This window comes from Lissotriton vulgaris, chromosome 2_1, assembly GCF_964263255.1.
Source record: "Lissotriton vulgaris chromosome 2_1, aLisVul1.2, whole genome shotgun sequence".
NCBI lineage: Eukaryota > Metazoa > Chordata > Amphibia > Caudata > Salamandridae > Lissotriton > Lissotriton vulgaris.
In genome coordinates, this window is record NC_141687.1 from 25,546,192 (window position 1) to 25,690,370 (window position 144,179).

General features: G+C 44.9%; 1 protein-coding gene across 1 annotated transcript; it reads left to right on the top strand.

Annotated features, from left to right (window-relative positions):
* Positions 1–20,984: 20,984 nt before the first annotated feature.
* Positions 20,985–68,473, top strand: LOC147729487 (uncharacterized). The gene is made up of 3 exons (XM_086954001.1): positions 20,985–21,057; positions 23,868–24,720; positions 67,973–68,473. The coding sequence occupies exons 1-3, from the start codon at positions 20,985–20,987 to the stop codon at positions 68,433–68,435; spliced, it is 1,389 nt and encodes a 462-aa protein (XP_086810127.1). The 3' UTR covers positions 68,436–68,473.
* Positions 68,474–144,179: the final 75,706 nt, after the last annotated feature.

Consider the following 144,179-nt stretch of genomic DNA (forward strand, 5'->3'; position numbering starts at 1 on the left):
GGGCGCTGTCATTTTCTGTTATGTTTTGCAGAAGTTTGGCCCAAGTGTCATCTTCATTATTTTTGTTAATGTGCCATTTCAGCTTCTTTAGGTTAGTTCTTTGCTGACGCAAAGAGGAGAGTAGAAAGAGCTTCCCAGGTTCATGACACAAGGATCTTATTGAGCCATTTATAGTTCTTTTGAGGCTTTTAATTTGCGTGCCTTGTTCTGCAGTTAACCTTTTCCCTTGCTCGAATGGCAGAGTGTGCTTCATTTTTATTTGCGACATGTGTAGTTCTCTGAGCGTCTTAGGGAAGCGTTCCCAGATTTGAATGTAGTCCATGTTGGTCGGATAGTAGAGAATAAGATTCAATGCCGATTCTGACAGGGATTCAATGTTATTTGACTAGTAAAGGTATAGTCCAAAATGTAGGAAGTTGTTGCAGTATAGTAACTTGCTACAGGAGGAGTGTTGCCTATGAATCTTCCGTTGAGGGCCCTGAGATTGGAGTGTTCCTGACCCTCGAGAAGGCTTCTGTTTATCTTGTTGGTTTTCCCGTGGGTGAAGACGCCTTGGGTTGGTATATTGCAGTATGAAGTTTGAAATCTTGCTTCATATTCATCTGATGATCCCAATAAGTATTGATTCAAGTCCCCCAACAGAATGATATTTGTTGATTCAGTGCTGCCTACATAATATAATGTATTTTGAAAAGTTTTTGGCTTTACAACAATAAGTGATGCAGATCTCAATGCATGGTAATGCGTGATACAAAACTCAAAATTATGCATAAATTAGCAATGAACGACTCGACCTCCCCTCCCTCACCCACCCCTCCCCTCCTAGCTCCCATGCTACCCCTCCAGGTCCAACAAAAGAACAATCAAGAAATGTGCAAGACCAACAAAAGTGTCCATAGATGAGTGCAGGCGTCATAGTCCATAATTGTGCTCACCAAGCAAGGCATTGTCTCTGGAGCAGGTGCAAATGGCCCCTTCAGAACACTAGGGCCTACCCCACCCTCCTCCTACCTCCTGACCCCCCACGCTCCCCCATGAACCGCACATCACTATCCCAACCGAAGTCACACTCCTGATTCACGCCACAGCCGCATCCCCATTATCAACAGTGTCATCTTCCGCTTGCTGACCCAGAAGGCAGGATATCAGGGGCCCCCATATATCCCAAGGCCGGGACTTCAGTGGCAATTGTTCTGCGTATGCTTGGAGATACTCCTGCCAGGTTGACATATCATGTATCCATGTCTTAAATTTGGGTGCTCTGCCCCTCCCCACCTGCTACCTGTCGCCGGGCCAGGAGTATGCCCATTACTAGAAATTTGCAGTGTGGCGCGTCTATATCAGTGACCAAGCCCAGCAGGGCCCTGACAGGGGTCGGCTCAATGGGAGTACCTAGCATTTCCGTTAATCCTTCAAAGACCTCCCCCCAGTATTTGGCCACCTGAGGACAAGTCCATGCCAAATGTATAAAGTCAGCTGGACCCTGGCCACAACGGGAGCACCTGTCATCGTCCCTGAGATGGAGCTTATGTAACCTCGCCGGGGTATGATACAGCTGATGCAAGAACTTAAAATGGACCAGGCGCAACCTACTACTACCAGAGACTGTCGCTGTGTGAAGGCACGCCAACTCCCACTGGTCATCAGAAAGTGGTTCGTGAAGGTCCGTGTCCCATTCCCACCTGGCCCTTACTAGTGATCGCGGAGGGCCTGTGAGAACTCACGCATACAACAGGGATATTACATGTGTAGGAGCCTCTGCCTGTAGTATTAAGTGGAGGGATACAAACGTGTCCGGCTCCCTTGGAAAGTCTGGAGTCTTGGCCCGAACACTTTGTCTAAGCCTGGTGTAAAGGAAGAGGTCCATAAACGAGTACGGACTGCTCCCAAAAAATTGTTCTGTTGTCCGAAATTCTCCCCCTAAGTACAAGTCCCCCCAAGTCGCATATTCCAGTCTATCTAACAGGTTTTGACATATCTTCTCAGTTGTAACAGGTAGCAGGGGACAACTGCGCAAAGGTATTCTAGGGGAATACATCTGGAGCACTCCTTCGACCTGAGCCAACCAGTTCCATGCACTGACAGTGCAATTCACAGTGGACGGGTCCACGCCCCTCTCCTTATGCGGCGCAAACACATACCCCGCCGTCAGAACTGGGGCCATGTATCCATCCTCCATCGCAAGATGAGGCATGTACGGAGGAGGGTGAAACCAGTACGCTGTGAAGTGCGCCTGCGCGCTATAGTATTACTGCTCAAAGTCGGGCACATCAAACCCTCCAAAATGATACGGTAGCATAAGGGTGTCCAATTTCAGCCGCGCTTGCTTGCCTCCCCATATTAGTCGCACCAGTTACATCTTCAATGTTTTAAAAAAGTAGGCACCCGGATGGTAGGGGATTTTTATGAACAAATATAAAAACTTGGGCAATATGACCATCTTAATTAGGGATATCCTCCCAGCCATTGAGAGGGGCAGTCTAAGCGATTTAGTGATGTTGTCCATCACTTTAGTCAAAGCGCACCCATAGTTTGTCCTCATCAATTCCTCCTTATCCCTGGTCACATAAATTCCCAAATACTTAAAGTCATCCGTCTCCCACTGCAGCGGGTAGTCTAGTGGGTGAGAAGGCAAGTGGTCGGTTAGGGGAAAAACGGCAGACTTACTACCCCAGTTGATTTGTACCCTGGCTATAGCCCCAAATTTGGTGATCTCTCGCCAGACTGGGTTGAGATTGTCCTGTGGCTTATGTATATACAGCGTGATGTTGTCCGCGTAGAGGGACACCAACACTTGCCTAGAAGGATATATAATGCCCCTATGGTTATGATGTTGCCGCAGCTTAGCTGCTAGCGGTTCTATTGCTATGGCGAATAGAACAGGGGATAGGGGGCAACCCTGACTCGTCCCCCTGGAAATTTGGAAGGCCTCCGAACGGGAGAAGTTTAGCAGAACCCTGGCACATGGCGCTGTGTATAGCAGTTTGATCCATCCTAAAAAGGCCTCTGGCATCCCCATATGAGACAGTGTCCCCAACACATAATCCCACTCTACGGAATCAAGCGCTTTGGTGGCGTCTAAAAAGACAGCCACCTCCGCGCTGTTTGGGTCTATGTCCTGTACCACAGCCAGGAGAGTCCAAAGGTTCTGAGTCATGGCTCGATTCGGTACGATCCCTGCCTGGTCAGGTAACACCAAACGCTCATGGCCAGTACTTTTGCCAGTATTTTAGTATCGCTATTAAGCAGAGATAGGGGCCGATATGAATCACAAACATCTGTGGGGTTGCCAGGTTTAAGCAGGGACATAATCTGGGCCTCCCTCATGGTTGTAGGCAGACTGCCCTCCTCAAGAGCCTCATAAAATACTTCCTTCAGAATGGGTGCTAGGATGGAGACAAAGGCCTTATAAAAGTCAATGGGTATCCCGTCAGACCCTGGGGCCTTTCTGGACCGCATGGTCATGATTGCATCCTTGATCTCATCAACCTCTAAATCATGGGCCAGGAATTTGCGTTTTGTGTCCCCCAACCAGGCCAGGGCCATATCCTCAAAATATCCCCCGAGTTGTAGCGGGTTCTGACGCTGCGACCTGTAGAGCTTTTTATAATATCTCGTCAATATAGCCATCTGGTCTGGAAGAGTGCTACGTGGCGTTCCCTGCTCATCCTGCAGTGCAATGATATAATTGCGGAATCTAGGGGGTCTCAACGCTCCAGCAAGCGACTTCCCTGGTCTGCCACCCTCGCCATACTTCCAAGCAGGGCAATGTTTCCCCCGGAACTTACACTCTCTCTCCGCCACCTCCATGTATTCTGTCATTTTCTCCCACAGCTATGCCTTAAGCCCTCCTGCCACATCATCACCAAGTGTCGCCCGTTCTAGCTCCCCTAATTCGGTCTCCAGTTTGTTTAGGTGGCGGTGGAGATCTCTCAATATGCCCCCTCCCTTGGAAATGCACCATCCCCGCACGGTCACTCTAAACGCTTCCCACACCGTTGTTAAGCTAGCCACTGATTCCGTGTTCCTAGGGAAGAAGTCAGTAATCTCCTGCTTCATCTCCGCCCGAAAAACAGAGTCCTGCAAATGTAAGGGGTTCAGTCTCCAATTTAGATAGGGAGAAAGATCTAACGGGGGTCTTATCGCAACTAACACAGGGGAATGGTCAGAAAAAGTTCTAGCCAGATGTGCTGCTTTACCAACCCAGCGTGCCATACCCTTTGTTACGAAAACATAATCTAATCTGGCCCAGGTATTGTGTACAGCCGAATAGTGTGTCCCTTCCAACCATGTGGGGTGCAAGTGGCGCCATGTATCCAGCAGGTTGTCAGACGTTACGATGTCGCGCAATGTGCGTTGGTTGCTGGTGTAGTGTGCTGCGGTAGTATGCGATTGGTCCAGTCTGGGGTCAACTACGGTGTTAAAGTCCCCCCCAGAAGACATATCTAGGCCCAAGCGTGTGCAATTTGCCTCGGAGCATGAGCAGATGGTGAGCATCATCTATATCGGGCCCATAGTAGTTCGCGAACACTACATCGCGCGAGTGCAGTCTGCCCCAAAGCATACAGTACCTTCCGTCAGGATCTACATCCATCCCTCCCTCAACAAACCGGACTCCGCGTTTAATAAGTATGGCTACTCCTCTAGCGTAGCTGGAGTAGGATGAAAAACAACTATAGAAAGCCCAACGTGATGCAAACCGGGGTGTACTTCCCCGCGAAAGGTGGGTCTCCTGTAACATAACCACATGAGCATGATGGCGCTCCAAATAGCCCAGCACTTGCCTGCGTTTCCTGGGGTCATTCTACCCCCTCACATTCCAGGAGACAACTTGAAGATCAGTGCCATCAGTGTTTTTCTCAGTCATAACTATCACTCAGCACGGTCTGTGTATTCCCTCAGTGGCACTCATATCGCCTCGTCACATTCAACATTCTTTTTCCCCAGGATCCCTCCCCACCCCTCTCCCACAACCCTCCCACACCGGCTACCCCAACTCGCCAGGAACAAACTCCCCACCCCCCACAACCATTCACCCCAACAAATGCTCTCTGCACTCTCAAAGTACCAAACATACAAAAGGAAAAAATGCGTAGGGGGAATGCCCTCAATTGGGGATCGCTAGGGGCCACCGTCATGCCCACTCAACCTCCTTATCCCTCCCATCCACAACCACCTGTGCTCCAGGGGTCGTTCTGACGGGACGGAGGCGAGTGCCCAGGCGGCCAAAGATATGCACATACTAGAAACTGTAGTTATACTTCACCAATCTGCATAGCGTCCATTTATGCCATATTAGCAGTGCTGCCAGGCGTTATATCTTATGCAGTACTCCGATGTCAGCCCGGCTCCGATAGTGGCGAGTGGGACCTTGAACGCCTTCTCTCCGCCTCCTCTCGCGAAGCCGACCGTCGGTCCCGTTTAAGGTACTCCTCTGCTTGTTGTGGTGTGCCAAAGATGTGCGGCTTCCCGCGATGATTGATCCGCAACCTCGCAGGGTATAACATGGTGTATTGGATGCCTTGTGATTGCAATTTTTTCTTCACCGATGTGAATTTGCGACGGGCCTCCTGCACGTTTTGGGTGAAATCGGGATAAAAAGAAAGGGTGGTGTTCTCATACCGCACTTCGCCCTTCTCTCGCGCCAGGGGTAATACTGCATTTCTATCGCGGTAGTTCAAGAACCGAATGATTACCGGGCGCGGTGGGGCCCCAGGAGGGGGACGGGCCGCCAACGACCTATGCGCCCGCTCAATGACCATGTGCACAGAGAAGGAGTCTTTCCCAAACAAATCAGCCAGTAAGCGCTCCATAAAATCCTCCAGCCTCCCAGTGTTGGTGGATTCTGCCAGGCCCAGCATCCGTACATTATTCCTTCGGGAGCGGGCCTCCAACTCCTCGTTCTTGTCAGCGATGACCTTTAGCAATTTATCCATTTGCTGCATGTGTTGCTGTCTGGTCCAAGCTCCATCCTCCAAGTCCGACACTCTGTGTTCCACCTCCTTCAGACGTTTGTCATGTTTGTCCAGTTTCGCCACCACTGCCTCCAGCCTATTACTCATGGCACCCATCTTAGAGTTAATGGAAGTGAGGCTCTGCTGCATCCCCACCAAAAGCGCTTTCCACCCTTCATCTCTAGTCTCCGGTGGGTCATCATCTTCACGCTCTTTGGAGGTGGAGCTGGACGCATTACAGGTATCAAAAGTCAGCTTCGCTTTCCTAGGTTCCATCCTGCCCATACTTGCCTCCGGCAGATTGATCAAGGCTAGGGCCCACGTTCTAGGGTAATCGTCGAGGTGTCACCTTCCACTCTCACCTCAAGTCCCCCACACCACAGCAACCTATCCAGCCAAGCAGTATTCCCTTCAGGCAACTCGGCTCGTGCGCAGGGTCGCAGCACTTATGCGACAGGGGTAGAGGGACAAATGCGGATATTTCCCAGGGTGGCCTCGTGTCTGGTCAAAGGGGAGCCTGCAAAACTCTGCTTCCTTCTTAGCTTGTGTATGCAGTCCCACCCATTAGAATGGCACGCTTCCTCTCCGTGCAGGAAATGGCAGACTATGGCCTGTAACTTGGCGCTGGGTACTGCCTCCCGCTGTTACTCCGCGAGCCATCTGCGTCCCCCAATTTGCGCAACAATACCTTCTCCGCGATCAGGTGCCCCTGCTGACTTTGACGGTGGCCCTCGCCCCGTCGTTCAGCAGATCTCAGTACTTTGTCCACCCCGTGGTCGCTCTCAACACCGTGGTCTGGCGCAGGGCCCCTGTAGTTAACTTGCAGGGCAGTTCTCTGCGCATCCGCCCCTTCACCCAATGGGGTGTCTGTGCCAGCCTCGATCTCCCCTCAGCGCCCGGCAGCAGAAATCAAGCGCCATCAATGGCTCCAGGTCGGGCGCCGCTCCGGAGTCTGGCCTGCGAAGCCCCGACCTTGCGTAGTTTCCACGCCCAGCAGGGCGCTCCAGACAATATCTTCGCCGCTCAAAGCAGTGGCCACGGGTCACTCCCAGCTTTCAAAATCGGGCCAGACTGGCAGCACTACTATCGATTCCAGATGGCGATGAGTGGGGACCCAGCATATAACAAGGATGTGGTTTATGGGGAAAAGGCCGCCCGGGTCGGCGGGAGCCTCACAACGACGCGGCCATTGCGGTCCGGCGCCACCTAGTGCCCCATTCTGTCGCAAAACATTTCTGGTGGATGTATGCGTTGACAATCGTTACTTCTTTTTGTGCACACGCCAGAGAGAGAATAAATTTGGTTGCTAAGGCAACCTCTGTTCCCGTATCGACTGCGGCTGCTGTAAATATGGTAGTTGTCGATATATATAAGTAGCCAGCCCGCCTGAGCAGTGACCGTTTTTTCCACCTTTTGTAGCTGGTATGGTGAAGCAGTGGAACCCGTGTATATGTAATGGTTCAGTCAGCCATGTTTCCTGCAACAGGATTATGTCAAACGTTTTGAAGTATTGCAGAAAGTCTGGGACAGAAGCTTTTGAGGCTACACCATTGATGTTCCATGAGCAAAGGCAAAACAAACTTCCATTTTAGGGCTCGCCCCTATTCCATTCCGAAAGGAATAGGGATAGGGGCGAGCCATAATGCAGCTAAACCACTACTTAACCCAAGGCTCTCAAAAGTCTCTCCCAAAGCGGATTTTCGACATTTCACGAGAATCACGTGACCACAAGCTTCTCGTGCACGAGCTCGCATTCCATTATCAAAGGCAGCCCAGCCTCCCTCACACAAGCTTCTCCCAGCCATATGGTCGCTCGAGTTGCCCACCCCCTCCCTCTCCTTCCGTGACTCGCATTCGATCATCAGAGGAAGCCCAGCCCAGCAGGCAGCCCACCCCCCTCCCTCTCCATATGGGCAGCCCACCCCCTCCCTCTCCAGCGCCTGCCTTCTCTCTCGTATCACCTCACTGGCCCACCCAGCAGGCAGCCCACCCCCCTCCCTCTCCATATGGGCAGCCCACCCCCTCTCTCTGCAGCGCCTGCCTTCTCTCTCGCTCCTTTCGTGACTCGCATTCGATCATCAGAGGCAGCCCAGCCCAGCAGGCAGCCCACCCCCTACCTCTCCATATGGGCAGCCCACCCCCTCCCTCTCCAGCGCCTGCCTTCTCTCTCGCATTGCCTCACTGACCCGTTTGTTACTTGTTTAACATTGTAAGTGCTGGCTCAAAACGTCCCGAATGAAGTCATCATGCATGGCGTTTTATATTTGCATTTGTGGAAGAAAGAAGCCTGGATTCCATTCCAAGTCATTTGCCTTAAATAATGAGGTCCTTGGTGAACCATGTCACCACTGCACAATGACTCGTACACCTTATTTGAAACATTTTGAGTGTTTTCAGAAATGCCGGGGGCCTTTGTCACCCCTTTAAATCCGGATACTGACATAAACGCACTTTAGGCAGCCATGTTGTACGTCTCTTTCTCTATACGCCAATGTCTGCGTGTACTCCTCTCCTTGTCTGTCTCCTTCCCCTCTCATTTTGTTTTCCCCCCGTCACCCTCCTCTCTCCCTGCCTTGTTTTTAATGCTCTGTATTTATTACGCCAATGTCTGCGTGTCCTCCTCTCCTTCCCCTCTCATTTTGTCCCCCCCCCATCCGTCACCCTCCTCTCTCCCTGCCTTGTTTTTAATGCTCTGTATTTATTACATTGGGTTGTGTAAATCAGTGGTAAAGCCTGACCGCCTGCTCTGGATTATGTCACGCAACATCGCACATTCTGTACACAGAGACACAAAAAATTAATAAACAGCACACAGAAACCTTTACATTCATAATTCTTCTACATGGGTATGGAAAGACGTCAAGTACATGTACTTCCGATCACTGTGATGGGGTGCTCCCGTGAACGTGTGGCACATCCCACTAAACATGTTTGTGTCTTTGTTTTTGGTGATGTTCTAGCACAATATATCCAGTTGTCTCTCAGCCAAAGTAACCAAAATGGTTGTATGTCTTGTGCGTACACATTTAAATGCGATTTGTATATTACACGATGATTAGGCTGTGTGACTTGCTTAATGTGGAAATTTTTTAATTTTGAGGTGAATGGCATTCTTGGCAGTGTTCGTGTCTACTACTTTATTTTGTGGGTTTACGTGAAGGGAGCTAAAATACCCACAGACTTGGGTGAGATGTCTTTAGTGAGTACCAGTAAGTAGCAGCAGCTACGTAATGTGGTTGTAGTTCCTCACCCACCTGCAATGCTGGGAACTGGAGCGGTGCATAAACACGCTCTTTGTACGTATAGTCCTTGCTTACGAGAAGCAAGGCTGTCAGTAACAGAGATTGCCAGCTTTGCTTCTCATAAGAAAGGGCTAAAAGTACAAAGTGCTTGTTTATGCACACCTTGCTTGCTGCCTCTCAGCCTCCCGGCCGTAGGTCACGCGCCCTGCGGCTCATGCTGCCCCTAGTCTCTCACTTTTCCCTCCTTTCAGTGTGACTCCCTCTCATTATCTGTTTAATAATTTCCGTTTGCATCCGCTATTTTCTGTCTTTTCCCCACTTCTATCCTTCTCCTACCCTCTTTTCTCTCCCCTTTTTCACTTCTTTTCTTTCATTCTCCCTCTTATTCCTTTCACTCACTTCTGCTTTGTAACCGTCTCTCTTCTGTCGCTTTCCTCCTGTCACTTCCCCTCTCTTGTACCCCGTTTCTCTCTCTCTTGCTACCCTGTTACTCTCTCTGTCTAGCCTTTCTTCTTCCTTGCCTTCCATTCTTTCATTGCCTCTTCCTCTCTTTCTCTATACGCCAATGTCTGCGTGTACTCCTCTCCTTCTCTGTCTCCTTCCCCTCTCATTTTGTTTTCCCCCCGTCACCCTCCTCTCTCCCTGCCTTGTTTTTAATGCTCTGTATTTATAACGCCAATGTCTGCGTGTCCTCCTCTCCTTCCCCTCTCATTTTGTCCCCCCCATCCGTCACCCTCCTCTCTCCCTGCCTTGTTTTTAATGCTCTGTATTTATTACATTGGGTTGTGTAAATCAGTGGTAAAGCCTGACCGCCTGCTCTGGATTATGTCACGCAACATCGCACATTCTGTACACAGAGACACAAAAAATGAATAAACAGCACACAGAAACCTTTACATTCATAATTCTTCTACATGGGTATGGAAAGACGTCAAGTACATGTACTTCCGATCACTGTGATGGGGTGCTCCCGTGAACGTGTGGCACATCCCACTAAACATGTTTGTGTCTTTGTTTTTGGTGATGTTCTAGCACAATATATCCAGTTGTCTCTCAGCCAAAGTAACCAAAATGGTTGTATGTCTTGTGCGTACACATTTAAATGCGATTTGTATATTACACGATGATTAGGCTGTGTGACTTGCTTAATGTGGAAATTTTTTAATTTTGAGGTGAATGGCATTCTTGGCAGTGTTCGTGTCTACTACTTTATTTTGTGGGTTTACGTGAAGGGAGCTAAAATACCCACAGACTTGGGTGAGATGTCTTTAGTGAGTACCAGTAAGTAGCAGCAGCTACGTAATGTGGTTGTAGTTCCTCACCCACCTGCAATGCTGGGAACTGGAGCGGTGCATAAACACGCTCTTTGTACGTATAGTCCTTGCTTACGAGAAGCAAGGCTGTCAGTAACAGAGACTGCCAGCTTTGCTTCTCATAAGAAAGGGCTATAAGTACAAAGTGCTTGTTTATGCACACCTTGTTTGAAGTGCCACAGAACCGGTTTCTAAACCCAAACAACCTTTGACAACTGACACAGCAACTGGTAGCTCTGTTGTGTAAACACAATTATTGTTGCATGAAGGGGCCAGTCCCCTCTGAACATTGGGCACCACCACATCCACCACCACCACATCCACCACCACCACATCCACCACCACCGCGTCCACTATGTCCACCACCATGTCCACCACCACCATGTCCACCACCACACCCACCACCACCTCCACAACCACGTCCATCACCGCGTCCACCAACGCCGTGTCCACCCCTACAGTGTCCACCACCATATCCACCACCAACACCAACACATCCACCACAACCACCATGTCCACCACCACCAGATCCACCCCATTCACCACCACCACGTCCACCACCACCATGTCCACCACCACCACACCCAACTCCACCACCACCACCACGTCCACCACCACCAAACCCACCACCACCACCACGTCCTCCACCACCAACACGTCCACTACCACCACATCCACCACCACCATGTCCACCACCACAATGTCCACCACCACAATGTCCACCATCACAGCCACCACCACGTCCACCACGAGGCCACCTCTCTCTATCTATCGCCCTCACTTTATCTATCTATCGCCCTCACTCTATCACCCTCACCCTATCTATCGCCCTCACTCCATCTATCTATCGCCCTCACTCTATCTATCTATCGCCCTCACTCTATCTATCTATCACCCCTCACTCTATCTATCCATCACCCCTCACTCTATCGCCCTTACTCTATTGCCCTCACACTATCCATCTATCTATCTATCTATCTATCTATCTATCTATCTATCTATCTATCTATCTATCTATCTATCTCCCTCTAGCTATCTATCTATCTATCTATCTATCTATCTATCTATCTATCTATCTATCTATCACCCTCTAGCTATCTATCTATCGCCCTCTATCTATCTATCACCATCTATCTATCTATTTTTCTATCTATCTATCTATCTATCTATCTATCTATCTATCTATCGCCCTCTAGCTATCTATCGCCCTCACTCTATCTATCGCCATTTACTCTATCTATCTGTCACCATTCACTCTATCTATCTATCGACATTCACTCTATCTATCGATCGCCCTCACTCTATCTATCGCCCTCACTCTACCCATCTATCTATCGCCCTCACTCTATCTATCGCCATTCACTCTATCTATCTATCGCCCTCACTCTATCTATCGCCCTCACTCTATATATCTATCGCCCTCACTCTATCTATCACCCTCACTCTATCGCCCTCACTCTATCTATCGCCCTCACTCTATCTATCTATCGCCCTCACTCTATCTATCGCCCTCACTCTATCTATCTATCGCCCTCCCTCTATCTATCTATCACCACTCACTCTATCTATCCATCACCCCTCACTCTATCGCCCTTACTCTATTGCCCTCACACTATCCATCTATCTATATCTATCTATCTATCTATCTATCTATCTATCTATCTATCTATCTATCTATCTATCTATCTCCCTCTAGCTATCTATCTATCTATCTATCTCTCTATCTATCTATCTATCTATCTATCTATCACCCTCTAGCTATCTATCTATCGCCCTCTATCTATCTATCACCATCTATCTATCTATTTTTCTATCTATCTATCTATCTATCGCCCTCTAGCTATCTATCGCCCTCACTCTATCTATCGCCATTCACTCTATCTATCTGTCACCATTCACTCTATCTATCTATCGCCATTCACTCTATCTATCGATCGCCCTCACTCTATCTATCGCCCTCACTCTACCCATCTATCTATCGCCCTCACTCTATCTATCGCCCTCACTCTATCTATCTATCGCCCTCACTCTATCTATCGCCCTCACTCTATCTATCTATCGCCCTCACTCTGTCTATCTATCGCCCTCACTCTATCTATCGCCCTCACTCTATCTATCGCCCTCAGTCTATCTATCTATCTATCTATCTATCTATCTATCTATCTATCTATCTATCGCTCTCACTCTATCTATCTATCTATCTATCTATCTATCTATCTATCTATCTATCTATCTATCGCCCTCACTCTATCGCCCTCACTCTATCTGTCTATCTATCGCTCTCACTCTGTCTATCGCACTCACTCTATCTTTCGCCATCATTCTATCTATCGCCCTCACTCTGTCTATCTTTCTATCGCCGTCACTCTATTTATCTATCTATCGCCCTCACTCTATTTATCTATCTATCGCTCTCACTCTATGTATCTTTCGCCCTCCCTCTAGCTATCTATCGCCCTCACTCTATCTGTCTATCGCACGACCACAGCATCCCTCAGGGGCACCACAGCATCACTCAGGGGCACCACAACATCACTGTCCGTTACCACAACATCACTGAATGCCACAGCATCACTCGTCGCCTCCACAACATCACTCCGTGCCACCACAGCATCAATCTGTGCAACCATTCAACAACAACTGGTTCAAATATGTTCTCTCAATGTTTCAAGCTTTATTACAAATGTCACAAAAATATGTTAATATTTCACTTCTGATTTTCGTCACAATAAAATACACTGAACATAATCTTCACTAAATGTATTTACAAAAGTTTAAGCTATTGCCATTATAAATTACAATAACTTTTATTTAAGTATTAATTGTTTAAAAAAATGAAAAGCCATTGTTATATGTAATATCAATACATCTAAGTCACATTAATACAACACATGTTGCATTACAAATGCTATAGGTGTCACATTTGCAAAAGTTAAAAGTATTGGCATTGTAAATGACAAAGCTATTAATTTAGCTATTTTCAAAACCAACACATAAATAAAAAAATTGTCATTTACAAGACTAATAGCTCAAACTTTCCTAATGCGAGACCTATTGCATTGCAAATGCTTGTTGTTGATTGTTGCCTGTGTCCACTTGGCTATGATGTCATTGAATTGCTGGAAAGAGGGTTAAAGTTCTTGTGATTGGCTCAGCAAACCGAAGACATTCTCCATGAGCAGCTTCTTCACCAAAATGCTCATGGTTAGAACCCCAGAAGAGAGGCCTTGATTGAGGAGAGGAGCCCAATGCCTATCTAAGGACAGAAATTGGGGGCTTTGGGCGGCGATTGAGGCCAGGCCTTGGACTGGGGTTTAGAAGAGGCGCTGGGTAAACTGGCTTTTGGTAAGAGGTAACCTTGATACCCCAAGCTTCGAAAATGTGGTGCTCGTTTAACACTCTTTGGGCGATAGCAGCTGTTTTCCGCGACACCCTCGTTGCCTCGGGCATTGCTGTATTTTCCCGTGTGAGGAACTCTATTGCAAGAAGATCCGTTGTATTCTGATCTGCTATATTGGGAATGGCCATTAATAGTTTCAAGACATTTCCCCTGTTTAGTATATCTTGGTGCCATTTTGATGTGTACTTGGGTTGTAGCAATGTGAGACTCAAGCTGATTGGCAGTCTTTTTGAGGCCTGCACTTGATTTGTAGATTCTCCAGCGTACAATGAGTGGTCTTGCCGATTTTTAAGTTGTGCATCCTCCCTTAGTACTGGTAGCTTGACCTCTTTGGGGGAGCTATAATTGGTTATGTTGTTTCTTGTCAATGTTATTTCGCTGGGTGGCATTGAATACTGCGGATAAAATGAGCCCTTAGGTAGCTGATCCGGGGCCTTCCGTATTTGTTTTCCTTCACTCGGTGTAACAAGTTTTTCGATGTTATAGTTTAAGCTATTGTTTGTCTGATCTTTATTGACGTATTGATTAATGACCGTTGACGCGATTGCGTCTGTTCTGGGAGCCCTATTTTCTTCTGTCGCAATATCGGTGCTAATTAGAGATTCTCTTTGTCCATCGGGGCATGTTGGATTGTTTGATGGCTTTTGTGATGAAGATATAGGAATTACACTTGGGTTGGTGTTAGCATTTGATCTGTGGAGAGCTAACATTGCCTGCGGCGAGTTCCTGTTATTTGTAGCAGCTAGAAGGCCCGGGAGTTGTTACTGTGTTTTGAAGGATGCTTGTTTGGGCCGGAACTGTGTGTTGCTTGCCCCCCTTTTTGGGGTCAGACTCTGACTTGGAGCACTGTTTGCCGAAGATTCAGTTGCTGGCTGCTTGATTGAGGGGAAGTAATTTTTGATTCCGTCCCTTCTGTTTCTGCTGGCAGCATGCTTTGGTAATGGCTGAGTCCATTTGGACTGTCTTGAAACATTTCTTGAAATAGAAATGTTTGCCTATGCCTCCAAACTACTTCAAGTGCACACTCATTCACGTGCAAGTAAACCACAATTTGTTAGTTTACAAAAAACACTTTATGTTTTCAATTTTTTCAATTTTTTCACAGTTTACAAAAGAAAAATTCAAAAAGACAGAGCTCAGACCACTATCGACCTCATGTCTTAGCCATATATACTTTCAAAACACTTAATACAAATGTGCGAAAAACAAATAAATGGTGAACAATTCAAACAACAGTGACTTTTGAAACGTAAAGAACAGTGTCATGAATACATGGACCACAAAACCTTATACATTTGTGAAACAAGAACTTTTTCAAACAGTTAGAAAACACGGGGAGACAATACAATATGACGTTTTCAACAGTTGGACTCCCACAACCTGAACAGGAGTTAATCAATTAAATTACAGGAATATTGCTCATTTCCGCAACAACTGACATTGGCCAACTGGCCAAACAAAAACCCAAAAAGAAGGGGGATGCCGACGCGTTTCGAATCCTGATTAGCGACTTGCAGGATTCTCGTCAGGGCAGTCTGAATCTAGTCCATGGGAACTTGTATGAATCCTGCCCACAGTCAGTTCTGTTTGTGTGGAAAATGTCGTCTAGGCTTGTTGGCCTGCGCTGCGTTATTCCAGGAAGCTAAGCCACGTCTTCGCCACATGGGGTGAAGTTCTTCTAATTTTTTAGACACCAAACCGCGGTGGCCATAGTGGGGGTTCAGATTGCACAGCCGCGTTTCTCCGCCCAAAAAGCAGTTTGTTAAGTGTCCGTGAGGGTTCCGATTATCTCCGCACGGAGGGCAGTTGAGTGATTATCGCAATATGTTTTGGAAAGCTTCCGAACAGTATACTGGCTCCACCACAACAGACCAATGTTTGTCCAAACATTGGCTGAGTCCATTTGTCCAAACATTGGTCTGTTGTGGTGGAGCCAGTATACTGTTCGGAAGCTTTCCAAAACATATTGCGATAATCACTCAACTGCCCTCCGTGCGGAGATAATCGGAACCCTCACGGACACTTAACAAACTGCTTTTTGGGCGGAGAAACGCGGCTGTGCAATCGGAACCCCCACTATGGCCACCGCGGTTTGGTGTCTAAAAAATTAGAAGAACTTCACCCCATGTGGCGAAGACGTGGCTTAGCTTCCTGGAATAACGCAGCGCAGGCCAACAAGCCTAGACAACATTTTCCACACAAACAGAACTGACTGTGGGCAGGATTCATACAAGTTCCCATGGACTAGATTCAGACTGCCCTGACGAGAATCCTGCAAGTCGCTAATCAGGATTCGAAACGCGTCGGCATCCCCCTTCTTTTTGGGTTTTTGTTTGGCCAGTTGGCCAATGTCAGTTGTTGCGGAAATGAGCAATATTCCTGTAATTTAATTGATTAACTCCTGTTCAGGTCGTGGGAGTCCAACTGTTGAAAACGTCATATTGTATTGTCTCCCCGTGTTTTCTAACTGTTTGAAAAAGTTCTTGTTTCACAAATGTATAAGGTTTTGTGGTCCATGTATTCATGACACTGTTCTTTACGTTTCAAAAGTCACTGTTGTTTGAATTGTTCACCATTTATTTGTTTTTCGCACATTTCTATTAAGTGTTTTGAAAGTATATATGGCTAAGACATGAGGTCGATAGTGGTCTGAGCTCTGTCTTTTTGAATTTTTCTTTTGTAAACTGTGAAAAAATTGAAAAAATTGAAAACATAAAGTGTTTTTTGTAAACTAACAAATTGTGGTTTACTTGCACGTGAATGAGTGTGCACTTGAAGTAGTTTGGAGGCATAGGCAAACATTTCTATTTCATATTGTGTGGCCCTGCCTACCCTCCTTCCCCCTGGGCCCAGCCACCTTTGTGCTTTTGAAACATTTCTTGGCAGTGCGTGGAGACCCCACTTTATGCTGGGTGCAAGAGTCACTGCCTTTGAAGTTTTGATTAGTTGAGCTGCCCGATTCTCCTTCCTTACTTTCAAGGGCTGGGGGTTCTGAAGTCACGGCACCAGCTGGAGAGCAGGCAGTGTTGGCTAGTGATGTGTTCTTCAGCTCGTTTAGCACTGTTGTGAGCATTGTTGGAAGGGTCATTAGTTTATCCACGATCTGACTACAGCCGCAGCGGAGGTCTGCCTCCGTCTATGCTCTTCTAATTAGCGCCTCCACTGACTGTTGCATGGTGTCTAGGATGGAGGCCCAAACACTTCCATCTTGTTCTTTTGGCCCACCCATCTCCTTTCGCTCCCCTATGTCCCTTGGGGGCTGGCTGTCACATGAAGGATTTGAAGATGGCTTCGCAGGAGGTATGCCTATGTGACGGTCTGGAGAGTATGCTGCTAACATGTCCTCCCATTCTTAAGTGCTCAGATAGGATAAGGCCGCCCTTCCTTCTTCCTGCTTGGACTTGTTAATGATCGCTGTTGGAGTGAGCGTGTTGATACTAGTGTGGCTAAGACCAGAGATGTTGATGTTAATAGTGTCAGCAATGGTAGGTGGATCCAGGCTGCAAATGCCTTTCCCATGAAGTGCCGATGGAGATTGCATCCCGCTTGTCTCATCAGCTGAGGGGTTTGGGAGAGCTGTTTGAGGAGCTGTCAGCAGCTGATTATTCTGGTTTCTCTTTTCCATGGGTGTTGATTGACTTGTTCTTGTTAGAACCATTGGTGTAAGCGCTTGCTGAACATCCCCTGCTGCTAGGGTCTGGGGCGTTGCTGTTGCTGAGTAGTCTGAACTCTCTGAAGCCTGGTCTGCCGATAGTTGAATTGGCTGGGTCCCTGAGTGACCCTCTGAAGGCTTCATTAAGTGTGCAGCGGTCGCCTGAAGTCCGATATTTTGGGCCAAATGATTTGTAGCCAGTGTAGGGGCTGCTACTGTTGTGCTGGATAAGGTGGAGACTGCCCCGGGTAAGCTTGAAGTTGGATTCCTATTAGAGACTGAGTTGGTGTGATCCACTGATGGAGAAAAGCTCGGCTCACTGGCTTGAGGGTGTATTAAGGCTGTAGTTCACTGTGGTGAGTAGGGAGTTTGAACCAGTAGAAGGGGAACTGAAGCACTTTAAGTGCTGCGTTGGTTGAATAGATGACAGCGCCAATGTCTTTTAAGAAGTTGAACTGTGTGAACATTTTTGGCTGAGTTAGAGAGACCTTCGATTTGGAGGACATTCTCCTCCTTGGTGGCACGGTGTCCATTAGGTTGACCTCTGTTTGATTGTGCTGTGAGTGGACCAGATTTACACTTCTTTCTCTTACTCTCTGCTTGTCTGGGCTGGATGGGCCCCCGAACACGCCCTGATCTCATGTCTTGATTGGTTAAAGGACTTAGGCTCCATCTTCTTCTCCGTTGCCCCTCCTTTTCGCAACTGTCGGTTTTTATTTGTGTGCTTATTTCTTTACCTCCTCCAGTGGCTGGTGGCTTGATACCTTGTTCTCCTCTCTTTATGTTTCCTTGAGGTGAAGTTGGGGGTGAGGTTAGGGGTGCTTAGTTTGTATCTTGTTGGTGATTTTATTCAGGTCCACTTTTCCGTTATATTTGAGTGTGATGAGTTTGACTAAAATTGAAGACTTGAAGGTATTTTGTTTGTTATTTGGTTGGTTTTGTTTGGTATTGTATCTGTGTGATTCTGTGTAATTACCAGGCCCCTGCCTAGCTCCGAATACTCTTCACTTCACCGCTGGGGAGGGAGGGACTGTTGCTGTTGTCGATTTTTGCTGGGCTTGTTCTGCTTTACTGCCTTACTCTGCCTAACTCTGAGCCTTCTCAGGGTGTCTTTTCCTTTACCTTGCGCCTTGTACTGTGCTTCTGAGCGATGTCCTGAGCCTTGGGTTTTTTTGCCCCCCCCCTTCTCCTCCTCTGATCCTCTCTGATCACCACCAGCTTCCCTGCCCCCTCCCTCTCTGCTGCCACTCGCTCACAGATGCTGCTGCTGTTGTTGGAGGTATTGAGGGTCAGAGTGGGCTCAGTTGAGCTCTGTTGGGGGAGCCAAGAGGGTCGGGGGGGTGGGTCAGGGGCTGCTGAGGATCTTCTGTGGGCAGCTGCCCCCCTTAGATAGCTTCAGGCGGAGGAATCTAAAATCCAAAAGATGTCCACAAGTCAAGGGAGTTGGAAACACAACCTCGAGGTGGTAGGACTTTTGTTTTATTTAATACTATTTTATTTTGAGGTCCCTTCCTCAGTCGCCCGGTCTCCTAATGAGGCTTCAAATGAGGCTCTTGCACAGGCGCTGGCGCGGTCACGACATTACCAGGCGTTTTTTAGGCTACTGCTTCTGGAGGGGGCAGTGAGTGGTGGAGAAGAGTGGGCAAGGGAGCGTGAAAGTAGCGAGGGGAGAGTAGGGGCAGGGTGGGTAAGCAGTTGGTAGAACCTCACCTCACCTCCTCTCCGGTCCTGACCACGGCTCTCCTGCCCCTGCGCTCCGCAGTGCACTTCTGCTCTGAGGCTCCGGCCCTCCTGTGGCTTCGGAGGCTCCTGCAGCTCTCTCGGGGTTCTCCTGCAACTCTAATGGCTCGGCCGCCTAGCCTTTCTTGCTAGTCTCTCTCGGCAGGACAAAGCCCTTGGTTAGCGGCTTGCACTGCACTGAGCATCTCACCACTCTCAACCCGGAACCGGAAGGAGGTGTCACTCGAGCCTGCTCACAACTAATGACTCTTCCATGACCCCTATTTCTGGGTTTCCAGAGTAAAGTCAGTGGTTAATGTGAGCTGGTGGTTTCCGGTGTTCAACACCGGCTCTAATAGCAGTCTACCACATGGTGGCACTGACTTTTAAAATTGAGTGAGCAGACAGACAGCGTTTAATCATTCAATATACATTAACAAGCATTTACAATGCAATAGGTCTTGCATTAGATAAATGTAGAGCTCTTGGCTTTGCAAATAGAAATGAAACGTGGCTTCAGCCTGCCTTTGTTTTTTATTTATTGACTTTTGTAGAAATGGTGGCATACCGCACTTTAGCGTTAGCTGCTTAAATCTAAGCGCAGCATGCCGCCATTACTACCAAAGTCAATAAATAGAAAAAAAAGTTATGTGCATCTGTATTGTTTCCTGATTATTTACTATTGCAACAAATGTGGCACACCGTGCTTTAGCTTAAAATGTTTAAAAGTGCCACTAGTGCTCTAAAAGTAAATGAATGGAAAAGAAAGAGACGTCCATCCAGTGCTAAACCCGGAAGTAAAAAGGAGGGTGAGCATTTTAAGCGGTAGATGTACAATGAATGAAAGATGGAGTCAAGTTGATGAGTAACAGTAGTAAGGTGTAATTGGCAAACACTGGGGTGGGTAACAGTTTGGAGTGGTCGTGAGCATATCAATTTGCACGAGCTGCTTTGCTGGTGTTTGTGTTTTTAGTGTCTGCGTCTATATACGTGTATGTATATATATTTAGTGATCCAACATATTCTATTTTCCTTCAGCTGGTTCATGGACACGTATTTGAATTGAGAGTAATAATCTGTGAAATTGTGGGATCAAAGAGGCGTCCTAGCAAGGCATGGCAGTCATTAGTTAAGAGTGAGGCGCCCTGTTGCGCATCAGAAGGGGGCCTCAGTCCCGCCACGCAGCCTTTCCCACTCTGCGCTCCTTGTTGAACTGCTCCTTCACATACGCAGTTAAACGTAACTAGAAAAAGTTGATGAAAATAACATTGCTTCTCTAGAAACCATGGAAGAACAACAGGCCTATGAAGGAAGTGCTTAGACACCCCCTGCGTTGCGAATATTAGGAGTTCAGTCAATGATTCCGCCTCTGGGCCAAGAGAGATCAGTGTTAGGGAACCCTGGCTTGCCGCTGGGTGCGCATAGGGGGAGTGGGCAGGTGATGGGGGCGTGGCCTGTTGGCGGTGGGAGGAGTCAACAGAGCCCCTTTTGCTGCTGGAGCTGCACTCTTCACATAAGACAGAGTGTCCTGAGCCCGCACTGTCAATGCTTACATTCATTATCCGGACAGTAGATCCCCGGGCTCAGTGAGCGGCGCAGGACGGTAACTGTGTGAGGAGAATCCCTGTTCGGGACCCACTGCCCCCAAAGGATAACTTAAGAATCTAAATACCATTACCGGGCGCTGCCCTGGGTACCGCAGGCATGGACAGGGCAGTCCGGCTGGCGCTGGCGTTCAGCATCTTCTGCTGCGGGGTGGCATCGCATGAGACTTCTGGTAAGACCAATGTACTTCTATATTCAGAATTTAGTTAGAATTGCAACAACAATCACACACGGAGCGCTCCACGCACTGCAGAGCAGGCAGCAGTGCGCCCTCTCCAGAGCCAGGCTCGCAGACTCCTTCGGCAGCGCACCAAGAGCCAAGTTCCCTCACACGCAGCCAGTGTCTCCTCTTACATGCAGACACTTACCCTTACACTACCAGTGTGTCTGGTGACAATCACTGCGTTTGTTCTCACATAGTGTTTTGTGGTCCCACGGAGGCGCTGTGTCTGTGATCACAGGTCGTGTGCTGAAACGCTGGAGGGATGGGAAGTGAAAGCATGCCTTGCGCGTGTTGAGGGAGACGGGCCGTACACGTGCACGGGCTGGGGCCGGTTGATGCGTAAGTTTCTTCGCGCAGTTACTGCATGCAGCTGATGTAAGCGCACTGCTCCTGGACAGGAGATGTGCATGCGTATGGTGCGAGCAGGCGTTGTAATAACGCTGCGAGCCGCACGCGTGCACATCTCTTGTCTTGCTGTACACATGCACATGTCTTGTCCCCCTTCCAAAACCAAGTTGACAATAGAACTCGCTAGCTACAATGCTGCGCGCTGCATCGTTAGGCGAGACCTAATAAAAATGAAAAATACCTGCCACACATGCCATTCTTATAGCTTTGGATTCCCAGAGTAGTCTGAATTGTCACACTTGTAGGGTGTGATGGTTCGCAGTTGTGCTGGCACTGTCGTTGGCAGCGCTGGCAGGGTCAATGGGTGGTGCAGGCTGCAGGGGCCTCCGGAGAAGGGCCCGGCACTTCCTTTTTTACATATTAAGTACTGAGTAAAGTTGTTCCAGTTCCAGCACTGAGCAGTACACCAGAAATGAGCTCAGAAATGTTGTTCATGGGTTTATGGAAAGTCAACGCTGTAGTAACTTGCCGAGGATTCTGGGAAAATAATGCCTCTAGTGTGTATTGTAAAAGATACACAGGGCACAGAGCCTTCACCGCCTGCCGTATAGTACTTTGAACACAACAGCATGCTCGCCTCGTACCTCACACATCCGGTGAAACAAACCCACCAGAAAGCCACAGTAAAGCCGTGGACGCATCAACAAAAGTCACTAATGCGTCCTGGTGGCAGCTCTGTGCGGGCCTGCTGTGTGTTCGGCTCTGTTGCTTGTCTGGAAGCAGTGTTTGTTGTTGTTCATTAATGGCTCAGACTTGTATTCGAGACAGGCCCGGCTCCAGGAATTTTTGTTTGGGTGGGCCAAGGGCGCATTTGGGTGGGCCACTGCGGGCTCAATGTGTCGCTTCTGGAGGTAGCATACAAATAAAAAAAACTGTACTCCTGCGTGTGATAGAAGGGGATAACAGGAGATTCAGGGCCCTCCATTTGTTTTCCAAATCTCTTTCTAATCGTTAACACTCTCAAAAAGTGTTTTGATCCCATGTAAGGTCCTTTTGATGGGCAGAGGAGGTTTCTGAGGTGGGAGTATCAGGCCAGTAACACTACTCAGCCTGCCTCGTTGCCAGCCTTCAGAGAGAATCTCTCTTCATTATTACCTCCATCTGACCCCAGACTCTGCAGTACACTCCCTTCCAGGCCTGATCATCAATTTTCTACAATCTCTCTACCGTGCACCTTAACTCACAGCTAACCTTGGTCCCCAGCCCCATATCAGGCACCACCTGGTTTCATTCTCCATAATCCCACTAAAAAGATTTGTAAAATCACCTTCAAACTGAAAACCCTGAATATAAGAGTAAATATAATTAGCACACACTTTAAACTATGTTACACAGTGGCCCTAATGACCCAACTGCTAATTAAATAAGCAAAAACATTACAGGGTCTATTATAGCGCCGGTGCAAAAGTATTTATTGGTGTCCCACCACTGACCTCTTACTCGGTACACAACTTTACTACCACCCTCCAACAGTGCACTTCATCTCTCCTTAGCCCCTTTCAGTCATGACCTCCTCATCAGACTCCCTCCCTACCTGCCCCCCACCAGTGCCCATCACTCCAAAGCAACCCCCCTCATGACCGCCTCCTCAGACTCCCCCACTACCACCCTCCACCAGTGCCCCTCATGTAATGTAATGTAATGTATAGGCATTTATATAGCGCACTACTTACCCGGAGGTAAGATCAACAATCCCCAAGGTTATTTGGACATTTAGTTGTCGTGCATCCTTGCAGAAACACTCATGAATGATACCAACGACTTAAACACACGATGTAAATGAAAATGAAATAAACACGGCGTTCTAAGTAGGTCTTTCTCACAGATTTAAAAAAAATAGCCACACATTCTCTTACCTACTCCTTATGAACTCTGTCACAGCCGGATCGGATAAACAAACAGCTCAAGGGGTCAGGAAGGTCCGGAAAACGGCAAAACAAACTCCTCTTTACCAGCAGAAAATAATTAATTATCCACAAATCCAGTTCCAACGAAAGGCTTTGTCCCCTTCGCAGTGCCCCTAATGTACCTGCACGAGTCGGCGGGGACACAGCCCACCTGCCTAATAGGAGATGCGTGATTGGGGGTGCGAGCCCAGGCCCAATCACGCAACTCCTAAAGAAAGATAACGTTCGAAGAACGTTTTAACTTGCAGTGGCCATATTCTGCTGACATTGCTGACGTCACTGCCAGGGCCAAGGGTTATGTTTGGGTGGGCCAGGCCAAAGTTTGGGTGGGCCCGGCCCACCCGGCCCACCCTCTAGAACCGGGCCTGATTCGAGAACGGCTCTGAAATACCTGCGTCCGGTGCGCATGAGTGATTGCTTCTCCCTTTCCTTGTCTCCTCACAGGCCTTGGAAGCTCGGAAATGCGTAAGGCTGTTGTGCGCCAAGAGGCCGCTGGAGTCTACAGCTTGGAATGGCACCAGACCCAGGTGGCCGTCAAGGCCAAGATCAAAGCCCTGTGCATTCTCACCGACACCCTTAAGAAGGGGGAGCGGCTGCTGATGGAGCCCCCAGAGTACCTGCTCACCGACGCAAAGATCTTCTGGATGTGGCGGTACACGGTGCTCACCGAAGAGAGGGTGACGAGGCTGAGGGAAGTGATGGAATTAATCCAATTCAAGAAAGACACGACGACAGATTATAAAGATGCTTATGCCTATGTCTACGCAGGGGACACGAGTCATACCGTGCACCTGTGCCCGCTCTTCTGGAAGGCTCCTGCGTGTCTGGCAAAAAACTCCCAGCCGGGCACCCTGATCCACGAGGCCTCCCACTTCCTGGTCTCCGGAGGTCAGAACAACCCCATCCACACACTCGTCAACGAGGCGAGACGCTCCCGTGGCACCGAAGCCCGGAGCTCAGGGTCCACGCCGGACCCCCGCATCCAGGAGGTGAGCCGCTCGCTGGGCACCGTAGACCTGGCCTATGGCACGGGCTGCAGGCAGCTGGAGTTCGGCAGCAGGGGCAGGGCCCTAAGGATGGTATCGGGGGAGAAGGAGGGGTACCTGGCACTGGTGCACGCCACTCTCAACGCGGATAACGTAGAGTACGAGTTTGAAAAGACTCTTGTGCACCAGGGGAAGTACGAGCAGAGGGGCACACGTGGGAAGTCCTACACCTGCTGCGGGGAGACCGCCGAGGACTCGGTGTGTGAAAAGGCGGCGAGCCGGGACTTCCTAAAATACTACAAGGACAAAGAGTAAGTGATGCTTTGCAGTAACCACACTGACGGGGTTAAAAAAGGGTGGGCGTAAGCGAGGCTCGTCCAGGATACCAAAAGTGCACAGCCATATGACCCATCTTCAAATCTATCGGCGCTTCCTCCTTTTTAGTACCCTTTTTTGAAACAAAAAAACAAGCATTTGCAATGCAATATGAATGAATGAATTAAAATGACTTATTGATTTGATTTGAATCATAAAAAGGCGGCACATCCACCAATATGCATAAAAAACACGAGCAATTATATAAATACATTAATTATCATGAATCTCATTAACATTTTGAATTAAAAACACGTTAAGAGGGAATACACTAAGTCCTACTGAAAACTAGTGCCGTTGGTAAATTCCAGTAATTTCTCCAAGATAAAGTGCATGATGCTGTAAACAAATGGACTGCAAAACTGTTCGATTCCACTTTATCTAACGTGAGGACTAGTACCGTTGGTAATGTCCTTTTGTTTCTCCAAGGTAAAGTGCGTGGTACTATAAGTAAAAGGACGAGTAATTGTTCAATTGCACATTATCACATTGCATCCCCAGCCGGTTCAAGTTCTCCGTCGCTCTTTTCTAGGTCTATTACCGCTATACTCTGAGAGACTCCCGGCAGAACCAAGGTTGCAGTTTGGCCACTGGAGGGAGCCCATGAGCTGAGTCAGAACGCCAGAAACGCCGTGTCTGACAAACCGAGTACAACGCCGAGATTGCCGCTCCTGTCCACCTTCCGCCTTCCCCGATAAGGGGGTCTGCAGGGGAAGAGTAGCGGAGCACTTGGGGTCAAGGGTCTCCGGAGCGCACTGTCTCTGGTAGTCTCCCGTTTCCCAAGTGCACGGTGCATGTGCAGAGGATAGACGCCTCTTACAATTTTGCCGATTCTGCTGATTCTCCGGTAGCGCCCGCCCGCCCAAGGCGACCACTGACCACGGACTACACCGACCCCTGTTAGCTGTTGGCCGGGCAGCGCTCTTGCTGAGAACGCCGGCGGGAACGGCGGCGGTGGAAGCAGCCCAAGACAGAGTGAGGCACTAAGGCGGGCTACAGTGAGAGTAGCGGGAGCGGCCCGGCGGAAGCGGGAGCTGCGGCTGGGAACCAGGAGCTGCAGCAAGCCACCCCCGTGGGTCTGCCCCCCCCTCCCACCCCCCCCCCCGGAGCACCTGACAAACTTCCCAGCATTCAGGTGGCCAACAACCGCGTTTTTGAAAAACAGGAGATCAGGTGCCTGCAAGGAGCCTGCAAGGAGCCTGCAAGGTGAGAAGCGAGGCTGGTGGGAGGGAAGGAAGAATAGCAAGCGCGGCAGCCATTAGAGGCCGCTGCTAAGTAAGAGCCGGGGGTGGACCCAGGGACCCAGGGAGGCGGGTTGACTAGGTCCACCCAGCCTGTGGCCCCCCGTGTGCTCCGCTTGTTCGCCCACCTCGGACCAATCACCAGTCGCCGTTTGCTGCCATTTTTCGTCATTTGCCATTCCCTACCACTATCATTCATCAGCAGCAAAGTCTAACTAAACCAAACCAAACAAAACCAGCAGTAAATTAGACATCAACCCAGATATATTGACAACGCCGCTCATTCCAACTTATTATATACTTATTACTCATTACATACGCGAACAGAATTAAAAAGCCAGCTGCCAAACGGCCAACAGAGACATAAGCAATAAAGAAGGCTAACATCGCTTTATCAAGGCAGCCTGCATACTTCCCTCCTCCCTGTCAACCTCCTTGTCAACCAAAGCGCCAATCAAAGGGCCAATTTGTACACCCCCCTACGCAGCAGTATGAGGTCGGGGAGACTACGAGGCGAGGATGCGGCAGCATTACCATCACAGGGGAAGACAAAGAAAGCTAAGGGGGGTCCCCCATGTATGACCACCAACGGGGTGGCGGAAGAGATGGAGGAGGAAATTGAAGGGGCAGCCATGGGCAGGGGCAAGAGTCCCGCAAAGACAGCCCAGGAAGTTCAAGGATCTATCACAACAGCCCCCGCAACAGACTCCGCGGACCTTGTAAAAAATCCCCAGGGCACGCAACATCAATCTGATATTCTTGGTCTACTAAGCTTGGACGAAGGAGCCAATAAGAACAAGGACAAGGACGGTATAACCAGCAGCCCTGCTGTGAACAACGAAGGAATTAATTTGAGAGATGCAACATCACTCCCGGCACACAGTGAACAGGCCCCGCATTTAAAAGCAAGCAAAAGAGCCCTGATCACGGACTTCCTCAAAGTCTGTCAAAGACTTTCTACCGGGGGTGGGAGCGGGAAGGTACCACCACCACAAGACTCCGGCTCCAAATGTAGCAGCTTACACTACAACGCCCACATGGAGGGCATAAATAAGAAAGACAAACGGTCCGTATCACCACTATACCAGCCAAGGTGCCACAGCGAACCCAGCAAAGCCCAGACCGTAAGGTCAAGAACGAATTCTGGGCGCAAGGGGCCCGGCCCTCTATGGCTAAACGATTTAAAAATCAAACAATTAGCTAAGGACTTAAAGCAAGCCAAGGGGGAATCACCCATTCAGTCACCGCAAATGTCAAACATACTGCCGGTGCGCGCCCTAGTACATTGGGCCCCGGACGCAGCTGATGACTCGGTCTTTCAAGAGCCGAGTTTGCAGAACGCACATCCAATTCAGAACACGTCCACGACCAAAACTGAGGAACCTCTTCTGCAGTTTCAGGTGTATCCCCGCGTTGAAAATCCGGGCCCAACGTCTCAGGCAATCTCTTACAGTCCAATGTCCAGTCACCCAATGTTATGCTTGAAAAAAAAGCTGCGCCCTCTTTCCATCGGACAAGTCACTGAAGACACAGACGCTATCAAAGATAGTCCGACATTGAAGCTACAGCAACCAAATTTAACAGCACTTGAGACCGAAAAACTCAAATGAAGCCCACGCAAGTCATCAGCTCTACACTACCAAGGTCCAGGGATGGAAGAGAGCACCGACAAGAGATCAGGGTGCGACCAACCGTGTGAGCATCCCATCCAACCAAACCACTTAGTCTACTCTGCTATATCTCCGATCTCCATTTATAGACACTCTCAGGGGGAATCGCCAGTGAACAGTCAACCGGTTTCCATTTGGCCGGAATTACTAAAGACAATGGAAACCATAGGAATCGCCATGTCCTACCACCCGGACAAACTGGACACTCAAGTCGACCTCCTCCACCTCCTGGCGTCTCACGTCCAGGGGATCGAAGCAAACCTTCAAGAATTAAACACCATGATTACCAAGGTTCAATTGAATAAAGATCAGACGTTCTACACTTGTCACTGCTCCAACATAATAGACAAATTGGCTACAGTTCCAAGTCTGATGTCCCAAATACTGGGGGCTGTTAAGGATTCATCAAAAGACGCCCCTACGGAGACAACCACAACATCAAGTGATTTAACCGGTAACCAGAAGTCAAACGAGGATCACGGTAGGCTGACGAGGCTGACCATTGCTGGCAGGGGTGAGGAGAGCCTCGAATCGCAGGATCTTCTACAATCCCCCCCCAGTAAGGGAAAACAGGTCGCCAGCAATTCCAGACGACAACAACCCGGTAAACCGCATAGAGGCAGCCGAGTTAATTCAGGAGCCAACTCCCAACGTCGCGATAACCGCTAATCACATCAAACAGGCTCCAACGCTTACAAAGAGAGAACGGAAGCGACTAAGGAAAGCCAGAAAGGCAAAAGCACACAACCGAAGGGCCGCTCAAACCTCTCCGGGAAACTCCATCAACAACTCCGTGACCAAGGAAGTCGAACAGCATTTCGAGTGCGTCCCACCCGAAACCAAATCAATGCTAGAGCAAAGGACCATGTCAAGGGATTCCTTTCCCATCAAGGCACCCTCAATCTCAAAAGGAGCAACAGGTTACACTGTGACAAATCAGAACGCATTAAAAGTGTACAGCATCTTTAAACCGGTGGGACAAAAACCAGATAGCAAGGAACCACCTCAAGAGCCTGGAACCAACATAAACATTGATCAAAGGACGGAATTATGCGACAAGAATATAACTAGCCAAGCCCCAGACATCAACAGCCAAGTTATTTCAGTCAAAGCCGCAAAGATTAAGGGAGTCAACGCACGTGACCCACGTGACACACAGGGTGGCGAATTTCACGTTCCAGTCCCCAATGGACAAGACCCCGCCAACAGCGTACATAAGGAAAACTCACATACACTAGAGCAAGTGGTCGACCAGGCAGGAACGGCCCTCCCATCTAATGACGCGAGCACTCGACCAAAAATTCAAAAGCGGCCCACTCCAAGTAACAAAATCGAGTTTATTCCACAATATTGTTCAAGAGGGCTCTATGATATCCTGAATAGAGGGGCCATTTTAAGACTTCTAGAAGAAATTCCAGGCCTACGTCACTTAAAATCAAGCGACCTCGAATCAATAGAGTTCAAACCAAACCCTCTGCAATCAGGCTCAGACTCGACGATAACAACTTGGACTAATCATACCATCACAGATCAAATCCTCTCTCACAGGGAGGTTTTCGCCGCATGGGGTATTGAACTAAAAAAAGTGGAGCCTCCACGCTATCCCAGCCCGCTGCGGAAACAAATCACAAAAACAAGCCTTTTAAAAAATGCCAAAGGGCCAGATTCAAGAAGCAGCACCAAAGCGGAAGTGCAGCGACTTAGGCAATTTACAATCACTTTCGCTCACCAAGAGGCAGATACGCCCGAAAGACCTCATCACGCTATTCGGGCTCAAGCCCATAGGAACGTAGCTTGAACTAGATCAACGATGCGGGAAAAGCAGGGTTGCAAGATCTGCTCATGGAACATCAATGGCTTGAACACAAAGATGGAGGAAGACGACTTCATCGAGTTCATAACTCAATTTAAAATACTACTGTTCCAAGAAACCTGGCAGACTAAAAACTCGCCTTTAGTAGGATACAAAGAATTCCTTGTCCCAGCCCAGAAGGAGGGACGTCCCGGAAGGGCCAAAGGGGGTCTATCCATTTTTATATCAACTGACTTCACATGGTCACCAACTTGTATCGACTTAGATTCAACATGGATGCAATGCATCAAAGTGGAAGTTTCCCCCAACTTGGGACTCCTGATCGTGAACCTCTACTTGCACCCTAGCGGAAAACACAAAGGAAAAAGGATAAAACAACTAGTGACAACAATTAAGATATCGAAATCAACCTACCCAAGCGAAAACATGATTATAACGGGAGATTTCAATCTGAACCTAACTCGCGGACAGGAGGGAACCCTCCCCGCTCATATTGAGCCACGGCAGGGCAATCAATGCAGACAAAGTGCATTGGGAAGGAAATGTGCCTCTGAATTGGAAGCTCTCCACCTGTACACCCTAAATGGGAGAGGCCATCTGGACAGACCAGCCGCCCTAACGAGGGTCTCTAAGAAGTCAGGTTCTACCTTAGATTATACTCTGGCTGACCCCGACCTATTCCATGACATAAGTGACTTCCGGATACAGGAACGCGTAGAAAGCGATCATTTTCCTCAGACCTTCACCCTGACCATTCAACCCACAAAGTCAGAGAAGGCGGCGCCATTGACCTTGCACACACAAATTTTCAATTTAAAACGGTTAAACTGGAACGAAGGAAATCTCTCTACCTTAATGGCATCATGCCACGATCTGTTCCTCCTATCAGAAACATCGAGCGACACAGTCAAAACGTGGGAAAACTTTGTAACAGAGATCAATAAAAAACACCAATCCAACAACAGAGGAGGCAAACCCATAAGAAAGGGAGGTGGGGAATGGTACACACCGAAACTGCGTCAACTAAAAAGGCAAATAAATGCTTTCCTCCGGGCCAAACGCAAAAAAGATCCCCAGCTCTCACAACCCGTGCTGAACACAATCGAATCTCTAAAAAAAGAACTAAAAAGAGAGACCAATTTGGCAAAGCGAATGCACAGGGAAAAACTAGCATGTTCCATACTTCACGCAAGTAAATTGCAGAACTCGAAAGATTTTTGGGCAAAAATAAACTTCATGCTAAATGGCAAACACCGCCAGTTTAACTCAGACATGACTGACAATCTCTGGAGTAGTCACATCGACCAATTATATAACTCCTCGTACAAGTCATGTAAGGACAATAACATCGAGCATCCTGTGGAGCTTTCTCGGTCCAGCCCGAGTATAATGCCAGTTCCAAAATCCACAGGGAATTCACAGATACTAAAGGCTACAGGAGACACTGAATTGTTCTCATTAAAGCAGGTCTCAAACACCATAAAATCACTGAGAGCAGATGGAGCGCCCGGTCCAAACGGACTTCCCAACGCCTTATTTAAGAAAGACCCATCGTTTTGGGCCAGTCAACTAACACCTTTGTTTGGTCAGAGCCTACAGACCGGGAACATCCCCGAATCATGGAGAGGCAGTATTCTGCATCCAATCTACAAATCTGGGCCCAGGTCAGACCCCAACAACTATAGGCTTATTGCCTTAATTGACGTGGAGGCTAAGATCTATGCTTCCAACTTGTTGGTAGAACTGGAATCCTGGGTGAGCAGTACTGGGATCATTCCCCGGACACAAACAGGCTTTCGGCCAGGCCTGGGCACCTTGACCAATCTATCCGCGTTAACCCTCCTTGTTAACAAAGCTATTCATAACTCCACCCCGCTGTATACTTGTTTTCTGGACCTAAAAGCGGCTTTCGATAAAGTGCCTAGATCAAGTCTTTGGGCAAAAATGAAAGCCTGGGGCGTGCCGCCAAAGCTGCTAGGAGCAATTACTGAGCTCTACACAGATACTTGGGTCCAAGTGAAAAAAGGAGATGGTCGACGCCTGACCAGGAAATTCCACACAACTAACGGTTTAAAGCAAGGCTGTGTTCTGGCCCCAAGCCTCTTTAATATCTACACTGCGGACCTAGAAAGTGTCATAAGCACCATCCCGGGAGATCCACCAAAATTGGCCCACTCGCCTATAACAAGTCTCCAATACGCTGACGACATTGTTCTCCTTTCAAAAACCCCCATCGGTTTACAACGTTCGATCTCAAAACTGTCGCAGTACCTTGTGAACGCACAACTAACTATAAACCTAAAAAAAACCAACATCATATGCTTCTGCGGCCAGAGAAAAAAAAATAATAATTTTGTCTGGAGGATTAATTCTACCCCTCTAATCCAGGTAAATCATTATAAATACCTGGGAATCTTACTAGACCACCGACTAAAGTTTAAACTGCACCAAGACCAGGGGGAAACCAAAGCAAAGCAGCTCCAATTTGCCTTTAAAATAGTCCAAAAGCAATTAAAAGGTCATTCTACCGGCCACATTCTCAATATCGTAACTGCCAAATTTTTGCCATCATTGACATACGGTTCCGAACTACTGGCAACCCGGGACGCTACAGCGTTAAATCTCGCCCAATCTAGGCTGTTCAAAACTCTTTTTTCAATTCCGAGACACATCTCGCAAGCCCAAATTCGTCTGGAGTACGGTCTCACTAACCAGCTCCCAGCAAGACAAGGAGCACTCGTTAAATATTATTGGCGCATGAGGGAGGCAGAAGAGGAATCCCTGGCCCACCTTTGCTGGTTAGAAGTTGAAAAACAGGCCGGGCAACCAGACTCAATATACAAGATCTTGAGGCAAGCGCTGGAGGCATTAAAACTAGATGAATCTTGGCGTCTGCCCATGACATATTCTGCCTTCAAACTGCTAACCAAGAAAGCAGTCAAACAATTATCACTATTCATGGACAAAGCAGCAGTGGCTGGCAAAAGCCATGCCTGGATCGTCTTGCCGTCATATACCCACCTAAAACCACAGGATTATTTGAAAGAATGCTTTAGGGACCACTATAAAAGGAAACTAAGCCTTCTAAGGTTGGGCTGCTTCTCGTCCAAAGACCTCACTCCCAAATGGCAACGGCAATGGGCAACTCCCGATTGCCGCCTATGCGGCAACGGTGCAGAGTCTTTACTGCACCTCATATGTATATGCCCGGCACTCCAAAATCTAAGAAAATCGCTCCTTCGATCTCCCTTAAGAGAAGCCCAGGTGAGAACTTGCAGGGCGGCGGTGATAAGATGCCTAAGCGGTTCTTGGATAGAACTATCATGCAAAACCTTAAAATTTTTGAACCTTGCCGCCATAGAGCTGGAAAAAAAGGGCACCATCTGAAGAGGTTCCTGGACAATAGGTCAGGCTTTGGCAGACCACAGACTCTTCCTCCCTTCTTTCCAATGGTTGCTTTTACGCAGCACGAGTTAATGATAACGAGCCTCTTGTTTGAATAACCATTATTCTTTTATACTTTTTTTTCTCTTCTTAGACCTTTTTTTTTTTTTTCTGCTACTTTTTCAGAGCATGTTATTAATTTTCAACTCGACTCAAAATTTATTCTGTGTTGTTTTTATGATGTAAATATCTCTTGCATGGTGGTAAGTCCACCCTTTTATGATTTGTTTTAAATCAAATAAAGAATTATTATTATTACCGCTATACTCTGTAGCAGGGATTTCAGCTCCTATACAGAACTGTGCATAGAGACTTAGAACCTCAGTGAATTAGGTGTGCCAAAACTCACCTCAGTATCCAAAATCCCCTACCAGACTAGCAATCAGTGTCTCATTGGTTCTTACAAAACCCCAATGATTAGACAACCCAGAACATGGACTTTGAACCCCTCAGGAAACGTGGAACACATGAACACTCTTTCGTTATACTAACATATCAATCCAGAACGAGGAGTCAATGAGGACACGTGCGAGTTTGAAATGTTTATATCTAATGCAGTGTTCTCAAACGCAATATCTTGGCTAATACAAGCAAACATATTATAAGCAACAAGGTTAACAGCATAGTTACTATTCCATAAAATACAAAGGGTGAAAGCATGTTAAAACGCTAAAGGAAACAGGTCTAAATAGAACCTCGGTTTACCCTCCCTTGTTAGTATATTATATTATATCTACAGAAGGTCTCTTTGGGTTTAGAAGGGCGGGCCCATACCTTTAGGTTCAGTGGAAATGGATCACATCATCTCCTACACCAACACTCTGCATACGGATATTCATCAAGTGTTCCTCTCCTGCCTTGCGCAGTGCATTATTAATCCCACCTAAAAACAAAAGTTGGCCACAGCTGCATCCATATTATGTCTAGCCAAAGCACTGATCTAACTGAACAACAAGTGCTGTGCGAAAATGGCCTTGGAGGCCTCGGCACTCACTGTACAGACATAGCTTACCAAGCCAGGCTGATATTATAAGCAATAAACAAAGAAAGAGTGTCCACTGGTAGTATTCAACCAGAGTCTGGAGCAAGTAAACGGCTTCACTTAAGACCTTAAAGAAAGCCCTCACTCACCACCTAGTGATGACATGCTTCATCATCGGGCCCCACCAAAGAGACCGAGTGTCTCTTTGGTGTGCTACAGCGCCAGATTTACTGCGGAGCGGGTTGGTGAGTTCAGGCAGTGTTGTGCAAAGAAAAACTAGTGAGTGGTGGATGGTTAAAAAATAGTCCGTAATGTATCAAAATTAACTTTATTCTAATGATCACTAGGGACAAGTTAATAAAAACTTATGTGTTGGAAATTCGTCCACAGTTATTGGTAGTTTCCTAAATATCAGCCAACATGTTTCAGCCACGAAACGGTATGAATTTACATGGCATTCATCAGGACTCTGCGTGTACTAAACCCTGGTGGAATGGACTCTCTAAGGCCCACCCTTACCTAGGGACGTGAAAGTGAAAATTAATAAAAAGTGTAAAGTGCAAAAAAATTAGGAAGGAAATTCGTCTTCCTAATTACTCCTGGTTTAGGAGGCTTCCAATTTTACGGTTTCTGCACCTATGGAAAGAAATGACAAGGACGTACATATAGGACAAAACATACATTAAGTAATGAAGCTGATCACCTATGTCAATCCATAGTGCTCCAGTTTGTGGTATAAGAGACATTAGTGGTAAAATAACAATACAGTTATCACCACCATGGCCCCTAGACTTTTAGCTGCTAAAAAGTGGGTAGTGCTGTGTATTATTCGTGCTAAGAAGTTGATTAAAAAAGGACGGGTATTTCCTTTATTGCTATCAAAGTAAAATGCAGGCACGATCGTGCTAACAGATTAAAATATCTCACTTTTATGGTGTTAGGAAATCACACCATGGGTCACAGGAGGGGGGTGGGAACGTAATTGGCACACCCTGCGATTTGTCGAGACAAAGGGAGTAAGCATACAATAAGTCACATCGCATTGGAACAGTATTTAGCTTAGTAATGAAATCATCAGCCCAGTTCAGCTTTTACTCACGCCCTCGACGCCTGGCACCCACTGTGCACCTGCATCTGCCCTCGACCAGACCCCAACGATGAAGACGCGAGGCCAGGAGAGCATTAAATGGAGGTTTTGCGGTGATCGGCTTCCGGGTGGGCGTGGTCAAACTGTGTCGATGCCCACGTGTGGGCCAATCGGGGCGTATGCACGTCATCTGACGTTGTGGTCACATGGTCGCAAGGTTGTCTGTTGTTATGGTGACCACAAACTGAAAGACCGGAGCGGTCGCTCTCTACAGAGGAAGCTTGGTCAGGTGCTCCAATCGGAGGCCCGTACTGACGGAGCCCGGGAGTTTTGTTTACATGCATTGTCAAAAGTCAAAACATCGCGCGGTAAGAGCGCAATAGTTTTCGAAGGGCTAACTTTAATAGTAACAGGAGGATAATACAGTTAACAGATGTTGGTGTTAGTTTAGCATGTTCAGGATGCTAAATAGAGCGCTCTCTTACTTAACATCAGTCAGTAGCCAATGGGCCATCGTGGCATAAGTAGTGGGTCTTATATGGCAAGTAGATACAGATATACCCAAGGCAGAGATGTCAGTAATGGATGGAGCGAGATTCATTGTGCTATCCAACAGTTATGGGGATGCCCAATTTACAAAGGTCTCATCGTATTTACTTGATCACAGAGTTCCATGGGATGTCGTCATTTAATCCAAGGAGGTGGGTTCCCAGCCTATAGACCCACCGCTGTTCTTTTTCAAAAAGGCGGTGATTGATGTTATTGCCATTACTCACATGTTCGATAACTGTTCATTGCATGTCATTTGTTGTATGGTTGAGTTCGAGAAAGTGTCTGCTCATTTTAGTTGTGGATTTTTTACATCTGATATTTGATCGGTGTTCACAAATTCTCTGTTTAACCCTTCTGCTGGTCATGCCTACGTAGCGCAATTCGCAGGGGCACGTGATAGGGCATATCACGTTCTGCGTGTTACAGTTAGTGTGATCTCTCTGAGTCCACGTCTTGCCATGCTCGAGTTCTAACGTTTTCGAGGGTGTCATCAGGTGGCAGACACTACAGTTGGAGCATGGGAAATGGCCAACCACTTTTGGTAGACCCGAGGTGTCAGTGACTGATCTTGCTGTCTCCGTGGCTTTTGGTTTTGGTCGTGTGTGGACCAGGGCATCCTTTAAGCTGCGTCCTTTCTTAAAGGAGAAGAGTGGTTTTTCCCAAGTTTTGTTAGTACTGGTCAGTATTTTCCAGTTCTTATTGATTTTTTCACAATATTTGATAATGTGCTATGTGTAGTAACACATGTCAATGGAATGTCTTTTGTATTGCTGACCCTATCCTCAAGGAGCGCTTCCCTTGGCTGGTTGCGCGCTCTTTTATAGCCCTTGTTCAAGATTGCATCTGGGTAGCCTCTCCTACGGCCAGTACCTACGGGTAAGGCGGAACTGTTCTGAATTACAGGATTTCAAAACTCAATCTACGGATCTATCAACGAAACTAAAGGCGAGTAAATCTGGTGTTGTAGCACACCAAAGAGACACTCGGTCTCTTTGGTGGGGCCCGATGATGAAGCATGTCATCACTATGTGGTGAATGAGGGTTTTCTTTAACATCTTAAGTGAAGCCGTTTACTTCCTCCAGACTGTGGTTGAATACTACCAGTGGATACTCTTTCTTTGTTTATTGACTATTACCGGGGAATAAGAGTGTCTGTCTACTCTCCCTACCTCTCTTTTTGCTTTGACATGATATTATAAGCAAACATGTTATTCTTGTGTAAAGCAAAATATTTCAACTAGGCGAAAAGCTTTAATAACAAAATGTGTCGTGTGCAGAGGCAGCAAAAAGGAAAATGGCGTTTAACTTCTAACAAGTTCATGCTAACATAACACAGTGCAAAGGAAAACCCAAACCATGTGACAACTCAGAAACTCTATTGCCTTGCATACCAATTGTACTGTCAAGCCTTATAGGCATTTTATTGCAGCGCATCAACAAGTCCTTATTTGTTCTTTTTTCAATAATGGCCGGAGGAGGGCTTTCCGTATGTGTATTAATGTCGAACAAATACATAGTAGAGACACTTGTCACAAAGGCGGCAATCCATTGTGGGCCATACCTGTGTCCACTTTGGAATAAGACCTTTTGATGAATAAACACCCAAGCCCAGTAAGATCAGTGTCATCTTTTTTGATTTGCGAAATGTTCTGTTCGGTATGGTTGAGGTTTTAGCATTTTATATGTTGGCATAACCATCCAGGTGTTGATTTCTTAACTCAAGGAGGCTTTGTCTATTACCTGAGATTGTAGCTTGATGGTTTTGTTAACTATTTGTTTGAATTCAGGATATGACGATATTGTATTCCAAGAGTCTCTAGTTTTAGAGCTGCGATGGATTGTTTTAAGGAAAAGTAGACTCCGTTGGTCAATCTGGATTGCTTTTCAACCTCCCCTAAAGAGTCTTCCTCAACTGCTCTCATTCTCGAATAATATTTGGCAAAGGTCCCTTGTCTTTTTAGAATCTGATTTTGTAACCCAAATTCCAGTCTGATCAAGTCTTGTGGACTATATATTCTTCAAGAGGCTGGTTTGCGCGGCGTTTAAGGCTGATGCGTCCTTTGTATTTAGAAGTTCAGATCCATACGTGATTGATGGCAAGAATCTTGCTGCCACAACCTTTACTAAATGGGTTGTTGAACTGTCGCTCAGTTTTTTTTGCAAGATTTTAAATGCACCTGGTAGCTGTTTTACTTTGACTTTCCCAAGTTCTAGATGTTGCTTGAAATTGAGATATTTATATGTTCCCACCCGGTCCAGGGGGTCGCTGTTTATCATCCAGGTAAATTTTGGTTGTTTTTTATGTGAGCTTGAAAAACACATAACCTTTGTTTTTTTATTAATTTGTGGCTATTTGGACTGAAGCTGTGCATAGTGCTGGTTGATTTATCAAGCGCTGTAGTCCTCTAGGCATTTGAGAGAGCAACAAAATGTTATCAGCATATTGCAGGCTTGTTGTTCGGACGTTGCCCAATTTTGGGGGGTCCCTTTGTGTTAGACGAAGGTTGTTGTCTAGGTCGGCTGTATAGATGTTGAGTAAACGCGGGGCCAAAACGCACCCCTGTTTTAAGCCGTTTACGGTCGTGATTTTGTTTGTTAACCTTCGACTGTACCCCATTTTTATTTCGACCCATGTTTTTGAGTGGAGATTGACAATTGCGTCTAACAAGTTTATGGGGGCTCCCCAAGACTTCATTTTAGCCCATAGCATTGTAGTGTAGTTCCTATATCCCTGATAGGCTCTGCGCATTGGAATAATATACACTATATTTTTGACATAGGACTGAGGTCAGTATGTCTCTATCGAGTACATTAAACTTAATTACTTGTGTGTGCCAGCTAACTCCGAGGTCACTAGAAACTTTCTCGAATTAACAAGAAGGGGTTAGGGTCTGACAACCGCATAAACATGTCAACTTTGTTTCCCTTAGAGTCAGAATAATCTTAGAGTATTGGAAACAATAGATAACCGTTTCACTCAGTCAATGGCAAGCCCATTGATCTCTGACCATCACGAGTATCGATATAACGCCAGAACAGGCGTGGAGGGCCATTTTGTTGCCATTATCTTGCATTGTGCATGTACTGCCACTGGTCCTTCTCTCCAAGGCCAGTGCACCTACGACTATAAAATACTATTACGGTCATTATTTGAAACCACCTATTTAAGTGGTGAGTCATAAGCACATTTTTCAGAGAATGGATTTTCACAAAGCAGCGTGACAGATCGCACTAATTACGTGTTTTGTCTTTCTATATGTTTGTGTGTCAATTTTTCCTTTACAGACTATACAGGTTCCTCTGATTTTGAGGTAATTTCCCCACAACTTGTTGGTTTGTTCTTTTTGCACCTTTTTTTACACAGATTTTTAACTTTCATGTCCTCTGGTCAGGGTGGGCCTTAGCGTGCCCATACCGCCGAGGTACACTCCCCATGGTCCTGACAAATGCCCAGTAAATCACACATCAAGGGCAGAAACATGTTGACCCCACTTTAAGTGGAAATAGCCAAACAATTAACTTGTAGTTTCCTAAACACATTGCTTTTAATATGTCAGATTGGCCACAGAATAAAGTTTTTACGTGAGACACAATCTGGACATTTTTAACCTTTTTCACATTCACATAATCTCCACAACTAACCAGCTCCGCAGTAAACCTGGCGTTGTAGCACACCGGGGAGGCATTCGGCTTCTCCCGGTGGGCCCGATGATGAAGCATGTCACCAACAAGGGAGGTGAGTGAGTGCTTCCTATACAAATCTAATAAGATTTTTATATTCATCTTCTCTCCTTTTGTGCTTTTATACATTCATTGATTAACACTCTTTCGTTGTTTGAAGTTTACCTCCCTGGGGGGACTGAGTGTGTACTCTTCCCTACCTCTCTTGTTGATAAGACATGTTGCAACATGACCAAGTCGTGTTCCATGATGTCTATGGAAGAAGACACAATGTTGTCCAATGAATATATCCTGGACGACACAGTCCTTAACCCATTGTTTACTACAGAGACAGGTTTCTCTAAATTAATACGATCAATTGCTCGTATTCGTTCTGCAGTCTCTGCTTGCGTAATCTTCCATATTTTGTTATATGCAGCATATATACCGGCATATATGAAAGTTTTTTGACGCAGTTTTCTTGCTGCTAACAAGAATTTTCTAAGGTCTGCGCCAACTTTAAGTAAAGATAAGTGTTGTTTTGCATCCTGTAGTGTAGCTTTCTGTAACCCATCAAAACATAGCTTCCCTACACTGTATGTTGTTATTACCCCCAGGATGCTGTCTTTGAACATGTCTCGAGTCTGGCCTATTGACTTTGAAACCTTGAGTTTTGTTCAGGAATCGATCTTGACAGCTGTTTGTGTCTATGGGCCAGAGCAACCATTTGTTCCAATCTGGATCTGATCTGTTGTAAATTATTATGTGCATCAACCCCCCCCCCCTGTGTAGAGCTATTTCTTGCAGGTATTGGTATGATCGGTGTGTTCATGTCCTTGATCTTGGCTAACCCAAGGCAAGACATTTGTTGGACAGTGTCATTCAAAAACATAATTTGCTCAGGGATGATACAGGCTCTAAACAAAGCTTCCACCCTGCACTTGCCAACCTTTTGAACCCCAGACAGTTTTTGTCTCAATGTTGTCTTTCCAAAAGTCAAAACCCTGTCTAGACAGTTGGGCATAAAAGGCTGCAGAATAAATCTGTTTGGTATTTGTTAACATACTTTCCAATCCAGTTCTGTTCACATTTCTAAAGTAAAATGTTTCTGCATTTGATACATTGAACCCTGAAAAATATCTAAATTTCATAGCAAAAGTCTTTGAACTACGCTTTGGAGGTGTAGGACAATGTTCCCATTGGTTATACATATATATACATTTTCAGGCATTGAAGATTTGTGCAAGAAATGATGACCATAATGGCTATAACAATACATTTGTTCGTAGTCTGATGAACTTCTAATTATTCACGATTTGTGAATACTGCAGACATCTCTAGATCAGACATCATATTATTAACAGTCTTGGAGTCCCAATCATCAGAAAAGGTACTAGAGGTAATAAAGTCGCTCAATGAAATCTTGAATAAGTGTGGAATCTTCAACAGTTCCGACGGGCCAAAAATGTCATGTTCTGCTTTGCCCCAAGCTATACCATCAGGTATAGGAACGGCTGTGATGGTCACTGCTGACAAGTTTCTTTGTTCACGATGGGATGATTTGTGTGGCTTAAGGAGTAAGTTGACTTTCTTACTTGCTGTGTCCATTTTTACATATCTTCAATTTATCAGCATACCCAGACTTATTACTATAGTTAACCAAAGTAGAAGAAAAAATATTCCCAACACAATCCAAAATTCAATCCATGGGGAAACCAGATAAGTCTTTTCCAGGTGATAAAAAAGGTCTGTTGCTTGTTCTTTGAAAGTTCTTTTTGCTGGCATCATTTCAGGTTCTTTGGGATCCTCAGAAAACGTATCAAAGTTAATGAAATAGCCAGAGGCAGTTCTGTCAATGGTGGGGATTGCATCCGGATTTGTTGAAATTGCTGGAACCACTTAATCACTTGTTACTTCATTGTAAACAGGTGTTACTATGTTGTAGACAGGTGTTTCATGACGAACTGTTATTTGGGTCTCAAGAGGAACAAGTTCCATAGCTTTGTCTCTTAGTCCTTCTTTTTCAATGCAGATTCATCAATTGTGATGAGTCTCTCAGTTTGAACCTCTTGGATTATAGCTAGAGGAGTGTGTCTGCTACATTGGTGGAGTCCACTTGGCCTACTGCTTAGTATCGGCCACATAGTGTGGTTTGATCAGGTCAATAGACACAAATTGTCTCTCCTTTTTATCAGCAAAGGGAGGCAGTAGTACTATTCTTGATCCTTGGATTGCTAGGACAGGTACTGGTTGTCTGTAAGAAGTCCAAAATTCCATTTTGTCCGCAATCTTTTCTCTTACTAGATCACAAAGCTTTTGGGTCCAGACTGGCCTTGTTGGGATGGTTGTTTTTTCCCCAGTGGTGGTTGGCTTCAAGAACACGTTGCTTTGTTTTGATCTTAGTTCATTTAAGTCCTGTAAAATAGCCAAACGATCTTTGATATCAAATTTATTATTTTCCACCACTGTTTCATGATAATCAAGGTCCGGAACCAACATTCTTGTCCCAAATAGGACCTCATATGGAGTGATAACTCCCAAGAGAACTTCTTGGCAAATTATTAAGACTATGTTGGACCCCATAAAGATGTTTGAGCCACCCATCACCCAAACCTAATACTCTAGCTGTTATAGATTGCTTTATGTCACGGTTTTTTCTTTCCACAACAAAATTTCCCTCCGGGTGGAATGGAGAAGAATACCGCAACTCAACGCCCAAACTAGCCATGGTTTCTTTGTAAGCTCGAGAGCTAAACGCAGGGCCCTGGTCAGGGTCAGAGTGTAGTGTGCCTATTGCGTACGTGCCAATAAAGACTCGCAAATCTTTTATAACAGTTTGAGCGTCAGCCTACATCTAAGGCCACGTCCAAACGAATCTTGGTCTTAGTGTTTGTTGGACTTCATTCGTCCATTAGGATGCCTAAATGTAGATAGTCTAATGCTGTCAGCAATGGTGTCTGTACTGGGCTGGCTATGCTATAGTCAGGTATCTGGCGGCTATCTGTGCTGCGATCTCTATTGCAGTTTATGCAGTTAATGACGATGATGTGAATATGTGCATTCATCCCTGGCCACCAGTACATGTCTTTTAAAGTTAGTATTGTTTTAGAGATCTCCTGATGTATCAGACCTTCTCCCAGATGTGCTTCGTAATGAAAGCTGTCCTACGTTCCATGTTCGGAATTACCCTATCCCCCACTCCAGGGAATCAAGCAAACGGAACGCTGTTCGCCTCAATTATATATGAGTATTTGAGTGGAAACATTTTCGGTAACGCTGCACCACTGCCTTTTCTTGAAGCATTGACAGCCAGTATTATTTCACTGTCTATTTTTGTTTTTAAACAAGTGATTACAGCTAAGGAAGCCGTTTGCCCAGCCCACTTTGCGGCCTCATCAGCCAATAAATTCCCTTCAACGTGAACGCCATTACGTTGATGACACAGCGTGTGTATCACATGAGTGTTTTGTAGTCCATTTCGCAACTGAACTACTTGTTCCCAAAGCGTTTTATGCTTGATTGTGCCACCTTTTGCATCTTTGAAACCATTTTGAAGTCAATTCTGTTAATATTCATTGTAAGATTAAACACAGCAAAATGAATCACACACTATGAGGGTGGGGAATTTACGATCCATATTTTCAAGTGCCATTATGAATGCTTGTAGTTCAGATCGCTGAGCTGCACAATCTCCTAGAGATTGCGTTTTTGTGACCATAGGTCTTAATTTGCTATCGTGCATACAACCTTTAGCGATTGCGCATGCAGCACTGCAAGCTTGTTTACCCCCCGTAGCGGGTTGTGCTGATCCGTCAGTATAAATTATACATTCATATTCTTCTAGAGGTAGAATTTCATCAGGCAGAAGACATTCGTGTTCGTATTGCAGGAATGCTTGTGTTTTCAAATAAGGATTAAAAACATATTCAACATCAGTTGCAGCAAGAGAATTGATGCATTGTATCCATCTCGGATGTAAAGCTTTAGCATTTGGAATTCTGGCTTTTGTAACTGCCTCTAAGGCTAGTACAGGTGTTTCCCCTGTGCTCGGGCTCTTTTTTTGCTACAGTGGTTGAACTGCTGTCAGAATTTTTTCTGTTGATGTAGATTTTATTTCTGCTTGCGTGTACAAATGAGATTTGTATGCAATTGGTACTTTTTCACCTTCATTAAAAGTTAAGTAGGTGAATCCGCATTGACCCGGAACAATGTCTGTTTGTAGTGAACGCAACATTTCTGTGTGTTCTTTTGTCTAATTTATTGTTTTAAAATCCGGTTTGATTAATTCATAGAGAGGTTTAACCCTTTCTGCGTAGTTTAGAATGGAAGTTCTTCCAAAATTCAAGAAACCTAGAATCGACTGTAAGTTTTTCCGCGCTTTTGGAGGTTGGAGCAGCGCACACTTTTCTAAGAAGTTGGCTACCGGGCTTTTGCATTCACTTGAAAGTTCATATCCTAGAAAAAGGACGTTGAGATGGGCAATTCTTGATTTTTGAAAAATTTAATTCATACCCCTCAGAGGCGAATCCAAGTATAATGGTGTTCACCCTGTTCAAGTGCCTGTTCAGGTCATTGTCTGTCAGATAGATATCATCGACATATGACAATGACTCATCATCATAAGTGTGTAGTAACTCTGCTACCCTTGCTGAGAATATCCCCGGACTATTCTCGAATCCTTGAGGGAGAAAAACAGAATTGATACTGTGTCCCCATTATTTAGAAAGCGGTCAAATACCTACGTTCAGGTGCAGTGTTTTGAAAAGAAGACCGTTAGAAATAACTAATGTGGTTTTATATTTTTTACGCACAATGTTATTCATTAAATGCTCTACTATGTGCATTTTGCACTGCAAATGTTTCACAACAAGAGTTTAGGTGTCTGTAATCCAAAACTAGACAATATGTATTGTCTGGTTTGGAAACAGGAAACAAAGGACTGTTCATTGATGAGGTGCATGTTTCAATCACCCCTTGGTATTCAAGTTGATCTAAGATCTCCCTGACCTGTTTTTTAGCTTCTTGCTTAATTGGATACTGCCTTTATACAGTTGGTTGATTTTTTAACTGGATTTTATAGTGAGGTGGGTCCTCATCTCATCCTACATGATTTTTGTTTAATGCTGGGGCTTGGGCAACAGCCCATTTCCTGGCATAAGTATATTTTCAATGTATTGGAACATGGTTGAATAAAGCTGGCAAAATGATGTCTTTATATATGTATATATATATATAATCAACAGGAGAGAAAGGGCTCGTAAGACCACTCTTTTACCCCTTATGAGTAATAATTACAAATCAACAGAAGAGTGACTAAAAAGGTAAAGCGATAGTCAATAGCTACCACCAAGTAAAGAAGTTATTCCAGACAGAGAGCAGTCAAACAGTAAGGGTTGCATGCAGAGTGCCACAAGAAGAACCCTCAGGCACCAACAAGACAGTCGGTTGCCATTTGTCTTCATTGGGTCCTTTTCAGAAAGTAGTGATTTGAGAAATTAAAAGAAGTGTGGACTACTCCCCAAGAAAAGATTATTTTATTAAGGGGGTAGCTCTAACTTCATTAAAAATCTTAGTGAGAAAAGTCAGACTGGAAAGTGGTTATGTTAGTTTGAACCACCCAGTCCTTAACAAAAAACAAAAAACAAAAAACAACAATATAGGTCGACATGTTTCTGCTAATACGAGCCCAAACTCGGCTCAGCATTCATCAGGACCATACGTAACTACTTCACATGGGTGAAGCACGCTAAGGCTTCACTGCCACCTGAGGTAGACAAAATATCTAAAAAAGATTACGACCTTCTGTGTAATAAGGACACTGGAACTTCCAAGTATTTCTCCTCCTATATGTGAGGGGTTTAAGTCTGTAAGGGAAGATAAACAGAGCAAAAAACACAGGATATATATTCATACTAATATAATAAAGAGAGAGCCCAAACCTTTGAGGCGGGTAATCCTGGGAACCACAGCACCAATCACAACAACCAATACAGCATTGGAAAGGGCAGTTGCAGCAGAAGGACATAGGCTATGCAGACGCCCACCATATACATTTTAAAGGTAAAAGAACCGTACCAGCAAAGTAGTCCCTTGTGGGCGTGTCTGCGTTGTGCTGTGGGCGTTTGCTGGGGGCGTGACAAACGCTGGGGGCGTGTGGTACGTTCCGCCCTTTATGCTAGTTCTCATATCGTGTGCTAATCTCACCCTGCTCCCTTTAAATACCCCTGCACTCCATAATCAAAACCCACCCTTACTCTTTAAAATACCCCAACACGCTTAAACACTAACCCATCTTAACCCTATAAATATACCCTGTACCCGAAAACCCAAACCTATCCCTAAACCCTAAAAATACCCTTGTACCCCAAAACCCATACCTAGCTCTGAACCCTATAAATACCCCTGTACCTCAAAACCCAAACCTACCCCTGAACCCTAAAAATACCCCTGTATCCCAAAACCCAAACCTAGCCCTGAACCCTAAAATACCACTGTACCCCAAAACCCAAACCTACCCCTGAACCCTAAAATACCCCTGTGCCCCAAAACCCAAACCTAGCCCTGAACCCTTAAAATACCCTTGTACCCCAAAACCCAAACCTACCCCTGAACCCTAAAAATACCCCTGTGCCCCAAAACCCAAACCTAACCCTAAAAATAACCCTGTACCCCAAAACCTACCCCTGAACCCTAAAATATCCCTGTACCCCAAAACCCAAACCTAGCCCTGAACCCTAAAAATACCCCTGTACCCCAAAACCCAAACCTACCCATAACCCTTAAACTACCCCTGTACTCCATAACCCAAAACTATATCTGAACCCTTAAAATACCCAAACACCACAAAACATATACCTCAGTACCCCAAAACATATACCCCTATACCCATACTTACCGTATCCAAACATTTAAAAAAAACATGCTTTTACCATTCATGCATTTACAACGAATTTCGTTGTAAATGTATGCATGGTAAAAGCATATAAAATGTAATGCCATGCGTTATAATGACATTGAGGAGTCATGGTACTTTTGTAATGAAAGTATGCAGAGTGATGGTATGCGGAAAGAAAGTTGCGGAATAATGGTTGTTTACCCTCCCCCGGTAAGTACATTGGTGGCACGGCGGCCCACATCTCCAGCAACATACTCATATTTTTTCACCACCCATTTGAAAAATGCACAGGTCTCTCTCATTGATGGCCAGCACCGACATACACTTTTAGACACACCTCCCGCCACATGTTCTAGAATTGCAAACTTTAGAGCTGGGGAGCTACGTTCGAATCTCAGCATCAGCTCAACATCCTGTGATTCCAGGCAAATCACTTTGTCTGCCCGTGCCTACCACAAATGAATGTGTTCTTCTGTAATATAAATTGTGCTCATGCCATGTTGTCGAGTTCGCGCTATATAATATTGCAAGGAAAAATAAAGTAGGAAAACTCGAGTTCACACACTACTGAACGCGCACTCTTAAGTGCATCAGCAGTGCACTGTAAATCGAAGCGTTTCACAGGCCTGTCACAGATAAGAAATGCTATCTAAACGAAATCCTACAAAACAATATACTACTGGCCGGCAGCAATTCATACCCGGACAACGTCGGGACGGGCTGCTAGTATGTATATATATAGAGAGAAAAAAGCACTCTGTTTTAAAGTTTTGTACTTATTGCATGATATAAAACCCATTCCTTTTAAGGTACATACACCATAAACCACTGTATGGACATTGAATTATAATAACACCATTATGTCTAATAGCTCACACTCTGTAGCATGATTGATAATCAAGGAATTGTATACATATTTCACTTAAATTCCTTACAGGCCTTCCCAATTAATTTCAGAAGACTTACAAAGAGAGCCAAATGGTTTTTGGAGACACACCCAAAAACCTTTTAGGCGCAATCAACTTTTGAAGAGTAAAGGAGCGCTATGGAAAATATTACAATCCATGTCATTTAAACAAGTGTCCAATAAAATTAAAAAACGACTTTGCTGTCAATAACAATCGACCGTCAAGAGTTCAGAATACTCCGCATTATAAAAATACACGTTCACCAAAAGGAAGAAACTTGGAGTGAGAAAGTCTTTTTATGTGAGATACTCACATGCGTGTCGTTTCTACAGCGCTGCATGGGCTCGCGGCTGGGGGAAACTCTTCACGCTCGGGGATCTAAGAAGATAATAGAGCCATAGTGTTACAACGCTGGGGGAGTCCGGGGTTTGGCTAGCGAAAGGAGCAGTGTGTTTAAGCGCCGCCAGTTCCAATTACAACACACGCCGAAGCCTGGGCAGAGCCTCCGGCTACCTGCGTGCAATTACAGAACAGACCCGCCGTTTTTGACAAAACACGCCGCTTTACGCTTACCTGACACCCGGCGACTCTCCGCAAGTAAACCTGCTTCTTGCCAGGTCCACGGCCCGAACAATACAGAGCCGCTAGAGTCACTGGTTTATAAACAGGTTTAGTTAGGAACGAATACCGGTCACATGACCGACAGTGACATAGGTCGGACTCTCTTAGTTGTTCTTAAAGGGACAGTGTTACTTAATTACTGTCCATGGGCATTCTACCTCCGTGAAACTCATTTGAGGCTAATGGTCATTTTTTTAGGTAATTGCTCGTCACCAAGCACAAATGGAGGTCGCTGAGAAAAGCAAAAAATGTATAAATATATAGCAATAAAGAAACAGAGCGCCAAGAGTACTTATTTACAACGAAACTTAGATGAAAATGGCATTGGTCAGATTATTACTGTTAATATGAATTTATCATTCAAAGTCAAATAACCCAGCTGGCTCAATATCAAAACAGCCTTAGTTCTTTACAGCTGGGTTAGAACTTAATGACCTTTAAGTTTTCAGAGTATGCATATAAAGGAAAATACAGAACTTTGAAGCCATAGACAGTTAGTCCACTCTCTATTTATAATACCCTAATGTCAAACGTCAGATGTTGCGATAATGTCAATAGGATATTCGTCAGACAAACTTTATAGTGTACATCGTTTTATAGAAAGAGAGGAAAAAGTCCAGTACAATTACAGTTAAAATCAAACGGCTGAACAGGGTGAGCAAGGGAACTACCGTCGCATCACTGAACCCCAGGGTATGGCATCGTTCAGACCTGTTCGGTGCGTTGAAAGACGGTATATCCATCTTTGTTCCCGCTCAAAAATGCTGTTTTCATTTGTTAAATTGAGCTGTTCTATAACTGTCCATCTAAGATCATTTGGACAATGGCCATGTTCAAGAAAGTGGGCAGTTAATTTTGTTGTGCTCTTGTGACACCTCACATTACTGCAGTGTTTGCAGATGCGCAATTTTATTTTTCTCGTGGTCATCCCCACATATCGGAGACCTATATTGTTGTTTTTTGTTTAGGACTGAGTGGTTCAAACTAACATAACCACTTTCCAGTCTGACTTTTCTCACTAAGATTTTTAGTGAAGTTAGAGCTACCCCCTTAATAAAATAATCTTTTCTTGGGGAGTAGTCCACACTTCTTTTAATTTCTCAAATCACTACTTTCTGAAAAGGACCCAATGAAGACAAATGGCAACCGACTGTCTTGTTGGTGCCTGAGGGTTCTTCTTGTGGCACTCTGCATGCAACCCTTACTGTTTGACTGCTCTCTGTCTGGAATAACTTCTTTACTTGGTGGTAGCTATTGACTATCCCTTTACCTTTTTAGTCACTCTTCTGTTGATTTGTAATAATGATGTCTTTGCCATGTGGGCACTCCCTGACAAATTCTGGTGGCCAGTCTCAAAGTATATAGTACATAGTCTAGAAGTATATCATAAACCTTTGAAAGTCGCCCCCAAAAGAGTGCTTTCACTTTTCTTGGTATGTCTCCCTCCATCCGGAGTGTTATTTCATGTAACCTATGTGGAGAACTAACCCTGGTATCTGCAGTTTCAACTTCAATGTCTTCATTCAAGTCCACTGTCTCCAGAAGTCCCTTCCGGCTCTGGTGAGCTATTGATACTTCTGCTGCGCTGTCCAACATTGTCTGAGCCCATTCTCTGTTCTTGAGTTGTGTCCTCAAGATCCTCGGCATGTCTGATTTTTGGACCTGCTACATTCTTATTGGTAAAATGAGGTTTTAGTTTTTTATTTTCCCACTTCATTTTAGTAGAGGTAGGAGTGTTTTTAGTAAATATCTTCTCAGGACTTTCAGACAGTTGTGGTTTAACTGTTTTCCCACCTAAACTATCTCTGCCTTATTCTTCATAGGATTTTTCAATTATTCTGGCTAGTTCTTGTGGTTGTTCTGTTACATCAAATTCCCTTAATTTCGGACGGATTGCCACTGATGCTGCTTCTCCTTTTATATTAGATAATATTATTGTTGAGACCTGGGTGACTCTCATACCTAAACTTAGAGCCAGCTCTGCCCCGTATTCGTTTTGCATCTGTTTCAGGACGTCAGTTATTACCGCCATAGACGGAACACCATGTGTTTTAGTGTAGATTGCAGCAAAGACTGTACCCCAAGTGGCGCAGACTTCAAGATGTGGTGTTATCCCCATTGGTAAACAGATAGTTAGAATTCTATGTTTGTCATAGGTACTGGTATTGGGAAATACAGCTTCAATTTGAGCAATTTTTTGAGCTAGCCAGAACAGAATTTGTTCGCGTTTTGCGGGTAGTTTACCCATGACTGCGTGGTAAGTCTGTGGTATAATTTTTAGTGTATTCCCCTGGTGAGAGGTTTGTTGTGGAATAACTATTGAAAGTTGGACTGTGAATGACCGCATGGCATATTGGACCAATTGTCTGTAGATTTTGTTTAACTCTTTGAGTTGGGTAAGTAATTCTACATCTGTCATGTCTTCAATTTCAGGATGAGGTGTATAATCTACTAAAACTGGCCATGTTGCTCCTGGTCTACCTAGTGGACCGAGCCTGGTAATGTGATTTAAGTGTTTTAGGGCGCCTTTAAATCTGAGCTCATGCTCATGGTATGTGAGTGGAATTTCAATATCCTCGAAAGGAATATATTCCTCAGGTCATTCATCTTCTTTGTAGACATGAAACAAATGTGATACTGGATTTGATTCTGGAATTACTATCCATGAGTAGAATACCTCTGTCTGGTGATATTCATGTGCCTTCATCACAAAAACGGTTCTACCACCTCTTGATGTTAGGCCATGTTTTATAAGTTTTAGAGTAATGGCTCTCTTTAAATTTGGAGGAATGATTATAGCATTCTCATCGGTTTCAGTAAAACCTGTTAAGTCAAAAGCTGGTATGTCGTTGTCGCCTGTAGCTCCACCGGTTTTGGTGATATTGGTGTCATCGGCCATTGTTTGATGAAAGTTGCAGAGCAAGTTTCAAGGGAACAAATATAAGTTGTACAATAATTTGGAACACTGTATCCTTCAACGTTGAACAAAGCAAAAAATCTAAGACATAGAATTTTTCGTCCTACTCAGCTGTGGCGGATATTATCCCTACCCACTCCAGACGTCTTATGGAGTATTATGAGTAGGCGGTCTCTGAGAAAAACACGACTGAGTTACTTTAGTATCTAGCATTAAATTAGTGCCTTACCAAACCGTTGCATATGGCCATGTCTGAACTAGGGTGGTGTGGTGAGCAAAACAACAATGGATTTAGGCCCAGATCTCTCTACTGGGTTGAATGTATGACATTGTTCTGCATTCTGTCCATCAACTGTTGTTTTTGCATTTGTCACCCCCAGGGTGACGGGTATGCTCAGACGTGAGTCCCGTGCTCTCCACGCCACTGGAGTCAAGCTATCCTGGCTGAAGACGGCTGATAGCCAGAAACCGGTCCTAGGATGCTTGATTCCAGTCCAGGGAATAGATGGCTTGGCAGTTCGGGCTGGACTGTTCCCATGAGGCACAGGGTCAAGGCTGATTTACATATGGCCATTTCTGAACTAGGGTGGTGTTGTGAGGAAAAAAACGAAGGATTTAGGCCCAGATCTCTGTACTGGGGTGAATGTATGACATTGTTCTGCATTCTGTCCATCAACTGTTGTTTTTGCATTTGTCACTCCCAGGGGGACGGGTATGCTCAGACGTGAGTCCCGTGCTCTCCACGCCACTGGAGTCAAGCTATCCTGGCTGAAGACGGCTGATAGCCAGAAACCGGTCCTAGGATGCTTGATTCCGGTCCAGGGAAGACATGGCTTGGCAGTTCGGGCTGGACTGTTCCCATGAGGCACAGGGTCAAGGCTGATTTGCATATGGCCCTGTCTGAACTAGGGTGGTGTGGTGAGCAAAAAAACGATGGCTTTAGGTCCAGATCTCTGTACTGGGGTGAATGTTTGACATTGTTTTGCATTCTATCCATCCAACTGTTGTTTTTGCATTTGTCACCCCCAGGGGGACGGTATGCTCAGATGTGAGTCCAGTCCTCTCCACGCCACTGGAGTCAAGCTATCCTGGCTGAAGATGGCTGATAGCCAGAAACTGGTCCTAGGATGCTTGATTCCGGTCCAGGGAAGACATGGTTTGGCAGTTCGGGCAGGAGTATTCCCACGAGGCACAGGGTCAAGGCTGATTTGCATATGGCCATGTCTGAACAAGGGTGGTGTAGTGAGCAAAAAAACGATGGATTTAGGCCCAGATCTTTGTATTGGAGTGAATGTATGACATTGTTCTGCATTCTGTCCATCAACTGTTGTTTATGCATTACTAAACTGTTGGGCGCCATGTAGTCTAGTTCCTATATCCCTGATAGTCTCTGCTCATTGGAATAAGATACACTGTAGTTTTGACATACGCCTGGGGTCAGTATGTCTCTATTGAGTACAACAAACTTAATTACTTGTGTGTTCCAGCTAACTCAAAGTTCACTAGAAACTTTCTCGAATGAACAAGAAGGGATTAGTTTCTGACAACTGCATAAACATGACAACTTTGTTTCCCTTATAGTCGGAATAATCTTAGAGTTGTGGAAACAATAGATAACCGTTTCACTCAGTCATTTGTGCATGCTTCGTTTCTACAGAGTTTTGCACAGAAATAGGGAGACGGGCGTTTCAATAAAAAGGGTTTATTGAACAGCCTTATTTCTCATCAAGAGATATGAGCTGCTACAATCATAAGACAGAATGTGAAGTATAAAATGTACAGTGTTAGTAGTAAGATAACATAATACTGTAATAGCACGTCTTGTAGCTATGACATATATTCATTAAAATACATATATAAATAACACAGGCTAAAATACTCAACAGGTGCTTCTAAAATATTTCTACCCCAGTGTACCTAACCTAGGTCTAGTACGAGGGAAGAAGTAGGTGCTGTTTTAGTCTGGTTTAGTAATGCCAAGAGTTGCCAAAAGTTTCTCTAGGTTCTAATCAGCTCCATACCTTAGAATGAGAGAAGTTGGTATATCTTTCCTGGGATTCGTTCTCTAACACCCCGCAAGGGGAGTCAGAAACACTGGAGCTGGATTCTTGGTGAGGAAGATGACATCGTCTGGTCAGTGCGTCAGTTGGGGACTTGACTTCCTTCGGGACTTGCTGTGGCAAGCCACGTTGTACAAGTAGGTAGCCGCACCGTGCCTTGCCATAGCAAGTGAAGGTATATTTATACCTTGAAGGTGTTTTGGAATGCCAGTATTAACGTAAAAGTCAGGCATAAGAACGTCATGAATGAACCCCTAAGGAAAAGATGTTCATGCATAATAAATGAGTTCTTGGAGAAATCAATATCCAGGCAAGGGGAAGTCCCTTAAAGCTTAAGAGTCTGGCCTTCCAAGAACTTGTTGTGACGTAGATGAATGGATGTAAGTAGCCATGCCTGTATTTAGGTAGCATGGACTATGCCTAAATTAGGACTGGATCTCTATGCCTATATAAAGGCAATGTGAAATGTACCTATATAAGGGCATGAATCGGGAAATTCATACGGAATGTAAATCGATACACAACAGCATGGATCTAGGGACCTTGTCAAAAGGTGCTTTGAGGTTTACAAAACAGGTGTACAAAACATTTGAATTTGCTATAGCTTGATTGGCCAAGAGCGTTACAGCTGATAAATTTGTTAGGGTGCCCATCCCGGCTGTAAAGCCTGTTTATGTGTTGGGGATCAGTTTTGTGCATTTGGCCCAGTCCTCTACATCTTTCAGCAGATTTGTTGTCTGCATTTTTGCCTCAAAATCAACAAGGGCAATTCATCTGTAGTTAAAGCATCAGAACGGGCCCCTAATTTATGTATTGGTTGCAGGATACTTCCTCGCCATGAATCTGGAATGGTACACGTCTCTAATGCGTGTGCAAACAGCGAGGTTAGACGCACGTACCAGAATGATGAGTCTTTTTTAAATAAGGCGTTGGGCAGACCATTTGGTCCTGGGGCCCCATCAGATCTTTGGTTTTTTATGACATTCAAAACCTGTTTTTGAGTGATCTGTAGATGGTAGTCTTGAGGGTCGGGCCTTGATGTTTAAGTTGAGCATAGATGAGAATTACCTTCTGACTGTTTTGATTTGAAGGTGAGAGTGATTTATCAGTTTTGGTGTATAGGACATAAGCTCTAATCTTTGATCACTTCTGGATGCTGGGGCCTGGGAGTTCAGCCCCGGAATGATGGTTGCCCGGGTCCCTTTGTTTAAAGTGAGCTTATTGATCATTGTCTCCTTAGATGTTTTGTTTTTGACAGAGGCCCCTAACATTTTCTGGGTGTTAAATGTGGCATCTATGTGCGCTCTCCACATATGTTCCATTATATCCGAATTAAAGTGCCTGTTTTTCCCATTCGATAGAAGATTAATGAGTGCCCAACACTGTTTTGAATTTTGTTGCTTGCTGACATAATGCATTTTATTCCCAAATTGCTACTGGTAAAATTGCTTTGCTGCTTTAATGTCATTTTTCAGTTCTTGCTTTATTTGTTCAATTATTGTCAAGGTCTGCTAGGTGGTTTGGGGGCCCTGAGTTCGCATTAATCAAAGAAATGTGTTTAGTTGTCTTTTTTTTATCCTTAAAGTGTGTGTATACCAGGCTGGCCCGTTGGTTGCAAACAGTTTTTGGTTTTTAGAGCTGTTAAAATGTTTTTTATTTAAACTATTGACGACAGACTCCCAAGCTTCTGTCCCTAAAAGTGTTGTATCATAAGGAGTCGGTAGAGCAGAACATGACTCCATAATTGCATCTGCGTTATTTTTATTCCATGTTAGTCATTTTAGATTATACGGTTGGGTTGCTAGTGTGAGGGCACTTGTTGGCTGAGGTCTTTCTTGCATATTAGTTAATATGAAGGATTGAGGATAATGGTCACTGTCTACTCTTTCCTTTATTTGAAAATGTTATATGATAGGGAATAAGTCGGGATCTACTAAGGAAAAATCAATGGTTGTTCTTGATTTAGCTGTCACTCTTGTAAAATCTGCCCGGCTGTCCTGCGAGCTTCGTCCATTTAAGGTGAACAGTGAGAGTTTGTTCATTAATGCAGCACATATTTTCCCAGAGGTATTGCTTCTAGATGAGCTGCCCTGTCTAGATTGCATGTGTGATGGTAGGTTTTCTTCTTAGGTTTGCATTAGATTCATATTGAAATCCTCAGACAATATGTTGGCGTGCGAGTAGGTGGGCTTCAAAGATCTGAGTGCAGCGGACAGTTGGATGTCTCTCCCCTTCTGCTTGTGAGTGGGATGGATATAGGTATTCAAGAATTACAAGGTGCCAGATGACGGGGCCTCAAGATTTGTGTCTCACATCCAGGGGGAGTCTAGGTCAATATCTTCAATTTTCCATAGGAGGTCTGTCAAGATGTAAGTCGATAGACCGCCTTTTGCTCTTCCGTGGTTTACCTCCTTTATTGCTGGGTTAATGTGTTTTTTATAACCTACTATTGGGTTGTTTATTGTTTGCCATGTTTCTTGGAATAACAGTATATCATACTGTAAGATGAAATCTATGAAGTCTGTTTCTTCGAATTTGGAGGATAAGCCATTCATATTCCAGAAGCAAAACCTGCAACCTTGGACTATTTTGGAGTTTTAATGCATTTTTTTTCATGAAGCACCATATTTTCTACTTGTGAGACACAACTGTGGATTGTCCTCAAAGGTAGATATTTCAGGGGGTGAGAATGTGATTGTAATATGCCTAATCGGCACCTTTCGTTTGTTCAAGGTTGTCAGGAGCTTTTGATCCTTTTAATATACCCCCTGAGCAATGAGATTGTTGTAGTGGGCTTGGGTAATAAGGTTATTCCACCTTTTTTAGTTCTATGCCCCATGATGCAAAGGCCTCCATATGCCTCAGGATCTGGTCAGGAATTAGGTCATCTATCCAAGTTCCTATTGTTATTTCAGACCCTATACGATTCGGAATAGGTTTGAACTTGATTCTTTCCAGGTCCTTTGATTTAATATGATTCAGGGTTGGAAGGGTTTCTGGTAGCCTAATTATTTCACTCCAGTTTAATATGTTGTGGGGTCCTCTTGAGGTGTAGTGTAGGACCAGCTCTATCTGGTTGTAGCATTTGGTATAAGAAGCAGTCAATTGAATTTTCGTTCTGTTGATCGAGGGCCCATTTGATGCTTCTGGTGGGCATTGCCGGTATAATGCCCCTTGGTGATTATCTCCGACCTGGTTCTGTTGGATGTGTTCGGTGGTTTCTCTGAGTTTCAGACAATGAGAACTTATGTTTGCTTCCTTGTTTACTCTACGGTTCTCTGAGACTTCCGTTGCCCTGGCAGCATCGTCCTCGGTGTGAATTTCTCTTGTTTTTGTCTTGATCTCTTGAGAAAGTTGACTTATGCTGGTTTTGTGAGTATCGTTACATATTGTGTTGTTAAATTTCCCTCTTAACTGGAGGTTTAAGTATATCCTAAATTTTGGTTGGTTGCGAAGATTCAATGCTTTGTAGTTTAGGATTTCTTGAGACAACGGGCTCTTTTTTGTGTTAAAATATTATGCTCCGATATACTATTTGCATCCGAGTTGCTTTCTGCTCCTTTTTCGTGGCCATTAAGGATAGATGTCAGTGATGTTTGTGTGCATGTCTTATTTAATTTGCTTTTCCTTGCTTTCCTCAAGCGTTTTCTTTCCCACTTTGTGAGAGAGGTTCTCATACATGTTTGTTCCTTGGTTCCTACTGCTTCCTTTTGTAAGTATTGTAATCTTATCTAGTTGCCATATGATAATGGTATGTTCCAAACCCCCTTCTCCTCCCACCCCGCATTAATTGTTCCATGGAATGTTGGCAGGGCGTCTGTGATAGAACGTTCACTGAAAAATGCTTAGTGTGATAAAGGGGGCGAAATTTTTCAGTGTGTTGGACCACTCGGCGGCATACCACCAGGTTGCCCTTCATCCGGAGTCCAAAAGCCTTACTTCCTTCATTACGCCATTCGGAGCATACCAGTATAATCGTATGCCTTTCGGGTTGGCGTCCGCGGCGGCGGTCTTCCAACGCATTATGCAACATATCCTGGAAGACCTCAGTAAGGTCCTGTGCTTTCAGGACGATATACTGATTTATGGAGACTCAGAGAGTGAACACAACTCGATTCTAAGAAAAGTCTTGTGCAAGTTGAGTAAGGCTGGTTTTACCACACAAAAGGACAAGTGCAAGATAGGGGTCAAATCTGTGACTTACCTTGGGCATACCATATCAGGCGAGGGAATAAAACCTAAAACCAGCCTGGTAGATGCAGTATCGTTGGCACCCGCTCCATGAACCAAAGAGGAGCTCAGATCCTTCTTGGGATTAGTTGAGTACATGAGTAAGTTCATTGAAAATTTTTCTAGCCACACAAACAACATGAGGGAGCTTTTGAAAAAGGGTAGCACCTTTGGTTGGAATGAGGAGTGCAAAAAGGAATTCAAGTATATTAAGTCAGCCATCGCAAGAGCACCCACATTGGGGATGTTTGATCCTAATGAAAAAACCACACTGACTACAGATGCTAGGAGTAAGGGCCTAGGAGCATCCCTCACTCAAAGGATTGGCGGATGCGAGAGAGTAATCGCTTTCGCTTCCAGGACACTTAAGGACCCAGAGTCTAATTACTCTACCATCGAACGGGAAGCCCTAGCGTGCTATTGGGCTATAAACCACTTTAAATTCTTTCTGTGGGGTATCCCCTTCACACTAAGGTCTGACCATAAACCGTTAATCCCATTATTTTCCACCAAGAACATAGAGAGGGCCACTCCACGTATTGCCAAATGGATACTGGCATTACAAGGGTACAATTTTTCAATGTGTTATGTGGCTGGAGAGACAAATACCATTGCAGACTGCATGTCTAGGTTGCCTATACAAGGAGAAGACAATGTGGGTGAGCCACCAGATGAAGCCATTCTTGCAGTGGAACATCCGGCTATCAGTAAGGAGGAATGGGAGAGCGAATCCCAAAGTGACCCGGAGTTAAAGGAACTGAGGAAGTTGGTTGAGGAAGGGTGGCCTGAGCACAACAGTGAGTTAGCTGAAAACCTCAAACCTTATTGGACAGTGAGGAATGAAATATCCAGCATGAATGGTCAGATTTGGAGAGGGAACAAGGTCATTCCCCCGGGTGGCATGAGAAACAGGATCATTGTGTTAGCACATGAGGGTCACCCGGGAAGGAGCATGACAAAGAGTAAAGTGAGACAACACTATTGGTTCCCAGGCATGGATGGGTTGGTGGAGAGCATGGTAAAAGACTGTGAAGCGTGTGGTAGAAGTGACAAATCTAAAGTGGTACATAAGGCCCCCCTCATTCCAATAGATGTTCCAAGTAAACCATGGGACAAGTTGGGTATTGACATAATAGGGCCCATGAATTTACTCAATGCCAACCAGAGGTTTATGTTTGTAATTATATAGATTACCATTCTCATTGGATCAGTACTAAGTTTGTCCCCTCAATAACTACACAGGATATCGTAGAATTCCTGAAGGAAGTGTTTGCTACAGAAGGTATTCCCAGCACCTTGGTGACAGACAATGGGGTCCAATTTACGTCAGATGTTATGAAAAAGTTCTTGTCAGAATTAGCCATCTCACACATAAGAACATTTTTTTACTGTCCTAAAGCTAATGGTATGGTGTAAAGGGCGAACAGGATTGTGAAGAACTCTATTCAAATGGCAGTTGCAATGCGTGAACCAGTAGAGGAGGCAGTTAGAAAAACACTATGGTCGTATCATTCCTCCCCCAATGCTGTGACAGGAGTATCCCCGTTCGTATCCCTAAAAGGGAGAAACCCAGGATCTAAGCTCAACCCTAACTGGTTGAATGGGGGCAGTCCGGTGTGGGTTGACAGGATGTCTGTGAAAGACAAAGTGGAACTACATCAAAGGGAGTACAAAACCAAATACGACTAGAAATGGGGAACCACTTCCAGGAAGTTCTCTGTTGGACAATGGGTAGTGGTCAAAAGACCTGCTGTAGGACGAGCAAAAGTGTCCTCCTTCTCAAAACCTGTAAGGATACAGAGAGTGAACAATAACTCGCTGGTGCTGGAAGACGGAAGCACATGGAGCATAGACAATGTAAGTGCCTGCCCCGATGTGTGTGTAACAATGGCCATTGGTGAGGAAAACCAGGATGGTAATTCACCGGACAGTCAGGAAACCAGAGTGACCAGGATGCGCCAGCCACCTAGTTGGCAAAAAGACTATGTAACTTAAGTTGCTTAAAATGTTTCCTCTCTGGAGGACCTATCATATAAATTGTTTATCCCGTACAGAGGGAGATGTGTTGTAATCTTATCTAGTTGCCATATGATAATGGTATGTTCCAAACCCCCTTCTCCTCCCACCCCGCATTAATTGTTCCATGGAATGTTGGCAGGGCGTCTGTGATAGAACGTTCACTGAGGTGAGCGGAGTGCATGAGACCGGACGTGAATAAACCAGCTCTTCTTCATCTTCGTGTGGCTGTGTCTTATTCTAACAGTAAGTACTCTTTTTTTAAACATCGTTTTTGCACTAACGCAGGTAATTGTCACTAGTTTCCCTCTGAGGCGGAAGCCGGAGGTCTCACTGTGCTCCCTTGCACCTTACATGTATATCTGAATGGGAAAAACGATAGAGACAATTTATTGTTTTTAACGCTTGTAAATATTTTAAATAGCCTCGTTTTTAGGAGATTGTCTCTCTGAGACTAGTTCACCTCGCCCAGTATCGAACTGCCATCCCTTAGCGCCGCTGTAGTCAGGCGCAGGGAAGCTTAGAATTGAACTTGGCCGCCATCTTGCTTTGGGAAGGCTGGCCGAGAGCTCGGCGCCCCTCCCGCCCTCCCAGTGTATTTAAACATCGTTTTTGCACTAACGCAGGTAATTGTCACTAGTTTCCCTCTGAGGCGGAAGCCGGAGGTCTCACTGTGCTCCCTTGCACCTTACATGTATATCTGAATGGGAAAAACGATAGAGACAATTTATTGTTTTTAACGCTGGTAAATATTTTAAATAGCCTCGTTTTTAGGAGATTGTCTCTCTGAGACTAGTTCACCTCGCCCAGTATCGAACTGCCATCCCTTAGCGCCGCTGTAGTCAGGCGCAGGGAAGCTTAGAATCGAACTTGGCCGCCATCTTGCTTTGGGAAGGCTGGCCGAGAGCTCGGCGCCCCTCCCACCCTCCTCACGCCCCGCCCAACTCATGTACAAAAACAACACTATCGCCCGTCCGCGCAGCGGGCGGGCGCAGCGGGCGTGCCGGCGGCGCGCCAAAGGCGCGCCAAAGGCGGGCCCGTCTGCGCCCGTCCGCGCCGGGACCGGGCCCAGGGCCACGACCCCTGTTTCTCGCATTTCTTACTCTTGCAGCAAGCTTAGGGAGCTGTGCCCTTCTTACGCTCCATTATGTACCAAATTTGATGTCTCGCTCACACAGTCGGCACCTCACACACAGTGTCCTCACTGCAACTCCCTGCCTTTGCTTGCTACCTCCCCGTTGTATAGCAAAACTCAAGCTATGGAGGTAGATACACACATTTCCATGGCTCTTGTTAATGCGCGTTCACTGAGCAAGCACTGCCAGGACATAGCAGATCTGATTAGTGATTTCGACTTAGATATACTTTATATAACAGAAACCTGGTCTGACGAAGCTTCTGCGCCTGACTATGTGACGGCAGTACCTCCAGGCTATAGTGCCTATCGGCAGGACAGGCCCAAGGGAAAAGGTGGTGGAATAGCCATCATTGCCAGAGACCAATACCAAACCCGTTGCGTACCTATTCCCATTAAAGCATGCGAAGCCATGCATTTTGACATCAAAATGGCCCCTACGTATAACTTTAAGGGAACTTTGATATACAGACCCCCAGGCACCAGATCCGCGTTTCTCGCAAATCTTACCAATATTACCGAATCTATAGCAATAGAAGGACCCACCACAATACTAGGTGATTTTAATTTTCACCTAGAGCTTAATAGTGACAAGGATACTACAACCCTCATATCTGATCTTGACTTGATGGGACTTAAACAGCTGGTCACTACCCCCACCCACCAGGCAGGCCACACGCTGGATGGCATCTTCACAAATGTGGAAGGACTGTCCATCACCTCTGTTCTCCCCATGACCTGGACAGATCATTCTGTCATTTTTAGCAAACTCACTATCAAAGGCCCGCAGCAGAAAACAGTAAACCCTGCAACAAAAGGCACTTTTAGAGTTTGGAAGGACATTGACCGTAACAATCTAATGTTGCTTCTCAATACCTCAACCCCCGAACTATCCACCGATCCAGCGATTGCTACCACTCAATTCCAAAAATGGCTGGGTGAAGCCTCTACTCAGTTGGCACCCATTAAATCAATTTCCAAAAACCGAAATACGCCCAAAGCTCAGTGGTACACGAAAGAACTAAAAGACCAAAAACAACTCACCAGGAACAAGGAACGACAATGGCGAAGAACTTACGATACTGAAAGCAAGGACATTTATAAGAAAGCCCTGGCCACCTATAAATTAATGATTATAACTGCGAAAAAGGATTACTATACTCGCCATATAGAAGCTGCTAAAAACTCCAGCAAACAGCTTTATAATGTTGCAAAAACCCTTGCGGGAAATGCTCCAGACCTCAACCCACCCCCATCACAAACATTATGTGATGCCTTGTCAGACTTCTTCTTCACTAAAGTCAATGACATCTATCAAGCATTTAATCTGGATCAGGTTCATAGTAGTGCTTCCACCCCTCCGATCACTTCTTTGACTAATTTAACTAGTACTACTATGACCTCTTTCAATGCCCTCACCACTGATCAAGTCACGAGCATTTTTAACACGATAAAAGCAGGATCAGCCTTGGATCCTTGCCCCTCTTCTGTACTAGCCACAGTACCAGACACAGTCGTCCCTATCATAACCACCCTCTGTAACATTATTCTAGCATCCGGTACCTACCCTGACTCACTGAAAAATACACTTATTAAACCTCTGCTTAAAAAACCTGGGCTAGACAAAAGTGAACTGAATAACTACCGTCCCATTGCTAGTCTCCCTTTTCTAGCAAAGGTCATAGAAAAGGCTATGAACCAGCAGCTATCAGCTTATATAGAGAACAACTACCTGCTGGATGATACCCAGTTCGGCTTCCGCAAATACCACGGCACGGAAACCGCCCTCATCAAAGCAGCTGACGACATAAGAATCATTCGTGACCAAGGAGGTACTGCTGTATTAGTCCTCCTTGACTTGTCGGCTGCTTTCGACACGGTCGACCACAAGATCTTGGTCGACCGTGTCGAGAGGATGGGCATTCAGTCCACTGCTAGAGACCTGCTGGCTTCGTTCCTGACCAACAGAACTCAGGCGGTCACCATGGGTCCCTTCCAGTCGGCCAAGCTGTCGTTACCGTGTGGGGTCCCACAAGGCTCATCCCTGAGTCCGACACTATTTAATATATATGTGTCGGACCTTGCTAGTGTCATCAAAGCATACGGGATGGGCCTGACCTCATACGCAGACTACACTCAGTTGGTTCTGGCCATAAAGGGAGACGGTCAGGAAATGGCAGAGAGATTTCAAGACGGGATGATTGCCATTGGTGAGTGGATGGCAAGAAATTGCCTGAAACTCAATTCTGATAAAACAGAGGTGGTTATTTTCGGCAATCTCTCCCCAGCCTGGTCGGCAACCTGGTGGCCAACGGCCATGGGCACTCCTCCATGCCCCACGGCCAAAGTTAGAAACTTGGGTGTCACTTTCGACAACCAGCTCAACTTCATGGCCCACGCGAATAAGGTGGCTGCCAATGCTCATTTTAAGTTGCGAATGGTAAGAAAAATTACTCCTTACTTGCCAGAATCAGCAGCAAAAACACTGGTTTCTTCACTAGTGTTGTCCTCATTGGACTACTGTAATGGTCTGCTGCTCAATGCCCAGAACAGAGTCATTAAAAAACTGCAGACAGTGCAGAATGCCGCCGCCCGAGTGCTATCAAAAAAACCTAGATTTGCTCCCATCTCGGACACGCTTAAACAATACCATTGGTTGTCCATTCACAATCGGGTCAAATTTAAAGCGCTGTGTATTGTCTTTAAATCGCTCCAGAAACTAGGACCCAGATTCCTTAGAGAGCAATTGATCCCCTATAATCCCCCAAGAACGCTCAGATCTACCTCTCTAAATCAACTGGTGATACAACGCAGTCGTACAGCTTCCTGGGGAGATCGCCGCTTCTCAACTGCGGCCCCTAGACTCTGGAACACTCTGCCCATTCACATAAGAACAAGTCCCACTCTTCTTCAGTTCAGAAAAAAACTGAAGACTTGGTTGTTCAATCAGTGATTTTATTCCGTATTACCGCTCCAGGGTGAAACCTAAATGCAATTTCAGCGCCGAGACGCCTAAGGGTAATTGTATGCGCTTTATAAATAGCATCAAATAAATAAATACTCTTGATTTTGAATTGAGGCAGATCCTTTAGGGTGTAATTGATCGTTCAGTGGTTCAGACTTATTCTCGGCTTCAGGTGAGATTCTGCATTTGTGGTCTTGAAACTTAGTGGTCGCCTTCACTCTTGGATTATTGCAACGTGGGCTCTCCCAGCCAACTTTGTCCATTTCCTAAGGTATTCTTCCCTTAGATGATGATATAGGGTTTGTTTGTGTTTCCCGGACTGCCCCCAGCATCTCTGACATAATGGTTGGAACCCTTGCAAGTTTATCAATTATTTGGGGGCAGTGGCAGGTATGATATGTAATATCCTTTTCTTGATGGACCTTCGTTATTATGGTGTTTAAATCTTGCAACTTCTATTCTATCCCCTGGACGTATATTGCTAGGACGTTTAATAGCTCGACTTGAGTCTCTAGCTTGTCGGCATGATATTTCAGGCAGATACGATGGTTTCCATGGTGCCTAGTAGTAGTGACCATACAGAACTGGTTGGTGGATATATTTGTGCATCCGTCTAGGATTTATCTCCTTGTTCCTCGACATTTCTTAATTGAGCGTTTTCATGTAATCCCTGTGGTTCTAAGGGGGGCCAACGTGGCCTCAAGGGATTCAAGTGGCACAACCCCCTTTATCTTTTGTGGTGATGGTCCCCGTTCCGTCTTCTGAGCGGGCTGGGGTGAGTTGGGGGTGTCTCAAGCATGCCAGGAATCTGTTTTTGACTGCATGCTATTTGCGCCCCAGTTTGGTCCGGTGATTGTATTTGTAAAACTGCTGATGAGCTAGAAAGGTACAGAAGTGCCTGAGATAAGATCTTAATTGAGGCATTGTAATGCGTTTTGTTGTTGGCGTTGTTGATCTTGACTTGGTTGGCTTAATGGACCGGGCTGACCCACTGAGTGTGTGTGATTTCCCAGTTTGTGATTGTCTCTATGTGGACTATTGCCTCTATGGCCTGAAGATGGTGTCCTTGACGGTTAGTTGGTAAATTCAGATGATTATGTGTAGGACTATCATGACTTTCATCGTCTCTTGTGGGGGGCATGAGATCCCCATGTTCCGTTCTTTCATCTTTTGCTATTTTATTATCGCTGGTGCCGTTGCCTTCTCGGAGTGTGTCATCAATGTCATTGGTGGCATCAGTGACAGGGCCTTGCTTGGCTCCTTTAGCGTCCTTGGATTTCTTATTAGCTTTATGATTCTCCGGGGATAGTCTACGGCAAACATTTCAAAAATCTGTAATAAGTGCCCGCTTACTAGATTTGGCACTAGTTCTGGTGATTGGACTGGTGGTGATAGTGGGGCTCAATTTGCCTTCTTTGGCAATGTCCATGTCAGTTTTGATGTCCTTTTGTTGATTGATCTCTGATTCCGAGTCTTGGGTTCTGCTGGGGCTGTCCGCGACTTGTTGGTCCACTTTTTCCTTTTCAGGTTTCCCTTGTGGTTTTCCTACAGCACCTCTGATCTTTCCTGATCTCATTGCACGGGTACGGAGACAGGATGAAACACGGGGGATCAAGAGTTTGTTCTACCCAAGAGAGATGTTATGTGGCTTGATTTGTCGGTTGCTGCCACAGAGCAGGTCGCTGTAGCTGTTGTGCACTGATTGTAGGAGGCAGGGGATTGGGGGCTCCCTCCTAATCCTGTTCACTTATTACTCCTCTTTCCTCCCTGGATGGGTAGAGCAACATCTGGTGCTCCTGGCCACACTTGTCTCTGGACTCTGGACTCTAAAGTAATTCTAGCCTGATGTGGGCTACCAAGGTCTGTGGCTGTAGCATATAGCGTGCGACTAAGGTGGGAAGGAAAGCAAGGTGGGGCAAGCGGGGCACACAAGGCTTGGCTGCAGCCTGCACCTGACCTGGTCAGGCCTCCTCCGCAGTGTTACCGAGGGCTCACTCTCACTGCGGCCGCCAGGTACTGGCAGCTGCGCTTGCACTTGCATTTACCACGGTTTTTCTTTCTCTTTCTCCCTCTCTCGTTTCTGAGCGTTGTGTAGCTTTGAGAGGGGCCGCTGGATCCTCCCCACCTCCCCCCCCGCTGCCAACTATCAGGTCGAGCCAAATTGTGGGTCAGATTGCGGCTTATTGGGGGACACCTGCGGTCCGGAGAAGCTGGAAAGCAGCGTAGACTATGCTCCGCCCCTCATAATGCAATAGTTCTCACGTTTACGACAGTTTGACTATTTGCCAATGTAAATGAAAATACCTTTTATTTATGTGTTTTGAAATAATCCTTTGAGTCCTTGCTTCGGAGAAGCAAGGCTGGCAGTAAAAGAGGCGCAGTTCCTGCCAGCCTTGGGAGAAATAAAGAGATGTATGGGTGGATGTGGAAGGGAGAGTGGAGGGATAGGTAGGTGGCTGGGAGAGTTGAGAGATGGGTGGGTGAGCTGGAGAGATGGATGGGTGGGCTGGAGAGAGAGAGAGAGGAGAGATGGGTGGGTGGGCTGAAGAGAAGAGAGATGGATGGTGGGCTGGGTCGAGAGAGTGGAGAGATGGGTGGGTGGGCTGGAGAGAGGAGAGATGGGTGGGTGGGTGAGAGAGAGTGGAGAGATGGGTGGGTGGGCAGGAGAGTGGAGAGATGGATGGGTGGGTGAGAGAGTGGAGAGATGGATGGGTGGGCTGGAGACATGGATGGGTGGGCAAGAGAGTAAAGGGATGGGTGGGTGGTACTCATGGATGGGTGGGTGGGAGAGTGGAGAGATTGGTGAGTGGGCAGGAGAGTGGAGAGATGGATCGGTAGGTGGAAGAGGAGAGATGGGTGGGTGGGAGAGTGAAGAGATTGAGAGAGAGTAAAGAGATGGGTTGGAGAGTGGAAAGATGGATTGGTAGGTGAGAGAAGGGAGAGATGGGTGGGTGGGCTAGGGACATAGATGGGTGGGTAAGAGAGTGGAAGGATAGGTGGGTGGGCTGGAGAGAGGAGAGATGGGTTAGAAAGAGAGTGGAGATGGATGGGTTGGGTTGGGTGGGAAAGAGTGGAGCGATGGATGGGTGGGTGGATGAGAGAGAGTGGAGAGATGGGTGGGTGAGAGAAAGTGGAGAGACGGGTGGGTAGGCAGGAGAGTGGAGAGATGGATGGGTGGGCTGGAGACCTGGATGGGTAGGCAAGAGAGTAGAGGGATGGGTGGGTGGGACTCATGGGTGGGTGGGAGAGTAGATAGATTGGTTGGTGGGTGGGAGAGATGGAGCGGTAGGTGAAGGAGGAGATGGGTGGGTGGGAGAGTAGAGAGATGGGTGGGCAGGAGAGTAGAGAGATGGGTGGGTGGGCAGGAGAGTAGAGAGAGGGGTGGGTGGGTGGGAGAGTGGAGGGATGTGTGGGTGGTACTGAGGGATGTGAGGGCGGGAGAGTGGAGAGAAGGGTGGGTGGGCGTTGGAGTGGAGAGATGGATCGGTAGGTGGGAGACGTGTGTGGTTTAGAGAGCAGAGAGATGGATCACACAAAGGTGCACACATTCATCGGGCTCTGAGCCATGCTATTAAAGATCACACAATGGGATACACATTCACCCACCTCCAAGGCCTGCTGTACAAGATCACACATAGGCACACACATTCATCCAGCTCTGAGACCCGCTGTACAAGATCACACAATGGGACACATATTCATCTACCTCTGAGCCCCACTGTACAAGATCAAACAAAGGTACACACATTCATCCACAAGCTCCAGTCTGTAAGTTCATACAAAGCCACACACATTCATCCACCTCTGCGACCCGCTGAGCAAGATCACACAAAGACACACTCATTCATCCACCACTGAGCCCCAATGTAGTAGGTCACACAAAGGCACACAAATTCATCCCCCACCGAGCCCTTGGTATACAAAATCACACAAAGACACATTCATTCATCCACCACTGAGCCCCACTGTAGTCCATCACACATAGGCACACAAATTCATCCCCCACCGAGCCCTCTGTGTGCAAGATCACACAAAGGCACACACATTCATCCACCACTGAGCCTCACTGTACATGATCACACAAAGAGACACTCATTCATCTACCACTTAGCCCTGCTGTACAAGATTGCACAAGGACACACACATTCATCCACTTGGGATGGTGCATTTATGAATATCTACCTGCCCTAAAGAGTTCAGTGTAAGTGTCAGAGATCGACTGGAGAAGGCAGAGTGCAGGTAGAGTCATTTGTCACACTAGTGTCTGCTGCCTGACAAGAGATCTGGATTTACGCACCCTTGTGTCACTCTTCACAGGGACGTCACTTGCAGACACTCGTATATAGGGTGGTTAGGAGTTAGGAGAAAGGCTCAGAAACGGGGGATATCTCGTGTGCAACTGGTTCACAGCAAAGTGAGCTATTTATGTTTTGTGAGGTCTGATCACTGCAGGAACTGAGGGAGTGTGCCAAGCCTGAGGACAAGGGCATTGTTTGTGTGCTCTGAGGTCCTCCTGAATTGCTCCAGTAGCACCTGCAAGTATTAATGCCTATATTCTATTAGAACATTGGAATGTTGGGAGCTCCATTGAAAACAATGGAGTGCTCGTGCTTATAATGACTGGTAAAAACCCCGAGCTCCAACATTCCAATGTTTCTTTGTTCACTGCTCTGGCTGTGAACAAAGGCTTCAGGGAGCCTGAGGGGATTTCAATCCCCTCGCGCTCCCTGAAGGATTTGTTTTATTTTTTAAAACATTCTGCCCTCTAGTGGCAGAATGTTCTAATAGCCTTATAGCCCTTCATACCCAGGCTATACCAGCTATTAAAGTCCCACTGCCTTGTGAAAGTCCCTCGCCTTCGGCTCAGGCCTTTAACGCTGCAGCAGGCCTTTAATAGCCGGGATAGACCGCTACGGCGGGCTATAAGGCTATAATATTTCATGTCGAGTTAACTAAAATGATATTAACTGTACCTGTCTTTTCTCTTTCTAGGCAGCAGTATATAGACATTAAAAAATATGAGGATGCGCTACGTGAAGCCGTCAAGACCATGAAAGTGGGAACCCAGAAAATCAAGAAAAGTGCAGAAAATAAGGAGGGAGACTGGTGGTCAGAATTAAAAGATATTTTAAAACTGTGCATTGATTGTGTAGAGCACATTCAGAGCTTTTGCGAAGGCTTCCACGCCATAGTAGAGAAATTCACTGACTTCCAGTGCTCTGATGGGGAGGACTTTGCCTCAAGCCTGAGTTCCTTCGCAAAAGAAATGATACAGTTTTTTTCGTCGCTTATGTCATCACCTATGATTTCCTGCAAAGCAACAAGTGCTTCTCATCACGAAGATGGCACAGTTTTTTTTCAGATAACCCACAAAATTGCATCATTATCTGGTGAGGTGGAGAAGTTGATAATGGGTGTGAACAGCATTGACGGCATTGGCATGTTTGATGTTTGATGAGTAGAGATAAGTCAAGATGAAATGTTACATCTCTTTAACTCAGCTCATTTGTCTTCGTTTGAAGGTTTCAGCAAACAAGCACTTCACTTCTGATTTGTATTGCTCACTTTAGCCTCCTACCAGGAGATCCCACCTGGAGCCATCACCCTCACATCTGGTCATGACCTCTGCATTGTCTGTGCCCAAAAACTCTTGACCATGTAGTGTTGGAAAAAACCAAGGGGGACATTATGATGTTGTGCGGATCGCCACCATCCTGCCGGCAGTGGCGGGCGGTGGCAATCCGCACACCACCAAGACACACTTTACCCCTACCATATTAATATGGCGGGGGTATCGCGGCGGACGGAAAGTCCGTCTGCCGCTTTTCCGCCGGTCGGATTGTTTGCCCGGCGGAAAAGACCCACAATATGGTCCATATTAGTATGCCTGCGGTGGGCATGCCTTTACATGGCGGAGACTCTGCCATGGAAAGGCATACGGTAAATTACTTTGGGGGCCCATTGTGGGCCCTCAGAGGAGTGGGAGGGTGGGTGGCTGCACTTGGGGGATTACCTATCGTACCCTACTTCATTGCCATGCACAAGGTGGCAGGCAGGCACAGCGCGTTGCCTGTCACGTTGTGCCTGTCAATGCACTGCATGCATATTCAACATTACAGCACCTCCCGCCACAAAGTTGAAGATGTGGGAGGCGACCGCCAGGGTGACGGTCGAATCCTAATTGGCTTTGCGGGACCGTCGCACCTATGGTGATCGGGCCAGTTTTCCATTTCGGTTTGACCGCCCGCCATAGTCATGGGGCCCTAAATCTCTGGATTAGATTGAGTATGTAAACTAGTAGTAGCCTGTCAGAAAATAACAACTAGGGTGTCCCATACCCAGACAATGGCAATGAATTTATAGTCCAGAACACACAGCTTCTAGGATCGAGCACAGGAATTGAAATTGGTGCCTAAGCTGAGCTCATGAGAATTAATGGAAGGTCTTCATGAGGAACAAATAAATATAAAAAAGTTTTGACTGAGTGAGATGTTTTTTAAATTATATGTCTCTGTTGCCATGACCCAATGCGTCTAGTCATGGGGGGCCCATACATTAGGCTATGCTAGCGAGGGCAGGAAAACATGCTCCTCGACAGGTAGAGTTTGCTAAAAGCAAGCAAGATGCTGTTCAATTTTCTTATTATCAGGCGTCTGTCTTCAGACTCATGCCATATGTAAGATCATCAGTGAACTGTATGCGCTATCAGAAGAGGGCAATTACTAAATGTATTTGTGGGACTATAACAGACAAGGAAAGGGGATAGTCTGGTATTGTGAAGAAATGGCAGTGACATAACTAGGGTCTATTCAAGTGATTCCTTGATAGATTCACCTCGGTCAGCACATTGCATGGTTATGTGAGGTGATCTAGGTTATCCCACATCCAACAGAAACATCCAGTCCAATGTACCAAATCCAGCCTGTGGTTGTCCAATGGAATCCAGAGGAATCTCAACCATCGAGTCATTCCATGGTGAACCAATGGAACCCAAGCCAACATTTGATGATGCAAGACAAATTACGCCATGTCATGCTGATCCTGTGGGATCTGAGCTAATCTTTGGAGATCCAATGTGTTACAAGCCACCCACAGTGAGTCAAGAGAATGCCTCCTAACCTGTGGAGACCCAACGGGTTACAAGTCACTATTCGGTTATCCAAAGGGGTTATAGTCAATCTGTGTCGGACCAAAATGGTCCAAGGTACCTCACAGTAAACAAACCAAGAGAAGTTCAGACAACCACTGGCGATCCAAAGAAATCTAAGGCATGCCATGCGGGTCCAAGGGGATCGGAGTCAACCTGTGACGTAACAAAATGGTAAGAATTTGGATCAAGGTTATCCAGAGGGACACCAGCCAACCTTTGGTTTCATTATTAATAACATGGTCATCAAGGGAATCCCTGTCAACCTCTGGTGATATCTAGGACATGATGAGGCCCTTGAAAGCCATCTTATAGTTATCCAAGGGGATCCAGGTCATCCTCTGCGCTGCCAAAAGGATCAAAACCACCCTGTGCTCACCAAGGGGATCCAGACCGTCCTATGATAATCTACAAGAATCCAAGTCAACCTGAAGAGTTTGAAAGGGTTACACCCTACCCTACAGTAAGCCAATGGAATGTAAGACTCATTGATGGAGCACAACGATAACCAAATATATGTTGGTGTGCACATTTTGAAAGTTGGTCAACTCGACTTTTGTTTTAACTTCAGAAGCTTTGTAAAGTGTGACACTTGCGTGAATATTTTGTGTAAGGGGGGACTTTTCGCTGCCCTCTGCTGCAGTGGGAATCCATTCCTGATGATACCCAGGGCAGCAGGTACACTGCTGAATGCTAGTGGGAGTCACCCATTCCTTGCGCAAAGCCACATTCCTACCAAAGTCCTGAGCCCAACCTTCCTACACCGTGCTCTGTCCCCGGGGGAAAAGTAAACCAACATCTGTACTGGCTTAATCCGTGCCCAGCCTCTTATATCCCTCACTACCCATTGGCTTCTGTGCCACATTCCCTGCACACCGTGCCAGAATAAGTCTCATTGTAGCCATGTTTTCTCCCTTAGGATTTGCCTCCCAGGGCACATTCAGTGGCAAGAATGGCGTAACATGCCACGACCAGTTGTACTCACCTTTTCAGAGCAGTAAGTCTAAAATTCTCCCTCCTCTAACAAGTGTCCACATATAGTTGGGTAAAACCACTAATAATTCACAACATAGAATCAAGCACATTCATCAACAGATGGAGGTCAACCGCAAAACCTGATCCTGCCTAGAGAATAAAACATGTTAAATCTGCTTGATAGGGACTTCTGCTTCTTCCTACAGATCTCAGCTGTCACAACATCAGCACCATCTTTGAACTTATAATGCTAGGAGTCTTTCCTCTCCACACTGCATTGAAGTCAGAAGGGCCCTTGTACAGTCCCCCCATGATGACTGCAATGTAGCCTATGCCGGGGAGCAAAAGAAAGCGATCCAGAAATGTGCTAGAATACAAAGCTAGGCTTCCAGACTCTGCCTAAATCCATGGTAGTGAAAGAGCTCCACCTCACCATTGACCATCTCCAAGATCCATGAGGGCCACTTGATCCCGCTCATCATATCACCCCAGCCCGGGAAGAGCTCAACTCTGTCTGAGAGAAGCAAAGAATCCTGCTGATATGCATTCCAGCATCAAAAACCCCTGTGGGTGTAAAGGTCCTAGCTGAGAAGAGCTGCCTAGACTACACTCCTTTAGGAGAGCTGTTCAAGATCCTTGCACCAACCTTGATGGTGAGGTGCATATTTCTGGACATACCCCAAGAATATTAAATGCAGAAAGTGAAAAGGCAGACACCAAAGCAAGAAGAGACATTATTTGCTTTAAGTCACAGAGAAAGAAACCAACCCCCCTGGTATAAGGTTCATAACAACCTATAATAGAAATTCTGCACAGATACAACAGGTGATCAACTAAGACTGGACATTGTTATCACTGTATCAGATCATTGGCAAGGACATGACACCACAAGCTACCATAACATGCAGAAGGAGTAAGTCTCTCAGGGATTTACTACTGCACGGTGATAATAGCACACAACCCTGAGGAAAACTGGCTGAGCACACAAAATGACTTGTTGAGGTGCGGTCAATGTAAGGCCTGCAAATATTGTAATAATGCGAAGCCAGATAACATTAGGTTTCGACAGGCGCATACCAATCTAAAGAGCATAACCTGCACATCAGAGTATTGTGTGTATACTCTTGTGTGCATCTGTGGCCTGCAGTATGTTGGAAACACAACCTTTCCTGTGAAAAAGCAAATCCTTGAGAATAGAAGGGCATTTTTTGATGTCCTGCCCAGTGGCTAGACATACCAATACATTGTCCTTCTTTGGCATTGGCAGGATTACAGCACACCGCTTAGGAGGCGACAGAGTGACCCTATTAAGATGGGATGGATAGCGCGCATTATATGTTTGGGGACCAAGGAGACCCATGGTCTCCACAAAAATCTAGATCTGGTATCACATTTGGATGATTAACAAGGTAACAATGTGACCATCTGCTGTTGAGTACTCATCATATCTGGGACAGATGTTCTCCCAGTCTTTCCATTTCCTCCATTATCCCCTCCCAGCATTTATGGTTCTTTCTTTTCCCTCCATAGTTCGTCTCAGTTTTACGTTATTCAGTCTTGTGTCGATCTATATGAGTTACACGTGACATTGACTAGCAGGTGCCCACTGAGGCAGTAACAATAAGAGTCACACCATCGGCAACCTCACACCCAATAAACAAATAGAGGATCATTATTCACATGGACACTGAAAGATTGATGTAGACCATGTCTACATACACATATTGGTTGTGGAGTCTTGTCACCTAAATACAAAAAGTATATGGGTACAGCAGGGAGAGTGCTGGATTAAGGAGAGCTACCAATGCCTACAAACTATTTCTAGGATGAATGACCCAAGATCGAATACTGAGTGTGAACTTGAAAACCATTTTGATTTTAGCACGTGCATTCTTTATTTAGAAATATGAATTTATCTTTGAATTGCATGGACTGATGAATTTTATGTAAATTCTATAATTAACATATGATACTGGAGCACTCAAAATTGTGTTGCTTACTTCAATCGTTTTAAAGAGGCAGTCCAAATATTTGAAGTTTTGTTCCTTTCATTTTCACCACTTTAATTGTTATCGATAATCTTGAAACACGTCCTGCAGCTGACATGTCTTTCATCTAAAACAAGAATTTTCAAGGCTCAAATAGTACCTGTGATACCACAGTCCAACCACAAAGAATCAGCAAAGCGGTTCTATTACAAAAGTAATTCCCAGTATCTCTCACACGTGTTTCAATTGATGTGCGCATGAGCGAATATACACCAGCTGTCCATATAGATTAAACAAGCTACTATAACCTGCACTGTGAGCCGCCCGACAGTAATCAGTGACACTTTTCTGATTCTTTACAGTTGGACTGTGGTATCACCGGTACTATTTATACACATACATGCATACAATATATATTTTACCCAGGGGTGGTCGCCATTAAGTAGTTATAACATTGGCATTAATTGATGAATCAACCCAAAACTCTGAAAAAAAAAGTCTTCCACCAGCAACTCCTAACTGGAAAGTTTTGTGGGGATCCATCAAGCAGGATCCAAGAAAAAGGGTGGGTCCAAAAACAATTTTTCCCCATGTATTTTTCCATAGTAACTTTGGTTACGGCACAGCCCAAAACTGCTAAATGGATTCAAACAAAATGTGGCGTAAAGCTAGATCTTGGTCCAGTGAGTTGAGGTTAATTGGGCCTGTGTACAAACGCTCCCTTTTACATGCTCAGGTTTAAAGTTGACATCTTTTTAAACAAGGACTTTAGCACATTTTGCTTGCATTCTTGTGTGAGATAGTGTACTCAAAGTATTTTGCTTACGAATACATTTCTTCATAGGCACATTATCATACCACCATACATTTTGTCCAAAGACCAAGTGTCCAATGACCAAGGACTCTGCTCAAACTGCCCTTGCAGGTTATTGTCTGTTCGGAGGCAGCTCTGAATTGGTAGAATCAACAATGACAGCCAGATCAGAACTCAGACACAGTTCAAATGGGTCCAGTTTTTATTATATAAGCTGCCTTGAGCCATTGTTCGGCAGAGGAGCATTTCCATGGATTGTTGTGGAAGCCCCGTGTCTGACTTCCAGCCGAGCTGACTCTCATCTCTACCATGCAAGGAATAGCAGCATGTTCCACACCAGACTGGCTTCTTGAAGAAGCATGCACCCGGATACATGGGGAGTTAGACCACTTCAAGGTATCTGGCAGAACCACATTCACCCCATGCTCCCTAGGGTAGGGAGACCTAGGGAGGAGTTCAATTAGATGTATTAATATAATCACTGCTATAATCAGAATAATTGAATTATTTATAGTTTATATTCTTCACCATTCTTGTAATGCTGGTTACTATGCTTTGTTTCCTTCTATTACTCATTACAAAATAATCCAACTTCTTCAATAAATGTTTGAAATGACGATTTGTGTATTTCTTTTGTCTCCCTTTCGAAATGTCTGAGTTAACTATGAAAGGGTAGTTCTGCTTACATGATTTCCATGGGGGAATTAGGGTTATCATGTTCTGAAGTTGCAGACACCTTCAGGTGCCCTTATAGGTTTACGGGTCCAGATGGTGCACTGTGAGTTAGTCTGGAACCAGTAATCAGGTCAACATATTCTGATGGCATGAGTGGACGCAGTCCTCATCGTTTTGATACTTATGTTGCCCAAATGCACAGTCTCACTAAATTAGTAGAAACCGTAGGACATGGCGCCACCAACTATATAGGCCAGGGACTTATGTAATGGTCTCCTGAGTAGTTTTCTTACATATGCCTCAAGCTCCTAGTCACCTTTAACGGATACATCTGTGTTGTTAGGAAATAATCCTCCTTAAATAAATAGGTACTCGTATTTCAGTCTGCAGGCTGTACAAGCTTGAAACTTTCAAAGGATCACCCCACTATAGTTCACCTTCTCTGAATTCTATTCATTAAAATGGCTAAAGCAGCACCAGTGGTTATACCACTAAACTGCAGATATGCAGTAACTCAGATTTTACAACACTACGGGCTTGCTCTTATTGGAGGCGACATTACTTTCATGGTAGAGGCCTCAAAGCTTATAAAGCAGAGGTATTTTATTTCTGGGTAACATTTCCAGCAGTAGATGCCAATACTGGAACCTTTCACACATGCACTCAAGCAGTAGTTCTAAACAATTACAGAGTTTATGAAGATTTAGAAACTGCACTCACATTTCAGGAACACACAAACTGGTTCCAAGGCACCCTACTACATCCACTAGCGAACGTCAGACTGGTCCCTCTCAGCAATGAAGGAGCAATATAGTCAGTCTTAGCCGGTTAAACACCATATCTACAATTAGCAGCACTCACAGCAGGAGAGCAGCACACACTTTTCACAGGTCCAGTTAGATTATACAGACATATGGCACAGTTTGTTATACGAACAATAACAACAAAACCTGCAGGAGCTGTAAAGCTGCGTAACTGCATTTATCAATACTAGCAATTAGACCAGTCACTATTAATGAAATTATGGTTAAGCTTCCCACCAAACGGGAAGAAATTCAATTCTGAAGATAAATACATAATTCACACAATGTGCCTACCTTTAGGGATGGCCCTCAGTCTTAGGACAAGGGATGTGAGGGGGAGGCACCAGTCCACTACCCGCATAATAGCTGAAACCAAAAGAAAAGAAAGAGTTTTCATTTTTTAGGAAGTGGATCCACAGGGACTGAAAAGAAAGGAAGAATAGGGACGAGGGTGACATAAGAGAAAGAGAGGACAGACTCAGCGTCATGGACAGGAAGAGGGAGGAGGCCACCCAGCGGGAAACCCTGAGGCTGGTCAGAGGGGCGCTGAGAGGAATACGGCAACTCTGGCACTCTCACATGACATGTCAAGAAGCTGAGGAGAGCCCAAATTGATACCCTGGATGCAGAACGGAAAGGACAAAGCTGGGACTAATCCAGCGGATTGAGAGAACCGCCAGCAAGTCGTTTCGCCCCACCACGCTCCTGGAGGAGTGTGACTGACACAGGTGCGTGACTGAATACAGTCCTGGCAGGGGAGGCAAGAAGGAACAATGGGTGGTCTGGGCTGGGGTCTAGGTTAACTAAACTAATCTAGAGCTTGCCACACTTTAGGAGCTTATTGCAAGAGATGCCCTGCTTCCAATTACCTTTTGATTACTCTACCAGTTTTATGAGCTAGCAAAGGTTATTTATTAGTTTAGTCTTAAAGAAGGTGCTATTTTTGTTTACATTCTCCTTAAAGTTGACCTTATTACTGGGGAAAACTAGGAGAAACTACAGAAACAGGGTAAGAATAGTAACACGCACCAAGTTAGGATAGAATAGATACAAAGGAAAGTATAATCTATAGAAAAGGGATCGTACCAAGAATGTAGAAATTACTTGAGCTTTCCACTTTCCTCGAGGGTGCCAGGGAGTGGAATTCCAGTCCATCCTGGGAGAAGAGAAGAGAGCAGACCCAGTTACAAGACAAAAATCAAAAAATGGAATGCATGTTGAGAACCCTGTAAGAGTACTGGAATAAATCTACAAAATACTGTTAATCACCCCAAAAGTGTGAAGTGTTTTAAATGCCAAGCAACACCACAGTAGAAGAATGTGCAACATGGGGCACAGTATTTACTGCATTCTATACCATCACAAATGGTGCACCATCCATACCTGTTTTGCCTGGTGTGCTAAAACAGATTCAAAATCAATACGGGGTGGCCCCTGCCTTGTTTTTGGGTATGAAATTGATAGGCAACTAGGCTACAGTAGACTTCATAATTGTAAGTAATATTAAAGGGGAATCAGCAGCATTGGCAGTTTGCCATCGCCTCACGCCAATCGCTTTGGCAGACCTACAAGATTACCTGTATCATGCACAAAGCCCTCTACCTCACCAACCCCTCTTACCTAGCTGACAAGTTACTAAAAGCTGGGTGCTCCAGGTCCCTGAGGAGCACTAACTCCCTTGTCCTAATCCCTCCTAGACTCAAATGCAAAAAAGCCCAATCTCGGGCATTCTCTGGTTGATCCCTATGATTTGGAACTCTCTCCCCAAGGATCTTCGCTGCAACCCCTCCTACCCTCTTCACAAAAAAAGGCTCAAAGCACTTCTTCTCAACAAATATTGGGGCACCTAATGTCGCTGATTCTGACACTGTTCACTCCTTCTCCCCTGTTATCCCCGCATCCCACACCCTTTCCCAACTCTCACACCTCCTCTCCCCCTGTTCTACACTCCCTCTCTCTCTGAATCTCAACACTCCCCTTCTTGATCTCCTTGCCTCCCCTCCCATTCACTCTTTTATATGCTATGTTTTTTGTTTTTGCTTTTATCATTCATGATTAATGCACATGGTTAATTTTGTCTTATATATCTACCGTCTACTCGTTTGAATGTGTTGTTTTTTATCCTCCATGATTAATGCACACAACTGACTTGACAATTTTATGAATATTATCTTTTTCAATCTAGGATTTTAAATATGGATTTCAATTTTTCTTTTTGTGATGTATCAAATAATATACGTATATTTTTTATCCTCCATGATTAATGCACACAACTGACTTTTTCTTATATGTCTACCGACCTTGTAAAGCGTTCTGATACCCTTGGGTCCAGTAGCGCTATATAAAACCTTTTAAATTTTTACTACTAAAATGAAGGCAGAACTTTCAGCCTTTGAGGCGGGTAAACTCAGGAACCACAGCGCCAATCCACACACCCGATACACCGTTGGAATCGTCAGGGTCTGTAGATGGTTATAGGCTATATAAAAGGCTATATAAATAAAATAAAAACGTTATTTAAAAAATTTACAGTAAAAAAACCCTCCAAAGTAGCGCCAGCCGCGACGTGCGTGCTCACATCAGGAGCGCAGGGAGGAGCGGCGTCCAGGAGCGCGACGAGGAGCGGCGGACATGGCACGGGGGAGGAGCGGTGACGTGAGGAGCAGCGGACAGGCCCGCGGCGGTGCGAGCATCGGACAGGCTGGAGGAGCGTCGGCTGAGGTAAGGGAGCGGTGGGCATGGCGCGGGGGAGGAGCGGTGACGTAAGGAGCAGCGGACATGCCAGCGGCGGTGCGAGCAGCGGACAGGCGGGAGGAGTGGCGGCTGAGGTAAGGGGACCCATGTCGGGGCAGGCGGGGGACGGGCTGGGCGGGGGCCCGGGCTGCAGGAAAAAAGAGAATGATCCTGTGTTTTTATGGTGAAACAGCAATCATTAACACACCTCTAGGCCAAAAAGATTAGCTATGATGTAAGCTTTCCCAGCCAATGTACACTCTGTAGAACGGATTGGTCAGCTGTACACCTCTGCAAAGAAGAACAAACATATTTAAAGCAGTATATCAGCAGCGGACAGGCAGGAGGAGCGGCGGCTGAGGTAAGGGGACCCATGTCGGGGCAGGCGGGGGTCGGGGCAGGCGGGGGACAGGCCGGGTGGGGGCCCGGGCTGCTGGACAATGTCGGGGCGGCGGGGGTTGGGGAAGCCTGTTGCTCCCGACAAGGTCGGGACGGGCTGCTAGTAAATAAATAAAATAAAAATATATACTAAAAATGATTGCTGAAACCTGCACATCTATAGGTAAAGATCATTTGGGGCCACACCTAAAAAGCCTCAATTAAAGGACAATTCTGAAAAGGATAGCCATGGCCAGGGACCAGAGTCTTCTAAAAATGCTGGGATAATAAAAAAGTAAAAGAAAAGGTTAAGTCACAGGGTGGCTCTCCTTCACAGGAATCCTCTGAAAAGAGCTATAACATGTGTAACTGTAAAGCTATTAAGCAGTAATAGTTATCAGTATACTGATACATGTCTTTTTCATTCCTTTCAGGAATCATCTAAAAAACGCTCGGCGACAAGAGGGCGAGCAGAGCGCAGTTTGGAGAAAGACGTGAAACTGAAGTAGGACTCACAATGCTCTTCTACATCACCATAAAAAAGGTAGAAAAACTTCCACAACAAAAGCCTCAATTCAAGAAAAAGAAAGTGCCAGGTTTTGCACTTAAATATGCCCCACATATTGAGAACTCTGCTTCTGAACAGGGAGTGAGATCTAACTCTGCTCGACAGCATGGCAGAGGTCATGATAGTTTGCCATAATCTTAAAGAGTGTCTGGTGGCAAGAGCAACTAATGAGTTTGTTCAGGTGGAAACTCCAGATCAGAGAGTAAGTTCTCCAGGCAGATTGTTAATTTGCAACTCGAAATTGAAGGTGATATGCCTGGTACCATTAAAGATCTCATTTGGGAGAACTTGATATTTGCTATGATATTCTCTTGGCTGAAAAGGATTGGCCTCATGAGTTTGTACAAAAAATCCTACCAGGGGAAGATGCAATATTACATCCCTCTCCGACCTTGTTCCGATGCAGTTAAACAAGCATATGCCAGAGAGCCGGCCCTTGTACAAGCCCCGGCATTATATCACAACCATGTAGGCTGGGTTGAGGATTCACCTTATCAGATAATGACCATAAGGTCCAGCCCACAAGTGCAACCACAATACTCCATTGAACCTGTGACTAAGCACGCTGTTAGAGCAATTTTAACCCAGTAATAGAGCCTTGTATCTCACCAGTGAACAAACCTTTGTTACCGGTAGCGAAACCAGCCCATTCATATTACATAGTCCTAGACTATAGACAATTAAACAGGCATGCTTGCACATTTGCAGTACAAAATTCACACTGAGTAGCATTTAAGAACAATGTAGCAACATATCATTTATGAACAACATAGTGTGCAAACTATACCAAACAACATTAGACATTTCAAATGTTTTTTTCTGCCGAAACTGAATGCCAATATTTGAAATTACTTTCCGTGCTTGGGTCGCAAAAACTATTTTTTTTTTTCGATAGCCTCCGGGGTATAAGAACAGCCGAGGTTTGTTCTCTACCTGTGTAACAGGACTGTTACCATTTTATTTTACCAAGAACCACTGTCCTATGTCAATGACATGTACCTTACGGATGATGACATAGAAATACAACTTCCGGAGTAGATCGCACTGTTGTGGGATTTGCTCAAATAGGCTACAATTTTTATTTCCAGAAATCAAAAATTGCCTTTCTTGGTGTCCTGTTCCTGTGATACAAGCTATCAAAAGCTTAGCTTCACATTTCCTAGAGAAATGTGCACTCATACAACCTCCAAACACAATCAAAAAGCTGCAAACACTATTGGACTTTCTGAAGTTTGGTAGAAAATGCACACCAGGTTATGGACAATGGGTAAAACCGATTTATGAACGAATCCATCCAGACTTCGCAAGCACACATTGGACACCAGAACATAGACAGATCTTGCGTTCTATATAGATTGACATTCTTGCCTGAAAATACTTACACACACATGTTGACACCACAAACGTGTTGGTCTACATCATTGCAGGTGCCACTGGATACAAATTTGTCACTTTTAACAAGGATGGCACTATTCCGATTGCATATAAATTGCATTTATATTCTGGTGCTGAAATGCATTTTGCACCTACATAAAAATACTGGCTTCAGTACAGAAAGCTGTTGTGAAGGAAAGATCATTGACTCAGGGGAAATGCATAATTATTGTGACTCCCAGCCTTAGAAGTTGCTACAAAGCCAGCATCCCAAACATGATAGCTTTACACCCTAGATGGATACAGTTGCCACTTCCCTAACAGCAACGGACATAGGCCATGTCTTTGACTCTACACTATAGACACAAGCATGCCTACAATATGAACAAGAATACCATGTGCCAGTGACGTTATGCCTCTAGATCAGTATGACTTCATTGTCTGCACTGATTATTCTGCCCACCCCACACTTGGAAGTAAGCATCAATACTACACTGCTTGCAAAAGGGTAAGGGATAAAATGAGGGATGGAGTATTCCAGTCTCTATAAACATTCACACAGTCACTAGTCACAGTCACGCCAACACAACCTCAACATCATCTCTTACGCGGATGACACTCAACTGATCCTTTCTCTCACCAAGGACCCCAGCACCGCCAAAACTAACCTACACGAAGGAATGAAGGAAGTTGCCGAATGGATGAAACAAAGCCGTCTGAAACTGAACTCAGACAAAACAGAAGTCCTCATCTTAGGTACATCCCCCTCTGCATGGGACGACTCCTGGTGGCCGGAAGCCCTCGGAAAAGCACCCACCCCGACAGACCACGCACGGAACCTAGGCGTCATCCTGGATTCTTTACTCTCAATGAACAGACAAGTCAGCGCCGTATCCTCTTCCTGCTTCAACATTCTTCGCATGCTCAGAAAAACATTTCGCTGGATCCCCTCCGAAACAAGGAAAACAGTCACCCACGCTCTGGTCACGAGCCGACTGGACTACGGAAACACCCTCTACGCAGGTACTACCGCAAAACTCCAGAAGAAACTCCAACGAGTCCAAAACGCCTCAGCCAGACTCATATTAGACATCCCACGCAACGATCACATCTCTGGTCACCTTAAAGACCTCCACTGGCTACCCGTCAATAAGAGGATCACTTTCCGACTGCTTACCCACGCACACAAATCACTCTACGACATCGGTCCAGAATGCCTCAACTCACGACTGTCCTTCTACACCCCCTCCCGCCAACTACGTTCTTCCAGCCAATCCCTCGCCACTGTACCTCGCATCAACAAGACCACCATGGGAGGCAGATCCTTTTCATACCTGGCTGCTAAAACATGGAACTCACTCCCCGCTTACCTTCGCCTTACCCAGAACCACCTAGCATTCAGAAAGCAACTTAAAACATGGATATTTGACAAGTAATCCTCCTCCCCTTCCTAAGCGCCTTGAAACCCTCTGGGTATGTAGTGCGCTATACAAATTCTATGACTTGACTTGACTTGACTAGGTGAGGGCACTGCACAGCTGGCTGAACTGAAAGCTCTTTATTCTGGCACTCGAGAATATGGATCCTGAATTCCTCACACTTATAGTGTGCGATTTGTAGTATTGCAACCATGATTTGTAGTATTGCAACCACGATTTGTAGTATTGCAACCACGATTTGTAGTATTGCAACCACGATTTGTAGTATTGCAACCACGATTTGTAGTATTGCAACCAGTCTTACAATGACTATTTACGCTTTTGGAGCCAGAATGGATTCAGAGACTCAAAGGGCTACACTATCGAGCACAAGTTGCTTTGGGGAAAAAGTGGCAAATCTTAAAGCATGTTTGCAACGGGTTCATGTTGTCCACAAAATCAGTCATCAGCATATAGGGATACATATTGCTGAGAATTCAGTGATGAAGCCACAAAGGCAGCAGTGCTGTCATAGCTGCAATAACTCTTTCACACACCAGGGTAGATAGAGACACGGTGGCTGTCGCAGCTTTGCTCTGTGACACTCCCTTAGGAAAATACTCCTACCTACTGAGTGCGTGAAACATTCTATTTGGTCGACTTCCAGGAGTGGCGGATAGAGTCATTCCAAATTCAGATCACAGACCAGAATTTCTCATGGCAGCATATGAGGTGTTGGCTTCTGGCGTGGCAGCTACAGTTTCACTACTACAGCAATGCTATGGGTGGTCAGGCCTATACAAACAGACTAAACAGTATGTTCTTAACTGACATTTGCCAACAAATAAAAGCTTCTTCCACAGCACGCCCACCACAGATACCTCTCTTGATTTCTAACAAGCCCCTGGGCTGTGTATATCTGGACCACTGCGGACCACTAAATAGTGTTTGGCTCCTTCAAATACATTTTCTTAGCAGTGATTTAATGTTCTAGATTCCTAAGAGTATGGACACAATGATCTGCTGACGCTTGAACTGTTAAAAAAGATTTGCAAGTCTCTATCAGGACAAATAAAGTAGCTGCATTCTATTCAGACCAGGGACCAGCGTTTGCCTCTAAGGCTTACTGGGATAACATGGGGACCTTGGGTGAAGCTGTGCACTATTCCTCGCCCTATAAAGAGAAATATGATAGAGGAAAAGAAAAACCATGACTTAATGCATTCTTTAACAGCTAGAGTATTACATTCAGGCTGTAGTTGGATCTACCACCTGTATGGGCTTTAAACAATCTGCCTAAAAGATTCTTGGGTGGTCGGGCTCCCTAAGAGGTCCTGTTAGGTGTCTCAGTGTGGGTTCCGGACCTTGACAATCGTAGCACAGTAGCGATGGAAACACTTTTTGATATCAATGAACGTTTGGCTGTCTTACAGGACTTCAAAGACTTCCGGGATGAGCACTAAAGCAAACTTGAGAAATGTTCTGCCACCGTGAAGTGAAAGTGCAACCAGCAACTCCTGGCTGGACTCCAAAGATTGGGGATCTAGTCTGAAAAAAGACTGTGCACAAGAAGGAGTTTGGCACGTCTTACAAAGCACCGGTGTTGGTTCTGGCTGTGAAAGGTACCAGAACAGTACTTTTACCAACGCTTGCTGGTTGTAAACATAAAAGATTTCTGTCGATTGATCTATCAAACTACACCATGTGGCCAGTTCTGCACTATAAGCCATGAGGCCTCCTTGATAGTTACCTACATCCTCTCCCTGTTATACAGTAGATCCCTTTGCAAGCATTAAGAAATACAGAAGTTTCTGTTCCTCAGCGGGGGATGTCTGACACTGAAATGTTGATACTTTAAGTCACAACTGCAAACATCATATGAACACTACACGTAAATTAAGTCTTCGACAGCCCCTACTCACAACAGAGTTGTTTATTAAGATCCACCTTTAGAATCATCTTTCAGTTCTACACTGTCCTGTGAGGTCTCTGTTTTGCATAGACTGCCCCAGGCTATTTTGCCAACATTTCCTCAGATTCATCAGACCAACCATTGCATGGAACTCATGCATTTATTATTTGACTCAAAAAAACATATTTTGTTCCACCTTGTATTTACATTTGGATTTTCATTTTGTTGCTTTTCCTTTTTATCTGGATTGGGTTTGTGACGTAGGTCTTTCTGCTTCTGAATGGAGACAAACTTCCAGAATGCTCTGATGATTGGAAAACAACACAGTTGGATATATGCTCTCTGAGCTAGATCATTATTCTGTATTTGAAAGTGAAAATATGTAGAGTGGTACCTCTAATTATGCTGAAATGTTTTGTTAACATTACTATGCATACCATTGTTTACATAGAGCTAGTACTCCACTTGTAATGAATTAATTATACACAATGGGAGCATTGTCCAACACCAGCTTTGGTTAGCTCCAACACATACGGACAAAATGTGGCATATTTATCTGGCAGCTACCCCGTAGACACAGTGTCTTATCATTATAAACCTTTTCTTTCCACTGCAAAAGAAAAATAAAATTAATTTATTCAGCCTCCTTATGACACTTTGCAAGAATTCACAAATTTTACAGAGGAACAGCTCAACACCATGGTTCATATTGGTAGATCTAATTCTTCACATTCCCGTCCAGAGGGGTCACTATTGTGGCCATTAGATGTTAATCAATCAATCAATCAGAGTACTTGTAGAGCATGCTACTTACCTGTGAGGGTCCCAAGGCGCTGAGGGGAGGTGGGTTCTGCTACTGCTCGAGGAGCAGGGTCTTGAGGAGTCTTCTGAAGGCGAGTAGGTCTTGAGTCTGTCTTATGGGGGTAGAGAGGGTGTACCAGGTCTTGGCAGCGAGGTAGGAGAAGGATCTGCCGCCGAAGGTCATTCGTTGGATGCGGGGGACAGCGGCGAGTGCGAGGCTGGTGGAGCGGAGCTGGTGGGTCGGGGTGTAAAGCTGAGTCTGCTGTTCAGGTAGGCTGGTCCTGTGTTGTGGAGTGCTTTGTGTGCGTGGGTGAGGAGCTTGAAGGTGATCCTCTTGTTGACGGGGAGCAGTGTGGTCGGTCACCAGGAGTCGTCCCAGGCTGAGGGGGTGGGTCCGAGGATGAGGACCTCCGTCTTGTCCGAGTTCAGCTTCAGACGGCTTAAGACGTCTGCACCTCATCCTGTCGGCGGCGTACTTTATTCCCTCATGAAGGTTGATTTTGGCGGTGTGTGGGTCCTCGGTGAGGGAGAGGATGAGTTGGGTGTCGTCGGCGTAGGAGATGATGTTGAGGTCGTGATGGCAGACTACTTGTGCGAGGGGGGCCATGTAGATGTTGAACATAGTCGGGCAGAGGGTTGAGCCCTGGGGGACGCCGCAAATGATGTTGGTGGCTTTGGATTGGAAGGGTGAGAGGCGGACCCTCTGGGTTCTGCAGGAGAGTAAGGACGTGGTCCAGTCAAGGGCCTTCTCTTGGATTCCGGGTTCTAGGAGGCTTGTCTTTAGAGTGCGATGGCAGACCGTGTCGAAGGCGGCCTACAGGTCCAGTAGGATGAGGGCGGATGTTTCGCCGTTGTCTAGTTGGTGCCTGAAGTCGTCTGTGGCGGCGATTAGGGCTGTCTCGGTGCTGTGGTTTTATCTGAATCCGGATTGGGATGGGTCCAGGATGTTGTTGTCTTCCAGGTGGCAGGCCAGTTGCTTGTTGACGATTTTTGCGATGACCTTTTCCGGGAATGGGAGAAGGGAGATGGGCCGGAAGTTCTTGAGGTCCTTGGGGTCCGCCTTGGGCATCTTGAGGAGGGTGTTGATTTCGGGGTGCTTCCAGCTTTCTGGGAATATCACTGTTTCGAAGGAGATGTTGATGCCCTTCCTTATTTGGGGTGCGATGGCTGCGTCTGCTTTGTTGTGGATGTCAGCGATCTTGCGATGGAAGAAGATGGCTAGTGAGTCACACAGTTCTTGCGAGGGCGGGATGTCGTTGGTGTTGGCGCTGGGGTTGGAGAGTTCCTTTACTATGCTGAAGAGCTCTTTGTAGTTGTGTGCGTTGTTATCCAGGCGGTCTTTGAAGGAGGATCTCTTGGCTAGTCTTATGAGGTGGTGATGTCTAAGGGTGGCATCCTTGTGGGCTGCGTGGTTGTCCGATGTGCGTTCTGGAGCCCTATTTTCTCCAGTTTCAGGCATGCCAGTTTGGAGGTCTGAAGTTTGTCGATGAACCAGGTGGCTCTCTTGCTGGCGTGGCTGTTGGAGGGTTTCTTGAGCGGGGCGAGGGTGTTGGCGCAGTCGTCGATCCACTGTCTGAGGTTGCGGGCTGCGGTGTCTGAGTTGGTGGGGTCAGTGGGTGGGTTCTGGGCGAGGGTGGTGATCAGCTGGTCTTCGGTGACTTTGCCCCAGCAGCGGCGAGGCAGCTTTTGGGTGCGGTGGTGCGTGGTTAGTTTCTTGAAGTTGAAATGGATGCAGTGGTGGTCGGTCCAGTGGAGTTAATGGTTGTTGTGCATGTTTTTTTGAACAACAGAACAACAGAAAGTGTTTTAGAAGAAACAGACCGTACCCATGTTATATGCAGACATGGCACTCATGAGTTGTCACAATGTACAGCCTGGGAAACATATGCTTATTCAATTATTACAACATTCCTCGTAAACACTTGACTCTCTTTTCAGATGAGATGGATTAATGGAGTTTTTATTAGGTCCTAGAAAGCTGAGTCTTAAAGGCTTTTTGTATGCTATATACATAGAATGTTGGAAGGTTTCACAGCAAGAAGCTGATAAACAGATATATGAAATTTACAAAGTAGATTTAGAAAAGACTCTAGCTATAGTTGACAATGGTATAACTACTTTCAAGAACAACTAAAGAGTATCCTAAACTATAATACTAATAAAGCACAAAAGGAGAAAGGGTGAGACAACCTGTCCTTACCACCCATAAGTGCCCTACGCAAAACATAGACTGTGTCAAATCTGAAGGTTGTGGATTCCCAGTGAGGAAAAAGGAGCCCTCAGGCACCCACACATGGTAGGTAGCCGTTTGTCTTCATCGGGGTCCAGTTATTAGTACGTGTAATAATACAACAAACAAGTGCAAGTTAAAATTATTGTATACCACTCCCTCAACCAACACTTTTAATAGAGGGGAGATTCAAACTCAATTAAAAATAGAGTGAAAAGATTGGACACATAAGGGTTAAGTAAATTTGAGCCCCCTGTCCTAAAAATCGGTCGACATGTTTCAGCTTGTGAGTCCTATTCGACTCAGCATTCCTCAGGACCAGTAATGTATTCTTACCCAAAGGGACTGAAGGACTGGGTTCTTTTGGACCCAGCGGTGCCAGGGCACAACACCTGAAACCTTCGTGGGTAACCTGCTCCGGCGTACAAGTCACAGAGACACGGGACACTTCCTTCGGCGTCAAAGAGTCAAGGTTTATTTACTGCAGGGAACACAGAAGTCACAGGAAGTACATCGAGTGTAGTTCGGGGAGACTGCTTCAAATTGTATTTGTGGATCGCTCCTTTTATACAGTTTTTACCCATAGGATAACATGATATACAATAGTTTACAACCTGGTTCCCACAAGTCGCTCTCAGAGGGGTCGCTTTGGTCACTTTGAAACACACAAGGTCCGGAACATAAGTGCGGAAACATTTGGCAGTTCCCAACTGTAAAAACCCATCTTCCCACCATTAGAAATTCCAATCAGCAGTAAAGTAGATCGAAATAGGAACGAAGACAGGTGCAGAGGAAGACGGAGACAGTAGGGAGATCGGAAAGGGTGTAAAAGGGGAGGTATCGAGAAGCACGAGATACAGGCATCAAAGGGACGCGCCTAATGAGATGCACGGCTGAGACAATAAGCCCGTGCAGCAAGATGAGCCTCGAGCGACGCCATCTGCCTTACAGTAGCATCCCCCTTGTCATAAAGACACTTTCAAAGGACATGTGTCTTCCGCAAATATCTTGGGAGTCCCAGGGTCGCGAAGCGGACAGCGTCCGTTCGCTGGCTACTTGAGGGCAAGAGACAAAATGGATGCCGTATCTAAGATGGAACCCGTGGGTACAGATGAGAAACCCACGTAACAAACGAACGGTTTAAGTTAGCACAGCGAAACTGCGCACACTTACTAAACTCGTCATTTGCGGTTCATAGATACTAGACTCGACCATATTCGTGCTAGTCGAAAACACCACTTACAATTGTCACGGAACCTCAGACGCTCCTTTTGCCCTCATGTAGGCAAGCACTAGTCGGAATCATACTCGATATTCATCAGACCATCAAGATGTCGTTGTAGCATAGCTCTGTCCAACCGAGTCCCCTTGGTAGCAGATGGTTGTCTCATACACGTTGTAGCACAGAGGCCACATAAGGCAGGACCACACTGCACACAAAGGCAACACGTGAACAGGAACACTACCACAACCCCGATGATCGTCAGAATCTTCCAACCCCAAGTCGACACCAGGCCCCAAAACCATCCAAGTAGCGTCCAATCCCCTACATCCACGTGCATGGATTCGGAGATCTTATGCAACTTCGAGATGGCTTGATAGACAGTAGGAGCATTATCTGGAATGAAAATGCAACAGCTCGAATGGATCACTTTACATACCCCACCGCGATCTGCTAAGACAACATCTAAAACCATACGGTTTTGTAATGTCATAAGTCTCTCCGCCTGAAGCTCTGTGGTGATATTACCAAGGGCACTGGCAGTAATATTAGCTGTCGATTCTACCACTCGAGTCAAATGTCTCAGGTTCCTACTATTAACCATAGGTCCCCAAAACGGGAGGAAACCCTTGAAAAAGTCTCCTGCCTCTTGACCGGCAGTATCCTCTTCGCTAATTACGCCTCGTACAACTCTAGTCTTATGATAATCGGCATCTACAGTAAACGTCGGAGGCAACAGATTTGCAACGAAACATGAGCCCATGAAGTCTGCGGGCAACCATGTGTATGCACGATCATGACAGATAAAGTATGTACCCTTGGCAGCCAGAAACACAGGGGACGGGGACATTGGCAGAACGTAACTTTCAGTGCAAGCACTTACTCCAAGTGAGGCTTGCGAGCCACGACCCACAAGACAAAGATTACCAGTGTGGGGTACGACCCATATTGGAGACGAGCTTTTAAGCTGCTTTTCATTAGTGAACATACTATATTCCCCTCTATTTAGGACCCTATAGGCTTGTACTTCTTCTGTAGGGATAAGAAAAGGATCATGGATCTCATCTTCCATATCCTCTATAGCCATCGATAGCAGCCTCTGATACGAGGTAGGACCAGAGTTGGGGGAACGTTGTTCTTGCGTGGGGTGGAAACCCAGTGCGCTTCGAAACATTGTTTGGAATGCTCGAGCTGACCCTTGGGAACTATACGGCAACACCAGATATGGAATTCCCTTACCCGTAGTATGTGGCATCAACCCACACACCCAACAATTAGTAGTGTTAACCACTAACTGATGCTGATGGAGGAGCTGGATAAAGGAATTATTGCGGAATTCTACACGTCTAGCCTGTTCATGTTCTGGTAACATATGAAAGGAATGAGGAGAAGCAGTAGAAGTAAGGTTAGGGTAAGGAGTAGGAGTAGGGGTAGCAAGGAAAAAGTAAGACATAGTGTAATACACCCCACCCGCCAAAAATGCAGAGGCAGTTAGAAACAAAACAAACAATTGGGATACAAAACATTTCGTACGACTAAGTTTCTGCAGCTTGACTCTATACGCCTGAGCTCCTTCCAAATCATTCAGCTTCGAAAATGCCATTTCCCTACGACCGTCCGCAACGTTTCTTGACGCACTTCGTTCTGTGCAGCAATAGTCAATCCCCAGGAGTTCCTAGGAACCGACGGTCTTTAACCTAGCGTCAAGACCTACTGTCCAGAAGGAAGTACGCGCGCGGCCCTACGGCCCTCAATACACAATATGTATATATATTAGCACAATATTTCTCAGCTGTGGAAGGAAAAAGATACAAGGAAGAAGCTTGATATATATATATATATACAAAACAATTTTCAATGATACGAATGTTCAAAATTTGATCATGGGAAACGAGGATATTGCAGTTATCAATCTCAGCAAAGCAAGCAAATTTTATTTGTCCTTAGTGTGAGATCGCAAAGAATATCGATGTTTCCCTGGACGTGTCTGCTCGTCGAACAAAGGATCTGTTGAAGAGACAGCGTCCTGTTGATCAGTTCGTTGATCTGGTCTTGAGTCTTTTGCCGACAAATGTTCAACAGTGGCTTTCTGCTGCGCTGAGGGTTCTCCAACAAGCTGTGCGTCGCTAAAAGGTACAAACGCCGGCAATGTTTCTGCTTCTGTTGACGCAATGCCTTTCCTCACCCACGGGTCTGCCGGCAAAGGAATAGGGACTCGCTTACAATGGGTAGCATGTACCCAATTTTTCCGCCCCTCAAGACGAACGGCAGTCCTCGTGGCCAGGAGCACCTGGTAAGGTCCGGTGAATCGGGGGTCCAGATTATTCTTGCGTGAGAAGTTACGAGTAACCACCCAGTTCCCGGGCTGGAGCTGGTGGCCTGGACCCTCCGTCTGCGTCGGCAAGGCGTCGTAAACCTGTTGATGAATTAACCTCAGTTTAGCAGTCAAGTCATGTAAGTAATCAATCAACATCGGAAACTCAAGATCAGAGAATATTCCTGGCCTAGGAACCCCCCACACATTCGCAGGACGGCCGAACACTATTTCATAGGGACTAAGCCCTATTCGGGAGTGTACAGTCGCCCTAGTTGACAGTAATGCTAGAGGCAAAGCATCAGGCCACGAAAGTCCAGTCGTAGCTTGAATCTTCGCTAATTTTAGTTTAAGGGTGCCATTGTACCCTTCAACCAATCCAGCTGACTGGGGATGATTGGCGCTATGGAATTTCTGATTAATTCCAAGGCCCTTACACACACTCTTCATCACACTTCCAACAAACTCACTTCCGTTATCTGACCACACGACTCTAGGCATTCCATACCGAGGAAAGTATTCCTTCAGTAGGATTTTCGCAGTAGACAAAGCAGTATTGTCTTTGAGGGGATAGGCCTCAATCCATCGGGAGAATGCGCAAACCACAACCAAAACGTATTTCAGGTTATTGCATCGCTCCATATGGATGAAGTCCAGTTGGATCACCTCAAAGGGATACGAAGGAGGAGCAAAACTGCCAGGGGGAGTTGGGGTTCCTTTGCCAGGATTGTACATTATACACACCATACAATTCTTCACCAAACGTTCAGCACACTTAGTAATTCCATCATTCTTCCACACATCAGCCAGCAACTTGCAAATACCTTTCGCGCTAATATGTGCTAACCCATGTGCCATTTGCACAACGGCCAGTACATACGCATCAGGCAACATCCATCTTTTCTGATCCGACAAATCAATCCAGCAACCATTCACATCCAACCTTCCCGTACTTTCTTTCCATTTCATCTTTTCAGTGTCGGTGGCCTCATTCTGAATTGCTTTCACACTCTCTATGGTATTTTCACACATACTTGATTCTGTAGGCCACCTAACCGAACTCGTCACATACATTCGAGTGCTAAGGTTCCGGGCAGTCTCCTTAGCAATCTCATCTGCAAACGCATTACCACGACCAACATCATCCGTCACTTTACGATGCGCACTACACTTAACAATTGCAACTTGTGCAGGCAAAGTCAATGCATCCAAAAGATCGTTCACAAGCTGGCCATGCTGTATTTTCGTGCCATGCGACGTCAAGAAACCACGCTCTCGCCACAACCGTCCAAAACTATGCGCTACACCGAAAGCATACTGACTATCGGTGTACACATTCACACGTTTACCTTTTGCTAATACACATGCTCTAGTGAGAGCAATCAGCTCTGCAGCTTGGGCAGAATTCTGATTCAATCTCGCAGTCTCAACAACAGTATTCAATGTCACCACAGCATAAGCAGTAGTCACATCACCATTCGGTAACTTAAAACATGACCCATCCACATACAGGGTGCCATCCGGGTCTTCCAATGGGGTGTTTTTAAGGTCCACACGACCTTTTGTTTCCTCTTCCGTCCGCAAGTAACAGTCATGTTCTGCTACTTCATCTGACTCTGCACTAACTGGTAACAAAGTTGCCGGATTTAGGACATTACAACGTTTTATCTGAATGTGGCTTGCCAAGAGCGTCAATTCGTACCCAGATAACCTCGCACTCGTCAAGTGCTGAGTTTTCGTACGATTCAAAAGAGTATCGACTGCATGCGGAACCATCACCGTAAGCATATTATCCATGACCAATCCTGCTGATTGTCGGATGGAGACCGCAGCTGCCGCAGTTGCTCTCAAACAACTCGGCAATGCTCTAGCTACTGGGTCTAAGGTCGAGGAAAAATATGCGCATGGACGTTGCTTACCACCAAAAGGTTGCGTTAAGACGCTTAAAGCACAACCTTCCCTCTCGTGAACATATAACGTGAACGGTTTACTGTAATCAGGGGTACCTAACACAGGAGCCGAACACAATGAATCACGTAATTCAGAAAAACTTTTCTGACATTCTTCCGTCCATGGTAAAGGAGTTGAAACATCCTTGCACGTAAGAGCCACCAATGGTTTCGCTAGCAATGAAAAATTAGGAATCCACTGCCTGCAGTACGACGTGATACCTAAAAAGGCACGCACATCTCTTTGGGTTTGTGGCACAGCCATGCGCGCAATCGCTGCAATTCTCTCTGGGGTCAATCTCCTTCCCTCCTTTGACAATAAGTGACCTAGGTAGGTTACTTCTTGACAACAATATTGGAGTTTAGAAGGTGACACCTTGTGATTTAACTCACAGAGATGTTGCAGCAACGACACTGTAGCAATTTTGCAAATGTCCTGAGTATCAGCAGCCACCAATAAGTCGTCGACATATTGGATTAAAGCCGCACCAACCGGCAACCTAAACGCATCCAGTTGACCCTTCAAAGCTTGACTGTAAATCGATGGACTTTCACAGTAGCCCTGAGGAGCGCGTTTGAACCGGAAGCTACGTCCACCAAGAGAGAAACCGAAAAGGTCCCTGCTCTCTTCGGCAATCGGGATGCTGAAAAATGCATTTTTCAAATCAATCACCGAAAACCATGATGCAGTAGCTGGAATCAGAGTCAGCAGCGCCGTGATGTCAGGCACAACAGGGAATTGAGGAACCACAATTTTATTTACCTCCCGTAAATCGATAACAAAACGATAAACAGGCGGTTTGGTAGGATCAGTACGTTTAAGAATTGGCAGTACAGGACTATTGCACACGTTTCCCCGAGTCTCCTCAATAACATCTTTCTCGATCAAGTCATAGATGATCGCTAACAAAGCTCGTTCACCATCAAGGGAGATACGGTATTGGGGAATACGTGGCAATCGCACATTAGATTTCAACTGAACAACATAAGGGGAGATATCAAGTAGGCCCACATCATTTGGACCCGTCGCCCACAAAGACGCAGGAAGAGAATCCAATTCCGGTGGAAGCTTATCGAGAGACAAGTACATGGGAGAGACTACTCTCTCTCCTAACGTAAGCTTTACACCCGCAGGAGAACAATACAAAGTTGCATACAAGCGTTTAAGCAAATCCAGACCCAAAAGATTTTCGCCACAACCAGTAGACAAAATCAATGGAGCTTCGAGCTCACGAGGCCCAATTTTAAGGGGCAAAGGGCACGAAACTGGATTGCTAACGGGGGCGCCAGAGAATCCAACGGAAACATTTGTTAAGCCAGACAAAGGTGCGCCAGGGAGTTTCGAATGCATGATAGAACTTTTCGCTGCACCAGTGTCCAACAGAAAAGGCTCAACGACGCCCGATGTAGCAACTGCGACGTAAGGCCCTCTCTGATCAACCGGAACTGATACCACTCCCTCTCCTTGTCTTTGGCTGTCCTAGTAATCACTATCGTCAGTTCCCTGATCGACGTAATAATCGTCTACATTGTACTGCGCAGATCGTCCTTGCGATGATCCACGTTGATCGAAACAGTTATTAGAATTTGATGAATGGTCAGAGCGATCATTCTGAGCACCACGACCTCTACCACGTGATGCGTGCTGTGCACCACCACGGCCTCCTCTAGACGAATTACCACCACTACGGTCATTTAAAGCAGGACAATTGAATTTAATGTGTCCTTCCTGTCTACAATAAGCACATTGGTTGTACCCTAACGAAGATCTTTGGAAAGAAGAATCATTACGCGGCTGCGATCGATTCGATTGCGACTGTGATCTATTCTGCTGAGGCGCATTCTGATTAGAACGCGGCGGATATGCTTGTTGTAACAACACTTTAGTTTTGAGCTCTTTCGTTTTTTTATCGACACGGTCATTTTCCTCTTTTTCTCTATTTTCGTAATATTGTGCCGTAGCCAATATCTGAGCTGAGGTAGAAACGGCCCACGCACTTTCAGAATTCCTTAATTTATTGCTCAAGTCGGGCAATAAGTTTGACACAAACTTATCCACAAACAACCTCTGTCCACCCTCAGTACCCATATCCTGTCCACTATGATCAACGAATGCTTCCTCGAACCTCGTAAAGAAGTCCGAGACACTCTCATCTTTCTTTTGCTTACAGGCTGACAACTTATCCCAATTTACCTTCATAGCTGGCATAAGCGTCTTCATTAATGTAATGATTCGCTGAGGAAGGTCAGCAATCAACTGATCGGGTTTAGTGGCAGCCACTTGTCCAGCGTCTGCCGCTGTAATGGCATTCCAATCACCACCCAATTCATTTGCGTGATCTTGGTGACGAATCTTCGCCCATACCGGTTGCGGTACGATATTACCAAACAACATGTCGATATCGGCAAGATTCATTATCGTAGCGTCTACGAGCTGCGATAATTCCTTGTAATACCCAGCAGGATTTTTGCGAGGATCGGGCAAAGTTTGTTTCACCTGAAGCACTTCCGATCGTTTCCATGGGAGGTGTATCCACACTCTCTGGAAATGTGCCGCTACTGGCTGGGCAGCATTAGTATTATCAGCTGGTATCCAAACTGGCGGAACTTCACGCATAGGATATTGGCCAGACTCGGTTTGTTTTTCAATGTCCTCAACGAACAATGCATGAGGAATAGGAGCGGGACGAAGAGATAGCAAGTGCTCAACAGCACGTCGGACATTAGTGTCGACTATCAGTCCAGTTGCGAACTGAAGCCGAAGGTCAGACAGGGCGGTCAGCACCTCGTCAGGCGCATTAACCACTATCTGATCATGTAAGAACTTGCACATTTCATCAAACACATATCTCTGAGTTGGTATGTTGAATTGATCAAACGTTTCGAGGACAACACGAGGTGGATTTCTAACAGGGTTTATCATCCAACCCATCGCCATATTGTATAGCGCAACACGTTCTCTATTACCAGGAAGCTGGCTACGTCTCTGAGGACCATCAGATCCAGCAGACCCAAAAACAGGTCCGAGCGACTGAAAGAAGTTTGTCGCAATGGGAGAATTACGATTACGAGTAGAGGGAGAAGAATAAGACACAGGACTAACAAGAGAAGGAGTAGAGACATTAGCAGCAACAGGGGTTAACAACACAGGAGCAGTAGCGGGAACAGGAGTATGTGGAAGCGGAGGAGCAGTAGGAATAGAAATAGGCAAAGGAGCAGGAACAGGCGGAAGAGCGGGTGCAGGTTGAGGAACTGGTGGAGGAATAATAGGTGGAAGAACAGGTACGGCAGGGACCACAGGAGCTGCGGTACCCTGTACGTACGGAGGTGGCGACTTCATAAGATAGGACATTAAAGAATCCTCAACTGCCTCTTCCTTCTTATCCGACTCCGTAGGCAAAGCAGGATAGCATTTGTCTATGGACATACGCTGTAATCTCTCAAACACTTCCTTATCCTTATCCTCCTTATCACGCTGAAACTGCTCAGCTTTCTTCACTATAGTAGCAACATTATCTCGCTGACTACGTTTATTTTGTCTGATCTCTTTCTGTCGGGCTTCTTTGCGCCAGAACCGAAAGGCATCAAACATGGCCGGCCTTGATTTGCGTTCGAACAACTTTATTTCCAAATTATCTAAGATCGACGCTTCGAAGCTACCGTGAGGTGGCCAACGAAGATCGCCGTCTTTCTTAGTATATTTTATCCAATAATCGTTAAAAGCAATCGGGCCTAGCCCATGTTTGCTATATAAATCATAAGTAGGAGTTCCAACCGGAGGTATCGGACACGAGTCCTCCAGCAGGGAATCCGCACCACAAGGTCTAAAGCAACTGAACAAAGTACTACGACCAGGCATCTTGCACACTAGCCGAGTTTCACAAACTTCAAGGGTTACGGGATTTCGGGATTTACCAAGTCCCAGCAAAGAACAAAACCCTCGGTCTTTGGCGGCTGCAGTCGTCAAACAAATACAACAACAACAAAGTACGCTAGCAAAGTGTCACCGACAAAAACACTCACACAGCGTGTACAACAAAGACACCCGCTAAAGTGTCTACAACAAAAACACTCGCTAAAGTGTTTACAACAAAGACACTCGCTAAAGTGTCTACAACCAAGAACTCTGGGAGCGACCCACAAATACTTAACTCAAAGATCAATGGCGTCCTCAGGAAGGCCCGTCAATCGTCTCGCTATACCAAGGTCTACGCCAGGCGCCAAAACAGGTCTACAGTCAGGGCAGCAGTCCGTCGCAGCCGTTAGGAGGCGGGAATCTTCGCGGGAAAAGTCTTCGGGCCACTTATTTCGACAACAGGATCGATGAAGCGGGGTGCACCTTCCCTCGGAGATTTCACACGAAGTTCCTCACGATCGTCGGGCTTGGACCGGTACCACTGATGCAGCCCCACGTTGGGCGCCAACTGAAGGACTGGGTTCTTTTGGACCCAGCGGTGCCAGGGCACAACACCTGAAACCTTCGTGGGTAACCTGCTCCGGCGTACAAGTCACAGAGACACGGGACACTTCCTTCGGCGTCAAAGAGTCAAGGTTTATTTACTGCAGGGAACACAGAAGTCACAGGAAGTACATCGAGTGTAGTTCGGGGAGACTGCTTCAAATTGTATTTGTGGATCGCTCCTTTTATACAGTTTTTACCCATAGGATAACATGATATACAATAGTTTACAACCTGGTTCCCACAAGTCGCTCTCAGAGGGGTCGCTTTGGTCACTTTGAAACACACAAGGTCCGGAACATAAGTGCGGAAACATTTGGCAGTTCCCAACTGTAAAAACCCATCTTCCCACCATTAGAAATTCCAATCAGCAGTAAAGTAGATCGAAATAGGAACGAAGACAGGTGCAGAGGAAGACGGAGACAGTAGGGAGATCGGAAAGGGTGTAAAAGGGGAGGTATCGAGAAGCACGAGATACAGGCATCAAAGGGACGCGCCTAATGAGATGCACGGCTGAGACAATAAGCCCGTGCAGCAAGATGAGCCTCGAGCGACGCCATCTGCCTTACAGTCGCATCCCCCTTGTCATAAAGACACTTTCAAAGGACATGTGTCTTCCGCAAATATCTTGGGAGTCCCAGGGTCGCGAAGCGGACAGCGTCCGTTCGCTGGCTACTTGAGGGCAAGAGACAAAATGGATGCCGTATCTAAGATGGAACCCGTGGGTACAGATGAGAAACCCACGTAACAAACGAACGGTTTAAGTTAGCACAGCGAAACTGCGCACACTTACTAAACTCGTCATTTGCGGTTCATAGATACTAGACTCGACCATATTCGTGCTAGTCGAAAACACCACTTACAATTGTCACGGAACCTCAGGGCGGGCACACCCTAAAGAGCCTACTCATATTGGGCGGAAAAATTATCATCTATTAATACGCGTTTAACAACTTGGAAAAACTCACGTGCAAACCCTCTATTCTCTGAGGGATATGGAATCTGAAAAGAGACCAACATAAATAAATAATGAACAATTGTGCATATTCCTCACTTTCGAATTTTATACATAATTATCACCATACCTTTATACTACCCATCACATACCCAGTGACACAGTCAAATCAATGTGTGCGAATCCGTAACCTACCCCTATCCGTTCTATAAAAGGGCAAGTCCAAATCTGAGTCACTAACTACCATCTTAATAGTAGTGACCATTGTCTTACTGAACTAATGCTTTCACGCATTATCCAGAAGCACTCATAGGGCATAATGCACCTAAATCCTGGGTTAATATTCTTGCCCATGGTCATCATGTATCAATCAAGTTAAAAACAAAAGTTTTCCTTTGAGAAGTTACTTGGAGGACATCTGTATTGTACATCCCTTAGCTATATTTACATCATGCCTTAATAACAGGAAGACTCTAGTGGATGTTTACAACACTCGTCATCCTCTAGACTTACTCGGTTTGTTTTCCAAACTTCTTCCTAAGCACATGGAAGGAGAAACCTTCACCTCAGGATCTGTATGGAAACACAAACTTCAAATTATTTTCTTTCCCAGAGTCGTCAAAGTGGAGTTATTCTAAAATCGCTTTTAATGCCTATACTCAGTGGGGTTAACCTAACTAGTCGTACATTATCATAGCAACTTACTCAGTTAATCCTGTAACTCATCTTCCTGAGTCTGTGGTGGGGGAAATTCTTCACGTCAGCATCTATTTCACAATAACGTTAAGCGAGAGTCAATTACCTGCTATTCAGATTATATTTATCTGTCGTTGTATGAGTGCGGCCAAAATTTGTTGCTGCATCTCTACTCCTGATAAAAAGTACCCCGAACAAATTGCGCATTGTTATAATAGTACTACTTGGTGCCCACTTCAAAATTGGCCATCGTCTGTTACTCTGCATGAAAAGGCACAATCACTCTCGCGGGGCTTGACCCACTGTAACCTACCCCAATGTTAACTAGTGCATCGTTTGAATAGCGCTTCTTGCTGCCTACATTTAGTTTAGCTTAAAAAGGGGCTTTTCATATAAATGGATACTCAAACACACATGGGGTATCATCTTTCACTTACTCGCTGGCTGACGACTCCCCGCGTTTCCACCTATACTTGTGCTCTTCCACGGCTCGTATACAACTCGACCCACGGAGTCTGCCCTCTTTTAATCTCACGTGACCCAACGTGACCTGCGTGTCTTACGACCACGTGATCTTATCAGATCGCATTTCTTTTAGGTTTAAAGAAAAAGTAACTTTATTCATTCGTGGTTCAGCAATGTAGGTATCGTTAAGTTTTTTACTGTGATCTCCGTTCTTCCTGTAGAGCTTTTTATATAGGTAGAACAAACTGTATGAAAATATATATGCACACAATACGGAGCTCAATGTTCGTAAAAGGCTCCATTTTAAATCCCTGCAAGAAATAAATGATTTGGAAAGAAATTACTCAGACCGAGCAGCATGTTTATTTTATATTGTGTATCTGTGTGTCTGCGTTTCGTTAATAAACGCAGATGCCACACATACTTGACTATGTATCTCGACTAAGTGCTCCTGCCCTTTCACTATTACTTGCATGTAATAGTGACTATTGTGTCTATTCTCATATCAAAAATTATATGTGTATCACAGTGACTAAGGGGAGTCATCTAACTATGTTGTCCAACCTAGGCTACATAGTGTAAAATGAAAACGCATGATCACTCATATTCAATGTGTCCCCTCATGGCTACTATGTACTGACCCCGCCTCTTTTAGTGATCAATCACTCCATTTGTAACACTATTGACAGGAATAGATTAGCGCCGCATCACGGACCCCCAGGGAATATCATCATTGAGTCTGTGACGATGCGTTGCCAATCGATGTATCCATCTTTGTTTTTTTTCAAAAATGGAACTTTCACTGCTCTGCTTCAGATGTTCTAATATGGTCCATTTTAAGTCATTCGGACCATGTCCCTGCTCTAGGAAGTGTGCTGTCAATTTGGTTGTATTCCTCTGGCACCTTACATTGCTTTGGTGTTCTCCTATGCGCAGTTTTATTTTACGTGTAGTCATGCCCACGTATTTTAAATTACATGGGCAGACTATTAAGTAAACCACGTGACTCGAATTGCATTTAGTGTGACTCCAAGAGATGCCAGATTTTACCTTCTTCCAGATCAAGGGTTTTGGTTGCCGAAGTTAAATGGCACACACTGCACCCACCACACGGGTAGTGACCCACAATTGGTGGTAAACCCCAGGTGGTGAGCACATTTGAATCCTGTATTGTGTTTTTATTTCTAGGACGAGTGTGGACTAGAGCGTCCTTAAGGCTCCTTTCATGTTTGTAGGCAAATAGCGGCTTTTGCCACTCAAGGCCATTGCTGGTCAATATCCTCCATTGTTTGTTTATACTTCGATTTACTGCATTTGAAATGTTGCTATATGTAGTCACGCAAGTCAAAGGTGTTTCAGGTTCTCCTTCTCTTGTGTCATCTTCTAGAAGGGCTTCCCTATTCTGATTTCTGGCCCTCTTGCAACTCTTCCTTAGAATTTTGGCCGGGTACCCTATAACACTACAGTTGATAATGGTATAACTACATCATCAACTACAATGTATACTTTGAGTAACAATATGTCATCAGCTATTGACATCATACAAAGTGACATGTACTTACTAGGCATGGGTGGAGTTTGTGGAGTTTCACATGGCGGAACTCCGCGAAGTGACCAAAAAACTCTGCTGCGTTACACGGAGGCCCACACGCAGAAGAGTGTGTTAGATTGTGGCGTTTGCACTGATTTTAGCGCCTTGTGTTTGTCAAATGGAACACAAATGGGACCATGCGCAGCGCAAGAGAATGCTGCTTCTTTCTACCACTTAAGTAGATATTCTACTTGAGCAGCAGCTTCCTCAACACAAACAGAAATCTCATCATGAGGTGGTCTGGACTCTGGAATAAGATTTTCCTCGCTTGCGCTTGCCAACTTAACGTTGGCAACTGATGAAAAAACTCCTCAAGAGTGGAGCTTTTCAGAACTCCGCATGCTCCGCGGAGTGTGGCAAACTGCCAAACTCCGCAAATGAAGCAGAGTTCACCGCCCAGTCAGAGTCCCTACTACAACACATGCAAAGTCAGCTTAGACCCATTGTTGTGGGGAAGTGTGGCTCAATGGTTAGAGCAGCATACCCTGATGCAGAGGTCTAGCCCAGGACCAAGGTTCAATTCCCCGCCTCGGCTGGTCTTAAGCTCAAAATTCCACGGACCTGATAATTCTCGCCTCGGTGCCTATTCCAATCATGGAGTCCCACTCTGCAACTCTGGGCAATAGCTTGCTTAATCTCCACAACGGCCCCCAAAACGCTAAGGATGCCTGGCCTCCACCTTGGGGGTGCCCAGGAGTGGACGCCTCACAGGGAATGCCAGGATGGTTCCACAGCGGTATTCGTACAAGCGCCTTGAGACCCTTGCGGGTGAGTAGTGCGCTATACAAGTATCAATCTACAATTTCAATTTACATCATACTATTAAGCTGGTTATTGAAGACTCTGAAGAGTGGCCACGTACCCTGGAAGCACTTAAATGCCACGATTTATTTTTGCAATATAATTTAATATGTGGGCAGAAAATGATGGCGAAGTTCCGTCATACACAATGTTAAACATAGACCATTTAGAGAAAATACTGTTCACAGTGGTGGAAGAACCATGAGCAGAATAGTTAATTCATGGATTTATTTCCCTGCCAATTTCAACATTTCACTTTGCGTCCTGTTTAAAACTCTTTCAGGTAGGCATTAGGGGAGATATTTGTACCTAGACATGGATCCTACCTTTTGATTACAGGTGCAGGAATGGGAAACCTGAAGTTTGTCTCAGCAGTATAGATTGCAAGAAAACGTTTGGCATTCTTTAGTTTGCAGGGAGGTTACACTTCACAGAGCTTGTAACACTTCAAAAGCAAACTTAGGTTGTTATCTGAAGGGGTCCCCAGCTGTCGTAATTTGTTCGGCACTCCGATTACTTTACAACTGGAAGTTACTTAATGATGAATGACCAAGGTTGTTGTGGGATGAGCCCGGGAGTACCATCTCTGGTGACGGTGTAGTGTAGTTCCTATTTTCCCAATAGGCCCTGCGCATTGGAATAACATAAACAGTAGTATCAACGTAGAAGTGCGGATCTTCTAGGCCTCCACTGACTATGTTAAACTTAATTGGGGTTGTTACCAACTAGCTCAGAGGTCACTGGAAACTTTCTTGACTGAATAGGAAGTGATCAGCTTCCCTGGCACAGCCAAGAAGGGATTCAGTTTTCCAACAACCGTGCAACATGACAACTTTGCTCCTCAGATCAAGAGTCAATCTCTAGAGTCGTGTGAAACAATAGACAGTTATTTTACTCAGTCAGTGGTTGTGCAGTTTACTTTCACAATATGTAGAGAATAGAGAGACGGGCGTTTTCAATAAAAGGTAACATTTATTGAACAGTCTTTCTTCTCATACAAGAGAAATGAATTGCCACAATTGCAAGACTTGTTGTTATAAAAAGTACGTACAGTAAGATGAGTATTGCGAAATAATACTGTAAAAGCATTGATATGGTTTCTTAGCCATACAATGGTTTAAAAGGAATAAAACATATATACATTCATATATACATTAGGCTAAAATACTCAACTGGTGCTTCTAACTACACCTACCCCAGTGTACCTGACCTAAGCCAAATACTTGGGAGGGGAGTAAGTAAGTAGCTTTAGTTTAAGTTGGTTTTGCCAAGGTTTGCTTCAAGAATTCTCTCTAAGGGTTTAGTCAACACCATACCTCTGGAATAGAATGATGGAGGTCTGGTATCTCCTTCAGGGGGTCGATATCCCAGTCACCCGCAAGGGTAGACTAGAAACGCCGGAGCTGGATTTCTCTGCAGGAGAAAGACAGCGTCTCTTCTCAGCGCGTCGAGGAGGAGGAGGAGGGGCAGCGTCCGCGGGCAGCTTGCATCTGCTGGGCTCTTGCAGGGGGACGGCTGTTCAGCTCCTAAGTTCACCACACCATCGTTCGCTAGTTAGCAGCGATAGCAGTAGCGATAGCAGCTATGGTATCATCATCATAACAGCAGCTTCGTCAGCAGCGATGGCATTGAGGCAGCTAGCGAGATAGCTGGCAGCATCAGCTTCAGCGAAACAGCAACGAGACAGCAGCGAACAGCAACACAACAGCGTTTGCTTAAGGCAACGTTGGTAATATTTATACCTGAAAGGTGCCTTGTTTGACGTAAGTTTTTGGACATAAGACGTCAATAAAGATGTCACTAGGAAGTGATCGTCTGTCAGTGCTCATTAGAGTTCTATTACTAATCAAAACATAGCAAGCGGGGATTTCCCAGGTTGCTGAGTTTTTATCTTGTTGAAGAACTCGGAGTGTTAATCTAGGAATCTCAGATAGTAACTTCTGCTATGTCATTGCACTAATTGGTTGCAAAGGAAGTGGCAGAGAAAGCTATTCTGGAATGTGGCTCTGTTCGTGTGAGGCCAGAGACGAGTTTCTGAATATTGCACTTGAACGGTTATGCCAATATAGGGAATAAATGGATTTATAGCCGAATAGGGGCATAAGGTCACAGTATCGATCAGGGTCCTAGATTATAACGCAACACCCACTCCACGAATTCATGTCCATCAAATTACTAAAACTAGAGCAATAAGATGCATGTGTAACATTGCCCACCCCAAAATACATATATGCATTTGAAATAGGCGTATTTGTAATACGTGAACATTTAGGTACTGTACGTTTTTGAAGCATATAAATCATTCAAAAATTATAGCATATGAAATCAATGAACGATTATGCAAAAAGAATTACACATGAAATATCTCTGAAACAGAAGAAGGGCGAGATAATTTCATCACATATAAATGCATTGCAATAAAATGTGCTAGAGCCTGGTGTAAAGTTATTATGTCTCTAGATGTATTTAGAAATAGAAGTTGAAGCTTCTGTTCTGTATGAATAGTTTTACTTTAAGCAAAGAATTTTTCATGCCAAAAAGGGTGAATATTAAAAAGTGTTCAATTCAAAAGAATTATTGCTTGAACGGGGAAAATAGAGTTCCAACGCTTTTAGCAGTTTTTGTTGTTCAAAACTGAAGGCCAAATTCAGAGTTCATGGGAACGCTGTGTGTCGGTATGCTTCTCTAAAGTTATTGTTTCTGTTTGGGTGAGAACATCATATCAGACAGGCTCTCAAAGAATTGGTCTACAAAATCAGGTGACAGTTCGATTAAATTCGATAGTGCTGTAACTTGGCAGGTGTGAGAATGATTGCTGTCATCAATGTCTGGATCAGCAATGCTCACAGAAGGTCGTACCTGGGTGATGTTGCTTTTGTCACTCGCTCCACTCTTACCACCTAGCCGTAGCACAGGAGTCTCAACGAATGCCGTCATCAGGATTGGTAGCCGCTGGGGACAACACAATGTGTGAGCCGTTATCGGACTTAACAAAGTATCAATATCCATTGCTACTGCTGATGGAAGTGCAAGACAGGTGTCCAACAGGCACTCATCTCCGCATAACATGCATTGTAGTACAGGTAAGATGCAGTTTTGCCATATCGGTCTGAATGAAAGGAACCAGGTCATGTTTAGATCTCTCAGCCTGGCCAATCCAAGGACTCTAGTTATTCTGTCCCGGTATCGCACTGCTAGGATTGTTTCTTCCATTCCCATAGGAGTCATGTCTGAGCTGTGGCTTGCCATGACGAAGCAGGAGGGTAAAAAATAAAATCCCTGCTACAAGTCCCAAAAATAGGGGTATGCCGCCAAAAACAGAGTGGACAAAATTTGGAACGATTCCCAGAATTGCTTGAAATGGTGTTAGCAGTCCCGTAAAAATCGTCTTAAATATGCCTGGGATGCCTGTGGCACTAGACATGTTAAGGAGTTGGCTAAGCATTTCTACGAAATGCACGGGGCAATTTGTTGATAAAAGGTCATTAACCTCCGTAGCTGTCCTTGCAACTAGGAGATCATACGTCTCTTTTGATGACGTGATGGGCACTGTTGTCTGCAAAAGCACAGACTTCATTTTGCTTAAAGTATCAATTCGTATAGAATAGAGATTCAGACGAGGCCAGATTGGAGTCTCTATGTCTCCAGGCCCGCTCGGGAACAATGCTTGCATACAGCATTTGACCATGGAAGTTATGCTTACGAGATAACTTTTCCCTGGCACTAGGCCACAACATCTGTGATCCGTTCTTAGAATGTAACTCCCATTCGCGAGTTGCATAAAGAAGGTCTCTATCTGAGTTGCAGGTGTGACAAGCTGGTGGCATGAAAGGTTGTTAGAATTACCTTCACAGGCTCCGTGTAAATTAATACCCTGGCACAAAAGTATACCGCTTAGTGAATGTTTACAGTTTTCACCACTAAGAAATACATTTTTGTCGCTGTCACTATAGCATGAATGTGTGTATGGTAATTTCCATGCTGATTTAACATAACCTTTACCCAATCGTTCATACTGGCCAGTAGGTATGTATTCAAGGCACTTTTTAAATCGGAAAGTAGTCATCGGAATAGTGATAATTCCTTGTATTATCCATTCAATGACAGGACTCTCTGACATTGTCAATGGTAATCTCTCAAGTTTTTCGATGCTCAGGATTGTATAGTCTGCTCCTTTCTGTGCCAAGCTGATTTGTTTATCAGTAAGGTTAAAAATGGAAAACAATGACGTCGTGTTGATTAAACGTCAAGGTACATAGCCTGAACAAAGATTTTGCAGCGTCCAGCCTAATTGTACAATAGAACGTAATTGAGATTGGCCATGCTGTAACATTAGCAAGTCTCTGTCTATTATGTCAAAGGCAGAAGATACAATATTGTCCAACGAATATATTCTGGAGGAAAGAGTCATTAACCCATTGTCCACTACAGAAAGTGATTTTTCCAAATTAATACGATCAATTTCTCGTATTTTTTCACCTGTTTCAATTTGTGTGACTTTCCAAGCCTCGTTGTACGCAGCATAGATGCTGGCCGCTATGAAACGCTTTTGACGCTGTTTGCGTGGTCCCATAATAAAATCGCGCAAATCAGCACCATCTTTAAGTAAAGACAAGTGTTGCTTAATTTCAGCCAGTGTGGATGATCCTAGCCATTCGAGGCAGAGTTTCCCTACACTGTATGTTGTTACTATCCCTGGATGGTGTCTCTGGGAGTATCTAGGGTCTTGTCTGGTCATTTTTAACCCCTGTGTTTTGTTCAGGAATCTATCTTGACAGTTGTTTGTGTCAGTAGGCCAGATTAACCACTTTTTCCAATCAGGATGTGTTCTGTTAAAATGTAAAATTTTAGTTACGTCTATCTAAATATCTGTTGTTGCATTATCAGGTATTGGCTTCGGAATAGGCGGTTTGTTTAGGTCTTTGATCTTAGCTAGACCAAGACAGGATGTTTGGTGAATTGTGTCATTTAAAAACATAATTTGTTCTGGTATCATGCAGGTTCTGAATAGTGCTTCAAGACCTTGCACCTGCCAATCTTTCGTACCCCAAATGGTTTTTGTTTCAATGTTATTTTTCCAATAATCAAAACCAAATGTCATCATTTTTTCATAAAATGCTTCTGAATATATTAATTTAATGTTTGTCAGCATTGTTTTCATTCCTGTTTTATCTAACAGTTTGTAATAAAACGTTTCTGCATCACAGGTGTTAAACCCTGAGAAGTACTTGAATTTCTCAAAGAATGTTTTAGAACTGCTTTTAGGTGGTGTAGCACAATGTTCCCATTGATTATACTTAAAAATATTTCTAGGCCGTGCAGATTTATGCAAATAATGATCGCCATAATGTGTAAAACAGAATAACTGTTCATAACTAGACAAACCTTGTAAATAATCATGTTCTGTGAATCTAGCTGACATTACTAAATCAGACATCATGTCATTAATACTGTTAAAGTCCCAATCATCAGAGAATGTACTAGGTTTTACAAAGTCACTTAAGGAAACATTCAGTTGATGAGGATACTTCAGGATCTCGACCGGACCATAGATCTCATAGTCAGTTTTCTCCCATACTACCCCACCGGGTATTGGAATGGCTGTGACATTTACTGTTGACAGTTCTCTTTTCTTCACGTGGGATGATCTGTGTGGTTTGAGGACTAGGTTGATGTTCTGACTTGCTGTGTCCATTGTACTATATTTTCCCTCAATGAATTTTCCCAAACAAAGTACCATGATGAGCCAAAGCAGGAGGAAAAATACACCTAGACCGAACCAGAACTCTAACCAAGGGGAAATAAGGTAGATTTCCTTCAGTTGATGAAAGAGTTCAGTTGCTTTTTCTTTAAAAGTCTTTTTTATTTCTGGCATTACTTCGGGGTTGCTTTGATCCTCGGAAAAGTTGTCGAAGTCGATGAAATAACCAGAGGCAGTTCTGTCAATTGTTGGGATTGTTCTTTCAATCTGTCTCTCGGTAGCATTTTCTGATGCCACATTATTGTAGACTGGTGTTTCTTGACGAACTGTTTCAATCTGTGTCTCAAAAGGCACGAATTCCATGGCATTATTGCATAGTCCTTCTCTGTGCACTGCAGGCTGATCGAATGTGATTAGTCTTTCAGTTTGAACCTCTTGGATTGTTGCAAGTTTGGGTATTCTGTTGTTTCTTGGGAGTCCACTGGGCCTACTGTTGATTATAGGCCACATGCTTGTGGTTTTACCAGGTCGATTGATACAACTCTGTTCTCCTTTTTACCAGCAAGGGGCGGTAGTACAACTGATCTTGTTCCGGTGACTGCCAAGACAGGTACTGCTTTTCTGTAAGAAGGCCCAAATTCCTTCTTCACCGCAATTTTTTCTCTGACTAGATCCCCAATCTTTGGAATCCAGACAGGCCTTGCTGGGGCTGTTGCTTGTGGTGCCTCGTCAGTGGTATCTGGCTGTTGCTTTAACTTTATGTTGCTTAAGGATTTTCTTGTTTCATTCAGTTCCTGTAAAACAGCCAAACGATCTTTGATGTCAAAGTCTGTTTTATTATCTTGTACCACTGATACCTGACTATCTAAGTCCTGAATTCTCATTCTAATTCCGAACAATAGTTCGTATGGGCTGAAACCTTTCAGAGAATTTCTTGGCAAATTGTTAAAACTGGTCTGGACACTTATTAAATGTTTGACCCACCCAGCGCCTGAACCTAATACCTTTGCTGTTATAGATCGCTTTATGTCTCGGTTTTTTCTTTCTACCACACTATTCCCTTCGGGGTGCGACGGACAAGAATACTGGAACCCAATTCCCATGCTGGCCATGGCCTCCTTATAAGCTCGAGAGCTGAAAGCAGGACCCTGGTCAGAATGGAACGTGGTAATTGCGTATGTGCCGATGAAGACTCGCAGATCTTTTATAACCGTTCTAGCGTCAGCCAAGCGCTGGGGCCACATCCATATGAACCTCGTACAGGAATCCACTGCTACCATGATATATCTATAGTTGCCGTCCCTTTGTAGGGGACCACAGTGGTCCAGGTAAACACATGCAAATGGTTTATCCGAGATGAGAAGGGGTGTCTGCGCTGGTCGTTTTACTGTTGATACTTTTATCCTTTGGCATATATCGCATTCTAATACATACTTTTTAGTTTGTATTCTCAAGCGAGGCCACCAATATCTCTGTTTTAATAGTGATATTGTTGCGGAAACGCCAGTGTGTGCAGAAGCAAGCCCTTCGTGTGCCGCTTTGATTAGTCCTAACCTGTGTTCCATGTTTGGAATTACCCTATCCCCCACTCCAGGGATTCGAGCAAAAAGAACATTATTCGTATCTGTTGAATATAAGTACTTTTCTGGAAAGCCTTTTGGAAGTGTTTTCTTATCATTCTTTACTGACGCACTGACAGCTTGTAGAATATCGCTGTCTATTTTTGTTTGTGACCGAGTTATCGCAGCTATGGAAGCCGTTTGCACAGCTGCCTTCGCGGCTTCATCAGCCAATGAATTCCCTGCAACGTGAACGCCATCACGTTGATGACTCAGAGTGTGTATCACGTGAGTCTTTTGTAGTTCTTTCTGTAAAAGAACTACCTGTTCCCAAAGCATTTTATGCTTTATTGTGCCACCTTTTGCATCTTTAAAACCATTTTCCACCCAATTCTGCAAGTATTCATTATAAGATTGTACGCAATATTAAGAATCGCACACTATTGGTGTGGGGAATTCGCGATCGGTATTTTCTAGCGCCATCTTAAATGCTACTAATTCAGCTCGTTGAGCTGAGCAATCTCCTAGAGATTGTGTTTTAGTGACCATTGGTCTAAATTTACCTTCGTGCCCGCGACCTTTAACAATCGCGCACGCAGCACTATAAGCTTGTTTGCCCCCAACTGCGGGTTGTGCTGATCCGTCAGTATATATGATACTTCCGTATTCTTCGAGAGGCAGGATTTCAATTGGCAGAGGACATTCATATTCATATTGTAAAAATTCTTGTGTCTTTAAATTAGGATCAAATTTGTAAACTACGTCTGTTGCAGCAAGAGAATTAACCCACTGGATCCATCTCGGATGCAAAGCTTTAGCATTAGAAATGCTTGCTTTAGTTACCGCTTCTAAAGCCGGTATAGGTGTTACGATTACTATTCGTTTACCTTGTGCTAGGGGCCTTTCTTTTGCTACAGCAGTCTGAACGGCAGTTAGAATTTTCTAGGTTGAACTGAATTTTATTTCAGCCTTTGTGTACAAATGTGATTTGTAAGCTATTGGTACCCTTTCTCCCTCATTAGAGGTTAGGTACTTGAATCCGCATCTTCCTGGGATGACTCGGATTACAAGATCGCGTGTGTTGTCACATGTATCTAATTTTGTTTTAGCTAACATGTCTGTTTGCAGTGATCTTAAAATTTCTGTGTGTTTTTGAGTCCAATCGATTTGTTTAAAATCAAGTTTAATTAGTTCGTATAGAGGTTTAACCCTCTCCGCGTAATTTAGAATGTATGTTCTTCCGAAATTCAGAAAACCTAGTATGGATTGTAAATTCTTCCGCGTTTTTGGAGCTTGGAGTACAGCGCACTTCTCTAAGAAGTTGTCCGCTAGGCTTTTTCCTTCACTTGATCATTCGTACCCTATGAATAGTACTGTCAGATGGGCAATTCAAGACTTTTTAAAGTTGAATTTGTAACCCTCGGCTGCGAACCCAAGTATAATGGTGTTCACTCTTTTCAAGTGAGTATCCAAGTCATCGTCTGTGAGATAGATATCATCTACGTAAGATAATGCCTTATCACCATATATTTGTAGTAACTCTGTTACTCTAGCTGAGAATAGTCCTGGGCTGTTCTTGAACCCCTGTGGGAGTCGACAGAAATTTTTCTGCGACCCAAATGCTGAGAAAGCAGTCAAGTATCTGCTTTCTGGTGCAATGTTTTGACAAAAGAAACCATTAGATATGTCTAATGTCGTTTTATATTTTTTCCTAACTATGTTATTCATTAGGGCTGCACTATGCGAGTTTTGTACTGCAAATGTTTTGCAACATGCATTAAGGTGTCTGTAGTCCAAAACTAGACAATATGAATTGTCTGGCTTGGAGACAGGAAACAAAGGATTGTTCATTTGAGAGGTGCATGTTTCAATCACCCCCTGGTATTCAAGTTGATCTAAGATCTCCCTGACTTGTTTTTTAGCTTCTTGCTTAATGGGATACTGCCGTTGGGCAGTTGGTTCACTTTTTAACTGGATTTTGTGAGGAGGTGAGTCCTCATCCCATCCTACATGATTTTTATATAATGCCGGTGCCTGGGCTACTGCCCATTTCCTTGCATAAGTATATTTTTTGTGAATCGGAATGTGATTCAAGAAGGCAGGCATAATCATTTCTTCGCCACGAGAGCACTCCCTGACAAACTCTGGGGGCCAATCTTTTTCAGCTAACAGAATATCATAGCCTTTTGAGAGTTTATCCCAAAATAGACCCTTTATTTTCCTATTCTTATCACCCTCTATACGCAATGTTATTTCGTATATTTTATGGGGCTCGCTAAGTCTGGTGTCGGCAGTTTCAACCTGAATGTATTCATTTGTGTCCACTGTCTCCAGATGACTCATCAAGATCTTGCGGGCTATACTGATTTCTGCTGCACTGTCTAACATTGTCTGTGCCCACTCCCCGTTTTTCAACTGTGTCCTCAGTATTCTCGGCATGATTGATTACTCTAATACTGGCTACCTTCTTTTTTGGAAATTGAGATTTTTTACTCTGAGCAGGTTCCTTGTCTTTGGACTTGGTGTGCTCTCCTGGGTCTGACCGTCCTCTTCTTTCCGATTTCTGCGAAAAAGATCGAGAGCGACGTGTATCAATACTTTGATACCTATCAGGTTTTTTCAAATTATCCCTATTTCTAAGGTTATATCTTTTCTCAGAGGGCTCCCTTTGGGGAGACTGGTGTTCTCGAGTCGGAGTTCTTTCCCTCCGTCGAGGAGACCTTCCTCTGGACTGGAAAACTTTTTCCTTGGGAGTGGATTGGTTATTTCCATCCCAGGTCTTTTTAGGAGTGTTTAAATTATTTTTAATAAATAATTTTTCAGGATTTTCGAGCAGTTGGGGCTTTACTGGTTTCCCACCCAAGCTGTCTCTACCTAATTCTTCATAGCATTTCTCTATGATTTTGGCAAGCTCAATTGGCTGATCTGTTATATCTGTTTCCTTCAACTTCTGGCGGATCGCCACAGATGCTGCTTCTCCTTTAATGTTGGCTAGTAATATAGCCGAGACCTGCTTGAAGTCTTTCAGTAATTTCATACCAAGAGTTAAAGCAGGTGCTGGACCGTATTCATTCTGAATCTGTTTTAGCACTTCTGGTATTACCGCCATAGACGGAACACCATGTGTTTTTGTGTAAATGGAAGCAAAGACTGTACCCCAAGTGTCGCAGTCCTCCACGTGTGGTGCGATTCCCATAGGAAGGCAGATGGTCAAGATTCTGTGTTTCTCAATAGGGGTAGTATCCGGAAATACTGCCTCTATTTGAGTGATTTTCTGTGCTAACCAGAAAGGAATTTGTTCCCGTTTTATGGGTGTTTTACCAAGACATGACTGTATGTTCTGTGGTGTAATTTTATTAGTGTTCTCCTGATGAGGGGTCAGCTGTGGTACATTAACAGCTGGTTGGACTGTTGCAGTCCGCATTACATATTGGACTAATTGCCTATGTATTTTAATTAATCTTTTTAGCTGTACTAACAGCTCTTCTCTAGACATTTTTGCAATGTCCGGATGTGGTGTGTAGCTGGCTAGAACCGGCCACGTTGCTCCTGGTCTACCTAGTGGACCGAGCCTGGTAATATGATCATTATGTTTTAGGGCGCCATTAAACCAGAGCAGGTGCTCTTGGAATTTTAGTGGGATTTCAGTCTCCTCGAAAGGAGCATACTCATCCGGTGGTTTCTCTATTTTGTAATAGTGAAACTCTTTTGTTCTAGCGTTTGCCGCTGGAAAGTTTATCCATGAATAGAATACCTCTGTCTGCCGATATTCGTGTGCCTCTATCACGAAAATTACTGTACCACCTTGTGGTGTCAGTCCGTTTTCTATAAGTTTTAAAGTTATAGATTTTCTTAAGTGGAGCGCGATGATTATTGCACCCGGTTCAGTAGTCCCGTCGGGACCCTGCTGAGTCGCATCTGCTGCGGCATCAGTTCCGTTGACATTTTATAAATGCAGGCTTTGCAGAGTAGGTCTCCAAGGAGACAAAGATTAGGTGCACAATATTTTGGAACACTGTATCCTTCAACGTTGAATAAACCAGAGCTTTACATAGGAATCTCTTCCTACTGAGTTCGGGCGGATTTTAACCTTTCACCCACTCCAGACGTCTATTGGAGTATTTACGGGAGAAAGGGGTCTGTGTGAAATATGCACGACTGAGTTACTCTAACGTCTTGCGTTAGTTTATCGCCTTACCAAACGTTGGGCGCCATGTAGTGTAGTTCCTATTTTCCCAATAGGCCCTGCGCATTGGAATAACATAAACAGTAGTATCTACGTAGAAGTGCGGATCTTCCAGGCCTCCACTGACTATGTTAAACTTAATTGGGGTTGTAACCAACTAGCTCAGAGGTCACTGGAAACTTTCTTGACTAAATAGGAAGTGATCAGCTTCCCTGGCACAGCCAAGAAGGGATTCAGTTTTCCAACAACCGTGCAACATGACAACTTTGCTCCTCAGATCAAGAGTCAATCTCTAGGGTCGTGTGAAACAATAGACAGTTATTTTACTCAGTCAGTGGTTGTGCAGTTTACTTTCACAATATGTAGAGAATAGAGAGACGGGCGTTTTCAATAAAAGGTAACATTTATTGAACAGTCTTTCTTCTCGTACAAGAGAAATGAATTGCCACAATTGCAAGACTTGTTGTTATAAAAAGTACGTACAGTAAGATGAGTATTGTGAAATAATACTGTAAAAGCATTGCTATGGTTTCTTAGCCATACAATGGTTTAAAATGAATAAAACATATATACATTCATATATACATTAGGCTAAAATACTCAACTGGTGCTTCTAACTACGCCTACCCCAGTGTACCTGACCTAAGCCTAATACTTGGGAGAGGAGTAAGTAAGTAGCTTTAGTTTAAGTTGGTTTTGCCAAGGTTTGCTTCAAGAATTCTCTCTAAGGGTTTAGTCAACACCATACCTATAGAATAGAATGATGGAGGTCTGGTATCTCCTTCTGGGGGTCGATATCCCAGTCACCCGCAAGGGTAGACTAGGAATGCCGGACCTAGATTTCTCTGCAGGAGAAAGACAGCGTCTCTTCTCAGCGCGTCGAGCAGGAGCAGCGTCCGTGGGCAGCTTGCATCTGCTGGGCTCTTGCAGGGGGACGGCTGTTCAGCTCCTAAGTTCACTACACCATCGTTCGCTAGTTAGCAGCGATAGCAGTAGCGATAGCAGCTATGGTATCATCAGCATAACAGCAGCTTCGTCAGCAGCGATGGCATTGAGGCAGCTAGCGAGATAGCTGGCAGCAGCAGCTTCAGCGAAACAGCAACGAGACAGCAGCGAACAGCAACACAACAGCGTTTGCTTAAGGCAACGCTGGTAATATTTATACCTGAAAGGTGCCTTGTTTGACGTAAGTTTTTGGACATAAGACGTCAATAAAGATGTCACTAGGAAGTGATCGTCTATCAGTGTTCATTAGAGTTCTATTACTAATCAAAACATAGCAAGCGGGGATTTCCCAGGTTGCTGAGTTTTTATCTTGTTGAAGAACTCGGAGTGTTAATCTAGGAATCTCAGATAGTAACTTCTGCTATGTCATTGCACTAATTAGTTGCAAAGGAAGTGGCAGAGAAAGCTATTCTGGAATGTGGCTCTGTTCGTGTGAGGCCAGAGACGAGTTTCTGAATATTGCACTTGAACGGTTATGCCAATATAGGGAATAAATGGATTTATAGCCGAATTTGGGCATAAGGTCACAGTATCGATCAGGGTCCTAGATTATAACGCAACAACGGTTTCCATGGTTCTTACCTGTTGTATTAATGTGCTACTTCCACCAGCTCATACCATTAGAGGAGTGATGGTTTGGGCTTCAATTTCTATTTTTAATGTGAACTTTGAAAGCTTTATTGTTTCAGAAGGAAGTTTGTTTAATGTCTGCGAGAGAGATGTTTGATCTTCAAGTAGAGTGATTCCATCTTTTATACACTACCTGGTTTGCAGTATCTTTGGAGGCATATGACTTTGTTGTAGGGATTCTGCACATACACAGAACTATGCACATTAATATGGGAGCTCGGTGTATAGGGGCTTTGCCTTCCTACTGCTTTAGTACCAACGAGCCCAAGACCGACTAGCTATAGCGTCTCATTCGCTCTCCTACTCACAAATGGAGAAACAAATAATTAGGAAACCCAGAACACAACACTCCAAGCGCCAAGCAACCAATCGGTGATAGTGCGTTCTAGAAATATTTTAATAACATAACATAACATAACATAACGTTATCTCTCTTGGAATCACGGTAACAAGACACACCCTTTCGCTCACTCTTTCATACCTTTCCACAACAAGATCTGACAGTCACTGAATTAGTTTAAAATATTTTATTTCAACTAACGTGCTCTAAAATTCAGTATACGTGCCACTACTAAAGTAATAATGCATAATACAAATATAGTCAGCATTTCAGCACGAAAAAGAGATGAAGCAGCTACAAAGCAGCTACAAAGGAAACATCTGCTTTCCAATTAAGGGAGACAGAACAGGTTGAAAGAGTGTGTCCAACGAGGGAAGTTCCTGGTGGTGGACATGTTCATGTTCCTTGGTCTAGACAGGGTATTTTGTCTTTTACAAATGATATCCTTAGATTAAGGGAGAAATCCGTTGAATGGTACAAGCAGGTAGAAAGGTTTGTGAAAGTTTCAAAGGTGTTGTATGAACAACTTGGATGGCCTGTTTGATATAGTGGTACCAACTGATTTGTAAACAGAATGTAAAATTACTGTTTATTGGCCGACTGAAGAATATCCCAGAGATGCAAGGACAGGTGCGCCTTCAGAGGAGGTGATGATAAAGTATTAACAGGTGATTACTTTCTTGAAAGGCAAAATTCCTCCAAAGGAAACAAAGTGGGTTAAAATTTATAGAGCAACCCAAGAACCGAAAGAGTCATTTCATGCGTATTACGAAAGGTTATTACAGGTGTTCAAGCAGTATAGTGGGTTTGAAAATATTGGTGATAAGGATATGGGACATTTCGTGTATGGATTGAGATCAGTCAGAAGATTTAACAACATATGCTTTGCTGCCAATGCAAGGCCATAGATGATATCTTAAAGTATGCAAAGTATTGTAGTGACAATATTGATGCAAAACATAAGAAGCTGAAAGAGAAAGTGATGTGGCCACAAGAGAAGTTAGCAGAACATCAAGAGGCAAATGCTCATTCTCAAAATGATAACCAGTGGAATGATCAAAATCAGACTAGTCAAACATCAAATGGAAATAAAGGAAAGGGACGAATGAGTACGGAGGAAGCGAGAAAGAAGTTCCCTTGTCACATGTGCCGAAAGCATGGGCATTGGAAGAATGAGTGTAGAAATGTTCAACAGAGTAATGGGGTAAATCAAATTTTAAATCGACAGATGCAGAATGAGGTGGTTGTGAACCAGCAGCAACAGCAACAGATAGTTACTCCTCAATTACAGGTGCCACAAGCCCCCATGCCAAATCATGCAAGGGCTCAGGTGCAGATATATATTGGGAACACCGTATTTCATGGAGAGAGTGGTAAGAATACACAAACGGTTCAACAATTTTGGATGCAAAGTAATGAGAGGGATTTGGACACGTCCCAGTGACCGTGCCTGAGAGAGGAGGAAGAATGCGTGCTTTGTTGATGGAAAAGTTGAAGGTAATGACATCACTTTCCTAGTGGATACTGGTGCTACCCTTTCTACTGTGAGAGAAACAGAAATTCCAAACCAACCCCCCAGGAGAAACTATCCAAGTTGTAGGAGTGTCAAATAAGCAAATAAAAACCCCAGTCACCAAACCAATGGAAGTGAATATTGGAAATTTGAAAGACATGCATCAGTTTGAAGTATGTGATTCGAGTCCAGTAAACCTGTTGGGGAGAGATTTGTTGTGCAAAATGAACTCTACAATCTATTCTACGCCTGATGGCATTGCTTTTCCAAAGACCTGATGAAGATGTTGTTTTTAAAATGATGCTAGCAAAATAAGGAACAGAAGTGGGTGAAATGTTTTCACTTTTTTCTAAAAACAATCTACCTGATGAATTGAAAAATACTGTGAGAGCATATGTGTGGGATTTTTCAGGAACAGAAATTGGTCTAATGGCAAATGTAGACCCAGTTAAAATTATGGTGAAAGAAGGTGCCATTTATCCAACCACACCCAATACAAAATGAGTCCTGAGGTAAAAGCAGGAGTTGCTCCAGTAATTGATCAAATGATTGAACAAGGTATTTTGAAAGAGGTAATGGGCAGTCCTTGTAATTTGCCAATCATGGGGCTTAAAAGCCTAGATGCAAGTATAGAATAGTGCAAGATTTGAGGAAAATGAATAAGATAGTAGTGCCCTGTTGTCAAGTAGTACCAAATCCATAGTGATCCTTTGCGAAAACATCATGGGATGTAAATTGGTACACAGTGATTGATTTATGCCAAGCATTCTTTTCAATTCCTTTATATCCAGATAGCCAATATCTCTTTGCATTCCGATTCGGAGACCGTGTTTTGCATGGTGTAGAGATCCTCAAGGATATACAGAGAGCGCTTTGATTTTTAATCAAAACCTGAAAAAGTGTATGGAAACATTGGTTATGCCAGGAAATTTGGTTCTGATTCAGTACATTGATGACCTACTGGTGGCATCAAAGACACAAGAGGCTTGTGTCCCTGACACAATTGCCATACTGAACCATTTGGTGGAAGGTAGACACAATGTGTCACCAGAGAAATTGCAGTTTTATCAACAGGAAGTTCAGTATTTGGGATACAAGATAGAAAAGATAGAAAGAGGAGTTAGAAAAGTGACACCAGAGAGAATACAGGTGATTAGGCAAATGAGTCTGCCTAAAACTAAGAAAGAAGAACAAATGTTTTTGGGAGTGATTGGATATTGTTGTCAGTGGATCAGTGGATTTTCACTGCTTGCAAAACCCTTACTAAAGCTGACAAGGAAGGATGTGACGGATCCGCTTGAATGGGATGATGAAAGTGAGGACGCATTTATAAAACTGAGAATTGTTTGTGTCAAGCACCAGCATTGGGAATACCAGACTATTCATAGGAATTTGCTTTGTTCTGTTGTGAAAGGGAAGGATGTGCACTCTCAGGGGTCGATTAGGATCGCGGACAGACTTGAGTCCGTCCGCGACCCCAGAGTATGAGGGAACGTCCGCATGGGCTGCGGCGTTCCCTCATGTGCGATTAGGATGTGACCGCCACCCTGGCGGTCACATCCTGGATATTTAACATTGCGGCGGGTGCTGCTTCAAGCAGCACCCGCCGCAATGTTAAAAGTGCATGTGTAACATTTACATGCACAAAGCGGCAGGCACCGCGCGGTGCCTGCCGCATTGTGCAAGTAAATGCTGGGGGGTACCATAGGTACCCCCCATGTGCACCCCCCACCCACCAACACCCTGGGGGCCCGCAACTGGCCCCCAAAATCAAAAGTACACATGCTTTTCCACGGCGGAAAAACCGCCGCGGAAAAGCATGTTTTCAAATGCTTCCTAATTTGGCCGGCGGTGTCTGATAGACACTGCCAGCCAAATGAGAGCTTTTCCGCCGCGGTTGTAATCCGACCGCGGCGGAAAAGCAGCGGACAGAAACCAAGACCCACCAGCCATCGTAATGTGGCGGTGGGTCTTTGGTGAGCCCGCAATGGATTTTCCGCCTCCTCCGGGCCGGAGGTGGCTTCCGCCGGCCCAGAGGAGGCGGAAAATCCTCCATCCTAATCGGCCCCTCAGTGTTAACACAGAGACATGAATTGTCACAACGTCCAGTGACATACTTTTCTGCCACTCTGAATTCAGTGGCTGCGACATTGCCTGGCTGCTTAAAAGCTGTAGCTGCTACTTGTGTGAGTCTGGAACAGAGTGAATTAATTGTAATGGGACAGGGTGTTGTTCTCATCAAGGAAGTTGGTCAGTTGCCTGTTGACAATCTTCTCGATGGCTTTCGCTGGGAAAAGAAGAACTTTGGGGCCGATCAGGATCGCGGACGGACTTGCGTCCGTCCGCGACCCCAGAGCAGGAGGGAACCTCCGCATGGCATGCGGAGTTCCCTCCTGTGCAATTAGGATGTGACCGCCACCCTGGCGGTCACATCCTCTATTTTTAACATTGCGGCGGGTGCAGCTTCAAGCTGCACCCGCGGCAAAATTAGTTAAAATTTATAATATAGTCATTACTATACAGTAAAAAGACAGTTTGATTAAAAAATATCAATTAATAAAATTATGACCATATCGTGCAGTTTTTACAGTGTCTTCATCAGTCCTCGATTTAGGCAAACAAAAAGATTTATCTTTATCAAAGATTTAAGCGATGACGGATACAGAATTTAAGAAAGCGCATCATCGCTTTTGCTATTTTTTTATCTTCGAGATACTGAAGCGCCAGATATGCTGGACGACATTGGTGCAGGCCCCAGATTTTCAGTATGGGCAATAACCAGCGCTTTCGTGGTTCTATATAAAATTTACAGAATAGAGTTGTGTGTATAGTCGATTGTAACAAAACAGAATCGCAAGGACATGGGATTGATTTTGATGACCAATCGTTTTGAGTGGGAAAGGAGACCATTAGGTGAAACATATTAAGTCTAAAACGTGTCAGCAACAATTTTTCGAATTGGGTTAATCTGTACATCAAATAAGGTTCAATGGAAAACACAGTCTGAGCTAATAAGCCCTGTTGAACAGATGGTTTCTCTATCTCTCTTAGCAGGTGTATCTGACGCAAATGTGCCAGGCATGCTTTTTTAAAATCCGCCTTCGAGATCTCAGTTAGCGTTAGCAGTTGTACGAAAAACTTTTCGTACCCTAAGTCTGTTATTAGAGCTTTAACATATGTTAACTATTTAATCTTTCCACAATGATCAAGTGTCAGAATGTCTTGTATAATTGATCTTGTTAGATGGCATTGTTCAGTTACCCAGATTCGGCGCCACAGCATTACTGGTTGGGTTTTTATGGTGTCTGATATATAGTCTATGCCCAGCTCTAGGTGGCAGGCATATGTGGAAGAACTCTTCGGTACGCCAAGTAAGTATCTTACAAAAGAGTTTTCTATTTTTTGCAATTCATCCACATTCACAAGACCCCATATCCCCGCCCCATACGTGGCAGTGCTAACGCACTTGGCATTGTATATTTTTAGTAGTTCCAATGGTGGTCTCTGGCCCAGTCTTTGTGCAAATGATTTTAGCGCTGTAGTTGCTCTTAGGAAGGCCAGTTTCCTTGCATTAATCGCTGCCTTCCACTTAAATTTTTCATCTATTACAATCCCCAGATATGGATATGTTGCAGTTCTGTCCAGTACCTCTCCTTTTACAAACAAACTTCTAGTCTTTGCAATGTTTTTCCCCGCGTGCATAGTGTATGTTTTTTTTACATTCAGGGTCAGGTTTAGACTCAACATGAAGGCACAGTATCTATCTAGTGCTCGCTGCAGCTCGACAGGAGTTCTTGCTAGGATAACCGCGTCGTCAGCATATAACAGGGCTGGTATCTGCCGGCGACCAATTGAGGGGAGATCTTTACTTCCTTCTAGCATTACGGCCTCTAGCCCAGTGTACAATTCCTGGAGGAAATCTACAATCGGGGGGGTCGACACCCAATGTTAAAATGATTTTCCACAGCCTTGAATGTACTACATAGTCGAACGCTGCAGATAAATCAACGTACACCATGTGCAGCGCAGACCCCTTGGCCTCCACGTATTTTCTTGCCAGTGAAGACCGGTTTAGTGCTTGGTCTACTGTACCTAGCCCCTCTCGGAACCCGTATTGTATTGCCGAGATGATGCTCTGACTTGTTGTCCACTCCTGAAGTCGGTCGAGAAGAATCCGACCTGCCATCTTCCCGAGCGAATCCAGGAGCAAAATAGGTCTATAGCAAGATGGGCTATTTCGATCCCCTTTTTTGAATATGGGGACCAGTATCAACGTTTTCCAAGATTCTATTAAGCCCTCTTCTACAGTGGCATTTAGGACATTAGTCAGTAACGGGGACCAAAGATCTGCTTCGTATTTAAAAATGTCCACTGGGACCCCATCTGGGCCTGGGGCTTTGCCTAATTTCGAGGTTTTTAGTGCTTTTTGTACCTCGTCATGTGAAAACTGCGGCGTTATTGGGTAAGTGACTTGGGTCAGGGGATCTATATAATCCATATCCCGGATATTCCCATCACTAAAAACTTTAGAGAAATAACTCACCCATTCACGATCGCTAATCGCAACATCAATGGATGGTAATTCATCGCTGTCTGTTAAAAAAGGAGATCTAATTACTAGCCAAAAAGTTGAGCTATCTTTTAATTCTGAACTTTTACTGAGACGCTCCCATAGGTCAGCTTTTAGCTCCTGTTTTCTAGTTTTTAAAACAAAGGCGTATTCTTTTCTTGGTCTAATAACTTCCCCTCTATCTCTCTTTCCCCTACTTAGGGCTTCCTTTAATTTCGAATATGCTTTTATACATGCCGGACTAAACCAGCCTTTTTTCGCCTGACTTTTTTGTTTGTGTACCCTAGTGAGTTCTTTCTTTATGTTTTGTGAGATAATGTTGAAGCTATTCAGAACTTCTTTAGGTTTTGTCCTATAGTCAAGACAGTTCGTTATGTCTGTCTGACTTTGCCTAACTATTTTTTCAGTTGCAGCTACTTTGTCAATATTTCCCCATTTTAATGTGTAACCATTCAAGGATCCTAATTCGAGCTCTTGCTGGTCTAAGATATTCATTGCAACATGTTTTTAATGAGATTTTGATTCACGTAAGGCGATGGTATTTGGGAAATGATCGCTTAATGGATTTTTAATTACCTCGAATAATTCAATATTTGGGCCTTTACAAGATGAAATTAGTACATAGTCTATCAGGCTCATTAAACCCCTGCCATTAAATGTTGGCAGAAAGGTTACTGGGGAGGTCTTTAACTCATTGGCGAAACCCAATTCCAGTTCTGTCATAATCTCATTCATTTTTTCACCTTCAATCGAGTGTGAGAAGTGTGTTATACTATTGCCGTCATCCTCGTTAATTCCACACTTATCAGTATTGTTGCTTCTACATAGATGAAGGTTGAAATCTCCACCCCACACTATTGTACATGACTTCTTAATGTACTGTGTTCGTAGGTCTTGAAGGGCTAGGGAAATCTCTGAAAGAAGGTTGATCAGGTCAACTGTATTCAGATTATTATAAAAATTTACTATTGCATATATCTTTTGTTTAGTACTCTTTAGGACAATTAACTGATAGTTCTCTTCCAATTTTAAGGGAAGGATGTCCTCTCTATTTAAAGTGTTTTCAATATAGGTGACTAGACCACCACTACTTCTTCCAGAGGATGATTTTTTCTCTGCAGAAGAAAAAGTCTTATATCCCATTATGTGTATTGGGTCGATAGCCCAAGTTTCCTGGAGGCAAATGATGTTACTCAGATTAACCTGAGTTAGGAAATTAGGGTTTGTCTGTTTAGCAAACAGGCCGGCAATGTTCCAGAACGTAAAATGTACTTCGGAACTAGTTAAGTTAGGGCTAGGAGGAGTTACTATCTTCGTTGAGTTATCCGTTGTCCCAGGATGGGAAGGGACTAGTGATGAGATAGCCAGGTCACCAGTCCAACATTGCAAGGAAACTGTAGACGTGTGTTTACCAGAAATAGGTGTAATGTCTTTTTCCGGTATATCAGAGGTTTGACTTATTAATGGTTCCCCCATTTTTGATGTGTGTACATTTACCCCATTGAACTGGGCATAATGCAGTCAGTCATTAAAGTCCAAACCGGACAGTGCGTTAAATCTATTATGAGTCGGAATACTATAAGAATTGGCTGAGGCCGCAGCAACTTGACGCCATCGAATGTCTCTGTGCTCATGGTGTGGAATAGAGGACAGGTAAGGATGAGTTGACAAATGTGAATGAATTTGGCTTTGATGCCATTGTAATGGACCATTTGGGTAGGTGAATTTAGAGTTCTGGTGAAAGATAGGGGATTTGGTTTCAGATGCCAGATATTGATCATGAAAAGGAGTAGTCGGATTGGTTACCATAATTGGGTGGGTTGTGATCAGATGTCTATAAAAATAGCCCAGTGGGAGAAGAGTGATGTTAAATTCCCATGTAGAGGGGGGAGGGGCCCTAGCCAGTGTCTTTTCGGCCCATTGTGGGTTCTTAAAATTAACAGTTATACAATACCCCTCAAACTCTTTCCTCAAAGGACCTATCCATCCTACTCTCTGGGTGTGAATAATTTCTCCTGAACATTCCATTGGGAAATTGCAGTTGGCTATTAACCAGTGTAAGGTCTTATTTTTCAATGAGGAGGAGGTTTCATCTTGATCATATCTAAGTTTCAGGACATTTACCAAAACCAGCACGTAAGCCCCACACTCAGGTGGCAGAGTAATGCGTGGAGGAATCTGCCTTGAGTTATAAGGCTGTTCGTGAGGGATCCGGGGCCTTTGAAAGGTTGGCATCGTTTCACTGATTTGATTAGGTGTCTTTCTTCCACTTTGAGATGTTGTGTGTGTCTTCCCTGTCTGCGTATTTGTGATATGAGTATTCATGTCAGTGCTGGGAGTAGAACTGGTAGTTGGTACGGATTTATTTGTGACAGTTTCCTTGCTTATATAGATGGTAGGTTTTGGTTTTACCACAATGTCTGGGACTAGGTTAGCTTTCGATTGGGAGGGTGTAGGTTTACTAGTACTTGTCTTTAAGCCTGCAATTATTTTTGGAGCAGCACTGAGAGCTTTTTTGTTATAGGCTGTTAGTTCTTCTAGCTGTTTTTCTAAGCGGGCAAGCCTAGATTCAATTGGCGACATAAAAATACTTAAAAGGTCGCCAAATCTTTCGACTAATTGGTCATTGGCTATAGTTGTATCAGGGTTGTCCTTGTGCACATGGGGGGGTCCCCTGAGTGTCTTCGTTTAGTGTCTTTATAGGTTGATTTATTCCATTAGCATTTAGATGCTAAGGGCTCCATTAGGATGTCGGGCGGATCGCCACCGCCATGGTGACGGTGGCGATCCGCCCGACAGAAATGCCCGCCACCCTTTTCCCCCGCCACATTACAATGGCAGGGGGGAACGCAACAGAGGGAAACACCGCCCGCCACTTTTCCGCCCCGGTCGCCTTGCGGCCGGGGCGGAAAAGGAATAATATGGTGGCGTGTGTCTAATAGACACCGCCAGACATATTATGATGGTTGGTGTGCAGTGCCTTTCCGCGGTGGCGATGCCGCCACGGAAAGGCATGCGGTCTTCGCTCTGGGGGGGCCCTGCGGGCCCCCAGAGTGAAGTACAGGTGGGAGTGCACGCGTGGTGGTGCCTGCCTCTTTGCACATGACAATGTTAAAGTGCATTTTCAGCATTGTGGCGGCCGGTGCAGAGAGCACCGCCCGCCACAATGCTGAAAATACAGGATGTGCCCGCCACTGTGGCGGGCCCATCCTAATAGCACCCCCGGGACCCCCGCTCTTATGGCGGGCGGTCCCGATTTATGATGGGATGACGGGCGGGCAAAGTCCGCCCGTCATCCTAATGGAGCCTTTAGTTGTGCCTTTCCTGTGTTTTCCTTTTGGTGCATTACATTTTCTAGCGGCAGAGAGAACAGATTGAATCGGTTGTTTAGTTTGCTTTCGAATAGCACCCTCTTGCCTGACTCTTAAATTTGTCTCATTATTGTCCTCCACTAACTCTGAGGTGGAATCTATATTGAGGTCTGGTGTCCTTTCTAGCTCGCTGCTCAAATCAGAGTCAATTAGGGGATTGGATGCCGATAGGTTAACCTCATTAGGTAGGGTGTGAAGGTCAGCTCGAGTTTCACTAATACAACTTGTGTGTAAGTTTTTGGAGCTGACTGGGGTTCTAGCTGATTTTATGCTCCCTAGAGAAGAACGTTTGGCAATTTCCAGATCATGTGATACCCTTCGTTCAAGGAGTGAGATGCTAAGTTCGATTGCATCGTTGGTCCTTGTTATAAAATTGTCTATTGGTCCAATCACAGATGCCCCTCCCGCAGCTGTCTTGCTTCTGCTACCTCTGGTAGACATATTATGATAGGTATTATTGGGTCGGACAAAAGTTACAGGGGCCCAGTAGACACAGCACAGTGTAGTACAGTTCTAATAAGGAACCAATATAAAGATAGTAAGCAGAAACAATGTCATACAGCCCTACTTGATAGAGAACAGAAGATGTTAAGGGGGTGCACCCGACCCTACCTTTTCGACCTCTGAGGGCCTCAGAGGGCCCGCCCTTTGCCCGGGCTTCGCCCTGCGTCCCACGAGACGGGGGTAGCATCGTTTTTAAGCACCTCCTGGTGAGCAAAGCTGTGTCAGGGTGCCGCTAGGACTGTTAGGGATTGTAGTCCTCTGCCCAGCCCACTCTCCACTCGGCGGCCAAACTCCGCGATGGCGTCTGGAGTAAGGCGGCGGGAGACGGGCAGGCAGAACCCCGTAGCGTGGTCCCCCCAAACAGCAAGTGCAGACAAGTAAGGTTTTTGGCAGCAGGTCAGCAAACAAGCAAAAGAGCCCCCACTCGACCGGGGTAGCGTCGTTTTTAAGCACCTCCTGGTGCGCAAAGCTGTGTCAGGGTGCCGCTAGGACTGTTGGGGATTGTAGTCCTCTGCCCCGCCCACTCTTCACTCTGCGGCCAAACTCCGCGATGGCGTCTGGAGTAAGGCGGCAGGAGATGGGCGGGCAGAACTCTGTAGCGTGGTCCTCCCAAACCGCAAGTGCAGACCAGTAAGGTTTTTGGCAGCAGGTCAGCAAACAGGCAAAAGAGCCCCCACTCGACCGGGGTAGCGTCGTTTTTAAGCGCCTCCTGGCGCGCAAAGCTGTGTCTGGGTGCCACTAGGACTGTTGGGGATTGTAGTCCTCTGCCCCGCCCACTCTCCACTCGGCGGCCAAACTCCGCGATGGCGTCAGGAGTAAGGCAGCGGGAGACGGGCAGGCAGAACCCCGTAGCGTGGTCCCCCCAAACAGCAAGTGCAGACAAGTAAGGTTTTTGGCAGCAGGTCAGCAAACAAGCAAAAGAGCGTTAAATATTGTTTGTGCAGTTTTTTAATATTCCTGTCAATATGGTTATTATTAACTGTTGCGATACCTGTTCTAATGGTAGCTAGTAACAGAAATAATACTAATACTAGTGAAAGAGTGAATGTAGTTACTAAAAGAACCACTACTACTAAATTAGAGCAAATGGATGAGAGCATGTATCATCATGACAAAACAAACAGTGATTCATAATTAAATGTATTTACCAAACTTCTTTATGAATATGTTGATACAATGGATGTTTGTGATTTTTATGTTTGTATGAAATTACCTTCATCTGTCTTGGAAGAGGTGACGTATCACCATCTTTCTTTAACATATGGTGTCATGTAGTGTTGTGTCCTGTTTGTTCTATGTAACAGGCAAGTTGCAGTATTATTATTCGAATATGGATTTAGAATTTTCAGAAATCCCTACTTGAAGAAACATGAACCCAGTGCTTAGTAGTAAAAATACCGAATTCATGGGCAAGTTCTTTTTAACAAAAAGCCCAATAGACATGACATATGCTCATAAGAATAATCTAACATGTATTTTGAGTGATGAAGAGAAAGATATTTTAAATTTAGTAGAGGAGACAAGGCAGGATTTCCAAACGAAGGCTGTTTAGCAGAAGTCACATGCACCTTCACAGGCTAAAAAAGAAGGGGACTAAAAGAAAGGCAAGACTCATGTCCCTAAACTTGTCAGAATTGGGGCAATTCTGTCTGCATAGACTAAAAACTGACTATACCAACATTTTCATTGGTTCTAGTGAATGTGAACATACCTTCCTAATAACGGGGGTTGGGGACTAAAAGCTGGAACTGATCCTGTTTTCCTGTGAATTTATTACTTGTGTGGTAAAAAGGCCTATTACAGGTTGCCTACATGATGGTATAGAAGTTGTTATTTTGCGATAGTATTTCTAAAGGTATATCCCATAACAAATAACAATGAAATTGATGTAGTAAGTAAAGGACTAACGCATGGTAAAAGAGCAACTTTTTCAGAAATAATAGGTGGCATATTTGGTGCACTGATACCTTCAGCTGGAGTCGTACTGAATTTACATATGATACGTAAATTGTCGACAGTAGTTGATCGTCTATCAACAGATACTGCTGGAGGATTCTTGATGATTAATACCAAAATGCTTGCAATTAAATCTATGTTATGTTAGGTTATGTTATTTTATTTTATAATGCGCACAGATACTTAAAAGTTTCCTGGCGAGAGACCAAGAGGGGTTGGGGCCTGACATTTAAACAAAGAGGTACGTTTTCAGATTCTTCTTAAAAACCAAAGGGTCCTGAGTGTTCTGTAGAGAGAAAGGAAGAGCGTTCCATGCCACGGCGGCTATGCGGGCGAGGGAGCAGCCACCTAGCCACTGGCATTTTAAGCTGGGAACCTGGCTAAAATTTGAGGCATAGGGCCCTATTGTCTCAAAGGGGCGTAGAAAGAGAACCGTTTCCGCAGGTAGGTAGGGCCACAACCGTGGAGCGAGCGGTGGGCAATAAATAAGGATTTCAACTTAACCCATTCTGCCACGGGCAGCCAGTAAAGTGAGCGTAGATGTTGTCTCACACTACTTCTAGAAAAAATGTCAAGGAGAAGTCTGGCAGCCGCATTTTGGACTACTTGAATCTTCTTCAACAAGTAGCCTGGAATGCCAACATAAAGAGCATTGGCTTAATCCAGCCGTGATAGAATGAGAGCGCAAATGACTGTTTCTTTCGCAGCCCTAGGAAGGAGTGGAAGAAACTTCCCTAAGGTTTGAAGAAGACCGAAGCACGAGCCGGCAAGCTTCTTAACCTAAGTGAAGAAGGAGAGGTTCTCCTCAAGCCATACCCCCAGGTTCTTAGCGGACTTCCCTGTTGAAGTAGGCAGAGGGTGTTCAGGTGGCCAGAGCGTTTCCCTAAAATTAAGGGAAAATATCCCAAAGAGGAGAATCTCCAACTTCTCTTCATTGCATTTAAGTTGTGCGGCGGCAAGCCATGTGAAGACCAAGGGCAAACCGTGTTTGGCAGAGGAAACTGAGTCCACGTTTTGCCCCATGTGAAGAGAAGCTAGGTGTCATCAGCGTAGGCCATAACCTTTGCCCCAACTCCTCAGCCAAGTAGACCAGTGGAGTAACGTAAATGTTAAATGAGAGCGGGATAAGAGATGACCCCTGGGGGACACCTGTGGTCACTGTCTGGGGGAGGAAAAGGACGGTGGAAGCCAGACCTGCTGCACCCGTCCTTTTAAGAAGGACCTGAGCCAGCCCCGGGCCGTGCCATAGACACCAATCTCAGCGAGCCACGTGAGAAGCAGTGAATGCAGGACTGCGTCGAACGCCGGCGACAGGTCGATCAAGATCAATGCTCCCCTCCCGCCGGCATCCAGACACACCCGAATGGCTTCCGGGACCTCCACCAGGGCTGATTCGGTGCTGTGAAGGCCTTAAAACCGAACTGGACCGGTTGTAAGAGGCCATCACTTTTGACAAACTCAGTTAATTGTTTATTTACCACCTTCTCACACACCTTAGCCGGACTAGGCAGCAGGGAGATGGGGCCGTAGTTCCCTGGGCTAAGGGGATATAGAAAAGGCTTTTTTAACAGAGGAAGAATCTTGGCCTGCTTCAAGACCTCCGGAACACAGGCCTCCTGTTGGGACATGTTAACAATACTATTCACTTCAGCATTAACAGTATCTGCTGCAGCTGCCAACAGTCTGGCTGAACAAGGGTCCGCAGGCGTGCCTGACTTCAAACCCATAAGAATTTTAAGAGAGACGGGCAGATCCTCAGGCCTAAATGCAAACAGGGAGTAAATAGAAACAGCAGAAGGTGAGACCAGAGTAACACCTGTGGGTTCGCCACAAGAAGTAAAAGCCGCCTAAATGGTACAGATTTTATCTGAGAAGAAGCTGCAGAGCTTATCGCACCAGTCATTTGTAGATGGAGGTGAGTTTGATTGGGCAGTAGGGGACGTAAAGCTCTGACAATGGCGAAGATTCTATTGGTGTCGTTTTTAGCAGAATCATTATGGGCTGAGTAGAATCGTCTTTTAGCCTGAGCTATAGCCTCGTAGTAGGTTTGTTGCTTATGTCTAAGTTTCAGCTTAGCCGTCGAACAAAAGTCACCACGACGCCAAGTCTGCTCAAGTATTTTACATTAGTGTTTAAACCCTTTGAGGTCGAGGGTGAACCAGGGTTTAGAGGGGGATTCCCTAGAAAACCTAGGGGGGGGGCAAGGCTAACATATCCACTGTGTTAGATATCCAACTAGTGAATCCGCTCAAATCGCCCTCCAGATATCCCCAACGGGCGGTTCTTGAGACCTCCAAGGCCTGATTAAACACGAGCGTATCAATTTTACTGAATGCTCGCCTGCGATAGCAGCATTGGTAACTGCCACGGGACAGGAAATGGGGCTTCAACCAGGATAGATAAGTTAGAGCATATTGGGTTTAGAATGTGTCTCGCTTGGTGAGTGGGAAGATTAATCCACTGTGAGAGCTGCGCAAGATGTATTATATCCAAAAAGTCAAGCGAGTCCCTGGCATCGGTCTGGTCAAGGTGAATATTAAGATCACCGAGAACAATGTAGTGGGAAAATTGAAGAGCACGAGGCACCACAGCATCACCCCATGTTTGAAGAAAGACCCTGGCCGGGCCAGGGGGCATATAGATCAAAGAGCGTCCCAGAACGAAGGGAGCTGAGAAGCGGATGCTAATGTCTAGGTCTCCACAGTCCCCCAAGTAGAGACATCACCTCTACGAAGGTCCCACTTATTCTTATGGATTATAGCCACACCGCCCCCACACCCCCACCCTCTGGGCGATCAGCTCTAGAGATCTTATAGCCCTCAGGAGTGGCCAGCGCAACAATGGGATCAGATGTGCTATCAAGCCAAGTCTCTGTAATAAATAAAAGGTCTACAGGTCTATCCACAAGGAGGTCAAAGACACCCACATGATATTTCCTGAGAGAATGAGCCAGAATGGGGGAAGCCCTCAAAGGCCCGCTAGATGAGGTGCTAATTTGGGCATCACTGAGCTGACCCAGGCCCAGCAGAACCAGATCTATGCTTTTGCAAAACCGACTTGTCCTTGATATATTATTGGCAAAAGAAGGTGGAGTCTGTGGCATGTTGAAAATTCAATACTGTCGTACATATATCCCAGACAAAAGTAAAGGTATTGAAGTATATAGTAAGAACATTTCATGAAGATTTTAAGCAACTGGAGGTTGATGGTGTTTGGGAAAGACTAAGTAAAAATATTACCGCTATAGGTAGTTTGTTTTCTACTTTTGGGAGTAATCTATTGGGAAAAATTCTAATACCTATGATTTCAGTAGCTCTGATGATAACGATGACATATAGGTGTTGCAAGGAAAAAACAAGAACAAACATTACAGCTGAAATAAAGAATAAGAGGATGGGAAGAAAGAGAAAAAGAGAAGAGATTGAATTAGAAGAAATAAAAGGAAGTCTATATGATAAGATAAAAGAATTAGACGTGATAGAGAAGAACAACGAATTTATAGAAAGTGAGAAAGACACTCAAATTAGATAAATAAAGTTGGCACTTGGTAATGATGGGTATTTTATGATGGCTCAAAAATGCCATTAGAGGGGGGATTGATAGAGCAAGGATTTGAGAAAAAGAAACTTGCCTGGAGAAATCCTCCATTAACTTTCATTAACCTTTAAAACTGTAGATTAGACGAAACTAATATGCACCAGACAGTGACACATGGGAGAAAAGCTTTATGCATGCTTAATTAATGTGGAATAAAAAGCGAAGCAACTAAAACCCGCTTTAACTCAGAAAAACGCTCTGCGTATGTGCAAACCAGAATTACGTAGAGATAACGTGACTAACTCATTTTGGGAGGGAAAAACCTCACGCATGCACAAGAAGGACTAACAATGGTCTTGAGGTACCGCTTGCCCGGCATCAGCCTGATTGAAACTAATAGAAAGCTGCTGTTGTTAATGCCTTTGCTCAGACAAATAATAATAACATAGGATAGAGTAGAAGTGGGTGGTGAACAGTGATATGTTTAAGAAAATAACATCTGTTTATGTTTCTTTTATTGACAGTGTGCATTCGGGCCTGTTAAGGCATAACATTAGGAGATAATTTCGACGGTTGACCAGAAATCGTGCAGGCTCAGTGAATTCATAACGTGATCTTATGACCGAAAAAGCTCAATAGCTGCCAGTCACCAAGGACAGAAGACATGGGAAAGAGAAGATGTGTATCACTCGTCTATGTAGCCTGCATTTAATGCACGATTAAAATGGCAACAAGAAATTTATGGGAAGAGGAAATTGTGAATGAGATAAAGGAGAAGGGTTTCGCAAGACAATAGTACCTTAATAAAAGTGAATATGTCAGCATAGTGTGATAACAACTCCCCTAGCCCTGTCCAATCATATTCAGTATTTTACCAATATGTGCAACTATTGAGGGTGGGACATGTGGAAATGAAGACTATCACTAGAGTGAGTTTTTTAGTTGAAAGGTAGGGAGAGGTGCAGTCATCGACGCTGAGCAAAGAAAATAAAGAGAGGCGAGTGCTGCTGTTAGAGGGAAAAGAAGAGAGAGCTGACTGGGAAGATTCAGATTTGAATGACAGTCTGATTAGATTGGAAGATTCCGGAAGAACATAGAAGAGGGAGAGAGTGTAAGGGAGGGTTGCGCCCTGGTGCATCTGGTTTGTAGAGAAGTCTAGTAAGTATCTGCCCTGTCCTAATCCTGTTCTATAGCCTTTGTCTTCTGATTCTAATTCCGGGGATCTCTACCAGTCCTTTGGCCAGAAGAGTGGTTTTCAGTATATTCTACTAGGTAAATATTATTGTGTCTTAAAATTTGCATTTTCTTTGCAAATGTATCTTATCGTGTGCCTTTTGTCTCTACATCTATCCACTCTTATGCGTTGATTTTGTTGAATGAGGTTGTGTTACTGAGTGTATTGCTAAATGAAAATGTTTCTCCCATTTGAAGAATGATGGAGTTGCACTGTGAATCTGTACTAATGAGCACTAAATTTATGACTGCAATTTTAGATAAAACTTATGAATCTTACCCAGAGTCTGTGGTTATTTCACTGAGATCTGTACACTAGTTATATAACTGTTAATATCACCATCAACTAACTCAACTAAAGGTCCATCGACCAGAGGAAGAGTGTTAATTTGTAAAGATTATCTAAGCATTTAATATTATCCCAAACTAATTTATGGTTTCAGTAGGTCAACTAATCAGAACTTAAGTGAATTATAAAACCTGACCCCCCAGAGGTTTGGCCAGGGACTATGAATGAACACTCAGGTAAATGTGTATGGGCCCCATTAAAATACTGTGGGCCCGATGTAGGTAAATCTTTTTTACCACTTCATAAATAACGATTCATACCGAATCGGTATTTAAGAAGTGGTAAAAAAGAGCAGGGCAGATGTAGGTAATTTTATTTTAAAAATTACCGAATCGGAAGGAATCGGTATTTACCGATTCGGTAAATACCGAATCGGTAATGCCCATTGATTCCTATGGGCATTGAAGCCCATAGGAATCAATGGGCATTACCGAATCGGTATTTACCAATTCGGTAATTACCGATTTCTGCAAGGGTGCAGGGGGTGTCACTTTGACACCCTCTAGCACCCCCAATACTGGCTTGTGTGCCATGTGGCACACAGACATGCCCTAAGGGCATGTCTGTCTGTCACATGGCATAGGTGTGCATGCACACATGTGCATGCACACCTGGATTCGGTATTTTAACACCCAATTGGATTGGGTGTTAAAATACCGAATCTGAAAGGCCTGTGGGACTCAGAAGAGTCCCACCTACATCTGGAAGATACCGAATCGGTAAAAATACCGATTCGGTATTTTACAGATTCTGTAAATTTACCGATTCGGTAAATATACCGAATAGGTAAATACTGGCCCCCTACATCTCAAAGTGCCAAATACCGGTCGGAAACGGCCGATTTTGGCCGTTTCCGACCGGTATTTGCCACCTACATCGGGCCCTGTGTTTTGTGAAATGACCAACCTTGGCCTTACACTGGATCACCTCCACAAGTCGCATACCCAACTCCAGCGCGGCTTCCGCTCCATGTTCATCTTGAAATCTATTACCATCGAAAGCACTGTCATGGAGGGGGTGACAAAGTAAAGAGAATATACTACAGTGAACACTCCTCCCAAGGTGTTACAGTCAGCCACATTGGGGACGAAGCATTTTGGCATACTCATTGTCAATATTCTGTGTTTATCGGCAGGAGATGTGGGTGTAAAAACAGCATTGAGTTGTTCGAATTTTTCAGCCAACCAAAAAGGTAACTCATCTCTAGTCTGAGGGCGCTTGCCCATCACAGAATTAACCATGAGAGGACTAATCATCACGCCTCCCAGTCCCGGTGGCTGTGCTGCTCCAGCTGGAGCACATGGCAAATTATGCTTGAAAAACCTATAAATCTGAAATACAGGAAGTTTGTCCCACGCACCACGGGTGTCTCTGGTATTGGTGTAAGGGTTTTGTGGACAAGCACATGCGCTACTCAGGGGTCACAGGAATAAGAACCATAACAAACGTTGGTGGTGCCATGTTGTAGGAGTTTTGCACATACACAGACCTAAGTACGGGAATATGGGACCTTGGTGTATGGGGGCTATGCCTTCCTACGGCCTTAGTACCCACACGCCCAAGACCAACTAGCTATAGTGACTCATTCGCTCTCCTACTCATAAACGGAGAAACCAATGATTAGACAACGCAGAACACAACACTCCCTGATCTCTCAGGAATCGTGGTAACAAGACACTCCCTTTCGCTCACTCTCTCATACGTGTCCACAACAAGATCTGACAGTCACTGACTTAGTTTAAAATATTTTAATTCAACTAATGTGCTCTAAAATCCAGTGTATGTGCCACTACTAGAGTAATACTCCATAATACAAATATTGTCAGCATCACAGCAAGTCCATACATTATGAAAGGGGAAGTCATTTTATAAAGACAATGGAGACAGGTCTATAGTGCTAAGGTCCCTCCCCGTGGACAGAATATGTATTATTATCTAATTTAAGATCTCTGGGCTTTGTCAGCAGAACCCATACCTTTAGGCCACAGACCGTATTTCTACATCACACGTGCGTAATGCTCTTCTCCCATGAAAGTGTGCCTGTTAAACATGCATTCTCATAATATCAAAAATGTGAGTGTTCTACAAACAGCAGCAGCAGGGTATGTTTTGTCTATGTGTTGGGCCTGACCAGACAGAATTACAAGGGGCATTGTTGATTGACCTTGTTTACAACGTTGAGACTAACCCTTTAGGAATAAGCGGAGAACGATCGCAGCAGACAGTTCTCATGTGAAAGGCGTAAACAGTCTTACATAAGAGAAAGCATCCAGTAACATGTGCAAAAGCAGCATTATGGCTTCCGGGCTCATGCTAACTTAAAGGCGTCTACAGTGCCCCCTGTTCTCATGTGACAGCTTATTCTATTTCTGATTGTCAGGATTCTACATATGTTTTTATTGCTCCGCCATGGATGTTCCTCCATGCGGCCAAATAGGAACGGCACTACCACATGTGCTAATGTGTTGTGATCGCATGATACAGCACTTTGGCGCAACCTTACTTCTGTAACTGATTGATGGCTGGTCCTTGGCCTTTTGACCTGTTTGGTTACATTGCATACAGCCTGTGTTCGCTGTCTGCTGTACACTTTCACTTATACCTTGGATATATGCCTTGAAATGCAATTGGTACAAACTGCGGATATGCAACTGCTGAAGGGTCCGTTAAGAATCCATTTTCAGAGATGTCCTACGCGATTGCCATTGGTGCAAAATGCATATTATGAGTCTTTCGTGATTGCTTTGGCTGCTGGATGTTTGGATTCTGGCTCGTACTCTGCGGATGCACTACCGGCTGCCACACCTTCAGCGGTTGCTGATTGGGTTGGACACCACCAAGTTGTTCTTTGGAACTTGTGATTGGGACACCAACAGAAACATCGTCTGCGGTAGCTGGAAACACCATGGTATCTAATGACTCTTGGAACATTTAAAACATTCTTGGAGTTTCAAGAACTTTTTAACTCTACATCTGTTTTGTTTTAAATTGTTTTTATGTATGCAGCTATTAATTACATGTTTTTAAATTGGCCTTTAATGTAATTTGGGTTTTCTTATGCTTATTATTAAAGTGATATCTTTTTTTAGACTTTTAGGTTGCATGATATATATATTAAATGTGTATTTTAGGATGTGTCTTTATGTATAGTTTGAAGCTTTTTAGTCCCCTTATGGCCAAGAAGTTGGTGTAGCGAGATTAATAGGAACAGTGCACAAACACTCTCATGTTCATGTTTAAACTTTGAATCTTTTTAAAGGATCACATAGAACCAAGATTCCAAGATTTAGTGACTATGATTTGGAGCTCATAGAGACCCACAGAAAAAAAAAAATATATATATATATATATATATATATATATATATATATATATATTTAAGAACAATACATACAATATACAGTACATGAGGCTCTGAAATGCAAAATACAAAAAAAATCAACGTACAACTATACTCTAAAATCCCATACTGACAAAAAGTGCCAATATGCAGGACAAATTACTAGCTAGCCAAATAAACATAATAGGCGAATAATGCAAAATGTTTAAAAGTACAACACTAATACAGTACTTCTCATTACATCCATCATTATAAACAGAGAATACCAAAAATGTATTTTATGCTGTGTCAAAATATCTAAACTCTAAGATACCAAATTCCACAAATTCATGAGTGAATGCAAGCACAATAAATGTTACAAAAATTCAGATGCTTCTAGAAAATGTTCAAAAATCGTTTAATAAACGTACACATTTTTGCACAAACTATTTCCGATGATGGTGCAAATAAATGTTTCCAGGCCTACCGTACTTATTATGTACTTTAAAAACATTGCTCCTAATAATTGGCGCCGCAATAAATGTAGATGACCATTCAAAAAGCACATGTTCTTTATCTTGAACCCAGTTCCCACAGAGGTCTCAAAGCCTCTCCGCCTGTGGGAAACCTTCCCAGGATCCAGTGATAATTTGTGGCAGAAGCAGATTGAACATAGTTCCAAGCACACCATGGGAAAGGTTCCATAGTGTGTATGGTTGTGTTTTTTTACAAATGCTCCTCTCCAGTATTATTTAATTCAGAGCATACTGAGCACACAACGAGATATCCCTTTTCTGGCTTACTTTATAGATTGATTTTTTTTTTTTTCCCCCACTGTCCAATTTTAAACATGTCCATGGCTTTCATATAATTTAACAAGAGAGCGCTTCTTTCCTTCAAACAATGAAATATTTCATGTTTCAATGAAGCTCGAATAGACCCGGGTTCACCCTTCAGTAGATTGTTCCCCCAACTTAAGACAACAGCCAGCAAACACATTCATAGAGAGGAGACCACATTTAAGCCTGAGAGCTGATAAAGAGTTTAGAATACACCTTTGGCGCCAAATTCGCCCTTCAACTTTCTCAAAAAGGATCAAGAAGGCAGAATCTTAATCTTTCAAACCGCCTAAAATGGGCAAAATGCCTTTGCCCACAACACTTATATAGTCTATCGATTACAAAAGCCCTCCTTCTACACTAACTAATGTGGTCATTATTTAGGCAGTTACTAGAAAACATTCTGCCTAAATATGGATACAACTTCAGCACTTCCAAGTTTTCTTTCCCTAGGGACCAGTGCAAACCCTTCCTAGCTCTACACCCCTTTGATCTAAAGACTAAAGTTTTACTCTTAAGAATATTTATTTTAAAAAAATGCTCATCAGCATATTTGTCCAACTCGGAGTAGAACCTCTATACCCCTATCGGACTTAAACCCAGTATGACAACGGCATCGGTGCAGAGTAAACATCCGATACTCATTATTCATCACTCCTAGTTTAGATGACTCGCCCTTACACTGTCTGACTCTATGGGGTAGATCATATATGTAGAGAGAGAAAAGAAGCGGTGCAAGTAAGCACTCCTGCTTTAGATCATTGTGCGTCTCAACTTTATCAGAGAGAACGTGATTCTCCCCTATCAATACCTGGGACCAAGTTGAGGGCTGCAGAGCAACCACCAGCCTAAGCAAGTGTGTGGAGATCCCCAATGCCACCAACTTCCTCCACAGCGTCCCACGGTCAACCCTATCAAAGGCTGAGGAGAAATCAATGAAGGCAGAAAATAAGGCCATTCTCTTGCCCAAGGGATGTCATAGCACCCTCATACAACGCCTCAGTAACTCGGGCATACAAGGAATAGCCTTGGACTGGATCATCTCGTTCCTCGCCGGGAGAACCCAGAGAGTCCGACTTCCCCCATTCAAATCAGAGGCCACCGAAGTCATCTGCGGAGTACCACAAGGTCTCCCCTCGCATCCATCGCGCGACAACACAACCTTAACATCATCCCTTACGCTGACGACACCCAGCTGATCCTTTCCCTCACCAAAGACCCTAACACCGCCAAAACCAACCTTCACGAAGGCATGAAAGAAGTAGCAGAATGGATGAAAAACAGCCGTCTAAAACTTAACTCAGACAAAACGGAAGTCCTCATACTAGGATCATCTCCATCCGCCTGGGACGACTCATGGTGGCCATCGGCCCTGGGCACAGCACCTATACCCACAGACCACGCACGTAACCTAGGTTTCATCCTAGACTCCTCACTCTCGATGACCAGACAAGTCAACGCAGTCTCATCCTCTTGCTTCAACGTACTTTGCATGCTCAAAAAAATCTTCTGTTGGATCCCCTCCGAGACTAGAAAGACTGTCACCCACGCACTGGTCACCAGCCGACTGGACTATGGAAACACCCTCTACGCCGGAATCACAACTAAATTACAAAAAAAACTGCAACGCATCCAAAACGCATCAGCCAGACTCATTTTGGAAATCCCTCGCCAAGATCACATTACCGGGCACCTGAAAGACCTCCACTGGCTTCCCGTCAACAAGAGAATAACGTTCCGTCTCCTCACCCACGCACACAAGGCCCTCTACAAACTAGGACCCGAATGCCTCAACACACGACTGTCCTTCTACATACCCAACCGCCAACTAAGATCCTCCAATCAAGCCCTCGCCGCAATCCCGCGCATCCACAGATCCACCATGGGAGGAAGATCTTTCTCCTACCTGGTGGCCAAGACCTGGAATTCTCTCCCCACCCACCTCCGCCTTACACAGAACCACATCTCCTTCAGAAAGGAACTTAAAACATGGTTTTTCGATAAATAATGCACCCCCTCCCCCAAGCGCCTTGAGACCCTCTGGGTGAGTAGTGCGCTATACAAATTCTTGAACTTGAACTTGAACTTGAACTTATCTTACTAGATAGCTACAGGGGGTTTAACTCTAGCAGTACTTGTTTTGTCCCACATGATCAAAACAAGGACAGCTGTTATTTATGCCAAAAAATAGGGTTCTCTGAGAAAACAGGGGACTGAAATAGCTTTTTAACATAAGTAGCCAACTCCATCACATTATTTGGAGACCAAAATGTATTCCCGTCAGTTTTACAATAAACAATCGAGTCATTTCTCGAATTCCATCCCTCAAATACTTTAATATCTAAATCAAAGAACACTGAAAGATAATCACTGAGATCTGTCTTAATACTCCAAAATGGAGCAAGCACCAAACATTTGGTAAATCACCATCATATAGTCAATAATAATTGACTCCAAGACGAATAAACAAGTAAACGGGCCGACGAATCCTGCAGAGACCTACCGTTCAGAGCAATGAGGTCATTGGATCTCGGGCAATCCAAAAGGCTAGGGCCCCGCCCGTCAGATCTAGCATTGCCAGGCAGAACAGTTTCTGGAATATTCCACACCGCTGTCAGCTCTGTGTTTCCAAAAATCAGAGAGGAACAGTTCGAAATGTTTGCATTGACATCTACCACCATAATATTCAATATACATCCTTCCAAAACACTATCACATGACCTCCAGAGGGGTGGATATACACATTTGAAGAAAAGATGTATAAAATCTTACCATCATATTACACAAAGCTAACTTTAAGCAAATGTACAGTTTTGAGGGTTGAACAAGCACCTTTGGATTCCAATTTATATTACTACTATGTAAAATGGCTATGGCTCCACTAGCATACCCTTTTATCAAGGTTTTTGTTGCACATGAATTGACTAAATAGTTATAATTGAAATCAGAACAAATCCAAGTTTTCTGTAGACAAATTATTGATGGGCAAAATCACCTTAAAACATTTAAGTTGTACTTAGGGTGTCCCAGGCCTGCCATATTCCAGGAAAGAATTTCCCCCAGAATGCTACCGTTGCAACAGTGGAAGCTTTATATTTTTTGAAGCATTTAGTGTACCCACTACCCTTCTCCATCGTGCTACCCCATCCCCATTCCCAAATTCCTTAACCAGCCAGTCCTCGTATCCCGCTATGTTTACAATTCTCCTCCTCATATCTTTACCAAATGAGATTGTAATATCCTTCAGAGTTACTGCCCTCCAACTAGAACTTATATCTTGGGAAAGCTCCTGGACACCCCGTCCGGAATCAGCCTGCTTAGGGTCTGAGGTTATTTCAAGTGGGAAAACGTCAATTCCCTTTCTCCGAACGCGGTCCTTATTAGCCAGGATTACCATTACTATAATCCGACAGCTAAATGTGACCCTAGAACTTAGAAGAGGTATGAGCGGATCTACATAAACCTGATCAATATCCCTACTTGACACCAGACACAAGTGCTTATTCTCCAGAAGGAGCTGCCAAATTTAACTTCTATTTAGTGGGACCGATTCTCTATCGAACAAGGACACAAACTTCAAGTGTATTAGTTAAATTATCAAGGCCAAATCCTTTACCAGAATTAATATTATACTTTGACCCTGCCCCTTGACTAAACGGCTGTACTATTGCAATAAAAGGAGGAGTCTTCAAATTAAGAGCCCTCAATGGCTTGGGCACTGGATCCAGAAGAGAAGGTTCTTCATTAGGGGGAATAAAGAGGGTCTTTGAAAATGCCGGTCCACCACTTGGATGGTCATCACAGCCTTCATCAACAATTATCATTTGTTCTATAAGCTCATCCCTGACATCCTCTTTCACTATACAGCCGTTCATTACACCCATATTTATATGGACCATTACTCCCATATCCTTAGTTCTCTTCCCCAACCGGGGACGATCTTGGATGATACAATAAGAAGAGGCGGACATACTGATTACTTCAAAAACATGAAACTCCAAACCTGTCTGGACAACAGCATTCTCTGGCCTTTCTACTGTTCGACACTTGGTAATGGAAACAGGCCTTCCCAAAACAATAGAAAACCTGAGTTTCTTTGACTTACTTCTCATAATACATCAGACTCTTCTCTTTTTCCACCTTCAGGCGTTTTACCTTATTGCAACCCTGAAGGTCCCCCTTGCATCACCACCTTGGTGGACCCTTAATAAATTTGTACCAGAAGAGTCAGCATTTTACAATAATACAGCCCCTGAGTTACCAATAGCCCCTTTTCTGAAACCAGAAAAACTGGAGGAGGGGGTCACAATTTCAGGTGCATTTGCACTTTCGGCTATGTAACACTGTACTTCACAAGAATGATTTAACAATGGAGAACTAGGCATATTGTTAAAGCTCCTTCATAACCCCTAAATTACTAATAGAGTTCCCACAAGAAGCGGCCACAAAACCACCATAATAATCTCCCCCCTGAATTCCAATATCTGCCACCCCCTTTTTTACCATTTCACTAGTCTAGGCGGATTGAGATTTTGTTTCAATACGTCTTTCTTCCTTTCTTGGACATAAGCCAAGTGAGGTTAGGTGCTGCACTCCCAGTAAAAAATGGGGACAAGACCTGCAACACATGATCTGAGTTAGTCACCGATCTATCCAGCAAAGCCAAAATTTATGCTAAAACCTTCTCCATACATATTAGTCAATCAATCAATCAATCAAGTTTTTTTTTTAAGCGTGCTCCTCACCCGTGAGGCTCACAAAGCTCAGGGGTGGGGTGCAGCTCCGGATCAGTCAAAAAGCCAGGTCTTTAGGCTCTTCATGGAGGTTTGCAGAGTAGGGGAGTGTCTGATTTGACTGGGAGCTCATTCCAGGCCTTTGCTGCAACGTAGGAGAAGGCTCGTCCACCTGCTCTGGTTCTGCATATACGTAGGGTCTCTGCCAGGGCAAGGTCAGCTGAGCGGAGGTTCTTTTTGGGTGCATAGATGGAGACTCTTTCTTTTTTTTCTATTTGGGTCCGATGTTGAGGAGGGATTTGTAGGTGTGGGTGAGTAGCTTGAAGGTTATTCTCTTTTCGATGGGGAGCCAGTGGCGATCTCGGAGGTGCTGGGTCATGTGCTCTTGTCGTGGGGTTCCAAGCACGAGTCTGGTTGAGGTGTTCTGGATGGTGTGGAGCTTGTGTAGCAGAGATTTGTTGATTCCAGTGTAGAGGGTGTTACTGTAGTCTAATCTGATGGTTATGAGTGCGTGGGTGACGGTCTTTCTGGCTTCAGGGGGATCTACTTGAAGGTCTTGAGGAGGATGCAGAGGGATTTGAAGCAGGTGGAGGTGACGGCATTGATCTGGTGAGTCATGGTGAGGGAGGAGTCTAGAATGATGCTGAGGTTCCAGGCGTGGTCAGTCGGGGTGAGTGGTTTTCAAGGGCAGAGAGTCACCAGGTGTTGTCCCACGTGGGGTCGGAGGGTCCAAGGACGAGGACCTCTGTCTTCTCCGAGTTGAGCTTTGGACCAGTTGAGAAAATCCAGTTTACAAGAGCCAACTGAAGTGGCATACTGGACTAATTCAAAATTGAATACATAAACTGGCCTACAAAATCCCTTCTCTCCCCCCTGCCCCTATCCCGCCGTCACTCACTTGTATATAAGATACCACTGTTTTGTCACTTGTGCACAAATGTCACATTGCACTCAATATATTTGATGCGCCGTTCAGTATAATTTATATTTGATTGCTGATTTACTCTTTATGCATTGTCGTAGGGTATCCATGAATGAAAAATAATTCAAAGATTAAATCTTTAAATACCCTATCTGTTTTTGGTGTGGATTTGCATCTTGTTCACCCTTTCAAATGAAATATTGATTGAAGTAACCGGTAATTACATTTGGAATTATTCATTTACACTTTGAAGCAATCAGGTTGCATACCCGACAGAACCATTGTTTACACTAATCCGAGTTGAGCTTTAGGCAGCTCTTGCTCATCCAGGCTGTGACATCTTTCATTCCTTCCTGGAAGCTGAGTCTGATGTCTTCAGTGTTATTCGTGAGGGACAGGATGAGCTGGGTGTCGCTGGCGTAGGATACTATGCAGAGCCCATACTGTCTGAAGATGGCTGCGAGGGGGCCATGTAGAGGGTGAAGTGCGTGGGGCTGAGCGAAGATCCTTGGGGTACTCCGTAGTTGATCTCTGTGGGTTTGGAGAGGAAGGATGGGAGTTTGATCCTTTGTGTTCTGCCGGCGAGAAAGGAGCGGATCCAGTCAAGGGTGGTTCCTCGTATGCCTGCGTCATGGAGTCTGGCTGCGAGAGTGCAGTGGGAGACGGTGTTGAAGGTTACGGAGAGGTCTACTAGGATGAGGGCCTCAGAGTGGGCCTAGTGTAGTAGTATGCAGATGTCATCGGAGGCGACGAGGAAGCCGGTCTCGGTGCTGTGGTTACGGCGGAATCCGGATCGGGAGGAGTCGAGGATGGCGTTCTCTTCGATGAAGGTGTCAGCTGGGCGTTGACGAATCTCTCTGTGAATTTGGATGCAAAGGGAAGGAGAGAGATGGGCCAGTAGTTCTTCAGGTCCATCAGGTCAGCCAAGGGTTTCTTGAGGAGGGGCTTGACCTCTGCCTGCTTCCGGATTCAAAGGAGGCATTGATGGTGCGGCATAGTTTGGGTGCTATGGCGGTGGCTCTGTGGTACATGTGCGGAAGGCAGGGGTCCGTGGAGGCTCCTGCGTGGGTGCTTTTCATAGTCGTGGTGGTATCTTTGGTGGTAACTGGTATCCAGCTGGTGATGGTGGGCAGGCTGTCTTTGGTGGAGGGTAGGTTGGTGTCTGGAGTCTGTTCACTGAAGTTGTCGTAGAGGGCCTTGGTTTTCAGGTGGAAGTAGGAGCCAAGCTTGTTGCTGAGGTCCTGGGATGGCGTGATGTTCGTGGCTTCACTGGGGGGTTTGGTGAACTGCTGTATGACATTGAAGAGTTCCTTTGCGTTACTGGCGTGGGTGTGGATTTTATTCCGGATTACGGTCCTCTTGGTGGCTCTTATGCGTTGGTGGTATTCAGTCATGGCGTTACTGTAGGTGTTCTGGTCTTCGGTGGTTTTCCTGTTTCTCCAGCGTTTTGAGAGACGTCTGCAGGAGCCTATGGATTCTTGGAGGTCGGTGGTGAACCAGGCGGCCTTCAGGGGGTGTTGTCTGCTGGGGTGGTGGAGGGGTGCAAGCTTGTCTGCGCAGCTGGTGATCCAGGTGTGTATTTCTTTGGCTGCAGAGTTGTTCTTGGGGCTGCTGTCAAAGGTGAAGGTTTTTCTGCAGTGTAGACAGGAGAACTGGCCATGGGTGGTGCTTGGCGTCGACTGTTGGTAGTTGTTCTTCCTTTCGGGGTTGAGAGCGAGGAGGGTGGGGCGGTCGTAGCCGTGGGAGGTCAGACCTCCAGGGGCCCTGGCACTGGTCGCGGTCGGGTCAAGGACGGGCGCAGACGGGCTTGCCTTTGGCATGCCAGTGGTGAGGCTGCCATTAAGTAGGAGAGGGGGAGGGAAGCGCAGCTGGTAGGCGGGAGCGGGAACCGGTGGGGGTTGGAGGAGCCACAGCGTCAGCAGCGGCGGAAAAAGGGCACAGAGAGCAACAGGCACAAAGAGACAGAAAAACTGCAAAATTGAACACAGGCACAAGTACAATAACAAGACAGGCACAATAACAAGACCGTGAAGAGGCTAGAAGGAAAACAGAAAAATGGGCACAGAAAGACAAAACATGGCACAAACACAGAGACAGACAACGGTGGCCAGCAGAAGAGCAAGGCTCTCCCACTGGACCACCAGGGAAGAGGCGCAGCCAGGAGCCTGCGGGTGGAAGAGGGCCTTGAACACCTACCTACACAGGGGCAGTGGCAGCAGCACAACCTCAGAGCTGCTGGGGGAGAAAGCAGGTCTCTCGCCTAGTCTCAGCCTAACAGAAGGTTTGAATGAGCTCTTCCTCCTGCTGCTCCATCTCCTTCCAGATTCAATGACTGCATACAAACTTGATGCCCTGTGGATGAAGATAAATCAAAATTCAAAGAGGCATTCATTGAAACCATTAAAGATTCCCAAGTAGAAGGAGTACTACTATACAAGGCAGGTAAACAGTCCAGATGCGAAGTTAACACCAAGTCCAAGGTAGTAGGTGATTTTAACTTCACCTCCCTAATCCATGGGGACAGCGATGTCAGGCATAGGGTTCTCCTCCATTGTGATAAGGTCATCATCACACAACTCAAGAGCAAGCCCCCCGTACGTTACTCCGTGGGGTTCCACTGGCGACAATGTTTCCAACACAGGAACCCCATCTTGACTACCGGAT

What these genes read in the sequence shown, in the direction of transcription:
- LOC147729487 (XM_086954001.1), top strand. Translation starts at nt 20,985, where the DNA reads ATGGACAGGGCAGTCCGGCTGGCGCTGGCGTTCAGCATCTTCTGCTGC. An exon ending in GGCATCGCATGAGACTTCTG is followed by an intron (nt 21,058 to 23,867) that starts GTAAGACCAATG and finishes GTCTCCTCACAG; the next exon opens with GCCTTGGAAGCTCGGAAATG. An exon ending in AAATACTACAAGGACAAAGA is followed by an intron (nt 24,721 to 67,972) that starts GTAAGTGATGCT and finishes TTCTCTTTCTAG; the next exon opens with GCAGCAGTATATAGACATTA.